At 51.7% G+C, this 113,812-nt stretch overlaps 2 protein-coding genes and 1 long non-coding RNA gene across 10 annotated transcripts in view; 2 read left to right on the top strand and 1 right to left on the bottom strand.

The window, feature by feature from the left end:
* The first annotated feature begins 5,813 nt into the window (after positions 1-5,813).
* MYH9 (myosin heavy chain 9) lies at positions 5,814-90,931 on the top strand. Its single transcript, XM_043441644.1, has 41 exons — positions 5,814-6,006; positions 35,851-36,202; positions 39,979-40,135; positions 53,118-53,145; positions 54,171-54,264; positions 58,165-58,257; positions 58,736-58,799; positions 59,484-59,582; positions 59,944-60,087; positions 60,809-60,904; positions 61,672-61,790; positions 62,542-62,694; positions 63,854-64,027; positions 64,721-64,894; positions 66,706-66,820; positions 69,508-69,701; positions 70,028-70,149; positions 71,155-71,224; positions 72,982-73,142; positions 73,977-74,085; positions 75,096-75,227; positions 75,683-75,889; positions 76,430-76,567; positions 77,193-77,316; positions 77,568-77,739; positions 78,506-78,718; positions 79,450-79,594; positions 80,879-81,085; positions 81,297-81,401; positions 81,660-81,812; positions 82,894-83,142; positions 83,282-83,494; positions 83,635-83,847; positions 84,138-84,299; positions 85,503-85,631; positions 86,488-86,576; positions 86,678-86,801; positions 86,952-87,160; positions 87,832-87,940; positions 88,045-88,217; positions 89,380-90,931. The coding sequence occupies exons 2-41, from the start codon at positions 35,870-35,872 to the stop codon at positions 89,510-89,512; spliced, it is 5,898 nt and encodes a 1,965-aa protein (XP_043297579.1). The 5' UTR covers positions 5,814-6,006; positions 35,851-35,869; the 3' UTR covers positions 89,513-90,931.
* On the top strand, positions 40,144-51,307 carry LOC122424055. The gene is made up of 2 exons (XR_006264280.1): positions 40,144-45,463; positions 45,530-51,307. It is a non-coding gene; the product is annotated as an uncharacterized LOC122424055 (long non-coding RNA).
* Positions 90,932-96,797: 5,866 nt separating the features above from the next.
* Positions 96,798-113,812, bottom strand: part of LOC122424040 (apolipoprotein L2-like) — an 87,124-nt gene continuing 70,109 nt past the window's right edge. For 5 of the 8 annotated variants that reach the window (XM_043441655.1, XM_043441656.1, XM_043441658.1 and 2 more), the window contains one exon: positions 110,894-112,754. In XM_043441655.1, the coding sequence (XP_043297590.1) occupies positions 111,896-112,754 (859 nt within the window). In that variant the 3' untranslated portion in view covers positions 110,894-111,895. Of the gene's footprint in view, positions 101,103-103,972; positions 104,100-110,893; positions 112,755-113,812 lie in introns of those variants that run through there. The other 3 variants (XM_043441652.1, XM_043441653.1, XM_043441654.1) reach the window with 1 other exon arrangement.

The following is a 113,812-nucleotide window of genomic DNA, read 5'->3' as shown; positions in this document are numbered from 1 at the left end:
GCTCAGCTGGTAAAGAATCCACCTGCAATGTGGGAGACCTGGATTCAATCCCTGGGTTAGGAAGATCCCCTGGAGAAGGGAAAGGCTACCCACTCCAGTGTTCTGGCCTGGAGAATTCCATGGACTGTAAGGTCTATGGAGTCACAAAGAGTCGGAGATGAGTGCCTTTCACTTTCACGTTATTTGAAACTTTTAATTTGATATAGTCACAAACTTAAAGAAAATTGTAGGACTAGGACAAAGGACTCCCATATACCTTTTATCCATCTTTGCCCATTGTTTATAGTTTGCTTCAATTTTACTTTATTATCTTCCTTTTTTATTGAAGTACAAATTTAGGATCAGTACAGCACACAAGTCTTAAGTGTACAAATCAATGAATTTTACATGTGGAAACCCAGTTGGAACCACCAACCAGATTGAGACACAGAACATTCCAGTATTCCAGAAGTTTCCTTTGGTTCCTCTCCTATTCACTAACTCTCTTCAAAGAAAAACCTCTATTCTGGCTTATTTTACTAGAGTTTGATTTTGCCTGTTATAGAACTTCACAAAAATGGAATCATACAATATCTACTTGTGTGAGTGTGTGTCTAAACTCTCACTTAGCAGTATGCCTGTGAAAGTCATTCATTAAAAAAAATAATAACAGCTTGAGGTATGAGTTATATACCATAAAGTTCACACTCTTAAAGTAAAAAATTCAGTTGTTTTTTTCCTTTTTTTAAAATTTATTTTTAGTTGGAGGATAATTGCTTTACAATACTGTGTTGGTCTCTGCCATACATCAACATGAATCAATCATAGGTATACATATGTCCCCTCCCTCTTGAGCCTCCCTCCCACCTCCCACCCCACCCCACATCTCTAGTTTGTCACAGAGCGCCTGACTGAGCTCCCTGCATCATACAGCAAATTTCCACTGGCTACCCATTTTACCTATGGTGACATACATGTTTCCATGCTACTTTCGCAATTTGTCTAATTTCTCAATTTAGTGTATCAGAGAGTTGTGCAACCACCCCCACTATCTTATTTCAGAATATTTTAATTGTCTCAAAAAAAAAAAAAACAAAAACCCACATAAACCTCATCGTACCCATTAGCAGTAAATTTCTATTGTTTCCTTTCCCCAACCTGTGGCAACCACTAATCTATCTCCTATCTCTAAAGATTTGCCTATTCTAGACATTTCATACACATGAAATTGTACACTATGTGGTCTTTTGGACTGGCTTCTTTTGCTTAGCATGATGTTGTTAAGGTTTATCTATGTTGTAGCATGGGTTAATGTGTCATTCCTTTTTGTTGCTGAGTAACATGCCGTTGTAGGAACATACCACAGTTCTGTTCATCCACTCAGTTCATGGATATCCAAGTCACTGTGTTTTTTCACACATAATACTAATTTGTTTCTTTTTATTTCTGTATAGTAGTCCACTGTATGAACATTCTCAGTTTATCCTTTGTACTGTTGGTAGGCTTTTCTCTTCCTGGTTCTTGGCCATGTTAAGCTGCTATGAACATTTTTGTACATGTCTTTGTCAGGTGTGAGTACTCACTTCTGTTGGGTATGTAGTTAAGAGTGGAATTGTGGATCACAGGTTATATAGGTAGAGTGTGTTAGTCGCTCAGTCGGGTCTGACTTTTCGTGATCCCGTAGAGTGTAGCCCGCAAGGTTCCTCTGTCCATGGAATTCTCCAGGAAAGAATATTGGAATGGGTTGCGATTCCCTTCTCCAGGGGGATCTGCCCAACCCAGGGATCGAACCCGGCTCTCCTGCATTGCAGGAAGATTCTTTACCATCTGAGCCACCAGGCAAACGCCTATACAAGTATATTCAATTTTAGAAAATACAGCCAAACACTTTCCCAAAGTGGTTATAGAAACTTACATTCCCATCAGCAATTTATGAGAGATTCAGGAAGTCCCATCTTCGCCAACACATGATATGTTAATTTCATCCATTCTAGCTGGAGTGGTGCTAACTCATTGTGGTTTCAGCTTGCATTTTGTGATAACTAATGAGGGTTAGCACCTTTTCAATTTGCTTCCTGGTTAGTTATCCTGTCTTATGTAGTACTCATTCAAGTCTGCCCATTAAAACAGAAAAAAAAAGTTGGGTTGTCTGTCTTTTTCTTAACATAGATGTTCTCAATAAATTCTGGATAACACCCTTGCTTTGTATATACGTATTGTAAATATTTTCTCCCAGTCTATGGTCTGATTTTTCACTCTCTTAAATGTATCTTTTAATGGATGAAAGTTCTTTATTTTAACGAAGTTCACTTTAACAATCTTTTCCTATCATTTATACTTTTTGTGTCTTAAAATTTTTTTAGCCTACTTCAAAGTCATGAGGAACTTTCTTCTAGAAGTTTCACTGTTTAATTTTTACATTTAGGTCTCAGATTTAGGTCTTAGACCTAAGCTTTTCCTCTCAATGGTATAAGAGAAGGAGAAAAAAAATCTATTTCAACGTGTAGACAGGCAGTTGATCTAGCACCATTTATTAAAAAGATCATCTTTGGGACTGCCCTGGTGGTCCAGTGGTTGAAACTCTGTGCTCCCAATCCTGAGGGTGTGGGTTCTATTTCTGGTTGGAGAAAACAAAACAAAACAAAAAAACAGAATAAATAAAATGAAGAAAAGACCATCTTTTCCCCTTATTTACAGTGGCACCTTTGTAATAAATCAGATGACCATATACATGTTGATCTGTCAATTTTATTTTAAATATGTGTGTGTAGAAAGATTTGAAGGAAATAAGATTTGTTAATAGTTGCTATAGTGAGTTTGTAAGGTTGTAGATACTTTTGATTTATTTTTTAGTATTTTCTCTACCAACCATGGGCTGGCTTCCTGGATGGTGCCAGTGGTAATGAACGTGCCTGTCATTGCAGGAGATGTAAGAGTTCAATCCCTGGGTTGGGAAGATCCCCTGGAGGAGGAAATGGCAATCCACTCCAGTATTCTTGTCTGGGAAATCCCATGGACAGAGGAGCCTGGCAGGTTATAGTCTGTACATAGGGTCGCAAAGAGTTGGACACAACTGAAGCAACTTAGCACGCATGTACACCAACCGTAATACTATTTTAATACTCAGACAAAATAGATAAAATATTTTTCTAAAATACCACCAGGGTGTAGGTTCTAGGAGACAGAGGAAGGGTTAGGTTGGACAGTAAGAAGGAGGGCTTCCTGAAGTAGGAAGGCATCCAGGCTAGTAGATGAGGAGAGAATTCAGAGCTCAGCTGACAGGCCTTCCATCTTCTTAGGGACCTCAGTTTTCTGGAGAATGTGGTGTAGGAGGTTGAAGGTGAGGAAAATGGATACGATCATCATCGATAATGCTCTGTTGTTAAGTACACACTGCTTAGCAGTTTATAATACACTTACAGGCGCACTTCTCCTATGTTCTCCCCAGCAGTCCTGCAGGCAAGGCCCTGTGATTACACCCATTTTATGGATAAGGAAATGGATGCTCTCTGAGTCTTGTTCAAGCATCCACTAAAGACCATTTTACGTCAAGCCTTGTGTCAGTTCTGGGTCCACAGAGACATTTAGGGCATATTTCCTATCTGCTCTCCGGCAGCTCCTAGCTCAGGCACAGGAAACAGTTAAGTATATCGACAGTTGAAAGCTAATGTAACAGTGCTCAACAGAATATTACTCAGCTACAAAAAGGAATGCATTTGAGTCAGTTCTAATGAGGTGGATGAACCCCTAGTCTATTATACAGAGTGAAGTAAGCCAGAAAGAGAAAGACAAATACTGTATATTAACACATATATATGGAATCTAAAAAGATGGTACTGACAATCCTATTTACAGGGAACAAAGGAGACACAGGTGTAAAGAACAGACTTTTGGACTGGTGGGAGAAGGAGAGGGTGGGATGATTTGAGAGAACAGCATTGAAACATATACATTACCTCACGTAAAATAGATAACCAGTGTGAGTTTGATGCTTGAAGCAGGGCACCCAAAGCCGGTGCTCTGGAACAACCTAGAGGGATAGAGTCGAGAGAGAGGTGGGAGGGGGGTTCAGGATGGAGGGGACACGTGTATGCCTACAACGAATTCATATTGATATATGGCAAAAACCATCACAGTATTGTAAAGTAATTATCCAATTAAATAAAGTAAAAAATATTAAAAAAAAATCTAGTGTGTTAGTGCTATAAGAGATGAATGCAAGATGATGTTGGGGTGAGTCCCAGTTTTAGAAAAATTATGCAAGTTATATATGCTGCAAAGAAGAACTATTAAACTCATCTTAGTGTGCTTTTCCAATTATTACCTTATGATTAATTATCAGAAAAATTGATCAACTTACTTTCTCACCTGTAATCTCTAAACCTGGCTGATGGTGGACATTTTTATTCTTTTTTAAAAAACTTCATAGGTGAAAAATGGCATTCCATGTAGTTTTGTTTGCATTCAGATGACTCATTTTTTCATAATTACTGGCCATTTTTATTTCTTCTTTTTAAATAGACTGTTCCTTTTTGGACCATTTTTAAAACATTTGGGGTTTACCTTATGGACGCATATTGTTGATATTCACATATTGTTGATAATTCTTTGTCACAGAGTTGCAAAATCTTTTTTCCAGTTTTGTCTTGCCTATAGATCATACTTCTTTTGAAGCTCATTTGGAAGACTGGTTTAGTCACAGTAGGAAGAACATTCCAAAAGTAAAGAGTAATGAGAAATTCTCCCTCTTAGATATGAAATGTATTATAAAGCTACCATTCTTAAAGTATTGTGGAACTGGCACAGGAACACACAGAAAGACGAATGGATACATCTCAGAAACAGATCCAAGAATATATGAGTTGGTAGGTGATGATGGTGTGTGGACAGCTGGCTATTACAAAAATTATATTCAATTTCTTTCCCACTCCAAAATTAAAATGAATTCCAGATGGATTAAAAATGTAACAAAATCTTTCAAAAATTAAAATAAATTCTGTAATCCTCTTGTTGTGGGCAGTAACACATACACACACAGACACACACACACAGTGCGCTTTGCCAACCTGAAGAACCCCAAGAAAACATTTTGCAACAAATATCTGAAAGGAAGTGTGCGAGTTAACCACGTGGAGGTAAAGAGAGGCTCGGAAGGGCACTCCAGGTTGAAGGAACCCACCGGCGCAGAGGTCTGGAGGCTGAGACTGCAGCGTGCGCACTCCAAAGACAGGGTCAAAAATGGAACTCAGGGCGCCCACAACGGATCCGGGGCTTGAGTCCAGGTCCGCCCCCACAGGCCATCTGCATTGTAAAATAGCACTTTTCCCATATATGGTACTTAATATCTGTTCTGGTATCAACAGAATGACATGGGTCAGGGAAAACAGCTCGCGGGGCGGAGTGTCAGCAGCCCGGACTTTCCCAGTCGGCTCCCGCCGGGCCTCGCCCGGAATCAGGCACTGCACCAAAATCCCTGCCGGGAGTCCGCCGAGACTCTACTCCTCCCGGTTGGATTCTCTTTGTGTCAATCCTTCTCCTGGAACCTGGCGGTTCGTTGCGCCCGCCCTAGGGGGCGGGGCTCCCGCCTAGGAAGAGCGGGGGAAGGTGGAGAGGGTGGAGATGGGGGCGGATGGAGAGAACGTATTCCCACCCCTCTGGGCCCATAGGCTCCACCCACTGCCTTTCCACAGGTCAAGCTGTCTGTTCATCATGACCAGCAGCTGGTTGGAGTGGGTGAGACAGCTCGGGGGCGGGCTCGTCCCTTCAGGCTCCGCCCCGCAGCCGGCGCCGGGCTCGGAGTGGGCGCGCTCTGAGAGGGGCGGGGCGGGAGGGCGGCGAGGAGCCGCGCAGGGTGCGGTGAGGCGCGCAGATCCTAGCTGTTCCTGGGCAGGGCACTGAAGGCTGAGCGAGGCTGACCTGCTGGAGCTCCCGCCTCGCGCGCTCGCCCCACCCCGCAGTCGCCCGAGCGCTCGAGGAAGCCCTCTCGGGAGAAGCAGCGCCTGTTCCCCGGGGCAGATCCAGGTTCAGGTGAGCGAGCCCCACCGGCGGGTCCCGCCCCGAGCGGGCGAGCGGGGGTGGCGGGGACCGGACGCGCGGAGTCTGGGCGAGAGGGCCGATGAGTGGTTTTCGGCCTCCGCGCGGCCGGCGACCAGGCGTGGGTGGGGGAGAGCGGGCTGGGCACCCTTCACGGAGGGGCCCCGGGACCCTCGCGCGGATGCTCGGTGAAGACGCTGACGGAAGCGAGACCGGGGAGCCGAGGAAGGCATGGGGCCGGGCGCTTCCCGGAAACCCTCCGTACCCCCTACCCGCCCTCCCGCCGGCGCACCCCGCCGCCTGGGCACCCGGGAGCCTCGACCTCCCCCTGCCGCCGGGGCACGCGCCCCGCCCTCGCCTCGCCCAGTGCCCAAGTTGGGCAAACTTTTTAACCCCTTCCGGGCAGCCTCTGTCCCTTGGACCCAGCCGCTCGTGCGAGGTTCAGGTGGGGGACTCGGGGCGGCGGCTCCTTGGGAAGTTTCCGTGCGTTTTCGAAACGGAGGTAGCGGGCAGGCGGGGACCGTTTGGCAGCTGTCAGGGCGTCCTCCTGAGTCAGAATCGGACAGTCCTGCAGCAGACATTGCGCTCGGCTCGATTTCCGCCCTCGGCTCCCGACTTCCTCATTCGCCCGGGTGCGATCGGCTGGGCGGAGGAGGGGGACCGGGAGAGGTGCGGCCGGGTGCTTGGGAAAGGGACCCGGCGGGGATCCTGGCTCGAGGCAGGGAAGACTTCCCCCTCCCTCACAGATCCGCATCCTTTGACTTTTGGCCTCTGCTTCCGGGGAGAGGGAGGCCGGGGAAGGCCAGCACCAATCTCCGCGACCCTGGCGCGCACCTGATTCCAGCGCACCTGCGGGCCCGCCTCAGCAGGGCGGGGGCGGGGAGAGTTGGGCCCTGCTCCTCGAGGATCCGGCCTGGGCTATTGCATCGTGCCCGTTTGGGCCAGATCCAGGGTTTTCTACTTACCGCCCCCACCTCCCCCCAAGTGTCTCTTTGCAGGGTCCCGATCTCATGCTGTCCAGGGGCCACGCCCAGGGCAGGACTGCACCCCCCACCCCCCTGCGCTTTCCCCCCGGCCCCCCCAAGAGCCCAAGTGTCTCAGAGACGGAGTATCTTCCTGGACTAGGTTGCCGGTTGTCTTGAGGTGGGGGCAGGTTGAGCGCCCGGGCTGCTATCTGCGGCCCCACCCAACCGGTGTGGGGAAAAGGTTCCCGGGAAGTCCCAGGTCCTAGGCACCGGCGATCTCTCTCCGCTGGGCAGTTGAGAGACCCAGCCGCTTCTGGGTTCACTGCACCCTTTCCTGGGCTTAACAGGATTGCAAAGTAACTGTTGAGTAACTGTTGAACGGGAGGAACCGTAGCGCCTTCCTGCAACACTATGACCATTTCTGAGTGCTGTCTGAGCCTGTAACCTCACCGGGTGGTTTATTCCCTTTATGGTAAGGAGGGAGGCTGCTTTAAGGCCTATTTAGACAGTCACTTGATTAATATTAGTCAATTTATATACAAGGCTGCTGGGAGTGGGGGGAGGGTACACAGATGTGTAATTGAGCAAATATTTAACTGGCTCCTCTGTGCCAGAGACTCTGCCAGGTGGTGGGGGGTGTGAAGTTGAGTAAGACCTGGCCTGTGCCCTGGGGCATTTAGGGAAGAGCCAAGACAAATCCGTAGATGACTCTAAGGTGAGGCGAAGATGATAGAGACCCTAGAAGGGTGCTGTGAGTCATGGGATTGGGAGAAGGGAGCCAGCCTGTCCTACAGGGGACCCAGAGGCCTCTGCCCTGGGGGAGTTTACAGTCCTCAGGGGGAAATAGAGGCCTAGTGACTGAGATGCAGAAGCTGCCTGTGATGAGTGTCTCAAACAGGCCTCAGACAAAGGACTCGAGGAATTCTGAGAGGGGCCGCTTCTGTCTGGGATGAGAAGGGAAGCTGCCTCGAGGAAGGAGGACATGGCAGGTTTGCCAAACCGAGGCAAGCATTCAGTGTTGGAAAGTGAGGACTCATTTACGATAATTGAGGTGTAATTAAAAACGTCAAGAGATTGCTCAGTGTAATTTGAGAGCCGCTGTGCCCCCCAGATGGCTGCAGGGTGACATCAAAAAAGCTCTGTTCTTCAGATTCAGCAAGTCCCGGCAGTGCCATGGCAGATCCAGGTGCTCGGATTGGCAGGCAGTGTTTGGGGAAGGGCAACCCCCAGAGGTGTGTTCTGTGGGGCTCCTTGTCTGAAGGGCAGGTGAGGGTAGAGAAAAAGAGAGGGGCAGGGCTTTCTGACTTTTATTTTTTATTTTTAAACTTTTAACCTAAGGGGTTGGAGATGGGACAACTTCCCTCTCACTGGATGAAGGACGCATGTTAATCACAGCCTGCCTCTCTCTTGCTCGTTCTTGCTCCAGAAAAAAACAAAACACGGATCTGTTAGCTTTTTAAAAGGAGAAAAGCACACTCAAAAAATGCTGCATTGTTGTGTCGCCTGGTGGAGGGTATTGCTAGAAGCCAGGCTAGCTGTGCTTTCTTCACTTCCTCTTCTAGCTAATCCTTCCATCAAGTACTTAAGACAGCCCTTACCAGCTTGACATCTTTATTTCAAAAGGAGAGGAGGGGTTGGCTGTTGTTTTCCTCTGAGCCTGGCCCTACCCTTCTCTTGGAGGGGGGTGGGGGGCAGTGAAGAGAAACCCCAGGCAAAGGAAAAAAAGAAAAAACAAAAATCCAGGCCTTGACAGCTTGCTCCAAAGCATCATGTTCCAAAAATATTTAGAATAACAAAATCTGTGTGTCATCTTAATTAAACAAACATCCTAATTTGCTGAGCATAAAACAGCATCTCTGCCCACAGGGGCAGGAAGTGCATTTTCCCTTTGTGCAGCCCCAGAGAGTCACTGCCTCTCGGCTTTAACCCTTGGTGTGCTGAGTCCCTGGGCTTAAGCCCTCTGGTGACAATGGAGTGGAACCCTGGCTGCCCCCTGGGAAGCAGTAGGCTTGTGACTTAACGGGATCCGGTTCTTCATTAGAGCTGGGAAGGGTGGAGTCCTGAGTTTTGGCACTAGATAGCGTTCAGATCCTGATCTTGCCACTTATATGACTGTAGGCAAGTCACTTAACCCCCCAAGACTCAGTGTCCTTATCTGTAATACAGGAGTCATGATACCCATCCTATGGGGTTAAGTGTGAGAACTAAAAGAAATTAAGTATGTACAGGGCCTGAGACATAGTGACTGTATACATTTTTAAGAAAATATATGTGATCAGTCTTCATTCCCTGGGTTGTCAGGTAGGGAGACAGGATAGGAAGGGTAGATGGTTCTCCTGGCTCCTAGCTCAATGCTCTTTCTGCTTCTAAAAATGATGTGTGGTGTGTGTGTGTGTGTGTGTTGCTCATGGACCACAAAGCCTGAGTGGTAAAAACACAGGTGGTTCCCAGGCCCATCTGCTGATGCTCTTGGATGCTCTTGGTGATGAGTTTGTGCTCACTAGCCTTGTTGCAGGGCCCCGGCTCAGGCAGAAGATACACAAACTCACTGCGTTTTAGTTCTCAGACACAGCTTCCGTGGTCTAGGGGAGAGCTCAGGGGTGACATGGAGAAACATTGGACTTAGTGTCTGGAGGCCTGGCTTCTGGCTCTGGCCCTGGTTGGGGGTACATTTGATTTTGCTAGAAGGTGTGTACTGCTTCACAGAGACACCATGCCAGTTTATGTGTCTGCCAGTTACACCCAAGAGTGCTTGGGAAGTTGAGACAGGCAGGAATTTAAATTTCTCCATGATGCCCCAGTTTCTTAGGGGCCCTCACGCCCTACTGATGGGGTCTAAGTTGTAACAGCTCTCTTTATAGAAGGTAGCTGGGCAATATCTGTCAAAGCATAGTCCTTCTGACTGATTTCTAGGAACTCACTGGCAGATAAACTCAAACATGCAAAAGGAAATGTCCAAGGATATTCTTTGTAGCATTGTCTAGAGAAAGACAGGAAATAAGCTAACTGCCCATTAAGAAGGTCAAATAAATCATGGTACAGCTGCACAGTGGGAATCCTTAAAGCCCTTAAAAGAAACTGAGACTGACCTATAGGCACTGATTGGGCATGCTCTCCAATATATATTTTAAGTGGATACAACTTGATACAAAGTGGGATACATGTTGCTCCCTCCTGTGCCAATTATGGTATGATGCCTCTGCTCTGTTCATGGAAAGCTACAGAAACCCAAGTAACAGTGGTTGCCTCTAGAAAAGGCCCAGGAAGCCAGAGCCTGGGGTGAGTATTGCTTTTTCCACTAAATACCTTTTTACATGTATTGACTAAATAGTCAGAAATTGAAAATTTTGTTAGTTTTATTAGCAACAAAAATAAGTGGTTGGCTGGCCATTCTTGGGGGTCTCTGCTTTTAAAATGCATTGCTTGAGATCCCAGATTGCATACTGAGTGACTGCCACGTGCAGGGGAGGAGGAAGGGTCTTAAAATGGACTGAATTGCTCTGTGGTTGGAACATTTTGGGGCCTGTTTTCTTCTCCATGATGTCATATTATCACCAGAGTAACCCCTTTAAACAAAGGTCTTCTCTGATCCTTTCCCTTGGTTTCTGGAAAATGGTGGATGCCTTGATTGCCTTTTCTCTGCTGTATGAGAAAAGGAAACCTGCAGGGTGCGTCTGGAATGTATTCTGGGAAGTCCTTTTGCCAGCTTTCCCACAATCCCCCTGGCTCCACGCTGTCCACTTGTCCTTTTCTGGGGAGCCCATCCTGACCAGGAGGCCAAAACAGACCTTTATTCTCTTGGGTCTTCCTCATTTGTAAACTTGGGGTCATTGCAACCCACCCCATCTCCAGTTGTCCCTCAGAGATCCAGCCTGTGGTCTTTATGTATTAATAACATTGGAAAAGCCCAAACTCTCAAGAAAATGTGATCAGAGGGGGGTTTTGAATTGGAGAGCCCCGATCCCCTTCTCAAGGAGGACTGCCGGAACCTTGCACAGTGTGGGCCCCGGAGAAGACTCAGGCTCTGCTCACTCCCGAGCTGGCTCTTTTCTGTAGCACAGCTGGTGGAAGACCCCATTAGGGTCACAGGCAGGCCTGTGTCCCTGCCAGGCAGCTCTAGGCCTCCTGAAAGGTGATGTGAGTCACACATGAGTATGCACAGTGAGCCTGGATCTAAAATGGGCCTGCCACTCCATGGGCGGGTGGTTTGAAGGCAGGATGCCAGCCTGTATCTGCCCCCTTCTGTCTGCCCCCACCTGCCCCTCAGGCTTTGATGGCACCAGATACTTGGGGAGCTGCCCCCTTTGTCTGATGCAGGTCTCTTTAAAAAGTAGCTGAGGCAGGCCGGCTGCTGTCAGAAAGCCTCAGGCCCCTGTTCTGCTGACTGGTGTCTCTGGCCCGAGCACCCGGGGTGAACACAGCACACCCAGGCCTAGGCAGGTGGGCCCAGAAAAGGCTCCGGCCAGCCTTTGGCTGAGGGCCTGGCCATCTAGGGAGTTCTCACGACAGTGCCCTCAGCAACTGTCTTCATCTGCAGCCCTGGGTGGGGAAGCCTTCCTCTGCAGCTGGACAGACCCTTGCAGGGTCTTCTGGAAGTTGCCACTGAAGGGTGTGGCTTCCTGCCTGGGCAGGTGGGGCTGCAGCCTGCAGGGAAGTTGAAGTGCTCTTGAGCTTCCCCTCCCTTCCCTCTCGAAGGTCACTTCCTTGGTGCCTCTTGGGTGCCTCTCACTTCCTTGGTGCCTCTTGGGTGCCTCTCACTTCCTTGGTGCCTCTTGGTCCTTATGGTTCTTACCCTGCTGCCCAGAGAAACAGGGGGCCTCTGCGAGGCAGGTCCCTCTCTTACCTCCATGGACATTATTTTGGAAACTTCCATCTCATGTTTCCTTTTTCTTTCATTTAACTCTAATTCTGAATGATGCCCGGCTTAAAAGAAAAATCAACAGGGACTTCCCTGGCAGTCCAGTGGTCCAGACTGCCACTGCAGGGGGCACAGGTTCCATCCCTGGTCCAGGAACTAAGATACCATATGCTAAAAAAAAAAAAAGAGAGAGAAATCAGCAGCGACAGTACAATCCTCCCTACTGAATTTACTTAGGATTGTAGAGTGTCTGAGATGGAAGGGATCCTGTGTGTATGTGCTCAGTTGCATAGTCGTGTCTGACTCTGTGACCCCGTGGACCATAGCCTGCCAGGCTCCTCTGTCCATGGGATTTTCCAGGCAAAAATACTGGAGGGGTTTGCCATTTCCTTCTCCAGGGGATCTTCCCCAGCCAGGGATCGAACCTGTGTTTCCTGCATTGGCAGGTGAATTCTTTACCACTGAGCCCCCTGGGAAGCTCAGAAGGGATCTTAGGGATATTGTAATTTTCAGTCCTCCCACTGCTGTAGCCCCGCCCATGGAGCTCATTCTGAGTTAGTAGAAAGCTCTGGCCCCTGGTTTCCCTCAACCCCAGTGCCTTTCAGAATCACATGGCCTCATTTAAAAGTGTTTCTGAGCTGTTATCATGCCTTTCCTCGCCTTTACACACTATTCAGCCCAGCAACACGTACTTAGCTCCTTTCATCTTCTCTTAAGTCTGTTCTTCCACACCCTTAATCGTTTTCTTTTGGGGGCTGGGGGGGGGAGGGGCCCAAGAGTTAAGAAATGGGGTGGGAAGTGGTTTGAGTTTCTTTGAACTTCTTCCAGTTGGACAGTTCCACTTGGGCTGGAAGTTCCTGTGGCTCAAAAATCAATATTTCACATGGGGCAGCGCCAGGCAGCGGGTGGGCCACTCAGAGCCACATCAGCTTTCCACTGCCCTGCAGCCAGTCCTGGTTTCTAGTAATTTTAAGTCACTTAAGGTCTTGGGTGGTGGATTAGTTGTATTTTCGATATAAAACCCATGTAGAGGGAACCACACCAGGGCTTTGGGCTCTGGCAGAGCTGGGACCAGACCCCTGCCTTTGCTTCCTTCTGCTGTTAGGCTGGAGCCTCAGCTTCCTCGTTGGCCACATGGAGATGCCACTTTTATGGGCTTGTTGTAACTTGTATAGAGACACGCCAGGTGGCTCAGTTCTTTCCTCCTCTTCCTCCCCTTTTCAGGTTGTCACCAACATCCTCTGTCCTTGGGTGGTAGGAGATGCATGTTCAGGTTTTAAAGATTTTAAATTAAGCCTGTCCCTTAATGATAAGGCATGGTGAGATGACTGAGGAACCTGTGGGAAGATTCCTTGAGCTTATAGAGACTGAGGTTTTCCAAGCCTATGACCTCTGCATTCTTCTTCCCAGATCACACAGTTCAGCTGGTGACGCAGATCTGAACTGGTTTAAGCATTTTAAAAAAAGCTGTTACAAGGCTGCCGAGGCACCTTTATTTTGAGTTGTCTGGTGTTCAAAAGCCACTGAGTTTCCTGTGTTTTGCATAAGGCCCTGGGCTGGAGAAGGCAGCTTCCTGTCTGATAAACATAAAGAGGCGTTTGGAACCGTTTGGGTGACTTAATCTAACTGAGCTAAAATGGGGGCAAAGGCTAAACTGGGAGGTCAGAAGTAGGGTCTTGTTTCATCTCTTTATCCCCAAGTCCTCACCAGCGCCCTGCATGGACTTGACCCCTCGTCCTTGTTGCACGAGTGGAGTTCAAGTCTCACTGGTACTTACCTGTAAGCTTGGGATGTGAAGGCCTGGGCAGCCGAAGCTCTAGAATGCCACTTAGTGATCTCTCTCACAAAAGGCGGTGCTCAGTACTTATCTGAAAATTCCTGGGATAGGAAAGTTGGTAGCAGGGAGCTCTTTTTCTTTTTTTTCTTGTTGCAGAGAGCTCTTTTAAAGTTCTGTCTATTTTTCAGTATTGAAGAGTCAGCTATTGGGTATGGTGATCCCAAATTTCTGGGCCAAGTCAGTCATCAGAGACACCTTGGAGTCCTTCCTGCTGCATGACCTGCCCTGTGCTGGACCTGCTGGGCGTTAGTGGGAACAAGGGCAGAGAGCCTGCCTCTGGCTCAGGAGCCTGCCTCTCCACTAGGGAGTTGGGACATGGGGACAGAAACTTGGGACAAAAGGCAGCTTCTGTCATCTTGAGTGAGCGGGGATTTCTGGGCATCTTGAGCTTCCTGGAGGCTAGAATTGCCTGGTGGGGAGGAGGGAAGATGGGGAAGGAAGGAAGGAGCTCTGGTGGGAGGGTGCTGGCTGGGAATCAGGATGTCTGGGCTGAAGTCCAAGTCCAGCTCTACCAATAATGGTAATAATAATAAGAGTTAAGTTTTATTGACCACTTGTTATGTACCAGGTACTGTGTTAGTGTTTTTACATGATTCTCTCATTTAATTCTTCCCTCATTTCTGGGAGGTAGAAGTTTGCCCCCATTTTACAGATGAGGAGACTGAGCCTGATTCACACTCATGTGCTCTGACCCCTCTGTGACCTTCCAGATGCCCTTCACTCCTGGGCTTACCTGTTGTCACTTGACAGTGAGGGGTTGGACTGGTTCCCAAGCCTCCTCCCTCCCCCGTGGCCAGGAACTAATGAGAGGAGCAGAACTTTTGGAGCTGCGGCAGAACCGGGCGAGGTTGACAGTGCTGCCTTGGCTGCTGACTTCACCTTTAACCTCAGCCGGCCATTTTTCAAGTGTGTGTGGTGAGCCCTGGCTGCTGGGCCTGCCTGCCATTGGAGGGGCCCTGGCTGATCACTGGGAGCCAGCCAGCCAGAGAGCCCGCCACCATCTCCATAGTGGGCGCTTCTTGACCTCGGTCCACTGGCAGAGTGATTCCTTCCTGCTTCATGTGTCTGTCTGTCTGTCTGTCTGCTCATTTAGCGACCGCTCCTCAGAGCGTTACAGTGTGTGCAGGGTGCTCCTGGGCTCTGGAAATAAGGAGGGGAAGGAATCAGGGACTCTCGTTTCCAGGAGCTCTTAGTGTCCCACTAGAAGGCTGTGGGCCCAGGGGGATCTGAGAAAGCTTCCTGGAGAAGGCGGCATCTGAGCTAGTTTGGAAGGTGGGGATGTGGCACAGCATGTCCAGAGAACAGGGCTGGGACCTTGTGCAGTTGCTCAGACTTCAGCGGAGCTTTGTGCAAGGGTGATTCAGGTCGCCAAGGCCCTCTGAGTCACTCTGGGCTAGTAAGAGATTTCCTCTCCTCGTAAGTGGCTCTGGGCCCCAGCCCCATCTTGAAGCCCCTTAAGCAGCCCCAATGGCCCATTAAGGCTTGCTCCCCTATGCCGTTTCCTGGGAAATGTGGGGGTGCAGGATTCCATTCCCAGGGCCTTAACCTCTGGATGCCTGCTGGGAATTCTGCCTGTGCCCTCTGGTTATGTGGTCAGCCAGCTGAAGGACTTGGGAGGAGATTTTTTCATGGAGTGTTGAGAGAGACATAATTATTACTGGAATCAGTTCCTTTTTTAAAGAAAAAGAAAAGGGGGTGGAGGTTTGTTTCTAGCACAAATAATGTAGCAGCAAAACTAGCAAGAAACAGATTTGCCCCTCACCCTGTCCACCCTTTGCATCTTTCTGGGTTTCCTGTCCATAGACATGCATACTTTGCAAAATTAAATACTAAAATTAAATATTACATTAGATATTGTTGTGTGTTCTAACTTAGTGCTGTAATATAAAGTTTCCTATGTTGCAACAGGCTCCACAATTAATATTTTAATGGCTATGTTATGGTCTACTGTGGGAAAGAACCATTACTGACTTTGCCAGAAAGTTCCATGGGTTTTATTGAGTCTCTTGGAAATTCATTCATTCAGTAAATGTATCCTGAGCATCTGTTTTAGGAAAGAAACTGATGGGTGCCTAGGATGAGACATTCCAGGCCCTGCCTTCAAGGGGCTCACAGTCTACACCCAGGGAAGAATCACCTCACTTGGCTGTTGTGGGTTGTGATGGGGGTGAGCATGGGAGAAAGTGGCTGCTTAGACGCCCAGGTTGAATTGATGAAAAACAGGTAAAACCACTTTGTCATCAGCGATGAGAAAGCACAGGAACTTGGACTTGGTAGAGCTTTCTGGGCTCACTGGAGGGATATCTTCACGTCCCCCCCACTACCTGAGTGGTTCATACAGGTCTGGGCCAGAAGACACATTCCCCATGGGGTGGGGTGGGATTGGGAGGAGTGAGTGACAGCCTCCAAGGGACCTTGTCAACGGAGAGGCTGGGGAACTAGCCCCTGGCCTTCCGGAGGGAGGCCTTGGTGACCATGAGTGGCAGGCAGCTGAGAGTAGGGGCAGTGAGGGTGGGGTGGGATGTCTGTGAACTGTCCAAAGCCAGGCAGGCCACCTGGGCTCTGCTGCGGCTCCTGCCTCAGGGGAAGGAACCAGTTGCAGCAACAAGTTGCAACAGTGTAGTTTTGTTGTAAAGAGGAAGTTTCAGAATCCCAGTGGCTGCTTGTGAGCAGGAAGATGTTTACAACTGTGAAGGAGCTATTTGCTGCTCCATGCAAGTGGAGAAGATGGGTGGTTAAGGGCCTGGAAACTGGAATGCTGTATCTTTGCTCTGGCATTCTCTTCCATTCCAGATAAATGACTTCCTTGCTGCCATTTCTTCACTCTTTCCATCTCATTGCTCTACTGGTCCCCCCAGCCCCAACTCCCAGCTCAAGGGAGCCGCTTGGCAAGAATTCTGCTATCTTCTTAGAGAGCAGGAAAGAACCCCCTACCCGGGGAGTGAGAAGGCCAGGGTGGGACATGGTCACTTGGACACTTCTGTGGTCCTGTTGCAGGTTTTGCCAACCTCATCAGGTCCCACTCTAGGCTGCAGTGGGGTTTTGGATCAGTACTAGGTCTGTAGGGTTGAGGTTTGAGTAGAACAGCTCTGTCATGGACCTCAATTCCCTCCCCTCCCCGCCCCCCCCACCCCCGCCATTAAATAGACACTCAGAAAACCAAAAACAAACTCTAAACCTAACCTATTTTTTACATATTGACTTAAAATTACTAATAAGAACAACACATTGGCTGGGGATTTCAGCACTTAGTAGATTATAATGTTCCTTAGTGGTTGAGATGAGGTCCATTGTGTATCTTTTTTACATCTCCTGTCACCTTGTTTACACTACTGTTTGGTAGTGATTATAGGCTAGAGATTACCTTTGAATTTATACTATTTTAAATTATTTACTGGCTTTTATATTGGAGGAGGAGAGATGGGTACAGGAATAGAGAATTAGATAAAGCAGAAGGCAGCAGTGGGGCATGGGGAAGGGAGTGGGTGACTCTAGAAGTAGCAGCTGGGTTTAAATCCCATTTCACTCAGTTTATTTATTCATTAAATATGTATAAAATGCTGGCTGTGTGCTGGAGACTGTTTCGGTTCTGTGGATACATGATTGGATAGAAGTAACCAAAGCGTGCCTTTGACATTCCAGTGGGGAAGAGCAGATGGCAGCCAGACAGACAGGCTCACTGTGGCAGGTCATTATGCTGTGGAGAATGATGATCAGGTGAAGGCATGTAGGAAGAATCACAGACCTGGTAACTTAAACAACAGAAATTTACCTCTCACAGTTCCAGAGGCTGGAAGTTCAAGATTAAAGTGCCTGTAGGGTTGGTTTCCATTGAGGTCTCTCTCCTTGGCTTGTAGTCAGCCCTCCTCCCTGCTGTGTCCCTGTGTCTGAACCTCCTCCTCTTCTTAGGACACCAGTCAGATTGGATTAGGGCCCACTCTTACTGTCTCCTTTTCACCTAATACGTCTTTAAAGACCCTCTGTCCAAATGCAACCACATTCTGAGGTCCTGGGGGTTAAGGCTGCAACAGGTGAATTTGAGGGGGAGCACAGAACAGTCCATAAGAGGGGAGAAGGGAGGGGGAGTGTGTATGTCAGAGGAGGCCTCTCTAACCTAGGGACCCACTGATGGAGACTCAAGACTTTTCTCTGCTTTACCAGTTGTTTCTTTAACTGCTTTGAACCCCAGTTTGCTCATCTGTAAAATCTGGTTAATATTGATAAACCCATCTCTTGGTGTCCTTTGGGCAGCTAAAGTGTGGAAGGCACTCTGTGCACTGTCTGATTTGTGAGGGACCCCAGTAAACGTGTCCCCACACCCTCTCCTGCCTTCCCTTTTCCTTCTGTCCGCTTTCATCCTCTCTTGAGTTCCACTCGTTGTCATCAAAGTGCTTCAGTAACTGGGCCCACGGAATGGACCGGGGATGGACCAGTTTCTAGGTCTCTCTGCCTTCCTTATAGTGATGGCACACACACACACACCCCCGCTGCCCCAACACCCTGCCCCTTCTTGTGGACCAAGCATTCTTGGAGATGGCCTCCCCTCTGATGAGCCATACACACTGCTTTTATGTGAGGAAGGGGAAAGGCTTGTGGTAAACCGGTGCAGAACTATAAATCTAGAGTCCCAGATGCTGGCCGAGGTGTTGGATGGCTGCCAGGAGAGCTTCCCTTGCTCTGGCAGTGCCCCTGCCTCCCCGCGCTGGTCTCCGTCTTAGCCCTTCTTGACCATACTTGCTGGTGTCGCTGCCTCTGCTACAGGAGTTGCCTCTGGGACCCTTAGCAGTGCACGTGGCCCATGATAAGCACTTAGTACATGCCCAAGAAACAGCTGGATGTCTTTCATTTTGTCCATTTTTAACAAGTCAATTTTCATCTATTTTTTAAAAAGGTATTTATTTTATTTATTATTTATTTGTTTGGCTGTGCTGGGTCTTAGTGGCAGCATGTTGGATCTGGTTTCCCAACTAGGGATCAAAGCCAGGCTCCCTGAGTTGGGAATGTGAACCAACTTCTACTGGACCACGAGGGAAGTCCCAAATCTTTTTTTTTAATCACTATGAAGGTTGAAGTCACACTCAGGTTATTGCATATGAAGTCTCCCAATCCCACCAAAGTGATGGTATTAATGTTCCCATTTTGTTGTTGTTCAGTTGCTCAGTAGTGTCCAACTTTTGTGACCCCATGGACTGTAGCACACCAGGCTTCCCTGTCCTTCACCATCTCCCAGAGCTTGCTCAAACTCCTGTCCATTGAGTGGGTGATGCCATCCAACCATCTCGTCCTGTCAGTCCCTTCTCTTGCCTTCAGTCTTTCCCAGCATCAGGGTCTTGTCTAATGAGTCACCTCTTCGAAAGTATTGGAGCTTCAGCTTCAGCTTTAGCATCAGTCCTCCCAATTAATATTCAGGATTGATTTCCTTTAGGTAGATCTTGCAATCCAAGGGACTCTGAAGAGTCTTCTCCAGCACCACAGTTCAAAAGCATCAATTCTTTGACATTCAGCCTTCTTTATGGTCTAACTCTCACATCCATACATGACTACCGGAAAAAACATAGCTTTGACTAGATGGACCTTTGTTGGCAATGTCTTTGCTTTTTAATCTGGTGTCTAGGTTTTGTCATAGCTTCCAAGGAGCAAGTGTTTTTTAATTTCATGGCTGCAGTCAACCATCTACAGTGATTTTTGGAGCCCAAGAAAATAAAGTCTGTCATTGTTTCCGTTATTTCCCCATCTATTTGCCATGAAGTGATGGGACCGGATGCCATGATCTTAGTTTTTGAATGTTGAGTTTCAAGCCAACTTTTTCACTCTCCTCTTAGTTCCTTTTCGCTTTCTGCCATAAGGGTGTTGTCATCTGCTTATCTGAGGTTATTGTTGCCATTTTAGAACTGGGGGAATTGAGGCTCAGAGAAGCTAAGTGCCTTGACCCAGGCAGCAGGTGAGAGATCCCAAGTCTTCTCCCTGCTCCTCTAATTTTCAGGCCAATCATTTTCTTTATCTGCTTCCATTGCCTTTCCTGCCCTGTCGTCCTACTTGACCCTGTAAGTGTTTGTGAAGCTAGGGGCTTGTAGACTTTCAGGCTTTTGTATACAGTGGCTGTTGGCCTGGTGACTCCCTGGCTTCTGGTGTCAGGTGTAAAGAACCCATCTAAGACAGGGCAGTGGGCAGCAGGTGGGGGTGGAAGGCCAGTGTGTGACCTGGGCACAGCCTGGCTTCTGAACGGATCCATAGCTGCTTCCCCCTCAGCCTTCCAGCACTGCTGCCACCTCCTAGCCATCTCCTGGCCGCCTCCGAGCCCATCAGCCTGCTATTCTCAGCCTGCCTTCTGCCCAGAGCTGGGCCTGCCACCCACCAACCGTCTCCTGTGTTTGCCAGGGTGAGGAGGAGGTAGCTGCGCCTTGCCAAGTGCTCATGAAGAATGCCTCATCATGGGATTAATTACTGGCCGCCGAGCATGGTAGAATTCATCAGGCCCCATCCTTGTTGTGGCTTCACACCTCCAGCCTTCTTCCCTACACACCTGAGACAGATCCGTGTGTTAGAGGCTGAAAAATGGTGACTCTTCCCATCTAAAGCAAGTTGCAGGCTTTAATTATCCTTGGGTTGAAATGGCAGAGAGCCCCCCGCCCCCGCCCACCCGCCTTTCTGGCTTTCAGACAAGAATCTGAAGAATGTGATACTCTGTTTTGGACCTGAGCAAGGATCAGGGATCAGGGGCTGGGGCAGGATTCTAGGCCCTTCCGGGGCTTTAGCAGGCGGCCTTTGTGCTCTTGGACCTGGGACATTCCACAGTGGTTGTGGTTCGCAGGCGCATTAAATTCTTGCCTCCTCAGTGGGATCCTCCGGGGCAGCTGGGAGGGGCTGGGGGAGAAACCCCCCTCCCAACACACTCGTCTTAGAGTTTGCAAGGGGTTGGGCCCAGGGGGTTGGTGGCAGCCAGGAGGACTGGATCTGCTGCTCTGCTTCTGGAGGTTCTGGAGGGCAAGGAAGCCTGTGGGTCGTCCCAGGCTCCCTCCTGTTCCTGACCCATCACTCACTGCTGCTCACCAGGCCTTCTTACCAACTTTGCTGGCTGCTCCGGGGCACCGACAGCTACTACTCCCTCTGCCCTGGAGCAAGTCACTAAAATCTCCTGGGCTTTGGCTTTGCAAAGCAGGACACTCATGGAACCTGCCTCCAGGTCTGGGTTGTCGTGTGTGGTCGTGAGGTCTACCGTGAGAAGCACGGTTCTATGCCATGGGCTTTGTGATTCCCGGGGTACAGACGAAGAAAGGGAGCTGCAGAATGGTTAAATTACGTTCCTGGGGTCCCTGGATATGGAGACTAATGGCCACATCCAGGTTGGCCTGAGGTGTCCTACCCAGCGCTGATCCTGCACTGTGTGTGTGTGTGTGTGTGTGTGTGTGCGTGTGTGCGCGCGCGCACGCTCATGTCTGCTTGGGGGGAGGGAAGGCTCCGCCCTGGGCAGGCTGGGGTGACTGAATCTGGCTTTTCCCTAAGGTAGGGGCCGCGGCTAGTTCTCTCATCAGTGTTGGCTCCCCTAGGGCCAGCTTGTGGCCCAGGCAAAGCAGTGATTCTCGGCAAGCGGTAAAATAAGCAGCGCCTAGGTTTCTGGTGACGGATGTGTTGGGCTCATCCCTGCGGCCAGGCTGCCTGCTCATACCGGCCAGACTCTGAGACACAGATGCTCCCACGACTTGTTCTAGGAACTGTTAGTTCATTTTTGTGTAAAGTGTGAAATATGCAGGTTTTATCTTCATCCTGTGCGTGGCTCCTATTTGAGTCATTTCCCCCAAGGAGGCCACAGGCCCTGGGATCCTGCTTGTCCATCCTGGCTTCTCTGGAGAGTGTGATTTTGCCGGCCCTGCAGCCGGTGTGCCCAGGGCTGGCACGTGGCTGGCCCAGTGGAGAGCAGGCCCAAGGGATGCAAACAGAGGAGAGAGACAGTTTGCTGTCCAGATTGATGAGCGCACCCCAGGGTAGATGGCCTCCTGCCCCCACCATCCCAAGTCCTCCGCTTCTCACGGGGACTCTCACTGTTGGGTTGTCCTGACCACAGCTCTGCTTCCTTGGGCCTCTTCTGTAAGATCCTGCTTAACCTCCTGGAGGAAAATGAAGAAAATCCTTTCAGATCAGTTCACATTGCCTTGGTGGAGAAGGAGGCCACTCCAATGCCCCTTTGCCTTTGAGCTGGTAACCAGAGGGCTCCTAAAAGTCCCAGGACTGTGCTTGAGGGTCTCTGTAGATATACCTCTAAGATGGTACACAAGGGGTTCATGGCCTTCAACCAATTCTCAAAGGGGTCTTTGATGGCTGAAAGTGTTCAAAACCACTTATCTAGAGAGATGGGGACTTAGGGTTTCCTGTTTATAGAATGTGTGTATGTGTATAAACATATGTCTCTGCATATCTCTTTATATACACACACACGCTCAGGCAGGAGGGTCTGCTCACTATGGGGTTAGGTGACACTGTCCTGAGATGTAATGTGTGCAGAGCACTTTCCTGGGGCAGTGGCCTTCCTCTCCCATCTGATCTGTATTAAGCCTTTAATATCATAGCACTTCTGGGCGTCTCTTGCTTGTGGGGCCAGGCCTTGAGCTTTGCGTGGTGAGGTTTTGAATGTAGTGGATTTGATCAGTTGTGTACTCTGCATACAGAGGAAACTGGGCTCTTTCTTTCTGTCCTTGTGATCTTTCAGCTGGACTCCAGATCCTCAAAGAACACTTCCTAAACCCCCAGATCCAGTCAGGTCACTTCATCTCCCTGAGTCAGCCTGTTTCTTTTTTAAGGGAGGTGGTGGGGAGCAGGGAATGCGGCAGAGGCCTTAGCATACCTGCTGTGGCTTTACTGAGGTTGTCTGGATCAAAGGATGGCAGCAGCTGGAGACCACCTGTCCAACCCATGTCAGGTGACTGGGCTGCTACAGCTGCCGTCTTACCTGCCTGAGGTTTGACAGTCCCAGAACCTTGCTTTGGCTTTGGACTTGAACTTCTCCTTGTGAACTTCACTGTGTGATCTTGGGCAAGCTGCTGGCTGAGTCTGAGACTCATCCACCCAGCGAAGGCTGAGTCAGATGGGTGTTTTTCAGGCTATCAACTGAGACCCACTGGTGGGTCCTGAGCTTATTGGTGGCAACCAGTAGTCTTAGAAATTAAATAGATTCGAATGGAAAATATCAGAGTGTCTAGGGTGTATACATCATTTTGTGAAGCTTTTGTTTGACACGTTTGCATATTTATGATAAAGCTTTTAAATTAATTTTTTTCTGTTGTGGTTTGATATTAAAAAAAAATGGCGCCCTCGGGATGAGATGCTTCTTTGGTGGAGGGGTGGTCTTTCAGCGCTGACTTGTGTGGTTCCCACCCATAGGTCTGGGCAGAGCTGAGGTCCCCATCCCCCAAGAGCTGAGCCGTAAATGGAGCTCCCTGCAAGATCAAACTCTTTAAAGTTCTTTACAAAATTCTGGGAAATGAGCTGCATTCCTGGGGTGGAATAAATCATGTCAAGTGAGGCGAGGCAGGATGTGACTTCAAACCCCTCCAGAGTGGGCTCTGTGAGGGCAGTGCTGTGACTGACTCATTATGAGTGAGCTCAGCGACACCGACTCCTTGAGAGAAGAGGCAAGACTGTGGGCAGGGAGCCAGCAGGCCTGGGTCGCCACCAAGCACCACTCCTGCCTGAGTTCATTTGGGTCCTCACAATAGCCCTGTGAGTCGAGCCGGGCTCTGACTGCATCGCAGAGTCGGGGCTGTGGGCTGTCAGCTCGCTCCGCTGGGGGAGCCTTCCTGTCCTTTGGGACAGCTCGTGGCATCTCCAGTTTACAGACGGAGAAACCGAGGCCCAGGGGCCCTGTCGGCCTGGCCCAGTTTGTCCTGTTAGTAAAGCGATGGGTCTGTATTTCCCTGGCCTGTCTGGCTGCCTCCTGAGTCTGATTCTTTCTAAGATGCCTTCCTCATAAAGGTCATGAATACGTTATTAATCATTTGGAAGGTCTCTCTCGGAGTCTTAAGTGACCGCCTGATCAATTCAGGAAGATAACTGTTAACCAGTCATGTGTCTCTTAGAAACAACATGGAGATTAGTGTACATCAGATTTAGCTGGAAGGGCGATGGAGAAGAATGAGGACGTTGATATGATCCTGAATGGCCACAGATCAGCTCATTGTGGGCCTTTCCTGCCTCATCTACTAAAGAGAGTCACTGAGGTTTGGAAAAGAAGATGTAAGATTAAGGGGGTTGTCCTTAGGCACTGTAAGAATGGGTGGCAGAGAGTCAGTTGGGCTTGGTCCTTGGAGTTTGGACCTTTTGGGAGACTGGAACCTTCCCATTCATCAGGGATTACTCAACATCTATGCAGATCGGTCATCAGGGACCCAGGGGTGCCTGGGCCCCATTGTGGCCTTAGAGCTCTGAGCCTGGCAGCAGTGGGATCAGGATGGCTGTTGGTAGTAGAGGCTGTGATATTCAGGGATTTTGTCTGTTTTTGGTGTCATTTAAACATCAATCAGAATAACAACCTGCCGAAGGCCTGGTGGGTCCTGGATTGAGTGGTCTTCAAAATTGTCTTTCGTTTCTGATCGTGGGTTGGGCTTCTCAGCTGTTCCTGATGTGGGCTCCAGAATCCAGCCTGCCGCACTTTCCCATTGAGACTGTGGCTGTATAATTACATCTTCTCAGTATGTTTTTTTTTCTGTGTTGGGTTTCAGCAAACTGTGCTCGCAGGCTTGGGGAAAGAAAAACCATGCTATGATCAGCAGAACCAAAGGGAAGGAATAACTTCACTGTAGGAATCCGAAGGTCAGAGTTGCCCCCTCGTGTGAGTGGGGAGCTCTCGAGGCTCAGAGGTGCTGTCCGCAGGAGGGCAGGGTGGTGTGTTCCGTGCACAGTTCCTGACGGAAGGAGGCCAGGCAATTCTGTCAACCTTGTCAAACCTAGGGGCATGTCTAGGGGTGTCACTTGCACCTTGCTGTTTGGGAGGGGACCTCACCCCCATGTCTGGAACAACTTGCTTCTCTGCAGTTTTTCCTGGGCAGCCAAACAGAAGCTCATTACCGAGCAGGAGAGGCTCATGTGTGATCTCACTACACAAATATTGAACCAATTAAAAGCAGAGTAAAGGTCCAGCACTGACGACTTAGCTGGTGGTGTGCACGCCTGGCCTCTTACCTTTGAGTGAGAGCTACATTGCTGATGTGTCTGCTTCCCTCCCTTGACACCAGACAGAAGGGGTTAGGAGGGAATGGTTATTCTCCTGGACAGCCAGGTTCTGGAAGACATAATGTGGACCGTAAACCCAAGCCTTCTGAACAGTCAAGGTCATGTCCACAAGCGATGACTGACTGAGGAGGACTCGCTGTCTGAACCTTGGGTTCAGTCAGCACCTGAAGGAGTTCTGAGGACAACGGTGGCAGGCAGAGAGAGGTTCTGGCTGTTCCAGAATGAAGCAGGCTGTGCTGGAGCAGGCCTGGGGAGAGGAGAAAGAGCAGTAATGTATGGGTGTTAGGAAAGGCTACTTGGGTGAGTGGAGGGTTGTGATGGTGCGAAGACGGTCCTCTGGGGAGCCATGGTTAGAATGAGTGTCTGGCAGGGGACAAGACAGATGGGGCTGGAAAAATGGAGGCATTGGTTGAGGGAGTTGGTTAAGCTGTAAAGGTCATGGGGATCTTTCTCTTTAGGTGAGAAGGGCTGTCATTCTGAATGGTGGAAGTTCTTTTTATTTTATTTAAGTTGCAGCATGAGCGACTGAACTGAACTGAACTGATGTGGGATCTGGTTCCCTGACCAGGGATCAAACCCAGGCCCCTTGCATTGCGAGCTTGGCGTCTTAGCCACTGGACCACCAGGGCAGTCCCTGAAATTCTTAACAGTGGAGTTGTCTTTAAGCACCAACTGCTTCTGCCCTGATTAGCCGTTTGATTCATTCATTAAAAATGTACCTCATGGCCCTGAGGACAGGATGGTATCTCGGTGGAGAGACTCACCTGGGTGCATTGGTCTCTGTGACACCTGATACAGATCTGTGCCCAAGATACTTTAGTAACACTCACTGCAGAGTTCCTGGGATTCTGGGCCACTTCTCACTTAGGACGAACTGATGGAGCTGGGCAGGGCTGCCAAGGTCCCCCCCGAGCCGGGCTGTTCCAAGTGGTAGCTCACAGGGTGAGGTCACCTCCCTTTGTCCCCCTCATGTGGCCTGGGGTCCCTTTCTCCCCAGCGTTGTCATGGAACTATTTCTTCTCTCAGGTTGGAAGCCCCTCTCCTGGCTGGTCCATGGCATTTTTTCAACTGCTGACTTCTCTTGCTGCCCTCTTAAATGGAGGTCAGGGAAGGTGATCTCTTTAAAATACAAATCTGATGATGTCACCCTCTCCCGCCTCCCCTTGCCCTAGAATAAAGTCCACATTCCTCAATGGCTGATAAGATACTGGTGAGCAACTGTGCATCCTCCCCTGCCCCCACTGCCAATCTCTACTCCCTCCCCCGCCCCCGCCCCCACCCCCTTTCCTCACTCAGGAGGAGGGCATCTACATACTCCTTTCTGGTGCCATTGTTGAGGGTCTGGGTCCCTTGGGTGCAGGCCCTGCGTCTTGGTGTTCCCTGGGGAACTCAGGAGTCCTGGGAAGCCCCTCCAGATGGCCTCTGAGGAGAGAAGGTCAAAGGGGGAGGGTTCTGGGGCTCTGGTGCTAAATTCCTCTCTGGCCTGTCTCTGGTCTGGTTTTCTTATCTGCTGAGCATCAACACAGGCCTGGCTTGGAATACTGCTAATGGAAACAAGTCCCAGCTTCTTCTGTAAGCAAACAACATTCCTGAGGCGGGGAGGGGAGGGGCCCCTCCCCCCTTCATAGCCTGGGGAGAGTGAGCAAGCACCTCAGGGTGGGGGGCTGCTGTGAGGGTGGCCCTGGGCAGCGGAGAGGCTGAATCGCCCTGTTTATATTGGGAGGCGTCTGTGTCCATTATCTTGCATGATCACAGCTGCCCAGCAAAGTGATGTCCACAGGGTCACACCCAGGTGGTCAGGGCCACACCAGACTCAAAGGCCAGCTCTTCTGCCACCTGCCTCGTGCACACATCCCCCCAGACCAGCATATCCCAGGCCAGCACTGAGACATATTTTTCTTGAAGGATACAGGACTAAACAACAGCAATAACAACAAAGCCCGAGGGGACAAAATGCAGTGGGCTTCCTTACTGCAGGCATCTCAGAATCTGGGTGTCCAGTGCCTCTCAGCAGGAGGGCCATGGGACAGAGCATTTCCAACCTGCCCGGTCCCCTCATGCAATCACTGTCTGGGGGTCACCAGATTGTACTATGTTGTTCTCTGTGGACTAGCGTAACCCAGAGAGAGTCGCCAAGCTTCTGGAAGGTTTTCGTAAGTCCTTCCAGGAAGGATTAGGATTAATCAGATCAAGAGGACAAGATAGAGGAGTTAGGAGGGGAGTTCCTAGTAAGTGTTAGAGTGTTTTCTTTGCTCGGGAGTTGAGTTACAGTTCCTCCAATTGTCCATGGTCAGTATTTTTTTTCTCTTTCTAAAGTGAGGAAATTGAGGTGTTCACAGCTTCAAGATCACAGGAGTGACAACTGGAGGATTCAGACCCAGGGCTATCTGGCTCCAAGTTCGCGCCCATTCCACTGCATTCCATCACAGTGCATTATAAACACATCTCAGGATCTGCAGAGTTGGTGCCCTGCGTGGCAGTGGTTTCTCCAAGTCCTGTCTCTGTCTGAATTGGTACCAGAGAACATGCCTACAGCGTTTGCTCAGCAGATGCAGACCGAGGGCCAAGAGAGGCAGGAAGGGTGACTCAGGCCTTTTCCTGGGTCCCAATGAGGGTAGAGGCCACGACACCCCAACTGAAGTCCTTTCTGCTACCTCTGGTGGTAGATGATAGGCACCTCCACTTTGGTTAATCAGGGGGTGCTAGGTGGTTCCAGAAAACTGTGATGGTTTATTCAGCTGTATGCAGAGCTTCTTGGGGAACAGTAACTTAGCTTTAGTACTCTTTCTCTTTGTGGACTGAAAGCCCTGAAATGCTTTCTTTCCCTTTTTGTTTGGGAAGAATATAAAAATTAGTCCACAAATGGCTTGGGTTTTGTAACAGATTAGGTAGCTGTGACCCTGATGTGTGCTTGCAGCTCGGCTTTCCCTGTCACTTCAGCTCTGTTACTCTCTGACTTCTTTACACAGCTCAAGGGGATTCTCCAGCCTCCTTGAAACCTTCCCCATTACTCCTGCCTCCTCTTCACCTTGTTTCATGTTCATTCATTCTGGAAACTTTAATTGAGCACCTGCCCAGAGTCGGGCCTTGCACTGTTTGAAATTGAGATGAACGAAAGCTGGTCCCCGTCCTCATGATGGTCCAGCTGCTTGTTTACTGCAGTGGAGACAGGGACAGAGCCCAGAAAAGAGGGACACGAGGGAAGTCTATCTCAGCAGAGAATGGAGCGTGGAGCTATTTGTGAGAGGGTTCCTGGTGCAGAGGGCACCTCTTCTTCAAAGGTCTGGAGGCGTAAGCTGAGTGGGATGTGTAGGAATTGTTTCTGAGGAGCTGGGAATGGCTTAGGCTGAGCGAGAAAGGGCATATGGGGGAGAAGGGCTGGGAGCATGGGGGAGATTAATGGGGATCACAAGGGGTCTACTCACTGTGCCAAGATGATTAGATTTTATTCTAGGGAAGTCTTGAACTATTTTGAATGGGCGAGTAATATCAATAAAATAAGAAAGGAGCATGCATAGAGATGGAGCTGCTGAGTCATCGTGAAGGCAGTGAGGAGGCTGGATTTGAAGGAGGTAGAAGACTCAGGGGAAGAAGAGCCAGTAAGGAGGCGGCTATGACTGCCCAGAAAGGAGGGGAGGCAGGCATGGTCTGGAAGGAAGGGGTGCCGGTCATGAGGTTGGCGGAGGGCCTGCTCATCCACCAGGGAAGAGTTTACAGTGACTGTCTTGGGTGGCCAGAGGGCCAGCGTCTTAGCCAGAGATGGAGACCCAGAAGGGAGTGCAGATTTGGGGAGAGTTCAGGTGTGATGATGGTTGTGGTTCCTCCAGGTGGAGCTATCCCTGTGGTAGGTGGGAAACATTCACCCTGGGTATCATCCCTGGGACTGATCCTGATTTGCCAAAACCGTCCAGTAAATAGCATTTGGTGGATTTCCCAGGATGTGATGGAGTGAGCTGGCCCAGCCCTGGGATAGCTCCCCAGCGTGGCTGGCTTCCTGTCTTCCATTAATTACCTGGGCCTCTTGATGCTGGTGAACTTTGCTTATGAGTCACTGGCTGAAACTGCCATGTTGGAGACTCCAAGGGAGATTTGTGTCCTGCCAGGGTGGGTATTGATACCTCAGCCTCTGTTGCCTGATTTTTTTCTTTTTTTAATTGGGCATTTAGGAGTCTTTAAAGTACAGTCCAGTAGTGGTCATATCCCTTAATTTACAGTGTATTAAAAGGGACTGTCCTTCCTTGGTGATGATGCCATCTATGATGGTCATTGTGTTTGGATCCTGGGAATCATTTTGCTGAGGACTTCAGTTTCAAGGAAAGGTGGCTTGTGCACTTAAGAGTTGGGAGAAAATTTACCAAGGAGAGGTCTGGGTCCTTGATGCAACATTTATTCATGTTTATCCCTTAACTCAGCAGTTCTCAACTGGGGGTAGTCCCCCTCTGCCACTCCCTACCTTTGGCAATGTCTGGAGATGTCTTTGGTGTCAAAACTGGGGACCAAGTTCCCCTGGCATCTAGTGTGTATAGGTCATAGATGCTACTAAACATCTTCCAATGCACAGGACAGCCCTCGCAGCAAAGAATTATCGGGCCCAAAATGTTCACAGTCCTGAGGCTGAGAAGCCCTGCCTTATGTGGTCACATAATTTCATAGTTCATGTGAAACTATACCTTCTTCTCCCTTGGCCTGGAATACTTTCTGACCTCTCCCCTCCCCCATAATATTTTACCCATCTGCCACAATCCAGCTTGAATGTTATCTCCTCCATGAAACTCCCTTGAGCTTCCACGTTTTCCAATGACTTACCTCTTTCTCTTTTCCTGTAAACAAGTTGCTGTTCCTCTGTCTTCCTTCACGGAGTCTTGATCCATGGTGGTGGAATCCGCAGATTCAGAGGGCTGGCTCTACGTCCTCTTCATCCATATGACCAACCTGTCTTTTAGACGCTCACCGTATTTGATGCTGGACTTCCCTCGTAGCTCAGATGGTAAAGCGTCTGCCTACAATGCGGGAGACACGGGTTCAATCCCTGGGTTAGGAAGATCCTCTGGAGAAGGAGATGGCAACCCACTGTAGTACTCTTGCCTGGAAAATCCCATGGACGGGGGAGCATGGTAGGCTACAATCTACGGGGTCGCAAAGAGTCGGACAGGACTGAGCGACATCGTCACAGCAGTGAAAGGGAGAGAAAACCAGGGAGCTCACTGTCTGTCCACTCTGTACTCTGTGAAGTCTCAGATTGGCGCTGTTCCGAGGGGTACATGTCTGTCCTGTCATCTCACCACATTAAAGCTCCTTGGGTCCTTGCACCTTTGTCACAATATTTTTGCACGTAGAGCCTCAGTATGTATTAGTTGATTGAATAAATCTCGTGGGTTGGAAAATTTCTGTATTATTTCAGCAGCTACTTTCACAGACCCTTCCTTAACAGTGGTACTCGGGCACCTTTTCACTCAGCAGTGGCTATAAGGAGAAAGAGAAGGGGCCTGTTTACCGGTGTTCTCTGGGATGTGGGTGGGGATTGAAAGAAATCCAAGGGGCCTGCTTGCAGACATCGGTGACTAAGCTGGAACAGGACTCTGGTCTGGGTTGAGGCTGCCTGGGTCTCTGAACTGGAACCTTGGCTTAGAGAACTTGAATGGCTCCCGCAAGGCCTTCATCTTACTTTTAGCTCCACCAATTTAAGGTGGGAGAGATGGGGCTTGCAGCCTTGAGTTGGTATAATGTCTGTTTTACTGGTTTGCTTCCCCATGGTGGGTTCTCAGGTCATGTTCTCCCCAGAGAGCTCCCGGGAGGGGGCAGTCTGAGTAGCAGCTGAGCAGGGCATTGCTGCTGAGTGGCTCTGAGTTTGAACTTGGGTTTTGTCCTTGTCTCAACCTCACTTCCCCCACCATCAAATGACCATGATGATGCACATGCGTGCGTGCTCAGTCGCTTCAGTCCTGTCCGGCTCTTTGTGACCCCATGGACTGTAGCCCACCAGGCTCCTCTGTCCATGGAGTTCTCCAGGCAAGAATACTGGAGTGGGTTGCCATGCCCTCCTCTAGGGGATCTTTCCGACCCAGGGACCAAACCCGACTGTCTCCTGCATTGGAGATGGATTCTTCACCACTAGCACCACCTGGGAAGCCCTATGGTAACATACCCCTTATGAAATGATTATGAGGCTTGAGAAAATGAAGACCTTAGTAGCAGGCCTGCAGTACTTTACAGCGAGTTAAGATGGTAGCTTTCAGATGAATTGCGATGACTTTGAAAGCTCAAGCCTAGAACTTGGTCCATGGAAGGCTTACATAAATCCTACTGTCTAGGAATGGAAAAGTTCACTGTGTTTGGACCACTGATCTGTCCTAGTACAATAAATTCTGTCTTCAAGGGGCAGGCAGTTTCTTTTCCTAGCAAACACACAAACAAGTAAAACAAAAAGAGAACCAGCCAGAGGGAGGGAGGGAGGGAAGGAGGGAGAGAAAGGGTTCCTTGGGAAAACAGGAAGGAGTAATAGATCCAAATGGGTCTTTAGGGGGAAGGGGAGAAGGCAAATAATCGAGGAATGACATTTTGGGTTGAAAGCAGAGGTTTTTGGTCAACCTATTTACTTTCAGTTTCATCATTTCCTGAGAATCCTAATTTAGCCTCTGGTTGTGTCCTCTCGATTATGGCCTAAAAAGGCAACTCCTTGGGTTTCTTGGAGCTGGACTGGCACCCGCAGGAAGCCGGCCTGGGAAGGGCTGGCCTCGGCCTGATCCGATCCGCAGTGCGCCAGAGCCGCCTCCTTTCTCCTTAACCCCTTGCTGGCCTGGTCCTGCTGCTTCCCAGGACTTCTGAGGTTCCCTAATCTGACTCTTTCCTGCAGACAGTTCTCTTAGTGCTGGTGTGCATGCTGCGTGTGAGTACCCTAAGTGGCCGAGCACATCAGTCTACTCTTGTGGAAAACATGTTGATAATACATCTGGCGACCATAAAAACACTTGGATGTTCCTCTGCTCACATAAGTCCATTTGAGAATTTATCTCAAGGTGGTCCAATAGATAAGAGGAAAAGACCTAGTAAGTGGTGGTTTTCTTTTTTTCCTTAAAGAAAAAAAAAACACAACAAAACCCCCCACCACTTTGAAATATTATGCAGCCATTAAAAGTGTTGCCAGTGAGGCTTTGGAGTCAGAGGTCCTAGGTCCAAGTCCTTACTCCCCCAGCTGTGTGAAGGAGTGGTTACTTCCCTCTCAGAGCTTCTGTGTCATCACCTGTAACAATGAAGCATTTGGATAAAAGTGATCAACAAGCAGGCTCTGTGGGGCGCTGTGGGGAAGTGGTCAGAGTCAGAAGGGAAAATACAAAATGTGGAATTCCCTGCTCTGCCTGTGACAATTAAAAACCAAGTGTTTCTGTGAACCAGGACTAGAAGGGACCATTAAAACAGAAAACTAATTTTTGTGGGGACAATGTCAGGAATTTAAGTGGGGGGGATATTTTTCTTTCATTCTGTAAACTGTTCTGTTACATGGAGTTTTAAAAAAATTTCAGAGGCCATTTAGCATGGCCCCAGGACAGGGCAGGGAGAAATAAATGGCAGTGTGCTGGCTGCTGCCATCAGGCAGTCCCCCTCTAGCGTCCTTTCTGTAACAGTCCTTATTTCACTGCTCATAGCTCTGGACAGGGGTGGCTTGCTCCAGCTGCATCCTTAGGGTTGAGTGTTAACCTGTCTGCAGCTGGCTCCCCCTCTGGGCACTGGGGCCCAGGAGCCTCCACCTAACACAGGTGAAAACAGGAGCTCAGCTACAGCCCACAGCCCCGTGCCCCCCTGAATCCTCAAATGTGCAGGTTCCCTTCCGGGTCTAAGTGGGAGGGCTTGAATAGAAACGCCATTGTTTATCATGACCTCTGCGGCCCTCCCCACCGGTCAGGCCCATGTATTGATCTTGGCTCTGCTGGTAATGCATATCATTCCAGCAGAGTTGCTGAAACCAAATAGCTCTGTCCTTGGCCTGGCCAAGCGGGAGTGTTTAATGAAAACTTCTGAGGTGCTGAGGCCAGTGGGGCCTCCTCAAGCTCACCATTCATGGGGGCTTGGCCCCCCTTGGAGGCTGAGGTCTGAGGGCGCGGGGTGTACCCCTCTCTCTTACAGGAAGTGTATGCTTGGCCTGCAGGTCTCTGATGGCTGTCAGAGGTAGACAGTGCAGACCTATACCTGCCCCCTGCCCTCCCACTGAGGCCTGAAGGTAGGGCAGAACCAGGAGCTTAAGTGGAGGGGTTGGGTGGAGTCTTCCTCTGCTGCCTGCTGTAAGTTCATGGCCTCCAGGCTCACTGAAGAAAGGCCAGTTTACCCACATTCCCAGGGAAGGTCATGTGCCCACGGCCTGCAGCCTAGGTAGCTGGCTTGTTGCTGCCCCAGGGTTGGAATTGCTGGGGTGAACTGGAGTTTGATGAGAGCCAGGAGTCATTCTGCCATCACTGATGGGCTGCTGGCTGTTGAAAGTCACAGGCCGAGGGAGCGAGAATGCTGTTTCAACCTGCTCTGTTTTTGACAGGCTACACGGTCCACATAGGAAGGCTCATTCTCAGCCTCCCCACCTGCCTGCTAATGCCCAGTAGATATCTGATGAATGTTGTGGAATGTGTCCCCCTGTACTCCTGGTATTTTACTTAATTTACTGCCAGTTTTAGCCCCACTAAAATGTTGGACGGATTTCTTTTGCAAGACCCCAGGCACAAGTGTATTGGGAAGAGCCCAAACCTAGGGATCAGGCGGATCTGGGTTAGCTCATGATGAGGTTGGGCAACTGTGGGTGAGTGACTTGCCCTCTCTGGGCTGTTTCCTCATTTGTAAAATGGGGGTACTAAGAGGTTTTTTTTTCCCCAGGGTGATTGATGGTTAAGTGAGGTTGTGAATAAACTGAGCTCGATGTTGGTGGGTAGGTACTTAATGGTTCCCCCTTCACTGGGCTGGGTTGGTGGAACTCTTTAACAAGCAGTGGGCTTGGGGGGAAAGGGTTGAAGTGAATCCCTGTTTGCATATTGGTGGGAGACAGTCTCGTCCCTTACCTATTTGAGGGCTGAGAAAAGGCTAAGAACCAGCAGCCAGTGAGGCCTGTGCCCAGTGATTGTTGCAGGTTCTTGAGCCTCATGGTGATATGACTGGGGAGGTTGGTTTGGGGAGCCTGACTGCTAGGGTTTTGCGGAGGACGACTGGCCTGTGGTCAGATGGACAGCAGAGAGGCAGAGGACAATTGGTATTTGCTCTGGCAGAGAGAAGCCTCTGATTTGCTTGAATGGACTGGCCAGTGTAGAAGTGAGGACAGCTGGAAGTGGGCCTGTCAGCCCCCCATCCTCCAGCCCCACAGAGAAGATGAGGCTAGCCAGGTGGTTTGCAGTCATCCCATTCCTGCATTGTTCGCTGCTGCCTAACTCTGGGCTCTGCTTGCTTCTTCTGGGGGTGGTCCTTGCAGGTGGATGGTGCCCCTTGGTCCCCTGAGAGGGGCTGCCGGGGTTTGCTGGGAATGTAAACAAAGCCACTGACTGAGCTTGCTGGGGAGGCTGCCAGGCTCTGCTCCTTGGACTTGCCTTCTCTTTGTTGGGGGTGGGGGTGGTGGGGAGCTAGCAGATTTCCTGGAAAACAGCCTCTCCTGGAGCGAGTCCAAGGGAGCCCCTCAGCCTTGATCTGGAAACCATTTAATGAGCCCAGATAAGAAGGCCTGGATGGCCCAGACTTTTCCTTTTGTTCTCTCCATTTCAAGCCTCCCTGGCATTCCAGTTCCTGCTGAGACCTGGAAGCATGAAAGACTGTGTGACTCTAGATGTGCATCTGGGGTCCTCCTGGCTTCCTGGACCTGGGGAGGGGGTCTTGATCTCACAAGGGAAAAACCTATCTGTGTAGTAAGCTAGGCAGTGAGCTTCTGGGCTATTCCTCTGGTGGTTCTGTTCTAGATCAGGGCTTCTAAGTCCTGTTTTTGATTCACTCAAAACAGCTGTCCTCCCAGCTGATCCCAGCTGAGCCTCTGAGCAGGAATAAGTACTGTGGTTAGGCCGTGGGAAGCAGGAGTTAGACCAGGGAGCATGAGTCCTTCCTAGGTAACTTTAGACAAAGCCCCTTACCTCCAGAGCTTGTGTTTCCCCATCTTTAAAATGGGATAATAACACTTACCTTATCCAGCTTACAGAGTTGTTAGGATGAGGATCTTCTGAGATAGAGAAGTGTGTGTGATCGTATTTCATAAACTATAAAACCACTCAGATGTGAGGGGTTCTTATTTTATCTTCTTTGTTTTGCAAATGAGCTTCAGAAAAAGCAAACATACATGGGCTTAAGTTCTCCTGGGCTATGAATTTGTGAGGGTTACGTTTTCACATTAGGCCCCAAAAGGGAAGCAGTCGTTACTTACTCTCCACATTTCCTGGAGCCTGACTTCTTTCCTTTTAGCCTTATTTCTTGGGGCAATGGAATTAAAATCTGTTGGCAATATACTGGTGTTGTGTTTTCTTCTCTTGGTTGACTCCATGAAATAAGAAAGTTTTTTAAACTGGAGACTTACACTCTGTGCACTTGGAGTCAGTTGTATGTTTTGGGCTAACTAGAAATCTGTTGTTGTTGGAAGTCTTCTTAAACTGTGTGGTCACTTTCCTGGCCTTAGTAGGTGTAGCCTAGTGTGACTATAATTACATCTGTCCAAGATTCTTATTATGCTCATTGTTTGGCACAATTGTTTATAGATTTGATTATGCATTTACCCTAGGATACATCTTACCATTAATTCCTTACAGAATCCTTGATCACTTTTTTCTTTAGCAAGGTACATCTTTCTCCAGCAAGTAGAGAGTGAGAAAATTTTGACAAGTTGTACAACCTGGTTATCTATAATTTACTTATTATAATGCTGTACAGTTTGCAAAGATATGAGATGAGTAATCTTTATGTGGCTGGTGTGGTGCACAGCTAACCTTTTATTCTTTTTTCTCCCTTAGGTCCTGGCTGTAAGTCACCATGGCGCAGCAAGCTGCCGATAAGTATCTCTATGTGGATAAAAACTTCATCAATAACCCCCTGGCCCAAGCCGACTGGGCTGCCAAGAAGCTGGTATGGGTGCCTTCTGACAAGAGTGGCTTTGAGCCCGCCAGCCTCAAGGAAGAGATGGGTGAGGAGGCCATTGTGGAGCTGGTGGAGAACGGGAAGAAGGTGAAGGTGAACAAGGATGATATCCAGAAGATGAATCCACCCAAGTTCTCCAAAGTGGAAGACATGGCGGAGCTCACGTGCCTCAACGAAGCCTCCGTGCTGCACAACCTCAAGGAGCGCTACTACTCAGGGCTCATCTACGTAAGTGGGCGGGGCTCTGCGTGGGTGGGCGGTCCCAGGACTCATCTAAATAAGTAGGCGGGGGCTCTGCACCAGTGGGTGGTTCCAGGACTTACTACATAAGCGGGCGGTGTTCGCAGTTGGTAGGATAAGGAGATACATTGACCTGTCTAAGTGGAAAAGTCCTTAATGGACCAGCTTCTCCCAGCTTTCTAATATGTAATATGGCAGGTGGGAAGGATTGAGGCCCAGAGAGGGCAAGGGATTTACACACACGGCCAGGTGTTGGCAGACCTGAGATTGGAAGTCAGGAGTTCTTGATGAAAATATTATATGGACCAAATTAAAAGCCCCCTTCTCTTGGGGTATTAATGTGGAAATTCAGAATTAGTGACTTGCAGAGAAACAAATGGCCTTAAAGAAGCATTCCTTGTCTGTGGAGGGAGGATGGGAATAAGTGCTATTGTCTGGGCAGGGGACTCTCCCTTTGGTATCCTTGATGACTTATGTTAGAACCACTCTGCTGGCCTCTAAGAAGTGGTCCTACTCAGTAAAGTAGAGTGATTCAGGTCATGCGAATTGGAGCCTCGAGGACATGGTTTGCATCTTGTCCCTCCCCGAACATTTGACATGGCTATGTGGGCCCTCACTTCCCCACCTGCAAGGAGTTGTGAGAATGTTGTAAAGCACCAGCCAATCCTGGGCTCATTCAGGCTTGGGCTTTGTAGCTGCTACCATTTGTTGTAGGTGAAGGTAACTCCGACCCTCTGCTTGGCTTTTTGTATGTGTCGCAGTTAAGCTTGGGTCCTGTTAGAGAACCGCTGAGTATGAAACAAATTGGTGGCCTGCACTTGCCTATCAGCATACTGCAAATGGGAACATTAGTTATGAAAGTGTGTTAGTTGCTTCATCTCCCAGAGCATGTGTTTTGCTCTCTAGGCAGGCATGGACCCACGTCTGTAAGCTCAGGGGTAGAATCTGAGCCTTTTTTCTGAAGCTCTTCAGCTGGAGGCATCAGGCATTAACTCCTTTTTTTGCATCTTTGCTGGCCTCTCCCGGGCACAGACCCTCCTGCCTCCATCTGGCTGGCCTCCTCCTCAGCATCCTCACCAGAAGGAAGCTGATTGTCTGTGCATTTGCCCTAATGGAGACCCCAGCAGGTGCAGGCTTTTGGGAAGATCAAAGCTGCTTGGTGGGCTGCCTGGGCAAGGGGGCGCCACCTCATTCACAGGCCCCCCCGCCCCCTGCACACAAGGTTCCAAATTGCTACCCTGGGAGCCTTTGTGTGGTGTGTTTGCCTGGCGTTGTGGGCGGCGTGGGGTAATTCTGCGCCACAGCTGCTCTGTCTGTTTCTTCAGTGGGGGGAGGCCTGGGGACAGGGGGCGGTCGGGCACAAAGAGCCTCTGTGGCTTGTGAATGGAGCAGCTCCCTGGCGTGGCCGGGTGGGAACGGAGCCACTTGCTCAATGTCTGTGCCTCCACGGGCTTCCAGAGCCATGGGCCCGAGGTACAGCCCCCTGCCTCCCACCTGAGCAGCAGTGCTCATTCCACGGGGCTTAGTTTGATAGTCCACTAATTTGATGGGATTAGCCCTGAGAATTTTGAGGTCCTCTTGAACCCCCCTCAGGACCATCTGCCCACCCAGCTGTCAGAACGACTTGTCCTAGTAAACCCCAGGCTCCTTCTGCTGTCACCACCAGCTGTTTCCAAACATCTGGCCCCATGGCGCGCCCTAAATGTGTGGCCACGTGTCCTTCACTTTCATCAGGCTGGATTTCCTAGAGTGTGGGTTTTCTCAAACCCCAGGAACAAAGCGCACTTGTTTCTGAGCTCCTGGGATGACTTGGCTGCTGCCTGGTCTGCCATCTCGTCCCCACCCAACAGTAGTGGAGGGAAAACCAGAGGTTCCCCAAGGCGCTCCTGTCTTCTCATAGTACCCGAGCCAGAGCTTGCTGATACCATGTGCAGACGGCTTTGCTTTAGAGCTTTCCTGGTCCCTCCTGAAAAGAGTAGTTGGAGGGAAAACAATTGACTGATTATCCCAGGAAGAAAGGAAATTAAGGGCCTTGTATCCCCTCCTCCAAGCAGAAGAGGCAGCCAAACACACTTGTTCATGTCCCAAGCTCAGCTGCTCTTTTGCATGTGGGCCAGCGCGAGGTTGTTGGGTCCCTCTGGAGTTCTGCTTTCAGCCTAACTGCTGCTTGGAAAGTTCAAGACATGTAGCCCTTGGCCGGTGCTGGGAACGGGCTTTGTCCTCACGACCCGTTCCCATGTGGATCCTGTGTTTGGATTTAGCTACAAGATCCACTCTCATTTTTGGCGAGACTGGAGGGGGCAGGAGTGGAAGGGAATGGACTGATACATCCACAGCCCCTCGGATGTGGGCTGCTGTTGGATCCAGAGGCAACACTGTGGACAGTGAGGGTCAAGGGCACTTGTAGTGAGGAAAACAAAAAGATGTGAGGAGCTTGGAGAGTTGGCCTCCACAGCCAAGGAGGTCTGCACTGGCTGGGGGTGGGGAGGGGGGTCATGGGACCTGGGTCTGCTCCCAACTCTGCCAGGAACCTGCCCCGCGGTCTTCAGCTGTCACTCAACAGAGTCGGGGGCTGCAGGTGTGTGTGAGTCATGGCTTGTGGGCCTCACTTCGTCTGGCTCCTTTGGGGCCTCTGGCTTGTTTTTCTTGGGAGAAGATGCTTGTGTTGGTCCAGCTGCCTAAAGAGAGCTGTGTCCCTCAGTGAGTACCCATGTCCCCTAGGTGGTCTTGGGAGTCTTATCCAGGTATTAGGATATTTTTTTGTGTGTGTTGCAGGGAGTGGGCGGGGGGGGCGGGTCTTGGAAGAAAAAAAAATAGCAGGGAAATTATTAGAAAAAGAAGACACCAAAGAAAGGCAGGTCTGCCTAGACTGTTGCCACTGGAAACTGCTTCCCTGAACTATTCCGAGCCCCTCACACAATGAGGATCAACGACCCTGCATGTGCCCATCTTACAGATTGAGAAGTGGAGGGGGCAGTTAAGAAACTTGCCCTTGTTGGGATTTGACTCTGGGGTCTGATTTAACATGGTGAACTCAGACTTGGGGTGTCAGGTGTGTTCCCAGGAGTCTCACTGTGAGCGCTGACGAATTGAGTTCCCCTTCAGAGGAGACCCAAGTCTTGGAGAAAGCTCATGGCGGACAGGACAGTGGTCTTTAAGTTTTGGTGCTTTTTTTTTTTTAGAGATCTTCATGTGAGTGTCTCTGGAAGATTCCAGGGAGAGGGTATCTGTCAGTGATCTACTCTCCCACAAAGGATGTAGATGGTTGAGGAGCATAATGAGTCTTTCCCAATGCTGGAAAAGTTTCGGCTTGACTATCTTGGAAAGTCCTTCAGGATAGAATAATTTGTATCTTCACAGAGTTGGCTTGCTGCAGCCGCATCCTTTTCCCTTTCATCCTTTTCCCTTTCTCATGAAGGCAAACACGGCTCTTATTGTCCTTACATCTCAGTTTCATGACTGGACTCCTACTGTCCATGGAGCTTGCCCCGTATCTTGCCCAAAGCCCATGCTTGTTGACACACACGGCTGGCAGCAGTCTTGCAGTCAGGGGAGGCCCCCCACTGAAAGAGCAGAAATGCTGGTGGTGCCCCCATGCCTCAGCAGGTCTGCTGGAGCAGGACCTGGAAAACCAGGGGCTCCAGGAGGTGCTTTCACGTCAGGCTGACTTGGGATCCTTGGAGGCAGCAGACATTTTGCCACAGAGTTTCCATGATTTTGTGAGTCAAACTTCCTAACCCATTCCCGTTTGTCACTCTTTTCAGACCTATTCAGGCCTGTTCTGTGTGGTCATCAACCCTTATAAGAACCTGCCCATCTATTCTGAAGAGATCGTGGAAATGTACAAGGGCAAGAAGAGGCATGAGATGCCCCCCCACATTTACGCTATCACAGACACCGCCTATAGGAGTATGATGCAAGGTGAGTCCCTCAGCCTTCCAAGGGTCTGTCCTTACCTGCAGCCTCGTTGGCAACTTTGTAGGTGCTCCTTCGTGTTCACAGCCCTGGTGATCCTGTGGATTGGTATCAGTGGTACTGGTGAGGGGGCTGTGCATCGAGGTCTGTAAGCCATTTCATGAGAGCCAAGGCTGGTGGCTGTCAGAGGAGATGTTTATATGTTGATAGAATATTGTAGAAGCTTTAAAAAAAAAGTGCATTTCCTAATTATTTTCCCAATTTCTCATTCTGATCAAGAGCTCCTGTGCCCATCCTCTGGCTTCCGGGCTGCCTCTTCTACCTGTTATTCCCTTTCCTCCATGATTTTAACCTCTTACTCTCGTCTCCACAGTCTGGAAACATGTGTGAGTTTTTATATCTTTGAAAAAAACAAACAAAGTCTCTTCTGGATTCTGTGCCCTCTGTGGGTTGTCTCTGCTCTCCTCTGTCACAGTGAAACTCTTCAGAGGAAGTATCCATGCTCCCTGCCTCCGTTAAGCACTTCTCAGCCATACTCCTGCCCCTGCGCATCATTTGCTGCCCTCCCAGACTATCTGGTAAAGGCCACCCTCCCTTCTGTGGAGCTCTGGGTTCTTATCTTACTTAACCTCTCCTAGGATTGGACAGTCTTGACCACTTCCTTTTGAAAGCCCTTCCTTCCTGTGATTTTATGGTTCCCTAATCTCTTCGGCCCCATTCACGTCTTCTCCCCTGTTAACACCGGTTGCTCCTCAAGGTCTCATCCTCTGTCCTGTGGCCCCACCCACTTGAGTGGCTTTGCCATCACTTTCCAGCTGAGGACCAGCTCTCCTAGTTGATTGCCGCCAGCCCACTGCTCCCAGATGGTATTTCTCCATCCACCCAGTCACCCAAGCCTGGAACCTGATTCATCTTACACTGTCCCTTTTTTAATTGGCCTGCTGCCTACCTCTCCAACTTCTTGGCTGCATGGAACTCCTTATATTTCTCCAATAGGCCTTTCTGCTTCAAATCACCATGCCTGTTTCATCTGCCTTGCAATAGCTGACAAGTTTCTACTGTTTTGTTAAAGACGTGACTGAACTGTTACTGCCAGCTAGGGAGGATGTCTGGGCTAACCCTGGTAATACTTTGGTATTACCTGGTGTGGACCAGGCTCATGTTGCTTTTATAGTCTCAAAGCTTAGTCAACTACTTAGCATAGGGTTATGTTCTCATATCTTATATTGATAGTGGTTTTTCATGTCTTATTACATGGGCATCCTGTTTTTTTTTTTTTTTAAACTTAATAGTCAATCCAGGCAGTGGTGGTGATGAGTCTTGCATTAACTTTATCCCTGGTTTAGTGGTTTAAAATGGAAACATGTGGGCCTGTCTTGTACCCTCCACACAGTGCTGTGGAACGTGTTTCATCCACCAAACTTGGTGAATTATGTAGGATGTACAAGTTTGACCTCCCCTTTGGCTCATGTTCACGTCTATCAAAATTCCTTGAGGAAGCCAGCCTTTTAGTTTTAAAGTAGGATGTCGGCTTCAGAGTGCTAACTAGAAGAGTTTGGTGGGAGAACATTCTGTGGGATTCCAGAAGAGCCTGAGTCTGTCTCCAGAGGTTATGAGTCAGTTTTCTCCTGGCTCTCATAATTGGCCTCATGCAGGCTGGAGTCTTCTTGAGCTCTGCACTGCTGAGTTAGAGCTGTTCCCACACTTGGATCCTGAACCCAAAAGGTTTTTTTCTAGCAAGTGGGCATTTTCACTTCTCATCAAGCCATTATAAGAATAATGTAGTGATATACCATAGCATGGCTCCAGGAATTGGAATTTCTGAAATTAGACTGCTAGCCTTTTTTCTAACAACCTGTGGGACTTCTTCCCAAAGAGATTTGCCCAAGTTATATGTGTTCAACCATGATAATTTTGAGGGACAAAAGTCAGCTCTATAGGTTGGAGACAGTTGGGGGAAAAAGGAAAAGGGAACTTGCAGAGGACTGGAGCTTTCCTTTGTGTTGAGCAGGAAATCTTGGCTGTAATGTAATGGCCTTGACAGGAACCAAGGAGCTGCCTCAAATTATGAGGGCAAACGGGTGGGTGTTTTCATCTTTTGGAGAACAGGGATAGGAAATACATCTGCAGGCACGAGGAACCTAGGGTCTTAGTGCTTCTCTTTAATGATCTGTGTAGGTGCTGGGTCCGTGTATTTTCTGAACCTCAAACTGAGAAGTGTTCACCCACTCTCTGCCTCATGCTGGACTCGGTGCAGCTCTTCAGCCCCCATGTTAACCAGGGACATTTCCAAGTTCCTTCTTGTTGCACATAGTTGACCAGCAAAGCAATTGGCAACAGATTTCTCGTTCTTGAGACAACAGGGAGGAAGTTAATTAACAGAAGTAGCCCTGTTATGACAAGATGGTTCACCAGTAAAGAAAGTTCCCAGGAGGAGTCTTTGGTTCTTGCCCTAAGTCAGGTAATAACAGTGGAGCATTGGGGTCCTCAGGTTGTTAGAATCAGCTCTTCTCTTTTGGAGAGAGTGTTCTACTTAGTACACGCAGCCCCACTGGCTTTGAGAAACACAAGTCTGTTCTCTGACATACACATCCTAAAAGACACGGCCAGATGGTTCCTTTTTGCTTTTTCTTTAAATGAGAACTAGAAAAAGATTTCGTCCCTGAGCTGGCTGTGGCTTATGACATACTGGCATTTATTCTGCCAAATAGGGGAGTTGGTGGCTTTGTCTGGGGACTTTTATGAGAGGAGCTCTTTGACTTCTCCTAGGGACCTCCCTTGCTTTCATCTCTTAAATGCTCTGGTCTGCCTGTAAGTCCTGATTTATGCCTGCTGTCTTGCAGTTAGTATTGACACTGCTCTCTTAACTTTCAGGAGCTCCCCAGTTTGGATGATAAATTATATGGTTTCTCTATCTATTTGTTAGACTAAGCCCGCGTTTCTCAAACTGGCACCACTGACATTTGGGCTGGATACTCTGTTGTTGCAGGCTGGGTGGGGGTGGGACTTATCCTGAGTACTATGGGATGCTTAGCAGCATCCTGGCTTCTGCCCACTCGATGCCAGTAGCACCCTCCCTCTCCAGTTGTGACAATCAAAAATGCCCCCAGACATTGTTATTGAATGTTCCCTGGGGGGCAAAAGTGCCCCCACTTACTTCAGAACGATTGGACTAAGTATTGCAGATGGGTTTTATTCTAAGTGTCAGCTCCGATCAATCAGTACTGCCTTGCCTAGCTCTGTGTTGGCAAGGATGTGAGAGTCAGTGCCAGAGAATGCTGGGATAGATTAGTGCTGTCGGCCATGGGCACAAGATGAGGCTGTGGAGGTAGGAGAAGGAAAGTGCCAGAATGCTTGAGTACATTACTCCGGCACTGGGAGCGCTGGCAATCTGGGTGGAGAGACAGACATGTTTGTAGACAGAGATCTGTGGCCAAAGCTGTGTAACAGGATGAGAGGCCACCTACACCTGGTGTCAACACGACTGCAGCAGGTGTCAGGTGTCTTGAGAGTTTAGAAGAAGGTGTTGCCGCCGGGGCCTGGGGTGGTAGAAAGTCACCGCGGAACAGCCCGCGGAGCTCGGATCCTGTGGAAACGGCAGGTGTGTGTCAATAAATGGTTATGGCACAGCCCAGATTGCCGGGCCCAGTTTTGTTTGTTTTAATCCTCAGCCTTGGGTTTAATTAACGTTGTGGTGACTTGGTAGGTTCACCCTCCCAACCGTGGCTTTCCCGTTGGGTTAATTTGTTGTCCTGGGCATTACTGGGTCTTCCTACCTTGTGGTTGACGCGTTCCTAAGGATTCTGTGAAAAGCGGAAGGCTCTGAATGATCTGAGGCCGGGAAGATGACAGAAGACTGAAGGCATGTGTCCGCTCTGGGGGACAGGGTACCAGGGGCTGCCCTGGGGAATTTGGGGGTCTCCCTCTGTGGGAAAGACTGCCTGTGTTTTCACAGGAGACACAGCCAGTTAAAGAGCCAGTTATCTCCCCCAGGAGGAGAAGAAAAGGACTCTCTTCTATGTTAATTAGTTAGAACACCGGGTTTGGTTCACTTTTGGTGACTCTGGTATTTTAATGAGCTCCCAGCGTTGCTGGGGGAGGGGCAGCAGGTCTGCTCTCTTTCCAGACCTGAACTAATCTGAGAACGATTTAACCCTTTGCTCCACGCTAGTCCCACCTCTGCTGCTCAGTGCTGGCTGCCCCAGGGTGGCTGGTCACCAAGGGCTGGGTGAGTGTCCACCTGCCTCTCGGGGCTTGAGTAGCCTTTCTGGGTAAGCAAAGAAGGGGCGAATTTGATCATTCTCTTCACATTTGAGGATGATCCTCCTGCCTCACAAGTAGAACGACAGGCCCAGAAATGTTAACTGACTGTTGTCCAAAGGCCCCCAGAGAGCCAGCCCCAGAAACCAGTTCTCCCACTCCCACCCTGGTGCCCGTCCTCCAGGGCTCACCGCTGGTCCTCCTCCCTGGCTGGAGTTGGAGGGATGCTCCCTGTTGGCTTGGCCGGTTAGGACCCTCTCTCCACCTTTACCTGGCCTTGGTGACTGTTGTTCCCATGGAGCTGTCTACCCTCTAAGGTCTTCCAGAGGGAAAGCGCTGTGTTGGGGAGGCGCTCAGAAGTGCTTCAATGGCCCCTGCATAAAGCAGACTCCAAGAGGACAGGCAGCCGAGGAAGCCGCAGATATGACGATTCTACTTAGGCAGGAATGTGCCAGCCAGGAGGCTTGGGCCCGTCAGGGAGCCCCGCCAGCCGGCTGCACACAAAGGCCCCGCTGTCTGCAGGGAGGCTGGGAGGCAGTGGCTTACCCTAGGGCCGCACTCTGTCGCCCCTGCCGCCACACGGTCACCCCTGCCAGCCGGCTGTGTTGGATGCAGCCCTGCTGGGGTTGGGGGCCTGAGAGGCTGGCAGATACACCACAGCAGGAGGGTGTGTGTGTGGGGGGGTCCAGCTTTGACAGGTGACACGGCGCTTCTGGAGCAGGTCATCAGAGGGGTCTAGTGTGCTGGGTCTCTCTTGGCCTCAGCTTGAAGAAGATGCTTACCTTCTGAGCAGAAACTGTGTGAAGAGAGGACGGGGTTTGGACTAGTTGGAGTCTGGCCCTGTTGTGTCCTGACCGACCGGGGTCGACTCTGGGCCTTCATTTTCTAGTCTGCCTCTTGACTGGATGAACGAACTTGGCAGTGTTACCCCAAGGATCGAAAGAGAGGCCGTGTCCTGTGACGAATGTCTGATAGAAGGTAGCAGTGGGGCCTGGAGATGCTGTGTCTTGAATGAGCAGTCCCTGCCTGCTTCGAGAACTGCTCATCACACACTCTCCCACTTGCTTGAAGAAGGTGATAAGCAAAGGCTTCCTCAGGTGGCTTCTTAAAGTCTCTTCGGTGAGCCTCCTATTGAAGAAGGTGATAAGCAAAGGCTTCCTCAGGTGGCTTCTTAAAGTCTCTTCGGTGAGCCTCCTCTGAGGGGCTAGGCTCTGGGGACCAGCCACAGGAAGTGGCTCATCTAGCTGCCATCCCCGCAGCGACCACGTGACTCACGGGCGTGTGCTGGCAAATGCAGCCTCCGGCTTGTCTGACCTGGTCCTTGGGCCTTGGGGTTGACGAGGCCTTGAGGATGGGTCTTCAGGAGGGTGTCGTGCACACAAGAGACAGTTCCTCCCTGGCTCTGGAGCAATTCTCTGTTTGTGGGCTGGTGAGCTACCAGAGGGGCGTCGTGACAGGCAGCCCTGGGCCTGCCACCCCAACACCAGAGCCCCCACATAGAGGCTGCCTGGTCAGGCCCCCCAGAGGAAAAGTCGGCTCCTGGAATGAGGCTGCCTACTTACAATGTGGTCACGCCTGTCAGTCTCATTTCTATAAAATGTTCTTCCTAGAAGAGGAATCTGTGGTTAATGGGTCCTTTTCAAGGATTCAGCTCTTGGCTTGCTTTTTTGTTTTGTTTTTGATTCAACCCAGCAGGCCGGCTTTGCTTTGCTCTGGGCCGACTAAAGTGGGAGAGAAGAAATAAGTGACCTCTGGAACCTGAAACTTTGCGGGTGGCCGAGAACTTGGCCCCATATCTCTGTTCCTTCACATCTACCTCCCCGCAACATGCAAACAACAAAAACTCACCTGCAACGTCTCTAATGGCTAACCTGCATTGTGCTTTTAGCCTCTCTGCTGCCTACAAGCTCGTTGTTCCTGTTTTCTTTGACTTGAGAGAATGTGTCCTGATATGTCAGGGCTGGACCCTGGTGCACTTGGAGGAGAGGATTGCTTTCCTTTGCCTGCCTGATTTCTGGAATTAAGCTATCAGAGGAGAACAAGATAAATTCCTCCAAACTAAAGAGATAAGGGAGCCAAGAGTCTGCAGGCATAAAACTCAGGATAACTTCAGTGGCTTCTGTAAAATTCCTCTAATCTTGACCAAGGCTAATGGCCCAGTGTCGACCTTTGTAATGACTCCATGCTTCTGGCAAACAGGTGGTGCTGATTGGGGCTCGGGTGTCATTCCAGCTGGACTTCCTAACTCTTATTGAAGAGCTGGTCTCTCCAACCCAAGATGGACTGCAAACACAATAGGGCAGACCTCTAAGCTGAAAGCCAAGCGCAGAAGCCATGTTCTGGGGGCAAGTGCTGGCCCCACAGTCCCAGCCCATCTTTTATTTCATTTGATTGTCCTTCTCGAGACATCAGATCCCCTGGCTTCTGCAGGGCGCATCTTCACGTGCCACTGCGGTTTGTCTCCCTGGCACTGGTGTTCCTGGTTCTTTAAGTTGGACTGAACCCATCAATGGGACGTTCGCAAAGCCCGCTGTCTCCTGGGAGGGCTGTTTGTGCTCCAACTTGAAGCCGGGTTTGTCCTGAGCTTGCCTGGTGGTGTCCATCTCATCCCCTGTCTGTGTCCCTTTGTCTTTCCCGCCTGTCCTCTTGGCGGCCGAGCTGTGACCCGTGGCTTAGTGCTCTCTGTCCAGGACTCCTGCCTTCTTTCCTTTTCCATGAGGGGTTATTTCAGAGGGTAAAACTGGCCTCAGGGGTTGTTAGGTCTCTCCAGATGTCTTCATGACCTTTGCTGTGGGCTGTCTGTACCCACATGTGGCTTTTGAGTCTCCCTCCATCCTGGCAGACCCTTGAGAGCTGCCTCAGCAGCAGCCCTACTCTGAGAAGTTCTTGCTCCCAGCCCTGCCTGCCAGAAGCAGTGGTTTTGGCAGGTTTACCTGTGCACTAGGAGCTTACCTGCGTGAACCACTGGATGCATTTTGACCAAGAGGGGGCTTGTCTGGGGCCTCCTAACAGAATGAAAGAGCAGTCCCTTGAGTTTCTTCCTAATTGACAGGGGTGCTGGTGGGGGAGGCCTACCAGACCTCTGCCCCTGTGCCTGGGAACTAGGGCCTCTGCAGGGTTCACACCCCGACCCTACAGGGGGAGAGCATGGGCAGAGGCACCGAGGGGGGTCCCCTGGCTTCTGGTTCGAGTGTCTGCTTCGTCTGGGCCCACCTTTGTTCCTGGAGAGAACACGGCTGGTGGCACCGTGTGTGCTTGGGAGCCACCAGTGGGTTTTTTTCCTGCTCACTGACTGCAGTGGGGTGCAGGTAGGTTCCTCTGGGTGCCATGATGCAAGGCCGCCGAGGCTTGGCAGCAACCCCCTAACAGGAGGCATTATTTTGCCCCCTCTCTTCCTCACCTCTGTCTGCTTCCCATGCACTTAAATAACCCAAGCTCATGACTTGGGCTGGCTTTCGAAAAAGTAGCAGACAGCTTGCAAGGCTGGCGTGACCCTTCGTGAGTGGGAATAGCCCGTCATGTGCAGCTCTGAGGCCCTGGCCTATGGGAGCAGCATGGGGAAGAATCTGGAGGCCTGGCTTCTTAGCCCAGCTTACATGCTTTGACCAAGTCATTGGGTTTCTCAGAACTCGGTGTCCTGACTTCTAGATGCAGGTAATGGGACCACCTGTTGTCTAGAACCTTCCCAGCCCCCACGTCTGAGCTCAAACCCACAAGTCTCTCCACATTTTACACCTGGCAGAGTGCCTGGTGTTTTCACCCACTGGGACCAAAATGCTGTCCCTGAGAGGGTCTCGGGAGAAGTAACCTGCAGCCCTGGAATTTGTCCCTGCATCTCGAGGCTTCTGTCTCAGGCAACACCGAGCAGGGGTCCGACAGTGGGCAACACGGGGGTCTGCTCTGCAGTTTTAGCAAAAAACCAGCCCCCTTGGTGTGGACAGTTGCAGGCCCACTGGTCGTGCCATCTCTCACCCGTTCAGCTGGGCTGTCTCAAGCTGCAGCTGCCCTGTGCATTCACTTTTGCTTGGGCTGTATCTGCATCTCAGTCGGTTCTGGAGAAAAACCCTGTTGCTCTGAAGACGGGCCCTGCAGGCAGAAACCTGTTCCAGGTGTCCCCAGGGGGCAGCCCTGCGGAAGGCCAGCAGGCGTTATCTGAGTGAGCGTCAGATGAGTCAGCCCTGGGCAGCCCGCAGTGGGTGAACCAGACCTGTTCCCTTCCTCCCCTACTTCCTGTTGGGGCTGATGTCACATCACGGCTGAGCGAGCCGCGTGGCCTTTTATGGACAAGAATCGGCAGCTCCTCTTTCAGAGGAAGTGAGCAAGAAGGCCCCTCACAGAAGCCTGTAAAGCATCTACCTGGCCTGAAATACCTGTGGTTGGGGCTCCACCCCCCCCCCCCCCCCACCTGCGCCGGGACCTCCTGAGCTGGCTGGAAACACCTGTGCATGTGCACATCAGAATCGGCTCCAAAAGGCCTCAGGGCATTTGGGGTTTAAAATAAAATCTGGGGAGGGACTGGCCTCATAACTGGATATGTAACTTAAAACCTTTCTCATTGTTGTTGTTGTGAGGACACCATGCGTTTGGGAGAGCCGGGAGGTGCAGAGGACGGGGGTCATTGCGGTCAGTCTCCAAACCCTGCCCTGTGTTTCGGGCTTTAGGCACCCGCCTCATTTGATCCTTGGAGCGGTGCTGCCAGGGAACCCTGCCCTCCGATTGCCCGGAGGCCGGGGGCCAGGCATCCCGTGGGGACGTGCAGAACGAGGGTGCTGCCCCGGCCTCTAGGGCACCCAGCCAGCGGCTTTCTTCTCTCTCCTGTGGCTCCAGACACATGGACCGGTAGTTGTAAAGTGTGTTCCCAGGAACCCTGTCTCCACCTCCCAAGCAGCTCTGGTTTTTATCTCCTACTTTTCATATGGGGGACTCAGGAAGATTTTTTTTTCCTGAGGAAAGGCTGCTGCTGCTTTTAAAGTCTGTATTGAATTTGTTACAATATTGTTTCAACATTTTGGCTTTTTGGTATGTGAGATCCTAACTCTTCGACCAGGGATTGAACCAGAAACCCCTGCATTGGAAGGCAGAGTCTCACCACTTGACCGCCAGGAAAGTCCCTGCTGCGGCTTTTAAGAGAGTTGAAAATCACTGCAGAGATTCGTGTTCCTGCCTCTACCCCATCCCTGCCGAGGCAGGACCAGGGCAGGAGGGGTTCAGGGGCCCTAAGTCAGGCTACTGTCTTCATCCTGTGGGAGCCTGTTTCCCAGAACAGCATTTTCTCTGGTGGATTCACTTCCCTGGTTCTGGGCTGTCGGATTCCTGTCTGTCTGTCTGTCTGTCTGTCTCCTCTGTAGTGGAGGAAGGAAGGGTGTTTTCAAATAAGCCTTCATTCCACATAGACTCAAATAAAGACTTGAGCAAACAATGAGTGGGCTGGACTCTCAAGGGTCCGTGTCCCTAGAGAGGACCGTATGGGGAGAGCTTATGGAGTGTGTGTTAAGGAGGGTTCTGTCCGGAATGCACTGGGTCTCTGGCACAGTAAACTGAGCCGGGGGAGAGCCGCTGAGAATTCCTTCCACTTCCCCCATCTCCTGCCCGACCCCTGATGGCTCAGCAGTAAAGAATCTGTCTGCCAATGCAGGAGCCCTGGGTTTGATCCCTGGCTCAGGAAGATCCCCTGGAGAAGGAAATGGCAACACACTCCAGTATTCTTGCCTGGAAAATCCCACGGACAGAGGAGCCTAGTGGGCTGTGGTCCATGGAGTCACAAAGAGTTGGGCACGACTAAACAGAAGTGACTAAACAGAAACAATAGCCCTACCCAGAAGAGATGCTTCTGAGCGCAGCAACAGAGCCAAATGTGGTGAGACAGGCTTGTGCAGACCAGAGGCGGTGCCTACCTCACCTGCCTCTTCTGCAGACCTTTCTCTTCTGTAAAAAGAGAGAAATCGACAGGTTCTGGGGGATGGTGGGCAGGTGGATTTAGTGGCAAGAGTTGAGGAAGTCAGAAACACCTCCTCTCAGGTTTCCTCTGCAAAAGTATTTGCCTCAGCGAATGTTCTGGTGAAGGAAATTAAGGTTTCTTTAAAGTGTAAAATTCAAGGATTGGAGGGTTTCCTTTTAGGCTATGTTGACAGTGGTACCTTGGCTTCAGGAGTTGGAGGTGAAAGGTCAGCTAGCAGGGATAGCTGGAGACGGGGGAGCGGATGAAGCCATGAAGTGTTTGGTTCTGGGAGTGGGATGTGAAGTGTGTGTAGGCCTCTGTGTAAGGCCTCTGTCTGTGTGTGTGCACCCACGGCTGTGCACGTCTACGTGTACATGTGCCTGTGTGCACACTCATGGCCCTGCCTATGCGCCCAGGCACGTCTGGTCTCTGCATTCATGTGTATGCGTGTCCACATGCAGCTCGTCCAGAGCCCTGTGTGTGTGCGTGTGGGTCTGTGTGCACAGTGTGACTGTGTGTGCGTGCCCACACGTGTGTGTTTGGGGCCCCTGCTTCCTGTTGTTCAGCCGTTCAGCATCTGACTCCCCCTCACACAATCAGAGGAATTCCAGCCGTCCCAGGGACCAGGCCTGGACAGCCCTGGGAAAACGGTTCCGCTGGAAGGGATGGGAATGTTTCCTTTTATGGTAGTCTCAGCCGCCACTGCCTGCCGACTTGCCGCGCCGTGCAGGTACATTCTTGCCTGCTCCCAGGGAGCGGGACTGAACACGCTAGCTGCTGGGCAGCCTCTGAAATGCAGCAGGGGTTGGGGGAGGGAGGCCTGACCCCATCACAGCTGTGTTTTTTCTGTTCTGTGCCGCCCCCCCAGTCCCCTTATTCTCTTATTCTGCCCTGGCTTCCCCCACCTTTAGCACCTCCCTCCCGCCCCTCCCCCTGCCTTCCCTTCCCTGATGCCTTATCGGGGACCCTGCCGGGTCTGTCTCAGACCCTGCTGCGCAGCCTTGAAGGACCCTGTTCTTTGGGAAAGTTGCGAGCTGGAAGCAAGGTCACCCTCCGGGTCTGCTCTGAACCCTTGCCCAGTGGGGGGCGGAGTGCGGGCTGTGTACGTGTGAGTGGCCGGGTTCCTTCCACACCCCCGTACTGCTGATATTTCTCAGGGCTGGAGGGGCAGCTGCAGCTTGTGTTGGATGCGAGCTTTCTTGTTGCTCCTCCCTGGCTGGACTCCTTTTCTCCCTCCCGAGACAGGAGAAGAGGTGGTCGTCAGAAATGTGCAGCTGAGTGGGCTGTTGGGATCAGCATGCAGGAGGGTCCCCTCGTGGAGAGGCAGGTGACCTCGCTGCGCAGTATCTGCTGGTCCCCAACAGCTAAATCCATCTCTCCAGGCTAAACACACAGGCCACCCTGAGTCTGCCTCGAGATGCCCTGTCCTGCAGGGTCCTGGCTGGGCAGTCGAGCCTGTGGGGGTGTTCTTCCAGATGGCTGATGTCAGTTTCTCTCCAGCACTGAGGCTACTGACAACTGCTGGAACCCTGGTTACTTCTCAACTAATTCTTCCACCTCCCTGACCGAGTCAGCACCACCCATCATGGTGGCTTCTTGATGGGGACGTAGATGGACAGCAACTGCCTGTGGAGTCCATTCCTTGCGCAGGCTTCCAGGCTGGGTCCTTTGCACATTCTTTCTGTTTTTCAAACTAATCCTGTCAGGGAGTTAGTAGCATGTTTACGGATGGATGAGGAAACCAGGACTTGGGAACCGCAGACCTCACTGCAGCCAAGTGTCTGTTAGTAGCCTGGTCCTGGATTCAGGCTGACTTGACCTCAAGGAGGTGGGTGGGGTGTTCCTTGCGATGGGATAAAATGGGGAAAAAAAAAAGTTTTTATTTTTAGCTGTTGCTTAAAATTGCATGCTCAGGACTGAGCCAGGCCAACCCTGATAACTTAAATAAAGCATTTCTGTCAAACTTTGCTTTCAGAGTTGAACATTACTGTTCCGCCTGCCCCCAAGGGGAGAGCATTGTTTACATCCTGGCTGGCTGAATGGCTCACAGAGCTGGGGGAGTGGCTGAGAATTCCTGACCCCCAGGCGGGGAGACCCCAGTTGTCACAGAAACTGGTCAGGAGCTGATTCTGAAGAGCTTCTGTTCTTTCCGATCTGCCTCTGAACTCACATTACTGAGCACTTTCCCCATGCCAGACACCACACTGATGCTTTCATGCATGTAATTTCCACATACACTCTTATCCCCCATCACGGGTGGAGGCTGGGCTCTGGGAAGGCCATGGCGAGGCAGCATCTTAGCCCAGGGCTGTCTCACTGCAAAGCCAGCCTTGACCCCACCTCTTACCCAGCATCTTTCTTGTGCCTCTTTCCTGGATGGGGACAGTGTTTTAAACATCTGCCGCAGACCTTGTTTCCAACGACCCCAAGTTAGAAATGCACAGGGCAGGCCCCACCTTAGCACTCAGGAAAGTAGATTTCCAGGGAGCCTTCCAGAGGTTGGCTTCCTCAGAGGTGGACAGACGGAACTGGGGCTGGGTGGGCAGTCAGGGCGGGCAGTCTGAGCCCCTGGAGGAGGGAGCAGCTGCCACCGGGGAATGTCCCTCCTCGCATTGAGGCAGGGGGCCAGCGTGTGTTGATGGTGTGGAACCCCCAACCCCCCTGCAAGGCCAGTGTCTGAGGCTTTCTGCTTCTGGAAGGTGGGAGTGGGGGCCGCGGGCAGCTCTTCAGAAACTGGAGGGGGATGCTTTATGTGTCCTGGAGGTTAACCTCTTATCTCTTTTGTTTCAGACCGAGAGGACCAGTCCATTTTGTGCACGTAAGTGTTTCTGTCTGGGTGACGGGGCCTTGGTCACTCTGTTCTGTTCTTACTCTTGGGGAACTCCTAACCAAAACCTAGGTCCATGAGATCCATTCCCAAGTCAATCCCCTACCCCTTCCCCAAAAAGTGAAAAGTGAAAGTTAGTTGCTCAGTCATGTCTGACTCTTTGTGACCCCATGGACTGTAGCCCGCCAGGCTCCTCTGTCCATGGAATTCTTCAAGCAAGCATACTGGAGTGGGTTGCCATTGTCTTCTCCAGGGGATCTTCCTGACCCAGGGATTGAACCCGGGTCTCCTGCATTGCAGGCAGATTCTTTACTGTCTGAGTCACCAGGAAGCCCCCACTTTCCCAAGGAACAGGCTTAATGTTTGCTACTCAGTGGTGCCACAATATGAATGAGCTTTATTTCATGGCCAATCTCCTTTTTCAATCTCCTTCTTCTTTAATCTCCTTCCTCAAAGGAGGGGGCGGGGCTGGGGTTTATAGCCAAGAAGAAAAGCAAGCATTTTCTCAACAAGACAGGGTTGGGAGCTGATGGCCCCCAGAATGCATTCTCCTGCTTTGAACCTTAGCTTTCTTTACCTGGGCTTCTCACCTCTGTCCTCTGAACCTAACGAGGAGCTGATAAATCAACCCACTGCCGAAGAAGTTAACGGTACAGAACATTCCTTCGAGTGAAGTTTCAAGGGAAGATGTATAAGTGCCTTTGACCCCTGAGTCAACAGCTGCTGCAAACTGATTCCTGAGACTTTTGGAAGCAAAGGCTGCCCAGTGACCAGGGCAGGCAGTGGACTGAAGTTTACTCTTGTCACGCCTCTGGAGGGCCGTGGGAAAGGGCCCCAGTGAGGAGTCCAGAGTTTAACCTGTCCCTTTCCTGCCACGGGCTGTTGTCGGGGTGGGGGTGGGGGTGTCCCGCATGGGCACCCACAGAATGGGAGACAGTAGAGCCTGCAGTGGGAAAGGGGAGACACCAAAGATTTGGCCACTTCTCCCCTGAGAACATCTCTGGCTCTCCTGGCAGGGGTGAGTCTGGAGCTGGCAAGACGGAGAACACCAAGAAAGTCATTCAGTACCTGGCTCACGTGGCCTCATCACACAAGAGCAAGAAGGACCAGGTGAGTGTGACCTTCCTCCCCACGGACGTGCCTGGTCTCCCCAAGGAAGAGCACTTAGTGATCCATGGCTTGGCGTTCGGGGGACTGAAGTAGAGGCCAGGCCCACTTTCCTTGAGACTGCGTCCTGGCCATCCTGGGAGTGGGTCTGGCGCTAGCCAGCCCATTTCCTCCTTGACCGGCCCTAACTGCGTTGCTGTGGAAACTGGAGAACGCCGGAAGTTTGCAGCCTGTGCTGTATGGCCTCCACCTCTGAGGTTGGAAGGCAGATTCCAAAGCTAGGCTCTCAAGTCGACGGAGACTTGAAGGATCTCGGGCAGGCCGGCACTGGAACCCCTGCTTCTGTTCCCTGGTGTTTTCATGCTTCTGGGTGGACAGCCCCCAGCGAAGAGAAAACAGGCAGCTGCAAAGTCATCTCACTTCCCTTTTTCTCCCCCTCTCCCCCTTGGTGGCCTGTGGTCGAACCCAGCAGTGTCCTCGCTAGGTGAGCTGCACGTTTACTGCACGTTGCACACCAGGAATGCGTGTTCTGCCCATCGTGTGCCCTTGAATTACGATTTTTCTCTAAGCAGCTTTTCACTCCACACCATTGGTCACTCTCTGCAGCTAGACCTCTTCTTATAGGCTCGGTTCACTGACTGTCTTGGGAGGAGGGGCTGGGTTGTGACACATGGTGGCCTCGTGGGCATTCTGCAATGACAGCCCCGGCAGGAAGGGGACCATTCTCACTACCTAGCTGTTGTCAGAAGCTCAGAGTTCCCATGCGCATGAGGGCCAGAAGTCCCCGTGTGGAGCCCTGACCGAGGCACAGAGGAGTGAGCCTCTGCCTGACCAGACCCCCACACGCTCAGCGTGCTGGGCCCGATGGGGTGGGCGGCCTTTACCGCACTGGCCGGAAGCCATGCCAGGAATCTGCTCACTGGGCTTCCCCAGAGTGGGGTGTGGTCAGTCTGAAGCATGCCCGTGTGGTGCTCTCTCTCTGTCTCTCAAGTACACACTCTTGAACTTCCCTATGAAATCTAAGTGCCACTGGTGTCCCCTGCAGCCATCTGGGCGCCCCCCCAGGGCGCCCTGTGCAGCGTATGTAAGTAAGTAGCAGTGTGTGTCTTCTTGCATGCAGACCTGGGGTGTGTCCTGCAGAATGTTCTAAAGAGCATAGTCTTCTGGAATCAAACCAGAAGTAACTTTTCATGCACCAGACTTCACCAGACACTCTGAATCTTTTTCCAAGGGGTGTCAGGAGTTATATTTAGAAACGAGTAAAGTTTTCTTTTGCTCTCTCTCTCTCCCCACCCCTTCCCCCATTTTCCATTCTTTTTAAGGGACCTATTTTAAAAACAGGGCTGGGGAGGTTAGGAGTTCTCTCACTGTGGTTTTCCATCTCTGGATTTGCAGGAAAATCCATTTCCCAACTACTGGTTGAACGCCTAGTATGTGTCTGGATCTCCAGAGGGTGGCCTTGGTGTCCCTGCCCTATGTAGGACAGGAGGGGGAACCACAGTTAGAGAGCAGTGATGTTGACCCACGTGCGTTACGTCTGGGGCTGATCCATCTGCAGGTGCGGGGAGAGGCAGGCCCCCAGCACTCAGAACGGCATGTGAGAGCTGTGACGAGTGGAGACCAACTTGTCACGTCCTCTTTCTCAGGCTACTGTGTGATGGGCACCCGGTACCCAGCTCCAAGTTCAACTCAAAAGATTGAATAGGCTGCCCTTGGCTTCCCACGACCGTCCAGGCCTTCAGTTGTACAGGCTATTGACCGGTTTGTTTGATTTCCTTGCCTGAAGCTCTGCAGTGATTTTCCACGCACAGCTAGGCCACGAGACACTCTTGAACTTGGTTTGTGCCTTGTGTTCTAGACCTGTTGCAGTATTTGCTGGGGAGCTCGCTCCCCGCAGGGACCCAAGTGCTCATCTCAAGACCCCCGATTGGGATACCCCAAACCTCACCTTAAGGGGGGCCAGGCTTTGGCCAGATGGCAAGTTGGCAGAGTGGCGCTGAGTGAAGGGTCCTTCCAGATGGACTTCCAGAGTCTGAACAGTGAGCTCTGATGCTCTTCCTCACTGTGGTCTTTGTGTATTGGTTGGAAGCCCCTGGCGAAAATTCCACCCAGGAAAGCCCTTCAGAGACCACGCAGATAATCCCAAACCTCACGAGCACACGCTGCCTATAGCAGTGCCTCGTAATTTCACGGTATGCAGGTTTCATTGACAAATAAAGGTCTCTCCTGTGCCTGGTTAGGCGTCAGTGAAGAGAAACTTGTAGGTTAGCTGCCACCACTCGGTTCAGCTGAGTTCAGCTCGGGAATCCGAGCTGTTCGCTCCTGGATTGGCCTGGTGGCCCTACGTTTCCACGGCAGCAGCCTGTGTTCCCAACAGAGGCCTTAGCTTTGCCTCTAAGCAGGCTGCCTGCTCCAGTGGAGACCAAGCTCCCATCTGACTGTGGGGACAGGAGTGGCTCGGCCAGCTTGGCAGCCTGGCCTGTGCCTGGAGAAGGTGTTTTAGTGGGGGAGCAGCACTCAATCAACTCTGGGTCCGTGGGCTGCCTCGCTGTCTTCCCAGCCCGTCTGAGCCTGGGGGATGGACGCCAGTGTCCTGTGACTGCTGGTGCCCTGCACTCCTGTAGGGCCTGCTCTGTGGCCTTGACCTCTGCCCCTTGACCTGGCTGCACTGACCCTCCTCCACTTAATCTCTACAGTCCAAAATCAAGACTCTCCAACCCTGGGAGGATCCCTGACCAGGGATGGCTGTCGTGGGGCGCCCTCCAGTCTCTGGGGCCTTTCCAGACCCGGGAGCATCCTTGGTGTTCTGTAGACTTACGTACAGAATGGTGTGCCTGAGCGGCCTTGTGTGCCGCAGGCGTCCCTGGGAGGCTGCAGTTCTTGGCTCTTTGGGGAGCGCCTGCCGCCTGTTCTCCCTTTCATCACAGATTACAGGCAACCTTTATTCTCAGCAAGTCCTGGCTTGACTCCAGCCCTGCTGATAAATAGAAACCCCACCTGGCCCTTGTGTGATGTGCTGTCTCCCTAGAGTGCCCAGGTAGTAAGGTGAACAAGCGCCGTCTCTTCCTCAGGCAACGTCAGTTATTACCTGGCCTGCCAGGAGGATGATAACTGCTTCCGAAGGCCTGCCCACCTGATGGCAGGGAGCCCCAGGTAGGGCTGGGTCGTGGCGAGAAAGAGTGTGACTGACAGGTGTGGGGTAGAAGCCTTGAATTCCATGACCTCGGGCAATTCATTCCCCTTCCCTCAACTTCAGTTTTCTCTTCTGTGAAATGGGGCTTTCCTACTCTAAGTATCATGAGGACACAGGGATAAGAAGGCGTAAATAAGAGGACATTTTTGCCAACCACCCAGTATCATGAGACCGTAGTAGGGCTTATTGATGTTATCAGTAAATAATTAGAACTCAAAGTGCGCCTTGCTGATCCCATGCTCAGACACCTGACTTGCTGGGAGCAGGTTTAGGGGGGTGGGGGTGGCTTGGGGAGCGGCAGGACGGGGGACCCGCAGGACAAATGCAGAGTTTATTAGGAAGGATTAATGCCTCTGTGTCTCTTCTTGTTTTGAGTGCTGCTTCCAGTGCATCCTCCAGGGCTGATCCAGGCCGTCCCGCCAGGTCCCCGAGCTGGATGGGCAGCCTGCTTTCTCTCTCTAGGGCCGCTGGTTGGTTAGCTCAGGAAGCAAGTTCAAGTCAGGCAGCGTTTCCAGACGTCTGGCAGGAAGGTTGCTCTGGAGTGACGATGGGGACCAGGCCAAGGCCGGCGTGGTCAGAGTCCGGAAGCCCCCATCCCTGGCACGTGGGGCGTGTGGACACGGCTCTGCCGCCTCCCCTCCGCCTGGCAGAGCAGGTCTGGCAGCCGTGCCACTGCCTGGCCCTCACCACGCCTCTGGGTTCCTTTCCAGGGTGAGCTGGAGCGGCAGCTGCTGCAGGCCAACCCCATCCTGGAGGCCTTCGGGAACGCCAAGACTGTCAAGAACGACAACTCCTCTCGATTTGTGAGTGGTGGTGCTCACGGGCACCTTCCCACAGGGTGTTTGTGCCCCAGACGCAGAGAAGGGTCAGACTTGGTGCTTCTGGGCCTGTTGCAGGCAGCAGACGGGGTCACGCACCTGCGTAAGGAGCTTCCTAAGCTCAGGTGACGAAGACAGCGAGGCAGTGGGGAGTCCCCACTGGTCCCTTGCTTGTTGGGCTGTAACCGCAGCCAGTTAGAACCCAGTCAGACCAAACAGGAGGAGTGCCTCCAGATAACTGCTTCTCTCCTCCCCTCTGGAGAAATTTGGGCATCCCTGGGGCTGGTCCTGGCTCAGGCTTAGCCGTGTGGCCCTTCTGAGTCCTGAGTTCCTGTGCGGTTGGGGTGCTGGGTCCCTGGCTGCCAGACGCAGGCTCAGTCTCTTGGTTTCCTGCCTCCAGGCTGTGCCACTGGGGGAGGGGCTGGACGATGGGGATCTGATCTCTTCATCCGTCTTTCCTCAGGGCAAGTTCATCCGCATCAACTTTGATGTCAATGGCTACATCGTGGGAGCCAACATTGAGACTTGTATCCTTGTGGTTAACTGTAAAAAGTGTTCTGGGTCTGGGGGTGGGGGAAGTGACCTTGATGGAGAAGAGGCTGCTCCCTGATTCCTGCGGTTTCCCTTTTACCGGCCTCTTACGACACCTCGTCTATGGCACCAGGGAGAGGACCAGGATAAGTTGATTTTTCTTCATAGGAGGGATAAAGTTGAGCTTAGGGTTTTCCCAGGTGGCTCAGTTTGTAAAGTATCCGCCTGCCAATGCAGGAGACATAGGAGACATGAGTTTGATCCCTGAGTTGGAAAGATCCCCTGGAGAAGGAAATGGCAACCCACTCCAGTGTTCTTGCCTGGAGAATTCCATGGACAGAGGAGCCTGGCGGGCTACAGTCCAGGGGGTTGAACACGACTGAGCATGCGTGCAAAGTTGATCTTCGAATAGGATGGAGCTATCAAAGGTCATCCAGTGTGGTTCCCTGAGGGTAGAGTGGAGTGGATGCTCCTTTATGTTAATAGCCTGGGGAGGTGTTGGCTCCCATGTGTAGGGGCTGCTGTTTGGACAGGCTGCACGCCATGAGGGATAGAGCCGGGGTAGTTTGCCTTTGTTTTGTTTTGCTGTTTTCTGCTGGTGAAGTTCCATGGCTTTTGAATGGGGGAATGTGGGGGGCTGCCTTCCCAACAGTATGCACAGTTCCTTAATGTTCTTGAAGATCTCCTGGAGAAATCTCGTGCCATCCGCCAAGCCAAGGAAGAGCGGACCTTCCACATCTTCTACTACCTGCTGTCTGGGGCTGGGGAGCACCTCAAGTGTGAGTCGTGGGCCCACCTAGGGGATCCCCCCCGCAGTCAGGCCACACACTACAGTCGGGAAATGAAATCTCGGCCTGGGGGCAGGCAAGGCAAGCCTGACTTCTGTTCCTGGGCCGGCTGCGGGCTTGGCCCCTATTTCCAACTAGGCCAGAGGGAGCCTGGGCAGGTCACTGCAGCTGGAGACTTCTGGGCCTTGATGCTCTTGGGTGGGGGCCTCTGTGTGTGCCCGTCTCACATGCTGGGGAGAGTCAGCATTCCTGGGGTGTTTCGGAATGCTTCCCCATCTCCCACACCTTTGAGGTCACAGGGTTGACTGGAGCCTCCTGACCCTCACTGAACTTTGCCCTCTGCCCCCTACAGCTGATCTCCTGTTGGAGTCATACAACAAATACCGCTTCCTGTCCAATGGACATGTCACCATTCCCGGGCAACAGGACAAGGACATGTTCCAGGAGACCATGGAGGCTTTTCGGATTATGGGCATCCCAGAGGAAGAGCAGATGGGTATGGGCCAGCCCTTCCCGGGGAGGCTGGGGAGCGCTTCCTGTTGGCACTGGCTGTTAGGAAGTCCATAGACACCGGAGGAAGGCTGAGTGGTGGGAGATGGGCCCACAGGTTTGAGGTTCAGGGTTATTTCTTCCTGGTCATATCGCCTGGGGACATATGAGGACAGAGGACAGGTTCCTAACTGCCCAGGGCCTGGGTCTACTGCTCCTGTCCTTGCCATTTGCTGGAAGTGGAATATTCCTGCTTTGTCTGAGCCGAGTTTGGAAGGGGCTGGGGTTTCTGCACTGGTGACGCCCAGGGTGACAGGGGTGTGGAGCTTGCCTATGTCTTCTCGTTTCTCTAGAGGGAGGTGAGGGGGGCCTTGATGCTGCATTTCAGGAAGATTAGGGGCTGGGGCGTGTGTACCCTGTTCTCCAGCATTAGAGTCAGGGTCACTTTTGCTCTCCCACTGACAGCATGTACATGGACAGGCCTGGCTGTGTTCCAATAAAACTTGATTTGTAAAAACAGACAGAGGGCACTAGGCAGAGGCACATCTGAACTTAGAAGCATTAACAGAGCTTGTATCTAAGCACAAGACTGCCCCAGTGGAGGTCGACCAGAGGCCCTGGAGATGGTTTAGGCTAAGGCCTGGTGCCCCACGTGGCTTGTCTTACCTGAGGGCCTCTGACGGGTGACACCCCAGCTGGTTCTGAGCTGCCTTTCATTGCACCCCAAGGCTTGCTGCGAGTCATCTCGGGGGTCCTCCAGCTCGGCAACATTGTCTTCAAGAAGGAGCGTAACAGCGACCAGGCCTCCATGCCTGACAACACAGGTAACCCCCTGGGCCCCTCACCTGACTATGCGGGTAGGGGCCTGGGTGGGATGGCTCAGGAGAAGGAGTCTTGGAGAGATCTTAGACACTCTTCTTTTTTACTGCACATGTGTTTGTGGCTGCCTGTCACTCCGTATTTTTGTAAAACTCTCGTGAACGTGACCCTGCTGCTCCTTCATGGAGTAAGTGTCAGAATGAGCTAGAAAACCCATGATCTGTGGCCCCGAGTTTCTCTCATTTATGCTGAGACCAGACTGATTGTCTCCATTTGTAAAACAGTCATTTCTGCTGTCGTTCAGCTTGCCTGTGAACTTGGGAGGACATGAAACACTGTCCTCACCCTAGCTCTTCGGCCATTGCTAATTCTCAGGTCATTGCAAGCGGCCCTCCTTAAGTTAGCCTTAACAAGTGCTTCTGAGGGGCTTTCAAAAGAATTTAATGCATGGGCCTGTGAGTTATCCTGTTCTGTCCCTATGTCTAGGGCGGTGCTGTTTGTGTTCAGGACCCTCTTTCACACTCAGGATGTGGCCAAGGGTGTGCAGAGGTCCCGATGTGGGGCCCTGAGTTGGGAGCCATGCCCGCTGGCCTGTCTAAGGGGAGAGCCGACTGTTCTGTGCCCTGTGGAGGAAGGGCTGGGCCTGGGTTGATTGTCCTGGTAACGATCACTCAGTTACAACACCTTTCGCAGGTTGAGCAGAGGGACTTGTTCTCTTGGGTTTAATTAAAACCTTTTACCCCTTCCTTCCTTACTCTTTGAAAAATATTAGCTGCCCAGAAAGTATCCCACCTGTTGGGTATCAATGTGACCGATTTCACCCGAGGAATCCTCACCCCGCGCATCAAGGTGGGGCGGGATTACGTCCAGAAGGCGCAGACGAAGGAGCAGGTGAGCCCTCTGGCTGGGGGGTTGGGCCACCTCCTTGGCGAGGACTGTTGCAGGGGCCATGTTGAGGCCTGCCCTGGGGCGTCCCCTGTATTAGCACTGTCACCTCTCTGAGTCCTCACGGTACTGTGGAGAGCAGGTGGTGTCACCCCCACTGAGAGCAGGAGGAAGCTGGGCCCAGGGTCCAGGCTTCAGGAGTCACTGACTCATGGCTGGTCTTGGCTCCTGGTTAGTCTGGTCTCCGCACCCCTAAATGTGTTACTTGAAGTACATCTCAGATGTCATTTCTTCTGTAGATACTTCAGTTCATATCCATTTATTTTAAAAAAGTCTTTGCAAAGCTCTAAGTTCATTCTGGGTCTTCCCAGGTAGCACTAGTGATAAAGAACCTGCCTGCCAATGCAGGAGACCCAGGTTTGATCCCTGAGTGGGGAAGATCCCCTAGAGGAGGACATGGCAACCCGCTCCGGTATTCCTGCCATGCACAGAGGAGCCTGGCAGGGCATAGTCTGTTGGGTTGCAGAGAGTCACGACTGAAGCGACTTAGCATGCACGCGCACAAGTTCATTTGGCATGTAATGTTGAAAGTTTAGGCTCTTGGAACTTCTTTCATTATAAATAACATTGCAGTGAACATATCTGTGCTTGAAGGTTTTTCCTCATCTTTGGGGCTGTTTTTCTGGGGGTGGGCCCTGCAGCTGATGTTGTTGGGGTAAAGGGAATGAGAGCTTAAAGGCTTCCTGTGTCCCCGCAGGCTGACTTTGCCATCGAGGCCTTGGCCAAGGCCACTTATGAGCGCATGTTCCGCTGGCTGGTCCTGCGCATCAACAAGGCTCTGGACAAGACCAAGAGGCAAGGCGCCTCGTTCATCGGGATCCTGGACATCGCTGGCTTCGAGATCTTTGATGTGAGCTTCTCCCTCGAGCCCCCTCCCACCTCCCGAGCCTCTGGGGCTGCCTTCTCCTTGGGCCGGGGTCCTTTCTTGGTCCCACAGCAATTTGAGCTGGCCACCTCCTTGCTTGTGTGGAGACAGGAGTTGAGTACATTTAAAGCTTAAACAAAGTGCCCTTTCCCAACGAGAAATGCTGGCGAGACTGGTACCATCTAGACGGTGTTCTAGGAGGCCTCACAGGCAGGGGCTTCCTGTTCGTTTATTGTTTATGTTTTCTCAAATGTTTATTTTGAGTGTTGTGACATGACTTTGTCCCTGCCCATAAAGACTTTGAGGTCAGTCAGCAAAAACTGGTAATTACAGGAGCTCGGATATTCTTCCAACATAGGGTCCATGGCTGTTTTCAGAGGAGCCGTGCACTTGGGTGGGGGAAGAATTACCTCTTTATTTTCACTAATCTCTCATTATATGATGCAGTTTTTTCAGTCGTGTGTTCAGCAGAGTACACCAACTACAGCTGTTCTGTCTCTAGTAGAAATTAGATATTTTCACATCATAGCAGTCATTGTGTGTTGTTGTATTCTTTGGGTTCCCAGGTGGCACTAGTGGTAAAGAACCTGCCTGCCAATGCAGGAGACTTAAGAGATGTGGGTTCGATCCCTGGATAGGAAAGTTACCCTGGAGAAGGGAATGGCAACCCACTCCAGTATTCTTGCCTGGAGAATCCTATGGACAGAGGAACCTGGTGGGCTATAGCCCATGGGGTTGCAAAGAGTCGGACACGACTGAGCAACTTGGCATACATGCATACCGTTTGCATTCACCTCTACTTCAGATTCTAGTAGGTGACGGCTTGGACTTGTGCTTGCTTAATTAAGAAGCACTATGGCTTTCTGTGTTACCATGTTTGATAATTACATTTCAAGATAACTTCTTTCTCTTTTGATCTATTTTGTGCGTTTGAAAACATCATCTTGATACAGAGGCTCCACCAGACTGCTGGCGGGTCCGCAGGCCCCAGCAGTGCAGCCCCTGCTGTGGGTGTGATGAGGGAAGGCCCACAGGGGGCCGCATGGTGGGGCCCCAGGAGATTCTGCCCAAACACCCCTCGGGTCCTTCCTGGGGGCTCGCCGGCAGCACCAGGGATCTGTCTGACCCCATCTCCCTCTTGCAGCTGAACTCCTTCGAGCAGCTCTGCATCAACTATACCAACGAGAAGCTGCAGCAGCTCTTCAACCACACGATGTTCATCCTGGAGCAGGAGGAGTACCAGCGCGAGGGCATCGAGTGGAACTTCATCGACTTCGGCCTCGACCTGCAGCCCTGCATCGACCTCATCGAGAAACCGGTAAGAGCCGCGTGGCTGCGCCTCGCTCCGCCCCTCGCTCCGCCCCTCGCTCCGCCCCTCTGGGGACGGAACCATCTGTGATCCTAATACTGAATGTTTTACTTTGACGATGAGTTTTTTGTTTAAATGAGTTTTGTTTTCCAACAAACAAGATGGTGGTTTGGTTCCCAGGCGTGTTAACCAGTCCTACAGTGGCCGAGTCTGCTCTCTTATAAACTCAGTCTTTGGAAGGCTTTGGGGCTCTGGGGGTGCTTTCTCTTCCTCAGGAGCCTTATCCTAAATGTCTCCGCTCACCGCATAGATGTGTGGACACACTGTGTGTCAAGTGGGGTCCGAGAGGGGCTCCAGGGGCCAGGACCCCTGTTGAGGGGCATCTTCTGGACGTGGGTCAGGGGTCTGCATGGCCCATCAAGCCCCCAGGTGATTTCCATTGTTCTCATGGGAGAAACTTGCAATGGATTGTTGGGTTAAGGTGTGTTCGACATAGCCTAGACCTCAGAAATTCTTTTTCAGCTAGAACTTGTAATTGGAGTGCTTTCAGTCATGCTCCTTATTTTTTTCTTGTATGAGGAAAGCACTGTCCATCTTCTGGTGAGATTCTTGAGTTTCTGAAAACCAGGCTGTGACTTTACGAGGGTGAGAGTTGGTGGGTTTCTGGTCAAGCTGACCTGCGCGATGCTGTGCTCCCTCCAGGCAGGCCCTCCTGGCATCCTGGCCCTGCTGGACGAGGAGTGCTGGTTCCCCAAAGCCACGGACAAGAGTTTCGTGGAGAAGGTGATGCAGGAGCAGGGCACCCACCCCAAGTTCCAGAAGCCCAAGCAGCTGAAGGACAAGGCAGATTTCTGCATCATCCACTACGCTGGCAAGGTGAGGAGCGCACACCCTGGTCATGCAGTGTGTTATTATTAAGTGCGTTTTCCAGGTGTAGACATGCTGTTTGTGCTAAAGTCATGGACTCTGCAGCCTGAATTAGAGCTCTGCTCCTGTGTGACTTTGGGCCACACAGTTACTTCACCTCTCTGAGCCTTGGTTGCTTCATCTGGAAACTGGACGTGACCACCACTGTACTGGGGAATGTGTGTTAGAGGAGCTCACACAGCCCAGTGCTGGGCAGTCAGTGCTCTGGGGCAGGGCCCCTCAGCTTCCACACTGCCCACCTCAGTGGCCAGGTCAGTCGTTATTGTCAGGGACCCTTCTGCTTGTTGTAGGATATTTAGCAGCAGACCTGTCTTCTCCCCACCAGAGGTCAGTAGCGCCCTTCCTACATGTGACAACCAGAAGTGTCTGCAGACATCCTGGAACATCTGCTGGGTGGGATTGGAGGGTAACATTGTCCCCTGGGTGAGAGCCTTGCCTGTAGGTGTTGTTGGCTTTGTTATTGCCAAGATCACCAGCCAGGAAGTAGCAGAGCTGTCTTCATTCCAGCTGTCAGACATCCTCCAGTTGGCTTGATCCCAGGGCTCGGACGAACAGGGGTGTCCTGAGCCTGCAGAGGTCCAAGCTTAGACTAAAGCTGGTTCTTCTCAGGAAGTTGTGTTGCTTGCACAGAATGTCTAACTTGGATGTGTGATGAGCTGGTCCTCAGCCTCCCCATCAGTGAGGATCGGTGATGAGAAACTTGTGCTGTCACAGTGGTGCTCCCAAGCCACCCGTGGTCCTCTCCCACCCTTCTGCACGTGGCCCTGTACTGTTTGGCCTCCCCTGCTTATCTCCTTTGTCTCCTAAGGCTGTTGAAGCCACTCTTGATTTTAAACTAATTGTTAGGGAGATCTCTTTTTTTCTAGTTACCTAAGGTCATGCCCCCCGAATGCCGATGTCTCCCGCCACCTTTGTTAGAAACGCAGGCAGGCTTTTGTTGCACTGTTGTAGGTGATGCAAAACCTGGGCACACTTGCAAGCCCATGAAGGGCTGAATGGTGAAACTGCCTGTGTGCGTCCTCATCCAGCCTGCACCGCAGCAGCTCAGAGGACAAGGATGCTGGCCGTGCCCAGGGGGACAGATGCCAAGACACCCAACTCTAGGGTTTGTCCTCTCCCAGGAGGTCATTCTGCCTCTAGGGAGAAAGACGCCACCATCTTGCACCTCATCATTGACAGCCTTGCATGTGGGGAAACCTGCAGAAGGGGGCCAGGAGGGAACCATGGGCTGAGTTACGCTGTGTTGGTTAAGAAGCAGGCTGTGGTGGCCAGTCGCTCTGTTTGTATTGTTACAATATATGATGTTTTATTACTCTTGTTATTGAGAACATATTTCAAAAAAGGTGAGAAGAATATATGCTGTGAGAAAACCTGAATATCCTGGGGGAAAAAAAAAAGCAAAAATTATTTGTCCTGTTGCTAAAAGGAATTATTAGGATTTCCCCCCAATATTCCTATTACCTTAAACATTTTTAAAAACAGAACATTCTACTATGTAGCTGCAACTTAATTCTTAGCCTGTTCCCTGCAGCCAGACGTTGGTGCCGTTTAAATATTTTGCCTTCACGTAACTCTGCAGAGAACATCTCGTGGAGGCTTCCACCCTGGTCAATCATTATTTCCTTCATGGGGATGAAAATACCAGGTTGAGGGTCTTCGCTGTTTTTGATGTTTCCGCCCATGGGGTCAGCCTGCTGCCATAGAGGCTGCGTGCACCAGTGTGCCCTGAGCAGCCTGTGACTCAAGGTCCGATCTTACAGGTGGATTACAAAGCCGATGAGTGGCTGATGAAGAACATGGACCCGCTGAACGACAACATCGCCACACTGCTGCACCAGTCCTCTGACAAGTTTGTCTCGGAGCTGTGGAAGGATGGTACGCCCTTGGCCCTCAGCCTGCCTCCCCGTGCCCACAGCTAGGCCCTTTCCCTTCCTGGCCACTGGCTGAGGGCAGGGCTCAGGCCAGAGGGTTTGTGCCCACTTGGCTCCCAGGAGCGTGGGCTCCTCCAGCCCCGAGGGTCACCCTGTCCCTGAATCCTGGTGTGCCTGAGCCCCAAGCATCCTTGAACATGGCACATAGCCACTTCCTCTGGGGCAGAGGCTTCTCCAGGCTCTGAGGCCACAGACCTTTCCCTTGTAGGGGGTGGTGTGGTGGCCCAGCACCAGGCCACCCGGGTTCCGTCCAACTCCTCACTGCCTTCTTGCATCTCCTTGATAGCCAGTACTTCTGGAAGCTGTTCTTTTCCTTGTTTCTGCCAGTTTCTCCTTCTCTCTGCCTGGGTTTTGCTTTAACCTCTCTGTTGCAGAGATGCAGAGCACCCAGAGAGCCTATTTCTATCAGCGCTTTCCTATCCTCCACCTAGAACCAGGTGACTGGCCGCCTGGCGCGGCGCCAACGTGTGCTGCACCCCGGGCTGCGTGACTGGTGCTTCTGCTGAGCTTGCCTGCTCTGCCTGGCTGCTCCTGCCTGCCTGTGCTCCTTCCCTGGTCTCTGCCCTGGGCTTATGCGCAGGCTCCGGTCCCCTCCCCATCACAGGCCTCCAGTAGAAAGCCAGGCACAACTGGGCTGTGGTTTGATATTGACAGCTTCATGTTATAGATCTTAAAAGGAGAAAAAGAAATTGTTTCACAGTCCACGTCCTCTTCAGAACTCCCCTCATGAAGGCGGCATCTCAACGCTTGGATGCCTGCTGTGTCTCAGCACAGGGTGCTGTGTGCACTGCTGTGTGTGTGTGTGTGTGCGCGTGTGTGCGTGCGTGTGTGTGTGATGGCTGCTGTGTCTCAGCACAAGGTGCTGTGTGCACTGTTGTGTGTGTGTGTGTGTGTGCGCGTGTGTGTGTGCGTGCGCGTGTGTGTGATGGCTGCTGTGTCTCAGCACAAGGTGCTGTGTGCACTGCTGTGTGTATGTGCGTGCGTGTGCATGTGTGTGCGTGTGTGTGTGTGATGGCTGCTGTGTCTCAGCACAAGGTGCTGTGTGCACTGCTGTGTGTATGTGCGTGTGTGTGTGCGTGTGTGGGCATGTGTGTGTGTGTGTGTGATGGCTGCTGTGTCTCAGCACAAGGTGCTGTGTGTGTGTGCGTGTGTGCATGCATGTGCGTGTGTGCGCATGCGTGTGCGTGCGTGTGTGTGATGGCTGCTGTGTCTCAGCACAAGGTGCTGTGTGCACTGATGTGTGTATGTGCGTGTGTGCATGCGTGTGTGGGCGTGTGTGTGTGTGTGTGCGCGTGTGTGATGGCTGCTGTGTCTTAGCACAGGGTGCTGTGTGCACTGCCATGTGTGCGCGTGTGCATGTGTGGGCCCAGACACTTCAGTGCTGACAAGGGCACCCGTGTGTCTATGCAGCAGTTACCTCTCCTCCTGGGCAGGGTTTTTTGGGGCCAGGATACCCTCACATGAAATGACCAGTTGTTTTGGGGCATGTTCAACCTTCCCTTGGGCAACCTGAGTGACTTTCACAAGCCACCCAGTCCCAAGACACCTTTGGTGGCCAGAGGGGCCCTGTGGGGGCTGCAAGAGCTACAGTTGCCTCCCGTTTTAACTGAGGGGTTCATTGGGTCTATCCTCACTCTTGGCTTCCCTCTTGAGCAGCTGTCTTTTCTGTTGCTTTCAAATAAATAACAGAGATCTGGCCACAAAGGAACAAGAACCTGACTTTGTCGTAGAATTCTTAACTTTTGCATCCAGCGATGGAAGTCTTCTGGTGTAAGCCTGACCTCAGATCACTGGCCACTTAGGTTGGGCTTGTTCATCATTTGCTTTTTGCCTGGGAGGAGGAGGTTCATTTCATTGTTCTGGGCAGGAGCCACAGTGATGAGGGCTGCTTCCGTGGAGGGTTGGTTTAGATGAGAAAGACCTGTGATCTTGGAGACCAAGTGAGACCTGAGAGGGAGAAGGATCCTCGGCCTTTGGGGTAGCCATGGGCAGTGGTAGTTCTCTGGAACTCTGCCCTGGCACCGTGCATGTTGCTCTAGGCCCCTGATGCAGAGAGCTCTGCGTGGGGGGATTGCTGACAGAGAGAGCGTGGGCCAGACTCCTGCAGGTGATGGCCGAGTAGCTTTAGAGCTCCTGCCTTCTGACCTAGCCCAGTGCTTTCAGGTAGTGGTCAGTGTGAGTTCAGGATACTGGTCTGCTTTTTTCAAATGACTGAATGGACTGTCGGGTTCCTGCCAGTCAAGTCTGAACACCTTCTCAGAGCCAGGCTAGTGGACCAGCTCAGCTCACTCCTCCAGGATGCATCATCAGCTCTTGTGTCTCTGGGTTGGGAGCGTCCCAGGGTGGCTGAGATAAGTGACAACGTGGAGTCAGCCTTCACGAATGTGCTTCCCCACTTCCGGCTCTGCGATCTTTCCAAACCTCTTCCTCCTCCCTCCTCCCTGCTCACAAGGTCACCTTTGCTGTCACCCTTTGGAGATGACCTTAGCCTGCTTTGTATGCTCCAAGTAGAAACGGTCTGCATTCTGTAGTCTCCTCTTTTTCTGACCAGATTGGCCTGTCTGTCTGTCCCGCCCCTCTGCCCTGGCCCGGACTGCCGGGTACTCACGTGCTCTTGCCTGCTCTCTCCAGTGGACCGCATCATCGGCCTGGACCAGGTGGCTGGCATGTCGGAGACGGCAATGCCCGGGGCCTTCAAGACGCGCAAGGGCATGTTCCGCACGGTGGGGCAGCTGTACAAGGAGCAGCTGGCCAAACTCATGGCCACGCTGAGGAACACCAACCCCAACTTCGTCCGCTGCATCATCCCCAACCACGAGAAGAAGGTGCGGCTGCTTGGTAGCGTGGCGCGGGCCGCCCAGCCCTTGTCTGTCTCCCTGAGCAGAAACCCCTCGCCCGTGGCACACAGAGCCCTTGGTTCAGTCACCCTGCAGGGTGGTTCGGGCACTCTTAGGGTTCAGCCTGCCCATGTAGCCTGTGTTTCTGCCTCTCAGACCTTGATCATGTAACTGAGCTGTCAATACAATGGGTGGGCGGGCAGTGACTGCTCCTTCCTGGGGGGTGTTTGCCCTGTTGCATCCAGAGGGGCCTGCCCTCTCTCCATCAGTCCCTGGGCATACAGGAAGAGCACGTGCGTGGATTTCTTCCCTAGGCCGGCAAGCTGGACCCCCATCTGGTGCTGGACCAGCTGCGTTGCAACGGGGTTCTCGAAGGCATCCGGATCTGCCGCCAGGGCTTCCCCAACCGCGTGGTCTTCCAGGAGTTCCGGCAGAGGTGAGTGCAGAGCCTTTAGTGGGGGAGCCATTTCCTCATCCACACTGAGCTGGGGTCCTCTGTGCCACCCTCCACATGAGGAAGGACTTCCTGTTTTGTTGCTAAAATGAAAGTTATCTTGTTGGCTTCCACTCCCAGTCACTGTGGGGGCCTGGTGCTGTTTGCTATAATTAGAGGAGCTCTGAAAAGACATTAAAGGAGGATCAGCTGGAGCCTTGAGTATTAAAAAAATCAGTGGGATTGGATGTCTGCTGTGTGTGCGGAGGGGGGACAGTCGTGACACCGGCCTATTTACCTAATGACGCGTTTAGCCCTGGTTGCTGTCTATTGCAGCACTCTGGTTAATTTCTTGTACCACCCCACTGATTAGCGGTTCTCTGCAGCATCTCAGCAGAGACAGGCCTGGCTGTGTTCACCAATTGTGGTCTGTTACATAGAGATTGTTAGGAAAACGTTCTGTAGCAAATGGTTTTCTCTTTGTACTCAATATATGCCATTTATTTATTTATTTATTTTTTGGGTAACAAATATGGTGGACATGTTTGGAAGTGGGAAACGGTGGCTTTAGACATATCATGACTTGATTTTTTTTCTAATAATGCCTGACCTCCACATATCTGAGGTCATGAGGTCATGAGGCATTTTCTGATTTGTATCAGATGATATTTGTAAAACTAGACATTTAATTTCAAAAACTTCTGGGGCTAAAGACGCAGGTGCTGGTTAGCAGTTAGTAAGCCCACTTCAGAGCTCACCCATAAGTGAATGAAACAGTCTGACACAAGTTTCCATTCACTTTTTGGAAAACGCCAGGCCTTCCTCATGCCATTCAGCTGCAGGAAAGAGCAGGATATGATTCACTGAGTGTCCCCTTTCCCTCGGACACTCTGTGGAAAGAATCCTACACCTGCTCCACTGTAGGGACGGCCCTCGTCTCACGGATATTCCAGGCCACGTAGAATCCGAGCAAGGGGTGTACTGACCTGCCGCCGTTTTCCTCCTCAGATACGAGATCCTGACTCCAAATTCCATTCCTAAGGGCTTCATGGACGGGAAGCAGGCGTGTGTGCTCATGGTGAGTGGGCTCTTCTGGTGGGTGACGTGTGGCTGGTATGCACACCCGAGGGGCCAGCGCCCACGTGCCTGGTCAGGCCCCTTTGGATCTGTCAATGCCTGTGCTCTCCTGTTCCTCCAGTGAGCCTGTTCTGGTTCTGCCAGGGGCACTGAGCAACAGGTGGTCAGGATGGTGTGTGGGGAGGAGGAGGCCAGGGCTCAGATAGCAAGGCTGTGGTGTGAGGCAGAGACCCTTCCTTCTGGCCACATTTGGTTCTTTGTTGCTCCCATCTCCTTTCACCTTCACATGGGGCAGCTCACCGCCAGGGCCCCATGACTGGCCCAAAGCTAGCAGAGGCCGAGTTTCTGGCCCTTTTCTCTCTTTCCCACCACTGGCCAGTGTTTGACGGGCAGTGGGCACTGGATTGTGCTTAGTGAATGAAGGCCCTGAGGTGGCCACGCTGGGGCTCTGCCCACTCGGTCATTTTTCTGCTTTGCAGGCAGGCATCCAGTTGGGTCTCATGTGTCCAGGGGTCAGCAGCCAGCGCCCCTTGCTTTCTATACTTTGCATCTTTGCCAGAGAGTCAGCAGAGGATGGGCTGGGGTGGGCATCGGGGAGGAAAGAGAAAAGGGAAGAATAATTCAATACCACCTTGGGTCAGAGCTGCCCTGTAAGGGACAGGGAGGTGGAGCCTAGAGAAGGAGGGAGGAGACACGGGCCCCTGCTCTGCGATGCTTGTCACCCGGTGGAAGGGAGGTGTGAAGGACAGAGGTGCACCCCTAGCTCATGTCTGGGCCACTGTTTGTCCAGAGACTCAGCTGCTGGCCAGTGAGGGCTGTCCCTCCTTTAGACATAAGCAGGTCCCCTCCGTCCAGCCCTGTAGGGAAGACATTTGGTCAGGCTCGTCATGACGGGAGGTGGGGCACCGGCGATGGCTCTGCCCTCCCTGGCCTGCCCTTCTCCCAGGGCCTCTTCCAGACCTGCAGGGCCTTTCGTTGGCATCAAGGGCCCTAGATTCCTCTTACCCTATTCAAGGCTCTGCCTCTTGGAGCTTGTTCTAAATCCCCTCTCTCCCAGGCAGACAGATGGACAGACAGACCCTTGCCAGTGGGCTTAATAAGAGAGCCTTGGTACTGTATCGAAACAGCCCTGGGACGGTAACAACACGTTGCCTAAAGCTCATTCAGCAGTGGTCCCACGTGTGACCCATGCTCAGCGCCTTCTGTGCCTTCTCTGGTTTCATTCCCACAGCTCTGCTAGGAAGGAAGTGCTATTTATTTGCTTTGTTAACTTACCTTTTAATTAAAGAAACCATTATTTCCATTTTACCGCCCAGGAAACGTGGGCCCACAGAGGTTAAGGCTTGGGGTCACCTAGTTAGTATTTGATCCTGGTCTGAGCTGGAGTTGGTGCTGGGCTTGGACAAAGCAGTGATGCTTGACCACCTCTGCTAAGAGGGTGACCTGACTGGGTGCTTGTAGAACAGGCACCTATAGTGAGGGGGTCGGGCAGAGAAGAAAGAGGAGACCTACAGGGTCCCTTTAGGGCTGAGATCCTGTGTTTCTCTGCAAGTCTGATTCCTTACCTGCCCCTTGCTGGCCCCCACCTGCCCCTTCCCGGCATTTCCCCAGCCCCACTTTCCCTGCACCAGGAGAAGGCTGCCTGCAGAGCAGCAGGGCAGATCCTGGCTCCAGGCCCCTCCCCCGACCTTGGCCTTGCTCCAGGGCTCCTTGGTGGCCAGGGTGCCCCATAGTCAGCTGCCGGCTCTCCTCCTCTAGATCAAAGCCCTGGAGCTTGACAGCAACCTGTACCGCATCGGCCAGAGCAAGGTCTTCTTCCGGGCTGGTGTGCTGGCCCACCTGGAGGAGGAGCGGGACCTGAAGATCACGGACGTCATCATCGGCTTCCAGGCCTGCTGCAGGGGCTACCTGGCTAGGAAGTAAGTCCCGGAACACCCACACCTTGCTCAGGACCCCCCAGCTCTCCTATAGCAGAGGGCACTGAGGAAGCGGGGCCTGGGTGCCCTCATGCCGGCAGGTGTCCCCCGGGGAGGCCACATGGCTTTCCCTGCCCCTTGCTTCCTGGATTTCTGCCTGAGGTTTAAAGTAAGCAGGCGGGAGGGGTGACGGTGTTCAGATTTTCCCTCCAAGGAAACCCCTGCCTCCCACTGTTCCTCCCTGTGTCCCTCCTGTAGGGGTGACACCCAGAGGACCCTGAGCTCCGGGGAGGAGGTGCCCTTGAGTCCCAGCAGCTCCTGTGGGGTCAGGGGCAGGCTTGTGCAGGACAGTGGGCGGGGCAGCTACGCATTTGCTCCTTGACTCCTCTGTGTCTGGGCTCTGGGGCTTCTGTTCCAGCCTGAGCTCTGAGCGTTGTGGGGAGAGCATGAGTGTGGGTGTTTGGATAGATGGACGTTTGCAGGACATGAGCTGCTGACGTTCTCCCCCCAACAAAAGCCCCAAGATTGTGGGTGGCATGAGGGTGGGGAGCTACAGTTGACTGGTGGCCTTAATGACCAGGGGTTACACTTGACTCTGTAGCGACCTCACTCACCCTTTAGTGAAGAAAGGTGGTTGTGACCTTGTCCTGGTCACCTCTGTGAGCTCACCTGTAGGACTCAACCCCAAGCCGGCCTCCTTCCCCCCACATCTGTTTTGAAGTGCCACGGCAGGGGTCGGTCCCTCCAGTAAAGCCCTCGGGAGCGTGGTCGGGACTGTGGGCAGGGAGGTGGGCTGGCCCCCACCTGGAGGTGCTGACCGTGACCCTCGCCCCACAGGGCCTTCGCCAAGCGGCAGCAGCAGCTGACGGCCATGAAGGTTCTGCAGAGGAACTGTGCCGCCTACCTCAAGCTGCGCAACTGGCAGTGGTGGCGGCTGTTCACCAAGGTGGGTCTGGGGGGGCTCCGTGCGGCAGAGGGACCAGCGGGCCGCACGCCGGCCTCCTGCAGGGCTCGGGCCCCGGGCTGGCACTTTGCCCCTGTGTCTCCGGGCCCAGAACTTGAGCCGGGGATGGTCCTGCCCTGAGGGATCTCGAGGGGTGTGAGCTGGGGCGTGTGTCCAGCGTGGACGGCCGAGGTGCTATGGGGCTGGGCTGGGGCGGCTCCGAGGGCAGCTCTGGGATGTCAGTGCCCCGCCTGCCCACCACGGTCCCATGTGATAGCACTGCTGCCCACCCAGGAGACTGAGGTCTGTACCCAGTGGCCCCGTCCTCCCTAGCCTTTACAAAAAAATTCTCTTGTATTTTAAAGTCGGTCAAGCTACTTTTGTTTATGGTACGTAATTTCTGGTAACTGCAAAACACTATACCAACAAAAAGGATAAATAAGAAAGTAAAAATTCACCTATAATCCCTTCAACCTTGAGCCAACGTCAATATTGAATAGATGTTTCAATATTTATTCCGTTTTTTTTTAAACACGCCCATTAAATCTCTGCTGTGTAAACCATACACCTTCTTACATAGCTGAGCTTTTTGACTTGTGTAAACAGTCTTTTTTTTTTGCGTTTTCCATTTAAAATTTTTTCATAAGCATAATTTTTTAAAAGTCAGCATACTGTTCCCTAGAGATGTTTCATAATTTATCTAGCTACTTTTCAGGCGGTGGATCTTTATCTCTTTGCTAAATTTTCACTGTTGTAAACAATGCTGTCCCGAATGTCTTCATGCACATACAGGGCTAATTTTCCCGAAATGTAATTGGTGGGTCAGTGGCCTATGGTGCGCAGCACCAGGTTGACTTCCTGAAAAGCTGTACCCAGGGGCACCTGCTCCGCCCGGTGGCCTGCCTGCCCCTCGCTCTCGTGCCCTGGCGCTTCCCCAAGTGAGGGGAAAACCCCCAACTCTCAGCCTGGATGGGCTTCTTTCCGTGAGCTGTCTCCTCCACCTCCTCTCCTAGGTCAAGCCGCTGCTGCAGGTGAGCCGGCAGGAGGAGGAGATGATGGCCAAGGAGGAGGAGCTGGTGAAGGTGCGGGAAAAGCAGCTGGCTGCTGAGAACAGGCTCTCAGAGATGGAGACCCTCCAGTCCCAGGTGAGTGTCTGCAGACTCTGCCCACGCGGTGCTGCCTCCTGCTGGCCACCCGGGCTGCTGCTTAGTCGCTTCATTTGTGTCTGACTCTGTGCAACCCTACGGACTACAGCGTGCCAGGCTTCTCTGTCCATGGGATTCTCTGAGCAAGAAGACCAGAGTGGGTTGCCATGCCCTCCTCCAGGGGATCTTCCCAACCCAGGAATCGAACCCAGGTTTCCTGCATTGCAGGCAGATTCTTTATCACTGAGCCACCAGGGAAGCCCCAGTAGACAAAGCATAAACTTGGCATTGAAGGAAAATTGGGGGGTAGTTTCCTCGATGCAGGATGTGATGTTTAGACATGCCTGGCAGTTAAGCATGCTGAGATGGAGCCTTCGCTGGGGACCAGCTCTCCCACGGGGACAGGCAGCCCGCAAGCAGCTGTCAGAGCTCACATTTCCCCCGTGTTCCCACAGCTCATGGCTGAGAAGCTGCAGCTCCAGGAGCAGCTCCAGGCGGAAACGGAACTGTGTGCCGAGGCTGAGGAGCTCCGCGCCCGTCTGACGGCCAAGAAGCAGGAGCTGGAAGAGATCTGCCATGACCTGGAGGCTCGGGTGGAGGAGGAGGAGGAGCGCTGCCAGCACCTGCAGGCCGAGAAGAAAAAGATGCAGCAGAACATCCAGGTGCCCAGAGGAGGGGCCGGGCCGGACCGGACCCAGGAGGGGAGGGGGGACGGGGCGGGCGGGGAGCAGGGACATCCCAAGTGCTGTGGGAGGACAGTTCTTGTCCTGGGGGCAGCCTTGGGGAGGTGTTATTTTTGAGGCATTTTGTTTGTTTGTTTGCTATGCTCTGTGGCTTGTGGGATCTTAGTTCCCCAACCAGGGATTGAACCCTGGTGCTTGGCAGTGAGCTTAGAGTTCTAACCACTGGACCGCCAGGGAATTCCCTGGCTCATTATTTCTGACACACGTGTCAGGTGTCCATGAGCCCTGCCCCTGCTGAGCATTGAATCCAATTTAATTCCCATCCTCTGTGATCACTCCGGCTGGTCTGAGGAGCGGAGGGTGGACTCTCACTAGAGGAGGCCCCTCAGAATACATGACCCTGTGTTGGAACCGGGATCTGGGGTTCTCATCCCCGCACCCCAGTTTTAAATACGTGACCCTACAAGTGGGCACTGGGCCCTGACCCATCTGCTCACGGTCGCCCCGGCTTCACGGCAGGAACTGGAGGAGCAGCTGGAGGAGGAGGAGAGCGCCCGGCAGAAGCTTCAACTGGAGAAGGTGACCACTGAGGCCAAGCTGAAGAAGCTGGAGGAGGACCAGATCATCATGGAGGACCAGAACTGCAAGCTGGCCAAGGTGAGGCTGGTGGCCGGGCCCCTGTCAGCGTCTGCCAGGCCACAGATGAGAGCTGGGAATCACGTTAGAGGAGTGGGAGAGACACCGTTGGGATGCTGACCTTCATCTCTGGAGGATGGGGTGGCCAGCTTTGCAGGGCAGGACGGCTGTCTGGAAGCCTGCGACATGGGGAGTAAGCGGGCTGTGTGGTCGCTGTTGTGGAATCAGGACTCCAGTGGTGGCCACACAAAGCAGAAAGTGAGAAGAGCAGGGTCACTTTAGGGGATGAGGAAGGGCGAGGTCACAGGCAGAGAGAAGGTAGCGCCTTCCTCCCCCAAATTCTCTCACTGACACTCACCATCACCTGGAAGGTCTTTTTACCTGAGCAGAAAGGGAGAATGCAGACCTAGGAAAGTGCTTGGACACCCTGTTTATGGGTTCCAAGGAAGCTTACCCAGCTGTTTCAGAGGAGCTAGTGACTTTCACAATGACCCCTTTGATCTGGGAAATCCTAATGCACTTGACGAGGTGTTTAAGGTCCTACCCCTCCATTCAGACCTCAGTGTCTGGGTGAGTCATGCTTGAGGAGACCCAGTGCCTTCTGCATTCAGCTAACTTCTAGCTCTGACCCAACCTCGCCCCCCAGGAGAAGAAGCTGCTGGAAGACAGAATAGCCGAGTTCACCACCAACCTCATGGAAGAGGAGGAGAAATCGAAGAGCCTTGCCAAACTCAAGAACAAGCATGAGGCGATGATCACCGACCTGGAGGGTAAATGGGGAGCACAGGGACTGTTGGACTTGGGGTTGCTGGGGCACCCACCACTCGAGGACCAGATGGGCCTCGCTGCCAGGAGCTGGGGTGGCAAGCAGGTCTCTCGGGGCCTGTGGCATCCAGCCACTGCCCTCCAGACCTGAGACACGGCAGCCACTCCCTATGAAGCCTGGTATTTTATGTAAGATTTGAAGACAAAGAGAAGCCACTGAGGACTTTGTTGGCATCTCTCCACTCTTCCTTCTCAGAACGCCTGAGAAGAGAGGAGAAGCAGCGCCAGGAGCTGGAGAAGACCCGCCGGAAGCTGGAAGGAGACTCCACCGACCTGAATGACCAGATCGCCGAGCTGCAGGCTCAAATTGCTGAGCTCAAGATGCAGCTGGCCAAGAAGGAGGAGGAGCTCCAGGCTGCCCTGGCCAGGTGAGGGTCAGAGCGTCAGGCCGGATGGCCAGAGCATTCTCGGCAGGCTTCCTGCTGTGGTTCTTGGTGCATCAGTGAACTGCGGGTATGTGCTCCACTGTTGTCTGGGAAGCTAGCTTACAGCAAAGCATTTCCTGTTCACTGAAAGTGCAGTCTGGGCTTCTTGGTCATCTGTAATCCCTCCCAGAAGTCATCTACAAGCCTAGTCATCCAATCACAGCAGTTCTTTCTTTTATAAAATTTCATGGCTACAAGTATGCTTTTTAAAAATAGATTTTATTTGGGGGTACATTTTTAAGTTCATAAGAAAATTGAGCAAAAGTTGTAGTGATTTCCCAAGAACCCGCCATTAGCAACTGCCCCCACAAGAGTGATAATTTGTTACAACTCATGAATCTGCTGTGAAGTTCATTTATCACCCTAAGTCCAGAGCACCTTTGTGTCTCTACTTTGTTGTTGTAATCATGGACTGTAGCATTTTATTTCCTTTTTTTTTTTTTTTTTTTAAATTTAAAAAAATGTTTAAAGCACTGAAGCTTAATTTGGAAAATGAAATTTTTCCTCTATGAGGTTTTTGAATTCTCCAAGTGGAATAGCCCTTAAGTCTTCTGGATGCCTCAGTGTCTGTGCCAAGAAGAGCTCCTAAGGGGCTATGATTGTCACCACCAGGAGTGGCTTTGGCCGCACCTCTCTAAGCCTTTTCTGCAGACTCTGCTCTCTGAAGGTGACAGCGACCTCATCCTGACGTTGGTGCTCTCTTTGGCAGAGTGGAAGAAGAAACCACCCAGAAGAACATGGCCCTGAAGAAGATCCGGGAGCTGGAATCTCAGATTTCGGAGCTCCAAGAAGACCTGGAGTCTGAGCGTGCTGCTAGGAATAAAGCCGAGAAGCAGAAACGAGACCTCGGGGAAGAGCTGGAGGCTCTGAAAACGGAGCTGGAGGACACTCTGGATTCCACGGCCGCGCAGCAGGAGCTCAGGTGTGCCTGGCGGCTGCCTTCCTAGTCACTGAGGAGGGCGGGGTGCTGCAGGGAGATGGAGGCTCTGGCCTCGGAGGGGGATCCCAGGCCTCTGCACACTCACAGTGTGGCCTGTTGTCATGGAGCTTGGAAGCTCTGGGAGATAGTGAGGGACAGGGAGGCCTGGTGTGACATAGTCCATGGAGTTGCAAAGAGTCAGACACGACTTAGTGACTGAACAAGAACAGATGGAAGCTGATGGTGCCTCAGCAGCTTCTCCCTAGAGTTGAAGAACCTGGCTTGGAGCTGGGCTGAGGCAAGGGTGGGCTTTAAGGCTGAAAGGCTACAGAAGTCCCTACAAGGCATGTCTGTGGGGACTTCCTGGCTCTCTAGTGGTTAGGGCTCGGTGCTTCCACTGCAGGGGGGCATGGGTTCAATCCCTGGTAGGGGAACTAAGGTCCAGAATGCTTTGTGGTGCAGCCAAAAAAATAAAAATCTTAACAAATTACTCCTGGCTCCCCATATTTAGAATAAAACCCAATTCCTTGGCTAAAAGGCCTATGTTACTTTTTTTAAAGGAGAGGAAAAAAAGTGTGTCTGTGAGCCTGTGCTACAGGATGGACAGCTGAGGAGGGAAGCCAGCAGGCAGAAGGCTGCCTGGGGTGGCCAGTGCTCCCCACCAGACTCTGAGCCACCAGGGCAGCGTTGCTCCTGGGCCCTGGCCTCCCTTCTGAAGGTGTTTCTCTGTTCAGGTCCAAACGTGAACAAGAAGTGAACATCCTGAAGAAGACCCTTGAGGAGGAGGCCAGGACCCATGAGGCCCAGATCCAGGACATGAGGCAGAAGCACTCGCAGGCCGTGGAGGAGCTGGCTGAGCAGCTGGAGCAGACGAAACGGGTGTGTGGCCCCCCCACCCCCCGACCCCGGGACTGGCTCCGAGAGGCTCGGCCACTGTGGGCCGGGGGGAGGGCTGGGGGACCCTCATGTGGTCCAGGCTCCAGCCCTTCCTGACTGTGACTTCGGGGGAGCATACAGGTCCATCTGTGCTTCAGTGTCCTCTTCTGTGAGGGAGGCTAGTGAGAGTCTATTTCATACAATTACCTGAGAGTTGGAGTTGGTAACTTGTGACAGTGCATAGTCAGTAAGGGCTCAGTGAGTTGTTCTAGTCTTATTATTACTATTATTATCCTGTTCAACAACCTGCCAGACCAGAATGTTTCATGGAATTGGAGTGACTCTGAAACTGAAGTTTCAGAGGGCCATTGGGTCCCTTTTCTGAAGCCCAGCCCTTCTCTAGAACACTTCCAACACATGGTCAGCTGAAATCTTCGGGGAGAACCCTGGGGATGTTAACCCGGCTGGTTTCTCAGCCTGGGGACTGTGACCAGGCAGTTCCTGAGCAAGACCAGTCCTGCCTCCTGTGGTTTCCAGCTCACGGCCACCCTTGTTGGCAGCCCGAGAGGACAGAGGCTCTTCTGCGTGGCAGCCTGTACAATATGTTCAAGAAACATGCCTGTCCCTCTGTTTCCCTTTGACTTCCTTCTGGTTCTGGGCAGATTGAAGCCTTGCCTGTTCCTCTAGCGTTTTTCACCCAAAGAGCTTTTGCATGCACTCAGGGTCCGGTTTACCCTTGAACTTGTCTTCGATATTGTGACTGACTTGATATAGAATAGATTGGGATTGTGTTTGTTCTGTAAACTTGGCTTTTACAGAACTTGGCTTTTATTTTTTGGAAGAACATTTCAGTGTTATGGTGAACATCAAATTTCTAAGAGGCTTTCCTGGAAGTCTAACTATGGACAGTTATAATTTCCCTCAGCCTATAATAATAATGCTAAAATCTTAACATGAGCAATGACGATGTCTTGCCCTTGGACATTCCGTGCACCCTGTGCAGGAGGCCAGGCAGGGATGGTTTGAGAGCCAGGGGAGCCGTGGTCCTCAGAGGTGAGGCCATGCACCAGGCATCCTGTTCCAGCTGGGTGATGAGTCCACATCAGGCCTGAGCCCTCCAAGTCCATGGCCCTCGCCAGCTCGCTGCCCCCTGGACTTGCCCAGTGTCACTTTTGCTGCAGGGCAGCTGATTCTGGGACTGGCTCCACCGGCTCTTTGATGATGTTGAGAAAACCAGCCTCACGTCCCAGGCTCCCCCTTTCACGTCTTTGCTTTCTGCTCCTGCAGGTGAAAGCCAACCTTGAGAAGGCCAAGCAGACCCTGGAGAATGAGCGAGGGGAGCTGGCCAACGAGGTGAAGGTGCTGCAACAGGGCAAAGCGGACACGGAGCACAAGCGCAAGAAGGTGGAGGCCCAGCTGCAGGAGCTGCAGGTCAAGTTCACCGAGGGGGAGCGCGTGCGCACGGAGCTCGCCGACAAGGTCTCCAAGCTGCAGGTGAGGCCCCCGCCGGACTGCCTGGGTCCTGGCCCCTGCTGCCAGGGCCCCTGCTCTTCTCTCTCTCTCTCTCTCTCTCCACAACCCGCCTCATTTGTGAGCCCCCCCGGGTTCAGCCTGTGGCTCAGGTCCAGCATGGCTGAGAGAGCCGAGGTGGGCCCCGAGCAATCCTGCTCAAGCTCACGGGGCTTTGTCTCCCGTCCATGTGCAGGTCGAGCTGGACAATGTGACGGGTCTTCTCACCCAGTCGGACAGCAAGTCTAGCAAGCTCACCAAGGACTTCTCTGCTCTGGAGTCGCAGCTGCAGGACACGCAGGTAAGGGGAGCGATGGGCCCCCCGCAGCTGTTCCTATCCTGGGAGGACCCTGTGCCCACACGGTGTTAGCTGCCAGGCCTCTGGGTCTTCCTCATAGTGTCCTCCCCAGGCTCTCTGGGACCTCTTGACTCCCCTCCAGATCTTTGCCAGCTGCCCCCTGAATCTGGGGCTTGCTCCTCTCTCCCACTGAGAGCATGGGGACCACAAGGCCCTGACAGTGTGGGTCCTGAGCCCTGGCCCCCCTTGTCCGCTGAGCAGGAGCTGCTGCAGGAGGAGAACCGGCAGAAGCTGAGTCTGAGCACCAAGCTAAAGCAGGTGGAGGATGAGAAGAACTCTCTCAAGGAGCAGCTGGAGGAGGAGGAGGAGGCCAAGCGGAACCTGGAGAAGCAGATCTCCACCCTCCATGCCCAGGTTCGGAGCTGGCTCCCCTCAGATCACCCCGGGAATGGTGGTCGGAGCCTGCGGGCTGGGGAGCTTCTGGCTGGGTAGCCGCCTGGACCTGGAAGCACAGCCAGGCCTCCCCTGAGCTGGCCGCCCTCCCTCGGAGAGCTCCTGCCCTCTCCAGAACAGGGCTTACTCCTGGGGTCCCCGAGAGAACTCAGGGATCCATGAACTTGGCTGGAGTTCCTCTTCATTTCACCAGTCTCCAGCTGACCCTCAGCATTCTGTTCCCTTATGAATGTAGGCAACAAGCTGTGACGGTAGCAGTGCCTGTGGCCTGTTCAGTGGAAACCACCGGTCATTGTTTCTGAGCTGAGGCCAGGCTTTGGGAAGGTCACTGCTCCTCGCTACTCAAGAGCCTGCTTTCTGCTGTGCTAAAGAAGCACACTGGTTACTGAACCACAGTCTTAAAAAAATACCTGACAACTGTTCTCTATTACAGTGGTTTCTTGGTAGTCCTGCGTATTTTGCTTTATGCCTGTTAAAACATCCTCATGGAAAAGAGGCCATGGTCTTTTCTAGACCCTTAAAGGATCTGGGGCCAAAGATAGACAGAGAGCCCTCTTGTGGATTCTGTCTTAGGACTTAAATGTGCCTGAAGATCTGCACCAGCTCAGGGGAGGGCGTGGAGTCGGGTCCACACCTGGGTGGGGACAGGGAGCAGGTTTCTGCGGTGGCAGCTGTGTGTCCAGGTGGGAGGAGGGGGCTGCAGGACGGACCCCTGTGGGCGGGGGATGCCAGGCTGCTGCCTGGGAGAGGGGAGGGGTGGAGGCTCCCTACTCTGGGCCTCAGTCTTGGTACAAGTGGCTGGTCAGGTCAGGGTTGGGTGGCCTTTCCAAGCTGACCTGCGACGTCTACCTGCCTTGGACTCCGTGTGCTAGACACCTGCACTCTGTGGAACGTCCCATTTCCCTGGTCCCAGAGGAATAGAGAAGCGGCTGAGAAGCTGTTTCCATAACTGAGTTGGCACCCCATAACTCTGCTCGCAGTGGCAGCCCAGCTCCCGGAGTAGGTGCCAACTGGGTTCTCCTTACTCCTTGCTCCCACCCAGGTCACCGACATGAGGAAGAAGATGGATGACAGTGTGGGGTGCCTGGAGACGGCCGAGGAGGCCAAGAGGAAGCTGCAGAAGGACCTGGAGGGGCTGAGCCAGCGCTATGAGGAGAAGGTGGCTGCCTACGACAAGCTGGAGAAGACCAAGACGCGGCTGCAGCAGGAGCTGGACGACCTGCTCGTGGATCTCGACCACCAGCGGCAGAGCGTCTCCAACCTGGAGAAGAAGCAGAAGAAGTTCGACCAGGTGGGTGCCGGCAGCACATCCATCCATCCTCCCGTCCATCTGCAGACGCCCTGCCTCGGGCAGAGGCTGTTGTCTGTCAGGCTCTGACCCTTTCCGAGAGCCCGTTGCTTGCACTCATGGTGCCCGCCTATCCCCCCAGCTCCTGGCCGAGGAGAAGACCATCTCTGCCAAGTATGCAGAGGAGCGTGACCGGGCAGAGGCGGAGGCCCGGGAGAAGGAGACCAAGGCACTGTCTCTGGCCCGGGCGCTGGAAGAGGCCATGGAGCAGAAGGCGGAACTGGAGCGGCTCAACAAGCAGTTCCGCACTGAGATGGAAGACCTCATGAGCTCCAAGGATGATGTGGGCAAGAGCGTGAGTCCCGGAGCCTGCGGCCGGCTCTCAGGGTGGGGGGGCGGCCTCTGAACACCAAGAGTTAGGGCCTCACAGACACTGGAGCCAGGGACCTGGGGGCCTCGTACCCCTCTGGTCCTGACTGGGGCCCCTGGTGACAGGTCCATGAGCTGGAGAAGTCCAAGCGGGCCCTGGAGCAGCAGGTGGAGGAGATGAAGACGCAGCTCGAGGAGCTGGAGGATGAGCTGCAGGCCACAGAGGACGCCAAGCTGCGGCTGGAGGTCAACCTGCAGGCCATGAAGGCCCAGTTTGAGCGGGACCTGCAGGGCCGTGACGAGCAGAGCGAGGAGAAGAAAAAGCAGCTGGTCAAACAGGTGCGGAGGGCCTGCCCACTCCCTGGGCAGAAGCGGGCAGGAGTGCCCCAGAGTCTGGGGGCTCCTTTCTCCTTCCACTGGTCTGTGGGAGTGTCCTCCACGTCCTCTCGTCCTAGTTCTCTGCCCGGAGGTTGGTGACCCCCCTCTACCAGGGTTTTGTGGTCAGTAATCCTCACTTTCCCTGGAGGCCCTGTGGACTCCCTGGGACTGGACCAAGCCCCAGCTGGGCCCTGAGCTGAGGCGGTGTCTTTGGGTCCATCCGGCCCCCTGAGCTGTCAGCACCTCCCCAGGTGCGGGAGATGGAGGCCGAGCTGGAGGATGAGAGGAAGCAGCGCTCGATAGCTGTGGCTGCTCGGAAGAAGCTGGAGATGGACTTGAAGGACCTGGAGGCCCACATCGACTCGGCCAACAAGAACCGGGAAGAAGCCATCAAGCAGCTGCGGAAGCTGCAGGTGAGCTCAGGCTGGTCTGATCCAGCCGCACGCGGCAGCATTGGGCCCAGCACGGGCTGGATGCTGCTGGGCTGGCCTGTGAGTGCTGGGAAGTGCCACCTTGAAGTGTGGCGCAGTGAATCTGCCTGCAGGGCGGGAGACCTGTGTTCGATCCCTGGGTGGGAAAGATCTCCTGGAGAAGGGAATGGCTACCCACTGCAGTATTCTTGCCTGGAGAATTCCATGGACAGAGGAGCCTGGTGGGCTACAGTCCATGGGGTCACAAAGAGACGGACACGACTGAGAGGCTAACACTACTACTACTATGCAGATGGAGACCCAGAGGCTGAGTGGAGACAAAATATTATAGTCAGAAGCAAACATGCAGTAGTCAAAAATTGTTGACTTCACCTTAAACAAAGTAACAAATGTGAAGCTAAAAGTGCAATGGCATTATAGTCACTTAGTCACTTAGTGGCAGTTTTCTAGAATAAGCCAGACATGACTCAGTCCAGCCTTAATGGACAGTGACAGAAGGTTCCAAGCTGATGAATCAGTGCAGCAGTCCAGAAACAGAACACCTGCTTGGCCTTGTCAGTAATTAAAAATAACAAGTTAAAAAAACAAAAACAACCAGCTCTGAGATGCCTCATTATATCCCGCAAACCAGCAACAATAGCACATGTCAACATCTGGTGCTGGCAAGGTCGTAGGCCGTAGATGCATTGATGGTGGTGGTTTAGCTGGTACCACCTGGCTACACACAACAAGGCTTGTATTGTACCCTTGGGCCTGGGGAATCCCAGTTTGGGATTTACCTACAAAAGAAAAGGGGGGATAAAAGTATTTCCCAAGATCTTTAGAGTTAAAATGAATCACAGGAGAACAAAGGACATAGGCTTATGTTTTGTGGTTGGGGCTAACCTGGCAGGCAGCCCTTGACCTGGAGCTTGGGATCCAAGTCAACCAGAAGTGGAGAAAGTAAACAGAAATGCAGGTGGACTAGCACACACCCAGGGCCTGACGCTGCCACGGGTGTCCTTTGTAAATCCTAACGATCGGAAGACTGTCAGTGGTGTAGGACAGAGACGCTTTGTCTTCATCCTGCCCTGTGATAACTGAGCTGAATGTGGGCGCAGGCCGAGAACCAGCCACCGGTCCCCATGGGTGCGGCGTCCTCTGGTGTGTGGGGGGTGGTGCCAAGCCTCTCCTCCCCGCCCCCAGGCCCAGATGAAGGACTACATGCGGGAGCTGGACGACACGCGCGCCTCCCGCGAGGAGATCCTGGCGCAGGCCAAGGAGAACGAGAAGAAGCTGAAAGGCATGGAGGCCGAGATGATCCAGCTGCAGGAGGTGGGCCGGGTGCAGTGCGCCCTCTGACCAGCAGGGGGCAGCCCAGAGCCTCCACGCACCAGCCCGAGTCACCCGGGAAGGCCTGGGCCAAGCTCCAGGCGTGGGCAGGGCTGGTTCTTATTTTCTGAAAGGTAGCCCTGCAAGGTTTCATTAAGTTGGAAGGCTCCCTGGTGGGATTAAATTGTGTGTGAATTAAACTGTCACCATTTGGGGCCGACTCCCTTGCACAAGACGGGGCTCTGTGGTAACCACCTCTGCCCACTGTGACCTGGCGCCTGGCGAGCAGGGGGCCCTCCCAGAGGCTTCCTGCTCTGAACATCCCCTGGCGGCCTCTTGCCTCATGTGAGGCTGGTTGTGAAAGCATTCCCCAGGCTCTAGGCCATCTTCTGCAGAGAGGGTGCTGGGCCAGGTAGCCAGGCTTCCTGTCACGACTGGCTGTGCCCTCCTGCACCTGTGGGTTTCTGGCGAGGCCGCCTCAGCCTCAGGGTGAAGCCCTCTCCCCTTCTGGCTTTCAGAGCCCTGGCACCCTGGCCTTAACTCACATCTCTGTCCTGTTGCCCCTGCTTCCTGTCTCGTTGGAAAGCAGAGGGACCAGTGTTCCATCAGACCAGGGTGATTTCTTATTTACTACAATACCTCTGGCTTAGTTTTTAGCCTTAGATATGCGGGCTGTGTAAACATATGGTACCTAAGCTGTGACCTCAGAGGGGCTCATGAGAATGGGCGTCATGGAGGAGGCAGGCCTGGGAAAGGGGTTTGAGAAGAGGAGGCCAGGGGCTCAGAGTACTGGGAACGGAGAGGGGGTGCTGTCGGCTGTGGGGGCCCCTGTGGGTCACGTTCCGGGTTCCCACGGCAGGAGCTGGCAGCCGCCGAGCGCGCCAAGCGCCAAGCCCAGCAGGAACGGGACGAACTGGCCGACGAGATAGCCAACAGCAGCGGCAAGGGGTGAGCCGGGGCAAGCGTGGCGTGTTCCACTGGGGGAGGTGGCGGGTGTGGGGGCTCCCTGCTCTGGCTTAGCCGCTCTTACCTTTCTCCACCCTCCCCAGTGCCCTGGCTTTGGAGGAGAAGCGGCGGCTGGAGGCCCGCATCGCACAGCTGGAGGAGGAGCTGGAGGAGGAGCAGGGCAACACGGAGCTGGTGAACGACAGGCTGAAGAAGGCGAACCTGCAGGTGGGCAGCCGGGCCTCACTCCACACGGGCCCCCCAGCAGAAGCCATCCGATGTTTCTGAACCCTTCCCACTGGGCAGCTCCCTCTTCCAGGAGGGTCTGGTGATGAGGGTCCCCGCCTTCCTTGAGCTCACCAGCCCTTCTTCCCACAGATCGACCAGCTCAACACCGACCTGAACCTGGAGCGCAGCCACACCCAGAAGAACGAGAACGCGAGGCAGCAGCTGGAGCGCCAGAACAAGGAGCTCAAGGTCAAGCTGCAGGAGATGGAGGGCACCGTCAAGTCCAAGTACAAGGCCTCCATCGCTGCCCTGGAGGCCAAGATTGCACAGCTGGAGGAGCAGCTGGACAACGAGACCAAGTGGGTGCCCCTCGCCCCTCACCCAGCACCATCTGCGGGCCCTCTGTGTCCGTCCCTGACGCTGTTTCCCCCCATCCTAACGGGGCTCTCATCTTTTTCCCTGGGGCCTTTTGCTAGGGCTTTGGAGTTTGAAGAGGAGCCCATGACCCATTTCTAAAGTTGGGCCTGGTGGCTCTCTCAGGGCTGAATCAGAGAGAGGTGGTGGTTCCCACTCCCTGGGCAGCCCACCTATGGGCTCAGCAAGACAGACTTCTTTAGGGGGGAAGCGAAAGTCGCTCAGTCGTGTCCGACTCTTTGCGACCCCATGGATTGTAGCCCACCAGGCTCTTCTGTCCCTGGGATTCTCCAGGCAAGAGTATTGGAGTGGGTTGCCATTCCCTTCTCCAAGGGACCTTCCCAACCCAGGGATTGAACCTGGGTCATAAGGGGCGTCATTCTTTTTTTCTAGCTTTATATATGCTCTCTGAGATGTGTCACTTCCTTGAACCTCAGTTTCCTCCTCATCTGTGAAATGGGGCTAATTCTAATGCCTTTATAAGAGCAATGATTGGGGCTTCCCTATGGGGGACAGGCCAGTGAGACCCAGACATGGGTGGCCCAGTTTGTGGATTTGTCCACCAGACCCTCCAAAAGAGCGGGTCCCCCTGAGTCACTGTATTCGTGCCTCACAGGGAGCGCCAGGCAGCCTGCAAGCAGGTGCGTCGGGCCGAGAAGAAGCTGAAGGATGTGCTGCTGCAGGTGGATGACGAGCGAAGGAACGCCGAGCAGTACAAGGACCAGGTGAGCCGGGGTGGAGCAGGGCCCTACCCTGAGGCAGCTAAGAGCGGGATATGCCACCGGTATGTGGAGGTCTGACTTGGGCCCCTGGCCTTGCATCTCCCCAGGCGGACAAGGCATCCACCCGCCTGAAGCAGCTCAAGCGGCAGCTGGAGGAGGCGGAGGAGGAGGCCCAGCGGGCCAATGCTTCCCGCCGGAAACTGCAGCGCGAGCTGGAGGATGCCACTGAGACGGCGGATGCCATGAACCGCGAGGTCAGCTCCCTCAAGAACAAGCTCAGGTGAGCCCCGCCAACCGCCCTCCTCCCCACCCCACCCCCTCACCTACACCCACCCTGCCGCTTGACCCTTTCTCCTCCAAAAAGTTCCTTTGTCCTGAAAAGCAGAATTCTGACCATGAGGCTCTTGTAAACTCAGTCCCCTTTCTCAGCCCTGTCAGTGGGCAGGGCACTTTCTGATGCCAGAAAGGTGCTTTTCAGAGAGCCCTTCCTGGTTCTTCGGCCTCCTAGGCTGCAGCCCAGCCTTTTTAATAATCTCTCTGGGTGATTGATTCCCATCCTGTCTGAAAAGTCTGCTCCTGTCACAGTCTTTAAACCCGATGAGAATGTTCTCAGGTTTTGTGAACTAGAAGTTGCTCAAGTCCACCCACCCAGCTAGTCCCTGGCACAGCTCAGGTCAATCTTCCAACCCTGATCAAGGGCTGCTTGGCGTTTCTCCAAGGAGTGTCCTGATCAGGCAGCATGAAATGGTTGAGGCAGAGGGCCTTTTTGGTCGAGATTCTCATTGCTGACCTCCTTTTCCCAGTGATCCTTTTTTTTTTTTTAAAGCATAAAAGCAACAGTCTAGTCAGTGTGTGTGTTGCTGGTTCTCCTATCCCGGGCTGGAGGAGATGCCTGCTTGTGTACACTGCACTGTCGGCCAGTGGCTCCTGGTCTCCCCTGTTTGGTACCAAGTGTGACCAGAGGTGGTGTTTTGCAGAGCTGGCTCCATCTGCTCTTGCGCCTCCTTCTGTTGTTCAGTCGCTCAGTCGTGCCTGACTCTTTGTGACCCCATGGACTGTAGCCCACCAGGCTCTTCTGTCCGTGGGATTCTGTAGGCAACAATACTGGAGTGGGTTGCCATTTCCTTGTCCAGGGGATCTTCCCCATCCAGGGATCGAACCCGTGTCTCCCATATTTCCTGCATTGGCAGGTGGATTCTTTACCACTGTGCCTCCTTTTAATCAGCCTTTACTACCTGACAGTTTTTTGCTGGTGTTTGGGCTGAAAGCAGGAAGCTTCAGTCACCCCCTTTTCGTGAGCCCTCCTGCCCTGCCCCCAAGGCCCCCCATTGCTTCTCCCCGTGGGATGTCAGGAGCTAGTCTTCCTCTGAGGTTGCTTTGCAACACATGAGTTGTGCTGTGGCCGCCGGGCCAGCCCTGCTAACCGCTGCTTCTGCCCGCAGGCGTGGGGACCTGCCGTTCGTTGTGCCCCGCCGAGTGGCCCGGAAAGGTGCCGGCGACTGCTCAGACGATGAGGTGGATGGCAAAGCCGATGGGGCTGAGGCCAAAGCTGCCGAGGCCAAAGCTGCCGAGTAGCCGGCTCTTCTCCTGCTGCCCGGAGACGGACATCGGCGACTCCTCCTCCCCCCCCCAGCCCCCACAGCACCCCCCCTCCCTCTTGGGACTGCTGTGACTGTGACCCCACCTTGTCCCCCCAGGCCGGGGACCTCAGGCCCACCTCACCACCCCGCCCGTCCCCCAGGCCTCCCTGAGGGCGTTCGACTTCCTCTGCTGTGGCCCCCCTGCTCCCCTCCCACCCCCACCCCGAATCTGATACCAAAGAGTCAGGGTCCTGGGCCCGGGCCCAGGGACAGAGCGACCAGCCGGATTTCCCGCCCTCTCGCCACAGAGCACAAGATGGTGAGGCGAGGAGGGCAGGAGCAGGCCTCCGGGGATGGGCAAGAGAGTTTTCTATGAATCTATTTTTCTTCAGACTAAGGAGTTTCGCTAGCCCAGCGCCCCAGAAGAGTTGTCACCTCCCGCCGCCTCCGCCACCAGCTCTTCCCTCTCTCCTTTGCTGTTGGCAATCACACTCGGTGACCTCACACCCTCTGCCCCACCGGCCCCTGCTCCCGTGGACTCTGGGTCGTCCAACATGAGCGGACCCAGGGGGTCCACCTCTGTGCAGGGCACAGGATGCCAGGGGCGGGGAGCGAAGGGCCTTCCTCCCCACCCCGCTGGGCAGCGCCCCTGTCCCCTTCCTGCTTCTCTAATGTCTCAAGTGCAATGATGACCCCTTCCCCTCCCTGGCCCAGGGCAAGCCATCCCTGCCGCAGCGGGGCTGTTTGGCCGAGCAGGCAGGGCCTAGGGGCCAGGCTGGAAAGGCCAGCAGTGGCCTCTCCCAACACTCTTGGGGACCAAATATATTTAATGGTTAAGGGACTTGTCCCGAGTCTGACAGCCAGAGCAGTAGAAAGGGCCAGGACTGGGCCCGAGGGTAGTTGATCAGCACCGTTGACTCAGTATAACTCAAGACGCTGCCGTCTGCACAGACATTTTTAAAAGAGAAAGAAAACATTGTTGTCTTTTCTCCCTCTCACTGTAATAAGTGGTAAAATTCCCAGTCTTTATCACTGCCTTTCCTTCAGAAGCACGTCTAGAAGAGAATAGCTTGTCCTACACTGGTCTACACTGGTGGCTGAATTTCCTTGTATTCCTAACTATTTTGTATATGCTGCATTTAGACTTACTTATGGCAAAGAAGGCATTTTTTTTTTTTCTTTTAAGGAAACAAACTCTCAAGAAATCATGAAGATATATTAAAGCTACATATGCCTAAAAAGCTCTGAATTCAGGTCCCAGTCGCTGTCACAAAGGAGTGGACAGAACTCCCACCCCCGCCCTTTTTTATATAATGAAAGTGCCTTAGCATGGTTGCGGCTGTCACCACTACAGTGAGCTGGTTTACAGATGTTTTCCACTGAGCGTCACAATAAAGAGATCCTTGTGCTACGAGCCACGTGTCTGGGGGCTGTCTGTGCGCTGGAGCAGGTGGCCTGGAAGGCACTGTGTCTGGGCCCCTGGGGGAACTGGGATTCTGCAGCAGGTACCTCCTTTGTGTGACTTCCGGAAGCTTCCAGGAGTGCAGCACGGTTGGGGCCCAGGCTTTACTAGGGGGTGGTGGTCATGCAGAAAGGCAGGCTGGCCAGATTCAAGGATGCTACAAATGTCTTATAAATCTTGGCTCCTTTCATTTACTGAGCACCTACTACGTGCTGGACACTGAGCTGGCTCAGGGGAGAGAGATACCAGCTTCTAGAAGGTTCCTTAGTCATCAGACAAGGCAAAGCCTGCCCTTTGGAGGTTCGTCCTGGGGGCTGTAGAAGCAGGAATGAGGGAGTTGGTGCCTAAGCCTGTGGGTGCTGGGGCAGAGGCTATCCATAGGACTGTAGCTTTTGTTTCTTCATTCTTTCAACAAAGGCTGGGTGTAAACCAGGCCCGTCACCAGGCACTGGGAGTGTGAGGGCAGTAAAGACAGATGTCCCTGCAGTTGCAGGCAAGAGGGGAGGGAGAAAAAGGCTCTCCTTAGAGAAGGGATTGGGCTTGCACTTGATTCAAGATGTGGACTCTAGCAGCCTATCTGCATGCAGGCCCCCTCTCCCCCTCAACCCAGGTCACTGTTTGGCCGGCCTGGTTGCTCAGGAGAGCTGCAGGCTCTTAGACCGGATGCTTGCTAGGCCTCCAGCAGCTGACCTGTCCAGCCTCTGAGCAGGTGTACTTTCAGGCCCTGGGAAGGGAGTGGCAGGAGGTGATGGGAGAGGTGAGTGGGGGGCCAGCACTGGTGTCTGGGGCCCTTCTTCCTGTCAGTGGGGCCCACTCCCATAGAAGTTCTGGGGTCCCTCCCTGCCTCTCCCAGCTGGTGGAGGCTGCAGCATTCCTTGGCTGTGGCTGCATGCCTCCATCCTGCCCCTGTCTCTTCCTGGCCTTCTCCACCGACTCTCTGTGTCTCTTATAAGGATGCTAGTTACTGGATTTAGGTAATCAATGTTGATCTCAAGATATTTCACTTAAAGGATTTTCAGAGACCTTTTTCCACCTAAGGTCAATACACAGTTGCAGAGATTAGGTCGTGGACATACTTTTTGGGGAGCTGCCATTTAACTCACTACAAGACCCACAAATGTTAGTTCTCCCCCTTAAGGTCCTGTGGATTGGCTGTTCTCCTTGTGCATGGGAAGTACTGGATGGTGCCCACCTCTGCACATCAAGGGGAGGGAGCAGGCCCCAGGGCTGCCTGACCACCCACCATGCCCGAGCATGAGAGCCCGGGGTCTACAGATTCCAAAGTCCCCTGTGGAAGGGAGGGGTCCTTGCTCCCTCTCCAGGCATCCACGTGTGTCTGTGGAGCCTAAAGCATACTAATGCATTCTCTCATCCAGCCTCTCTTGTTCCCCCTGCGCATCCCTCCTCGCTGCTGGCCCTTCAAGTGGACTGTCCACCCTGGTTCCCACAAGTGCTCACCTCTTCATTTGCCTCCACTGAGCCATCAACTTTCCCACTGGTCTCTGATTGCTGGTGTTAGAGACTTCATCCCTAACTCTGCTCAGTTGCTTATTTTTTCCAGAAAATTCCAGATCTTGCATCCAGACTATGGTTATGAGCACAAAAGCCGGCTTCTGCACATGGCTGGCAAGTGTCTGGCTCAGTGGTTCTGTGCTAAGAATGTGAATCCAATGTGTTAAGTGCAATACACTGCACCGGGCCCTCTGTACACAAGTGAAACCACAAATCACAAAAGAAGAGGGTAGGCCTTATCACCTAGATTCCATCTTATTTTTCCTGGGGACCCTAGTGGGCTTTGCCAGTGATACTGGTGATTTCTGGTATTGGAAGAGTCTGTTTTCAGAAATTAGTTTATCAGTTAAATCTTGACTACTAATGGGAATGAAAGGATGGGCATGTGGATAATTAAAATCGATGAACCACTGGAAGGGAGACACGTTGGTAAAGTAGAATGACCTTGAACTCACCTCCTCTCAGAAGCACACCAAAAATCACGACTAACTGCTGAACAGCTATTGATTAAAAAAAGACTGGAATCTACCCAAAAAAAAAAAAAAAAATTATACACCCAAAGACCTAAATTAGGAGAAATCATGAGACAGTAGAAGGTGTGCGCTCACAGTATAGTCAAATCCCATCTCACCCAGGTGAGCACGTCACAAACTGGAGAGTAATTATATTGGAGAAGTCCTCCTTCAGGAGCGAGAGCTCTGAGCCCTACACCAGTCTCCCCAGCATGGGGGTCTGGCATCAGGAGGAAGAACCTCCAGATCATTTGGCTTTAGGTCAGTGGGGCTTGATTGTAGGAGCTCCACAGGACTGAGGGAAAGACTCCACTCTTGGAGGATGCACACAAGATGTCACACACCAGGACCCAGGGCAAAAGCAGTGACTCCATAGGAGCCTGGGCCAGACCTGCTGGTCTTGGAGGATCTCCTGGGGAGGTGGGGGGAGTTGTGGCTCTCTCTGGGGTCATAAAATCTGGTGGTGCACATAGCGGGGAGTGTTCACCTATGTGAACTCGCTGCAGCAGGTATCTTGGGTCCTTGGCACTGAGACCTGATCTCACCTTGCTACTAGAAATCCTCAGGCCAGACAACCAACAGGGTGGGAACACAGGCCCACCCATCAGCACACAGGTTTCCCAGACTTCCTGAGCCCACAGCCACCTCTTGACACAGCCCTGCCCACCAGAGGGCCGAGACCTGGCTCCATTCAGCAGGGGGCAGACCCCGGCCCCTCCCTGCAGGAACCCTGCACAAGCCTCTCCACCAGCCTCACCCACCAGGGGGCAGACACCAGAAGCAAGAAAACATCTTGTAAGTGAGTGTGCAAACGCAGGTCAGAACTACCTGCACCAGCTGGTTCCAGGCCCTTGGGTGACGAGAGGGGAGTGTACTGCTGGGACTCCGGACATCTACAAAGGGCCAATTCTCCAAAGCTGAGAAGCATAACTCACCCACTACATACAAGTAGAAATTGAAACAAAATGAGATGGCAAAGAAATACCTTCCAGATGAAGGAACAAGATAAAATCCCAGAAGAACAAAGTGATGTGAAGATAGGCAATCTACCCAAGAAAGAGTTCAGGGTGATGATTCTAAAGATGATCCAAGAACTTGGGGGAAAAAATGGATGAAGAGAATGAGAAGTTACAAGAAATTTTTTGGCAGAGAATTAGAAAAGATAAAAAACTATCAGAGTTGAAGAATATGATAACTGAAATGAAAAATACACTAGAAAGAATCAATAGCAGAATATGGCAAAAAAATGAATCAGTGAGCTGGAAGAGAGATAGAAACCACTGCTGTGAAGCAGAATAAAGAATGAAAAGAAATGAGAGTTTAATGGACTTTTGGGACCATATCAGATGGACCAACATTTGCATTGTAGGGTTCCCAGAAGAAGAGAAAGGGCCTCAGAAAATAATTGAAGAGATAACAGCTGAAAACTTCCCTAACATGGGAAAGGTAACAGTTACTCAAGTTCAGAGTGAAACATAACTCACCCACTATATACATAAATATACAAATTTCAGAAATTTAGAAATAGTCCCATACAGGATTAACCAAGGAGGAACATGCTGAGACACATAATAGTTATACTGAAAAAAATGAAAAGCAAAGAGAAAATATTAAAAGCTACAAATAATACACTAGGAGGACGTCCCCGATGGTCCGATAGTTCGGTATCTGCTTTCCCATGCAGGGGACGTGGATTCAACCCCTGATCTGGGAAGATTCCACTTGCTGTGAGGCACTGAGCCCGTGCCCCACAAGCACTCAGCCCATGCTCTGCAACAAGAGAAGCCACCGCAATGGGAAGCCCACACACCACAATGGAGAGTAGCCCTTCTCGCTGCGACTGGAGAAAGCCTGCACGCAACAACAAAGACCCAGTGCAGCCAATACAACAACAATAATAAAAGTTTAAAAAAGAAAGCACAGCCCTGCTGTCAAGGAGCCACAGTCTGAGGGGAGACAAGGGAGAGACAGACCTGTTTCAGGATGCATCACTATGAGAAAGAATATGTGTATACTAGGGAATATTCATAAGACTATCAGCTAATTTTCTAGCAGACAGCCTGCAGGCCAGATGGGAGTGGCACTGTATATTTAAAGTTATGATAGGGAAAACCTACAACCAAGGATACTCCTCCCAGCAAGGCTCTGATTCAGATTTGTTGGAGAAGTAAAAATCTTCACAAACAAGCAAAAGCTAAAAGGATTCATACCAACAATCCAGCTTTACAACAAATACTAAAGAATTTCCCAAGGGGAAAAAAAAAGACCACAATTAGGAATCAAGAAAAAATATGAAATGGAAAAGCTCACTGGTAACTGCCAACATACAGTAAAGGCAGGAAACTATTCACATATCATATTTGATATCAAAACAAATAATCATGATAGGAGAAGGGTACAAATGCAAGGTATTTAAATGAATTTGAGATTAAGAGACCACCTTAAAATGATTATATATATATAGACTGTTATACCAAAACCTAAGGGTAACAAATCAAAAATCTATAATGAGTTTGCACACAAAAAAGAAAAAAGAATCAAAACACAACACTGAAGACAGTCATCAAATCATAAGAGAACAAAAGAGGAAAAGGGGAAAGAAAGACCTATTAAATTCAAAACAACAAAATAAGAACACTCATCTCAATAATTACCTTGAATGCAAACCGATTAAATGCTCCACCAATAGACACAGATTGGCTGAATGGATTAAAAAATAAGACCCATATTTGTGCTGTCTACAAGAGACCCACGTCAGATCTAGAGACACATATAGACTGAAAGTGAGGGGATGGAAAAAGGTATTCCATGCAAATGGAAAGCAAAAGAAAGCTGGAGTGTGGGGGCTTCCCTGGTGGCTCAGTGGTAAAGAATCTGCCTGCCAATGCAGGAGACACAGGTTCAGTACCTGATCCGGGAAGATCCCACATACTGTGAAGCAACTAAGCTGGTGTATCACAACTATTGAGCCCTAGAGAGTCCGAGAGCCCACTGAAGCCCGTGTGCCCTAGAGCCTGCGGCCCCCAACAAGAGAAGTTGCCACAGTGAGAAGCCTACACACCACTAGTGAGTTGTCCCCACTCGCTGCAACTAGAGAAAAGCCCACACGGCAACAAAGACTCAGCACAACCAAAAGTAAAAGAAACGAATAAATAGAATTATATACATATAAAAAAGAAAGCTGGAGTAGTAATACTCATATCAGACAAAATAGCCCTTGAAATAAAGACTGTTACAAGAGACAAAGAAGGACACTACATATGATTTTTTAAAATTTTTATTTTGTATTGAGGTATAGCCAATCAGCAATGTTGTGATAGTTTCAGGTAAATAGCAAAGGGATTCAGCCATACATATACAGGTATCCATTCTCTCCCAAACTCCCCTCCCATCCAGACTGCCACATAACATCCAACAGAGTTCTGTGTGCTATGCAGTAGGTCCTTGTTGGTTATCCATTTTAAATATAGCAGTGAGAAGGACACTACATATGATTGAGGATTCAATCCAAGAAGAAGATATAAGAATTGTAAATTTATACGCACGCAATGCAGGAGCACCTCCATATATAAGGCAAAAGTTATCAGACATAAAAGGAGACACTGACAGTAACAAAATAATGTGTGTGTGTTAGTAGCTCAGTCGTATCTGACTCTTTGTGACCCCATGGACTGTAGCCCACCAGGCTCCTCTGTCCATGGAATTCTCCAGGCAAGAATACTGGAGTGGCTAGCCACTCCCTTCTTCAGGGGATCTTGCCAACCCAGGGATCAAACGTGGGTCTCCTGCATTCCAGGCAGACTCTTTACCATCTGAGCTAGTGGGGTACTTTAACACTCCACTTACACCAATGGACAGATCATCTAGACGGAAGATTAATAAGGAAACACAGGACTTAAATGGCACATTAGACCAGATGGACTTTACAAAGCCTCCTGTCTGAAAGCAGCAGAAAATGCACTCTTTTCAAATGTACATGCAGCTGTCTCCAGGGCAGATGGAGACAGATGCTGGCTTACTTGGTAAATTTAAGAAAGCTGAAATCACATCAAGCATCTTTCCAGCCATGACACTATGATACTAGAAATCAGCTACAATAAACAAACTGCAAAAAACACAAACATGCGGATTTTAGCCCTGGTATGTTTCACTCAGACTTTCCACTGGGATTACTAAAACATCAATATATTTGTACCATTTTTCAGATGAGAAAACTGAATACTGTGACAAGCCCCTCCCTGAGACTACTTTAGTTGAATAAGGACCTGCAGCAGAAACAAACTCCTGGTCCCTGTGGCCTGCTAGATGAAGGTCAAATCCTATGGGTCCCTCCCTTGACCCTCTATGCTCATCATAACCCTGCCCCAGCCCATTTGTCCCACCTCATCTCCTGCTGTTCTGGCCATCACCCCAATAGGCCACCCCCTCTTCTTGCCTCCACACTTTCATGCTGCAATACTTTGGGTCAAGTGGAAAAAGGTCAGGTAGAAGAACCAGGTCCAAATATCCACTCTGTTACCTGCTGTGTGACCTTGGGCAAGTCGCTTAACCTCTCTGAGTCTCCTTTTCCTCAGCTGTAAAGTGAAGAAAGGTCTAAAAGGCCCAAGTCTCAGCCTAGCACCTGCCTGCCACACTGTAGACTAATTAATGTGAATAATTGAAGGAAGGAAGAGGGGCATTTACTGTGCCCCCAACGAGTGCCAGACCTGTGGAGACCCTGGGGATAGTGTGGTGAACTGGCAGACATAGTTGTTGCCTTTCTGGAGATTTTTCTCAAATGGGCTGCAGATGTGGTTAATGGCAGCAGGAAGTGAAGTAGCTGGGGCTTTGTAACTCTGGGCAGGATTTCTCCTGAGCTGATGGCCTTGGGCCAGGGCCGAGGGTGGGAAGCACCCTAATGTCACAGCAGCGGAGAGGAGGCTTTGAACTGCACAGCCCTCCCACCCCCTCCCCACCCCATTCACTCAGCTTCAATGGTGGGAGCCTGAATCTGCTTTTCAGGCTTCCCTGGTTCTCCCTGGCAGCACGAGCACTTAGCAATTGGAGGAAGCAAGGCTGGGGCCTTGCAGAGAGGGCCGGTGAGAGGAGAGGCCTTTATAGGCGTCACCCGTGCAGTGAGGCCCAGCCCAGTGGCCCTTGGCAACACCCCAGCCTCAAGTGGGCCCCTTGGCAGGAGGACCTGGCTGGGCCTCTCTCCGGCCACTCTCTGTGGGACGAAGGGCTGAGCAAACGAGCCCCAGTCTCTCTGGTCCCGCCTGAACTCTCCGCCTGTCTCTGCTTCTCAAACCCACACACACTTGATCACAAAAGGAGTAGGTGGGAGCGGAGAGGGGTCAAGGGTTAACCAGAGGCCCCTCAGCAATCACTTCAGGTGTCCATTGTTTTCTTCAGAAACATTGGGAATTTTGGTTTTCACTCCCTGGTACATCAGAGTCTGATTTCCTAGAACCCGATTCCCTCCCCTCCTGCCACCAAGGGCCGGAGTACATCTGACGGCAGAGAGGGTCCCCTTCCTTTCTAGCATGGCTTCCCTCAGGCCCTGGCACAGTCCCTGTCCCCACAGACACGCTCCCCGCTCCTTACAAGGCAGCCTTCCCGTCCTCTCCTCCTGGATCGTACCCCCCACCGTGTCACCAACGACCTCCACTCTGTACCACAGCCGTTAGTTTCTCTGGCCGCCTCAGCCTCCACGGTGGCCTCTCCTGAGGGCAGAGACACAGGCTGCTTCCCTCTGTGCCCCCGGCCCTCAGCACAGGCCTAGGCCTTAGGTGGACCACGCAGGGAAAACTGAGAGAATGAATGAATGAATAGGAAGGGCGATGGCCACTCAGGGGCTGTTGTCAGCTTTCCAGAGATGTCCACACCCTAATCCGGGAAATCTGTGAACATGCTGCCTCAAAAAGCAAAGGGTTCCTTGCAGGGGTGTTTACATTAAAGATCTGGTGATAGGAGGAAATTCTGCCCTGGACTGCAGATTTATCCTGGACCTGAAAGTTCTGCCATCCCTTCCTGACAGCCTGCCTGGCAGACTTCAGACCTGTTTGGCCCTCCCACTGCTGCAGAAGCCAGTTCCTCACCATCAATCCATCCATCACTCAGTATTGTCCACTGAAGGAAGGCACAACCTAAACGTTGAGCATTACTTTATATTCATTCAGTGACCTTACTGAGACTAGTCCAACAGCCAGTCTCTCGGGAGCTCTGCAGGGCTCTTCCAAAGAGGTAAAGGAGGAGACAGGACGTATAGGAGTTTTCGCTGAAAAAAGAAATATCCCCCAATCCCCTCTGGAAAAAAAACCCAAACAAACATGTAGTAGAACATCAAATAATTACTGCTAATCAAAAATTTATGGTTACCGAAGGGGAAGGAGTGTGATGAGATAAGTTAGAGGTTTAGAATTAACGGATAAACACTACTATATATAAATTAGATAACTGAGAAGGACTTACCATATAGCACAGGGAACTATACTCAATATTTTGTAATAACCTATAAGAGAAAAGAATCTGAAAAATACATACTCTGTATATATACATAACAGAATCACTGTACTATATACCTGAAACTAACATGATCTTGGAAATCAACCATACTTCAATTTAGAAAACTCGACGAACACAGAAGCTAGAAAGTTCTGTTTGTTTTCTGCCTGGGGTCCCCTTGAGGTGATGTAGATCTTTGGTGAAACGCTCAGAGGGGCACCACGGAGGGATGCAGAAATCAGAGGAAGAGAGGTCATACGTGATGCTATGTCACAGCCTCTCCCCTCTACATGCCAACAAAGGACAGACAGAGCAAGAGGTCGGGGCTGGTGTCATAAACTGGGCTCTCTGATCATGTGATTGTTGGGCAAATAAAAAGGTGTTGGTTTCCTATTAAGCTTTTTAAAAATAAATGCAGAGGAAGCAGATCTAGAGACATGAACAAATTGGTGACACTTATTCTGTATTTTTTAAAAAAATACTTTTTGAACAGTGGTACTTGAAGCTTTGTGACTCATCTTGAGCCAAAAGGGAGAAGTTAGGGAAGAAAATGACATGTTTTGAATACAAGAGGATTTAAGGATTTCTCTTCCTTTGGGAAAATGGCATAGTCCAGACAATAGCCTAAAACAAGTCAGGAGACCAGCCCAGTTTCCCCCTCTGTCTCGCTTCCCCTCTAAGAAGGTACCTTCTTCTCTTGGCCCCTCACATGTCCCTGCTCCCTACACTGCCCTGGTAGGGGCCAAGTCCAGCCCTCCTGCAGACTCTCATAGTTCCAGGTGAGCTCTTCCAACTTCTTCTGCAGCTCCGCGGCCAGGTGCCTCATCCTTTCTGCTGACTCTGTCTTTGCCCCTTCATGCAAGTGCTTTGCCTCTTTCACCAGTAAGGCCACATCCATCAGGAGGGCAACACCTGCCGTGGCTGCACCCACAATCCGGGCGCTTTTGGTCATTGCCAGTGCCGTACCTCCAAATGCTCTCTGTACCTGCTTGCCTCTTTGGATGGAGACTCGCCCCGTAGTCATGAAGCACTTAGCGTGGGATGCTAAGCGAGGGTTGACTTTGGCCAGCTTGATGGCACGAACATTTTTCCCAATGCCTTGCAAGGCTTGGATGAGGTTCTTTGTAGAGGAAACAATCTGGGTTGTGCTTTTATGTAAAACCTCTGCAAACGCCCCCTCTTCATTGATATCTGTTGGCACAAGGCGACTGGCTTCGGTTTCTGCTGATGACCTGCTTACGTGTTCCACAATGCTGGTGGACACGCTGGTCACAGCAGCCGCCGCTCCCAGCCCTAACCCAGTGGCCGAGAGTCCCAGACTGATGCCTGCTGTCACGGGTGCCAGAGCCAGGCCAAGGATGGTCAGGACGCCAGACACAGCGCCGGCAGAGGTGGCCACCACGCTGGAGATGGTGCAGTCCCTGTGCACCTTGTCGACCTTGTCTGCCAGCGCATGCAGCTTTGCTATGCTGTCCTCCAGCTCCTGTTTCACCCGAGGAAATTCCTCCAAAAACCGCTTCCTGTCCAGCTGGTCCTGTTGTGGCCTGTGTTGGTCCTCCTCTACCAAGTCTGTTTTCAGCTCCAGCAGCTTTTCATGTAGTGCATCTGTCTCTTCCCTGTAACAGTGAACATCAAGGGACTCCATAAAATAGGCTTGACAAGAGCTATCCTGTGTAAACCACAGATATTTTATTATAAATCACAAGGAAAGAATTTTACAAATGTAAAGTGTTTTTCTACATTAAACATGTTTGGACATTGTAGACGCTCCATATACTTATTCTGTCATGGGAAAAATCAGCAAAGGTCATCTTAGAATATGCTTAACTTCAGAGAGGTATTTGATAAAGATGCCTCAGAGGCAGGTCAACACCAACACTTCCAAAGAGTTTTTAGAGTGGGAACGCCACAGAGAAACAAAGAGAAGTGGGATTGGAGGAGAAAACCTTCATTCAAGGGCCTCAGTGTCTAGTGAGGAGTCAACCTGCTCTTTGCCCTTGGCTACTGGAAAGTGGTCCTTAAGCCCTAGAATATTCTGGCTGATAGGAGTGTCTTCCTCTGCCTGGGACTTTAGACACTGGACAGTCTGACAAAGTGACATAATGGGGCCTTGGGTCACGTGGTGTCAGTTCTCACCTCTGGAAGAGCTGAACTCTAGGGCATTAGTCTGACCTCTGGGTGGGGGCTGGAGAAAACAGGTCAGGATACCTTGTTGTTAAAAAGGGTGAGGGTCCCTGGTGGGCAGTGTTCCGTATGTCCTGCCACACACTGAATACAGCACAGTAATGCATCCTGATGAAAATGGAAGCTTCGTGTGTGAAACCCGCCCAGACTCTGTCCTCTGGCTGATGGGAACATTCATCCTTCCCTGTAACAAACTGTAACTGGGATTATGAAGCTTTCAGTGAGTTCTGTGCATCCCTCTAGGGAATTCTCAGACCTTCGAGTAGCTTTGGGAACCCCCAAACTTGCCATTGATGTCAAATGTAAGGACAGTCCTGGGGACTGTGCCCTTGCAATTTACAGATTGGCTAACTCTGTGTACATAGAATTTTTTTAAACACATTACTCAGAGCTATAAGGACCCTTAAAGGTCATTTTGCCTGGCATCTGCTCTCCCTCAAGCCTGATAACATTGGCCTTCCCAGCTGCAGGTCACTGGGTCTATCCACTGTCCCAACTGATAGAGAACCAGGAGATGTGCTGTAAGCCTGTTTCCCTGGGACTCTCCAGCACATCTCCCTGACTCCTGACTCATCACCCAGCACCCTGACTCTCAGGGGTCACCAGTCTAACTCACACTTTACCTGTGACAACTTCAACTGCCTGCCCTCCAAGGCTGTGTACAACTTTATGGAACCTCTAAAGATTCAAGAGACATGAGGAAACACCCATCTGAATGGCTGAGCCTGAGGAGACCGGCACTTGCACAGCTGGTGGAGGAAGCATTTTCCTCTTGGTGGGGATGCATGAGGCTCCTCAGAATCCCTCAAATGACACACAATCACAGCCACTCACTGTGACCCTGGAGGGCCCCCTGAGCCACACGGCCTTCCACTGTCGGGGCAGCTCCATGTAGACTAGAAGTTGGTCCCGGATGGAGGAAGAAGCCAGGTCCCAGGCAGGGTGTGCAGTCAGGGTTACTCAGGGCCCTCTAGCCCAGCATGAGGGGATCCCATCAGGGAGAGAAGAAATGTCCCCCTTCCCACTCAGGGGACCTCTGCTAGGGTCACAACCCCTTTGGTTTGTGTCCTTGAGGCCCACTCTCCTCACTCTAGTCCTGGCCCTGCTGCCCAAGCCTGCCTACTAGTCCTCCAATTTGGACCCTCTGCTCCACCCTGACCGTGGGTCTGACCCTGATGCAGGCCTCCCTGGGCCTTTGGACGAGATGATTGCATTTGGTTCCCCACCTCTGACCCTGCAGTTCACTCTGAGGCCATCACCACAATTCATCAGATTGAACTGCTATTCCCATTGGACACAGGACAGATCTGAGGCTCCAAGACATAAGCCCGGAGCCCCAGAGCTGGGCAGGACTAGAGCCAGGACCCCACCAGCTCCATTCAGTTCCTCTCTAGCCTCTCTGCCGTATGGGGCAGCAGGATCTTGCAGGGCTGGTACAGTTCCTAAGATGGGGAATGAGAGCACTCTAGTCAGAATCTCAGGAACACAAAATGATGCTGGTATCAGGATTTTCTGACTTATCCTACATAGGGCCCCACCTGGTTTTCATCACCAGGAAAAAGGACCTTGGCCCCTGTCTCTTTCCAAAAAGCTTATTTTAAAAGTTAACGTTGAACGCCTACTCTGTGGGCTTCCCTGGTAGCTCAGCTGGTAAAGGATCTGCCTGCAGTGCAGGAGACGCCGGTTTGATTCCCAGGTCAGGAAGATCTCCTGGAGAAGGGATAGTTTACCCACTCCAGTATTCTTGGGCTTCCCTGGTAGCTCAGACAGTAAAGAATCTGTCTGCAATGCAGGAAACCTGGGTTACATCCCTGGGTCGGGAAGATCCCCTGGAGGAGGGCGTGGCAACCCACTCCAGTATTCTTGCCTGGAGAATTCCATGGACAAATAGCCTGGTGGGCTACAGCCCATGGGGTTGCAAAGAGTCGGACAGGACTGAAGCAACTAATCACCACACAGCACACCGACTCTGTGTCAGTCATTACAGAAGCACTTTGCATGCATGACCTCAGTGTCCTCACAATAAAACTGAACAAATGAAGAAACGAAGGCCAAGAGTAGATCGATAACTTGTCCAAGGCCATGTAACCTGCCCCCTTCTTTGCACGTTTCATCTCTTCTCAACCTGAGACCGTTCACTACCAGAAAATGACACGGAGGCAACTTTCCTCATAGAATCTCGAGAAGGAACATCCTCAACCCCCAACCATAGTCCTGCCTGGAGGAGGTGTGCCTGCCAGGAGGAAGCTACCCTGGTGCAGGGGGATACAGGTGACATTTCTGATGCATCCGTGCATGTTACCTGGACAAATCAGCCTCAGCCACAAAACTCTCCCAGGCTTCCTCTTCAGTGAGCAGGAGTTCCAGCTGTTCTCTGCTCACTGTGTCCTGCAAATACTGAACGATATCCTCAAAAAAGTTTTCACTCTCTAGATGGAAAAAAAATAAGATTAGAGGAAATAATGACAGAATCTAAATGGTACTGAGTATAAACTGGTTAATCTTCCTGAGTAGCAGTCATCCGGGGTTCCTGTTGATGGATTCACCTGGGGTTATGGGTGGACTGTATCCACCTCCTACCCAATTCATAAGTTGAAGCTCGAACTCCCCACCCCCATGACTAGTAGAAGATAGGGCCTTTAAGGAGATAATTATAGTGAAATGAGATAACAAGTGGGGGGCCCTAATCCAATAAGATTGGTGTCCTTATGTGAAGAAGATACCAGATATCTTCCTCCCTCTCTTTCCTGCAGCATAAAGAGCTGTTAATTTTTCTTACTTATTTCCTATAATTAGAAACATTTTTTTTAAAATTTTTAGTTGTTTTTTTTTTTGAAGGCGTGAAGGATGAAAATTTAGGAATGACTATTTGGTCTCTTCAGGGCTTCCCTGGTGGCTCGGACAGTAAAGAATCTGACGCAATGCGGGAGACCTGGATTTGATCACTGGGTCAGGAAGATCCCCTGGAGAAGGAAATGGCAACCCACTCTAGTATTCTTGCTTGGAGAATCCCATGGACGGAGGAACCTGGAAGGCTACAGTCCATGGGGTCGCAAAGACTTGGACATGACTGAGTAACTTCACTTTTCTTTCTATTGGTCTCTTCTACAGCCGCTAATTCAGAAAAAAGTATGACATTTTCGTAGGAAAAAAACTAAAAGATATTACCTGGTCACTGTTGAAAAATTATTCAAAGAACAGAATCAGTGTCATCTTTTCTGTTGATCTCTCTAGACTGATCTCACTGCAGTGTTTTATAAAACCTTAACAGGAAGCTAAAGCCTTTTTATTTGCTCAGCGATTAGAGAACAAAGTTCATCAACCTGGCCACCACGTCGTCCTCTGTCTCTAAATGTCCGTTGCTGGCATATAGAAGGGAGATGCTGGGACACAGCATCGGATGTGATCTCCCTTGCTCTTGTATTTATTATCCCTCTACAGTTCCCCTCTGAGCATCTCACCATCACCCCAGGGGACCACAGCCAGAAAATTAACATAGACATTTCTGGCTTTGTATTCACAACCATAGTCTGGGAGGAAACTTCAGGATTATTTGGAAAAATAAACAACTGTATGAAGTTAGGGATAAGGGGATCTTTAATGCCAGCAATCAGAGACCAGTAGGAAAGTCGACAGCTCAGTGGAGGCAAGTGAAGAGGTGAGCACTTGCTGGGACCAGGGTGGACAGTCCACCTCAGGGGCCAGCAGTGAGGAGGGATGAGCAGGGGTGACAAGAGAGGCTGGACAAGAAGGGGCATTAGCATTTAGGCTCCACGGACACACATGGACAGCTGGAGAGGGAGCAAGGACCCCTCCCTTCCACAAGGGACTCTGGGCTCAGTGGCCCCTGGGCTCTCCTGCTCACGTGTGGTGGGCGGTCAGGCAGCCCTGGGGACTGCTCCCTCCCCCTTGGTGGGCAGACATGGGCACCCCCCAGCACGTCTTCTGCACAAGGTGAACATTAGTCCAGAGGACCTTAAGGGGGAGAACTGATATTTGTGGGTCCTGTAGTGAGTTAAATGGTAGCTCCCCAAAAAGTACATCCACGACCTAATCTCTGCATCTGTGTATGGGACCTTATGTGGAAAAGGGTCTCTGAAAACCCTTTAAGTGAAACATCTTGTAATGAGAGCATTATGGGTTCTCTGAGCAGGCCCTAAATCAACTAGCATCCTTGTAAGACACACAGAGACAGCAGAGAGTAGGGGGAGAAGCCAGGAAGAGACAGGGGCGGGATGGAGGCGTGAAGCCACAGCCAAGGAGCGCTGCAGCCTCCACCAGCTGGGAGCGGCGGGGAGGGACCCCAGAACTTCTATGGGAGTGGGGCCCGCTGACAGGAAGCAGCACCCCAGACTCCAGTGCTGGCCCCCACCTCTCTCATCACCTCCTGCCGCTCCCTTCCCAGGGCCCGAAAGTGTACCTGCTCGGAGGCTGGACGGGTCAGCAGCTGGAGGCCTGGCAAGCGTTTGATCTAGGAGCCTGCAGCTCTCCTGAGCAACCAGGCCAGTCAAACAGTGACCCAGGGGCCTGTGTGCTAACCTGCTGCCCAAGTGCAAAACATACCTTCTTTGCCATAAATAAGTCTAAACCCAGCATATACAGAACAGTGAGGAATACAGGGAAATTGAGCCACCAGTGTAGACCTGGTAGGACAAGCCACTCTCTTCTAGATGTGGAAGTGAAAGTGAAAGTCCTTTAGTCCTGTCCGGCTCTTTGCGACCCGTGGACTATACAGTCCATGGAATTCTCCAGGCCAGAATACTGGAGTGGGTAGCCGTTCCCTTCTCCAGGGGATCTTCCCAATCCAGGGATAGAATCCAGGTCTCCCTCATTGCAGGCAGATTCTTTTTTTTTTTTTCTTTTGCAGGCAGATTCTTTAGCAGTTGAGCCACCAACAAAGCCCAAAACTTGAAGCACTTCCTTTGAGCCAGAATCCAACCAGCAACCCAAGGATGACAGCAGCTAACCACCTCTACAGTCCTCTGGTCTACCAGCTGAGCTACCGAAGGATGCAGACGTGGAAGGACAGTGATAAAGACTAGGAATTTTACCATTTTTATAGGAAGAGGAGAAAAGAAACCTTTTTTTAAAATTAAAAATGTAAAAATTAAAAAAATTTGCAACTACCACAGATTATTTTTTATGAACAAAGCAGCCTGACACACTTTAATAATAAAGGGATGTTTTTAAGCCTAGGGAGGACCTCGTCAGACGCAGATCCCGAGCCAGATTTCCTGAGTAGGCAGTGCTGTCTCTACGTGGAGCCGACGTGGGGACGTTGGGGTCGACAGCACCTCGGCTGTCCACGCTGGACACACGCCCCAGCTCACACCCCGGGGACCCCTCAGGGCAGGACCATCCCCGGCTCAAGTCCTGGGCCCGGGGACACAGGGGCAAAGTGCCAGCCCGGGGCCCGAGCCCCGCAGGAGGCCCGCGTGCTGCGGCCCGCTGGTCCCTCTGCCGCACGGAGCCCCCCCAGACCCACCTTGGTGAAGAGCCGCCATCACTGCCAGATGCGCAGCTTGAGGTAGGCGGCGCAGTTCCTCTGCAGGACCTTCATGGCCGTCAGCTGTTGCTGCCGCTTGCCCGAAGGCCCTGTGGGGCGAGGGTCATGGTCAGCGCCTCCAGGCGGGGGCGGGCCGGCCAACCTCCCTGCCCACAGTCCTGACCTCGCTCCCGGGGTTTTTTTCCCGGAGCTAAGATCCAGTGGTGTGACCTCACCCAGGGAACTGTGTCACCCCCCACCCCCACCCAGCAGATGTTCCAGGACGTCTGGAGACGTTTCTGGTTGTCACAAGTAGGGAGGGCGCTGCTGACCTCTGGTGGGGAGAAGCCAGAGCTGCTGCTAAAGCCTCTGAGAGTCCCTCCGTGGGCCACAAAAATGTGGTTGTGTGAGGGTTGGAAAGAATTTCCAGATACAGGGTATTTAGAAGAGAGAAAGTGTTGGGAACAAAGGACAGAGGGAGTGAGGAGCGCTGCTCAGACAGTGGGCAGACTTCCTGAAGGACCAGGGACAGCTGACTGATCAGCCGGCCTGCTTGATGCTCTTTGTGGGCCAGTGGCCAATTTTTATAGCCTCAACACAAAGAAAATTCCTGCTGGAAGGGTGGCATTAGGTGATTCGTTAGGGTGAGTTTGTTTGTTTGTTTGTTTGTTTTTACCTACTATGGGGTCAGGGAGCTGGCCGGTTAGATCACGGGACTCATGGCGACGGTCGCTGTGGGGCGCAGTCAGTTTGGGAGATGACCGTGGTGTGGAGCTCTGTATCTGTGGCCGTGGGATAGGGCTCCACATGGCATCTAGCTTTGCCCTCGGGGGACCCCAGGGTCCAGAAGACTACTTTGGGCTGCATGTGTTGCAGAATGCAAGTCCCAGAGCCTGACATACTGTGAGCCAGACAATAGCAAAACATCAGAGTTTGGGGCCCAGAAAGATTTATTGCTGGGCCATGCAAGGAGATGAGAAGTAGCTCATTCCTTAAACATCCTGAAGTCCCCAAAATCTCTCAGCAAAGCCCTTGGACAGGAAAGATGTGGGAGGGGAGTGGTGAGTTTTTGTAAAGTTCTTGTTGTCAGATCCTTTGTTCTTAAGGTCAGGTCACTGTCAGCTCATGATGTTTGTCAAAACCTCTACAATAGAAATGTTATTTTCTCTTCAGACAAGAAAGGGCAAATTCCCAAAGCTCAACTTTCGCTCTCTGAGGTCCAGGCCCTATCTAAGAGGAGAGGGTCCCGTGTGGGCCGGTTACCCTGCCCAGGAGCCTTCTTCCAGCACCCAGTCTAGGTCCTCCCACCAATGCCCAGGCCCCTATAATATGGCAGATCTCAGCTGGCAACACCGTCAGGTCCCCAGGCCCTGTCCAGCCGTCATCACTGAGGGAGCCAGGCACCCAGACCCAGCTGGTCCTCAGGCTTCACATTTAACCTGGAGAGATCATTGCATGGGATCCATAGGGACATGTGTTGTAGCAAATGCCCTTCAGGTTAATCCCTAGCCCCCAGCTGTTGCCCTTCTTAGAGAACAGCCCCCACCACAGAGTAGACCTGAAGCAATGCGGTGCAATGTCTTTGCCACTTAACCCTGACCTCTGGCACCTCCTTGGGATCGACAACTGACCTCAGCTGGACCAGTTCTTGGAACTTGAATGGAGTGACTGAAGCTGGTTAAAGCTGTCACCTTAATGACAGTGTCCAGTTACTCCAGTTGCTGAGGCCTCAGTGGACTGGGACCCATGGAGACCTCCAACACCTCAGGGCTCAGAGGTGGGGACTGGGGAGAGGTTCACTGCCTTCTCAAGGATGGGCCTGGCCAGTGGGCGGCCAGGCGGGGTCTGGAGCTCTGCAGGTCACTGTCCCCAGCCTATCCCCTTCTAGGTGACCCTTCAGCTCACCTAGAGGCCTGAGGCTAGAAGGCCTGGAGGGCCGGGGAGAAGGTGGCCATCCCCCTCTTATCACACTCCGCGTTGAGAGGACACTGCTGCCAGGCTGACTGTTGGTGGGGTGGGACCTGCTCCCAGGTCTCCTGCTGACAGTCTCCTAATTGTCTCGAACTAACGGCTGTAGGACTCCACCCCTATTACACCGGGAGGCTTTGGGCATCTGTGCTCGGAGTCATAGGTGCCAGGGAAGAGCTGGAGGCGGGTGCTGCTAAGGTCGATATTTTTAAGGATCATTCTAGCCCCATGGGGAATAGACGAGTGGGGGCAGGACAATGCCCCAAGGTAAACACAGGAAGATGGTTCTGGAAGCTCCTGGTGAAACGTGAAGGCAGCCTAGGTGAGGCATGTGCTGTCTTTCTCTGCCCCTCTGTTTACAGCTGACCCTCTCTCACACCTGCACACAAGCCCTCTGCCCTCAATCACCCTTGAGTGCCCCATGTCCATCGTGGTCCCCAGGGCTAGAGGAGGAGCATCCCCATGCTCAGCCCAAGTCAGACAACACGGGCTCCCTTGGGGGTCCCATGGGCTATGTCTGTTTGTCTTGTTGACCTCCTTGTCACACCCTGAAGTTCCTTGACATGTTGCAGCCAACCGGTTTCATTTTTTCTCTTTCTTTTTTGTTTTTTCCGAATCAAACTCTGTTACTGCACAATGTCTGGAATTTCATGGGAATTTCCAGACCAGTGCACTGATCTCTCAGTACACTCCAGACCCAAACGGCACCTTGCAATTTGTTAGATGTTCCATCCACTGTGTTGTCATCACCACTGGGGCCACCACCACTATCTTCACCATCGTCATCAAGAAGTCACTGCCTTAAGATCTACATAGACCATTCTTCATAAAGACATACAGACGGCCAACAGGAATAAGTAAAGATGGTCAACATTGCTAATAATTAGAGAAATGCTAATCAAAACTACAATAAGGTATCACTCCCTACCAGTCAGAAGGGCCATTGTCTAAGTCTACAAATAAACAATTTTGGAGAATATGTGGAGAAAAGGGAAGCCTCCTGCACTGCTGGTGGGAACGTAAACTGGGGCAGCCGCTATGGAAAACAGTATGGAAGTTTCTTAAAAACTAAAAATAGAACTATCGTGTGATCCAGCAATCCCACTTGAGGGCATATATCTGGAAAAGACAAAAGCTCCAATTCAAAAAGACACATGCACCTCAATGTTTCTAGCAGCACTATTTACTATAGAAAGACATAGAAGTAACTTAATGTCTGTCAACAGACAAAGGAATAAAAACCATGTGGCACATACATGGAATGGAATATTGCTCATTATTTCAAAGAATGAAATAATGCCATTTGTAGTAACATGTATGGATCTAGAGGTGATCATACTAAGTGAAGTAATTGAGACAGAAAAGACAAATATATAGTGTCACTTATACGGAGAACCTAAAAAAATAGCACAGGGAGTACCTTGGTGGTCTAGTGTTTAGAATTTGGTGTTTTCAATGCTATGAAATTGAAAGTGAAAGCCGCCTAGTCGTGTACGACTCTTTTTGACCCCATGGACTATATAGTCCATGGAATTCTCCAGGCCAGAATACTGGAATGGGTAGCCTTTTCCTTGTCCAGGGGATCTTCCCAACCCAGGAATCAAACCGAGGTCTCCTGCATTGCAGGTGGATTCTTTACCAGCTGAGTCACCAGGGAAGCCCCGTTGTTCATTCCCTGGTCAGGGAACTGAGATCCCAAAAGCTGCTTGGCATGGCCAAAAAAAAAAAAAAAAAGAATACAAATGAACTTATTAACAAATCAAAACAGACTCAGAGTCACAGAAAACAAATTTATTGTTACCAAAGGGGCAGAGGGGTAAATCAGGAGTGTGGGATTAAAAGACACACATTACCGTACATAAATAGATTAAAAAAAAACCCCAAGAACTTAATGTATAGTACAGGGGAAAACATTCAGTACCTTGTAATAATCTGTAATGAAAAAATTAAAAAGAACAGATATATACAGAATACGTGATAACTGAAACATTTTGCTGTATATCTGAAACTAATACAATATTGTAAATCAACTGTACTTCCGTTAAAGAAACAAGCAAGCAAAAGAAGTCACTGGCTAATTAATAATTAAGATAAGCTGCTGGGATCAAAGGTGAGTTGATGCTGGAGAAGTAGGGCTAGAGACCACCAACAGGGGGAGACTCTCTTTGCTGGGGCATCAGACCTTGGTGAGGGTGCTAGTGGAGCCCCTGCTACTTCTCCTCGATTCCAACAATCCTAACTCTTTGACTTTCTCTCATTTTCAACCCATTCATGTTCCTGGTCTTTCATTGCTAGTTCCCCTGCCTCTCCCTTTATTCTGCCCCCAGTGACTTCTTTAGTTCAAAATAAGTGGTTTCTGATGGGAGGGGGTTTGAGGGGAGAATGGATACATGTAGATGTATGGCTGAGTCCCTTCACTGTTCACCTGAAGCTATTTTGTTTCACAACATTGTTAATCGGCTATTCCTCAAAACAAAGTAAAATTTCATAGTATGAAGGGAAAAAGTGGTTTCTCTCCCCCAACCCCCAACCCTTCTCTAGTTCCCCGTCTTCCCTCAATCCAGGCTCCAGGCTCCTTCCTTCACTCTCCCTGAGTGGTCACCAACATCCATCCCTCGTCTGCTGTGCTCAGGTGCAGAAACCCCAAATTCCTGATACTCAGCTCCAAAAATTTTCTGTCCTTCTCCTTTTTTTCTCTAACAAGGTACCTCTGCACCTCGACCCATGTGTATCCTGATCCATGCACTGCTCTGGGGGTGGCTGAGTCAGGCCCTACTGCAGAAGTTTATACATATTGTTGAGCTCCTGCAAATTCCTCTCCAGCTCCCTGGCCTGCTGCCTCAGGTTTTCAGCAGACTCTGCCTTTGCACCATCATGCAAGTGCATTGACTCCCTCACTAGGAAGCCCACATCCACCAGGAGAAAGACACCTGCGGTGGCTGCACCCACAATCCGGGCCCCTGTGACAGCTGCCGGAGCCATGGTAACGGAACAGGCCTTCTTTACCAGCCGGGCGCCTGGGACTATGATTTTCCCAGGGCCCAAGTAGTCGCTTACATTGGTTGCAAATTCAGGGTTGTCTTTGCCTGTTTCCATGGCACGTATATTTTTTTGAATCTGTCGCACAGCTTTTGCCAATTTCTCTATTGATCTAATTCGGGAGTTGCTCCTGAGTACATTTAGGAGCACCTTCCATTTCTTGACACCAGTTGCCATCAGGCTATTGGCTTCAGTTTCAGCTGCTGACCTGCTTGCGTTTTCCTTGTAGCTGGTGGACACAGTTGCCCCAGCAGCTGCTGCTCCCAGCACGAACCCAGTGGCCGAGAGTGCCAGACTGCCCCCGCCTGTCACGGGTGCCAGAGCCAGGCCAAGGAGGGTCAGGGCGCCAGATGCAACGCCAGTGGTGTGGGCCATCACTTTGAAGATGGTAGACTCCTTGTGGTCCTTGTCAACCTTGTCTGCGAGCTCTTGGAGCTTTCCTATGCGCTCGTCCAGCTGCTGCTTCACCCGAGGAAACTTCTTCAGAAACCTCCTCCTGTCCAGCTCCTCTTTTGTGAGCGTTTCCTGGTCCTTCTCTATCAAGTCTCCTTTCAATTCATTTAGATATTCGTGTAGTGCAGCCTCGTCTTTCCTGTAACAATGAAGATCAAGGGATTAGAAAGGCAGTTTGCTTGTCTGCAAAATAGGTTCCATAATGTCTATTCTGCATAAATATGGATTTAGCATTATAAATCTATTAGAGAAGAATTTTTCAAATGTAAAATTTTCTCTTTCAACATTAAACACAGGTTTTGTACCTTGTAGATGCTTCATATACTTATTCAATCCTGGAAAGAAAGAAGAGAAAGTGAAGTCGCTCAGTTGTGTCTGACTCTTTGTGACCCCATGGATTTCAATCTGCCTGGCTTCTCTGCCCATGGGATTTCCCAGACAAGAATACTGGAGAGGGTTGCCATTTCCTTCTCCAGGGGATCTTATCAACCCAGGGATTGAACCCAGGTCTCCCGCATTGTGGGCAGACTATTTACCAGCTGAGCCACCAGATAAGCCCCATTTAATCCTGAAACAGATCAGCAAATGTCACCTTAGGATACTGGTAAGTTAAGGGAGATATTTGCTGGAATTCCCTGGTGATCCAGAGGTTAGGACTCTGCACCCTCACTGCCCAGGATATGACTCAATCCCTGATTGTGAAACTAGGATCCCACAAACCATGTGGCTCAGCCAAAAATTAAAAATAGATATTTGGTAAAGATGTCTCAGACAGGTGAACATCATCACTTCCAAAGAGTTGGTAGGTTGGGAACTCCACAAATAAAGAAAAGTGGGATTGGAGCAGAAAATTTGTATTCAAAGGCCTTGGTGTGTAGTGAGGAGTCAACATTTCTTTGCCCTTGACTACAGGGAAGTGGTCCCTAAGCCCCTAGAATATTCTGGCTGGTACAAATGTCCTCGTCTGCCTGGGCCTCTTGCCACAGGACAGTCTGATGAGATGTATGATGGGGCCTCTGGGTCATGTGGTATCAGTTCTGACCTCTGAAGGAGCTGGACTCTAGGACATTCGTCCGACCTCTGGGAGGGGCTAGAGACCACAAGTCAGGGTAATTTGTCTTTAAACGGGTGAATGTCCCTGGCAGGCAGTGTTCCCTGTGCCCTGCCACTCACCGAGCTCCAGAACAGTAATGCATC

The sequence above is a fragment of the Cervus canadensis genome, chromosome 21, assembly GCF_019320065.1.
Source record: "Cervus canadensis isolate Bull #8, Minnesota chromosome 21, ASM1932006v1, whole genome shotgun sequence".
NCBI lineage: Eukaryota > Metazoa > Chordata > Mammalia > Artiodactyla > Cervidae > Cervus > Cervus canadensis.
This window is presented reverse-complemented; position numbering and strand designations above follow the sequence as displayed.

What these genes read in the sequence shown, in the direction of transcription:
- MYH9 (XM_043441644.1), top strand. Translation starts at nt 35,870, where the DNA reads ATGGCGCAGCAAGCTGCCGATAAGTATCTCTATGTGGATAAAAACTTC. An exon ending in TTCCAGGAGTTCCGGCAGAG is followed by an intron (nt 70,150 to 71,154) that starts GTGAGTGCAGAG and finishes TTTCCTCCTCAG; the next exon opens with ATACGAGATCCTGACTCCAA. An exon ending in TGAAGAAGGCGAACCTGCAG is followed by an intron (nt 86,802 to 86,951) that starts GTGGGCAGCCGG and finishes TTCTTCCCACAG; the next exon opens with ATCGACCAGCTCAACACCGA.